At 35.0% G+C, this 140,116-nt stretch overlaps 18 protein-coding genes and 2 pseudogenes across 33 annotated transcripts; 11 read left to right on the top strand and 9 right to left on the bottom strand.

The window, feature by feature from the left end:
- Window positions 1-1,976, top strand: part of LOC121259840 — a 9,797-nt pseudogene extending 7,821 nt beyond the window's left edge.
- Window positions 1,977-5,005: 3,029 nt separating this feature from the next.
- LOC121259837 (shaggy-related protein kinase alpha-like) lies at window positions 5,006-10,239 on the top strand. 4 transcript variants are annotated; one of them, XM_041161620.1, is made up of 15 exons: window positions 5,006-5,210; window positions 5,932-5,967; window positions 6,038-6,220; window positions 6,344-6,436; window positions 6,776-6,835; window positions 6,960-7,232; window positions 7,777-7,851; window positions 7,963-8,019; window positions 8,123-8,263; window positions 8,351-8,401; window positions 8,727-8,822; window positions 8,909-8,992; window positions 9,650-9,752; window positions 9,865-9,992; window positions 10,077-10,239. In XM_041161620.1, exons 3-14 carry the CDS (start codon window positions 6,107-6,109, stop codon window positions 9,945-9,947), a joined length of 1,230 nt encoding a protein of 409 aa, XP_041017554.1. In that variant the 5' UTR covers window positions 5,006-5,210; window positions 5,932-5,967; window positions 6,038-6,106; the 3' UTR covers window positions 9,948-9,992; window positions 10,077-10,239. The 4 variants fall into 4 exon arrangements, with proteins under 4 accessions (XP_041017554.1, XP_041017553.1, XP_041017552.1 ...); XM_041161619.1 differs by lacking the exon at window positions 5,932-5,967 and having other exon boundaries at window positions 5,007-5,210; XM_041161618.1 differs by having other exon boundaries at window positions 5,007-5,210; window positions 9,865-10,239.
- Window positions 10,240-13,531: 3,292 nt separating this feature from the next.
- Window positions 13,532-15,674, top strand: LOC121259839 (zinc finger CCCH domain-containing protein 3). Of its 3 annotated transcripts, XM_041161629.1 has the most exons (5): window positions 13,532-13,722; window positions 13,826-13,887; window positions 14,206-14,280; window positions 14,543-14,618; window positions 15,340-15,674. In XM_041161629.1, the coding sequence occupies exons 1-5, from the start codon at window positions 13,587-13,589 to the stop codon at window positions 15,447-15,449; spliced, it is 459 nt and encodes a 152-aa protein (XP_041017563.1). In that variant the 5' UTR covers window positions 13,532-13,586; the 3' UTR covers window positions 15,450-15,674. The 3 variants fall into 3 exon arrangements, with proteins under 3 accessions (XP_041017563.1, XP_041017561.1, XP_041017562.1); XM_041161628.1 differs by lacking the exon at window positions 14,543-14,618 and having other exon boundaries at window positions 13,550-13,722; window positions 14,206-14,287; XM_041161627.1 differs by lacking the exon at window positions 14,543-14,618 and having other exon boundaries at window positions 13,547-13,887; window positions 14,206-14,287.
- A 2,829-nt stretch (window positions 15,675-18,503) lies between these two features.
- On the top strand, window positions 18,504-21,273 carry LOC121259836 (polygalacturonase At1g48100-like). The gene is made up of 6 exons (XM_041161615.1): window positions 18,504-19,472; window positions 19,583-19,750; window positions 19,833-19,877; window positions 19,985-20,192; window positions 20,279-20,360; window positions 20,551-21,273. The coding sequence occupies exons 1-6, from the start codon at window positions 19,086-19,088 to the stop codon at window positions 21,050-21,052; spliced, it is 1,392 nt and encodes a 463-aa protein (XP_041017549.1). The 5' UTR covers window positions 18,504-19,085; the 3' UTR covers window positions 21,053-21,273.
- Window positions 21,274-23,631: 2,358 nt separating this feature from the next.
- Window positions 23,632-28,291, bottom strand: LOC121259838 (pyrrolidone-carboxylate peptidase-like). 5 transcript variants are annotated; one of them, XM_041161624.1, is made up of 6 exons: window positions 28,194-28,277; window positions 26,885-26,892; window positions 26,551-26,747; window positions 25,815-25,919; window positions 25,667-25,714; window positions 23,632-24,107 (listed from the first exon to the last, which is right to left on the bottom strand). In XM_041161624.1, the coding sequence occupies exons 1-6, from the start codon at window positions 28,199-28,201 to the stop codon at window positions 23,868-23,870; spliced, it is 606 nt and encodes a 201-aa protein (XP_041017558.1). In that variant the 5' UTR covers window positions 28,202-28,277; the 3' UTR covers window positions 23,632-23,867. The 5 variants fall into 5 exon arrangements, with proteins under 5 accessions (XP_041017558.1, XP_041017557.1, XP_041017555.1 ...); XM_041161623.1 differs by having other exon boundaries at window positions 26,551-26,892; window positions 28,189-28,291; XM_041161621.1 differs by lacking the exon at window positions 28,194-28,277 and adding an exon at window positions 27,858-28,146 and having other exon boundaries at window positions 26,551-26,892.
- A 4,548-nt stretch (window positions 28,292-32,839) lies between these two features.
- LOC121260860 (inactive glucose-6-phosphate 1-dehydrogenase 4, chloroplastic) lies at window positions 32,840-37,714 on the top strand. 3 transcript variants are annotated; one of them, XM_041162911.1, is made up of 12 exons: window positions 32,840-33,026; window positions 33,826-34,063; window positions 34,150-34,397; window positions 34,489-34,583; window positions 35,091-35,205; window positions 35,340-35,545; window positions 35,655-35,763; window positions 35,845-35,882; window positions 36,019-36,139; window positions 36,205-36,407; window positions 37,084-37,284; window positions 37,389-37,714. In XM_041162911.1, the coding sequence occupies exons 1-12, from the start codon at window positions 32,910-32,912 to the stop codon at window positions 37,624-37,626; spliced, it is 1,929 nt and encodes a 642-aa protein (XP_041018845.1). In that variant the 5' UTR covers window positions 32,840-32,909; the 3' UTR covers window positions 37,627-37,714. The 3 variants fall into 3 exon arrangements, with proteins under 3 accessions (XP_041018845.1, XP_041018844.1, XP_041018846.1); XM_041162910.1 differs by having other exon boundaries at window positions 33,826-34,075; XM_041162912.1 differs by having other exon boundaries at window positions 33,826-34,075; window positions 37,084-37,288; window positions 37,389-37,528.
- A 3,717-nt stretch (window positions 37,715-41,431) lies between these two features.
- On the bottom strand, window positions 41,432-45,422 carry LOC121259758 (pentatricopeptide repeat-containing protein At1g56690, mitochondrial-like). The gene is made up of 3 exons (XM_041161492.1): window positions 45,340-45,422; window positions 41,810-45,132; window positions 41,432-41,729 (listed from the first exon to the last, which is right to left on the bottom strand). Exon 2 carries the CDS (start codon window positions 44,529-44,531, stop codon window positions 42,420-42,422), a length of 2,112 nt encoding a protein of 703 aa, XP_041017426.1. The 5' UTR covers window positions 44,532-45,132; window positions 45,340-45,422; the 3' UTR covers window positions 41,432-41,729; window positions 41,810-42,419.
- A 12,584-nt stretch (window positions 45,423-58,006) lies between these two features.
- LOC121260923 (GDSL esterase/lipase At1g09390) lies at window positions 58,007-61,919 on the bottom strand. The gene is given in 6 exon segments (XM_041163000.1): window positions 58,007-58,603; window positions 59,079-59,343; window positions 59,468-59,628; window positions 60,221-60,362; window positions 60,365-60,411; window positions 61,562-61,919. Coding segments are annotated over 6 exon segments (1,110 nt in total). The 5' UTR covers window positions 61,824-61,919; the 3' UTR covers window positions 58,007-58,370.
- Window positions 61,920-67,908: 5,989 nt separating this feature from the next.
- On the top strand, window positions 67,909-76,103 carry LOC121260723 (WAT1-related protein At1g09380). Its single transcript, XM_041162713.1, is given in 6 exon segments — window positions 67,909-68,380; window positions 72,523-72,585; window positions 73,651-74,086; window positions 74,335-74,493; window positions 75,086-75,237; window positions 75,819-76,103. Coding segments are annotated over 6 exon segments (1,131 nt in total). The 5' UTR covers window positions 67,909-68,204; the 3' UTR covers window positions 75,964-76,103.
- Window positions 76,104-79,711: 3,608 nt separating this feature from the next.
- LOC121259606 lies at window positions 79,712-80,606 on the top strand (annotated as a pseudogene).
- Window positions 80,607-81,611: 1,005 nt separating this feature from the next.
- LOC121260726 (ABC transporter I family member 20-like) lies at window positions 81,612-82,706 on the bottom strand. 3 transcript variants are annotated; one of them, XM_041162717.1, is made up of 4 exons: window positions 82,582-82,706; window positions 82,356-82,483; window positions 82,181-82,258; window positions 81,612-82,034 (listed from the first exon to the last, which is right to left on the bottom strand). In XM_041162717.1, the coding sequence occupies exons 2-4, from the start codon at window positions 82,461-82,463 to the stop codon at window positions 81,873-81,875; spliced, it is 348 nt and encodes a 115-aa protein (XP_041018651.1). In that variant the 5' UTR covers window positions 82,464-82,483; window positions 82,582-82,706; the 3' UTR covers window positions 81,612-81,872. The 3 variants fall into 3 exon arrangements, with proteins under 3 accessions (XP_041018651.1, XP_041018652.1, XP_041018653.1); XM_041162718.1 differs by having other exon boundaries at window positions 82,356-82,465; window positions 82,582-82,702; XM_041162719.1 differs by lacking the exon at window positions 82,582-82,706 and having other exon boundaries at window positions 82,181-82,280; window positions 82,356-82,485.
- A 212-nt stretch (window positions 82,707-82,918) lies between these two features.
- Window positions 82,919-89,625, bottom strand: LOC121260725 (ABC transporter I family member 20-like). The gene is made up of 3 exons (XM_041162716.1): window positions 89,457-89,625; window positions 83,951-84,083; window positions 82,919-83,356 (listed from the first exon to the last, which is right to left on the bottom strand). The coding sequence occupies exons 1-3, from the start codon at window positions 89,597-89,599 to the stop codon at window positions 83,276-83,278; spliced, it is 357 nt and encodes a 118-aa protein (XP_041018650.1). The 5' UTR covers window positions 89,600-89,625; the 3' UTR covers window positions 82,919-83,275.
- Window positions 89,626-90,721: 1,096 nt separating this feature from the next.
- Window positions 90,722-94,878, top strand: LOC121260724 (trafficking protein particle complex subunit 4). Its single transcript, XM_041162714.1, has 3 exons — window positions 90,722-90,937; window positions 91,578-91,746; window positions 94,366-94,878. Exons 1-3 carry the CDS (start codon window positions 90,878-90,880, stop codon window positions 94,560-94,562), a joined length of 426 nt encoding a protein of 141 aa, XP_041018648.1. The 5' UTR covers window positions 90,722-90,877; the 3' UTR covers window positions 94,563-94,878.
- Window positions 94,879-96,693: 1,815 nt separating this feature from the next.
- On the bottom strand, window positions 96,694-98,769 carry LOC121259512 (galactinol synthase 2). The gene is made up of 4 exons (XM_041161122.1): window positions 98,150-98,769; window positions 97,504-97,824; window positions 97,254-97,388; window positions 96,694-97,139 (listed from the first exon to the last, which is right to left on the bottom strand). Exons 1-4 carry the CDS (start codon window positions 98,483-98,485, stop codon window positions 96,909-96,911), a joined length of 1,023 nt encoding a protein of 340 aa, XP_041017056.1. The 5' UTR covers window positions 98,486-98,769; the 3' UTR covers window positions 96,694-96,908.
- Window positions 98,770-103,846: 5,077 nt separating this feature from the next.
- Window positions 103,847-108,166, bottom strand: LOC121259511 (chloroplast stem-loop binding protein of 41 kDa b, chloroplastic). The gene is made up of 10 exons (XM_041161121.1): window positions 107,977-108,166; window positions 107,207-107,341; window positions 106,936-107,022; window positions 106,706-106,796; window positions 106,514-106,568; window positions 106,000-106,060; window positions 104,973-105,194; window positions 104,569-104,685; window positions 104,359-104,448; window positions 103,847-104,213 (listed from the first exon to the last, which is right to left on the bottom strand). The coding sequence occupies exons 1-10, from the start codon at window positions 108,076-108,078 to the stop codon at window positions 104,037-104,039; spliced, it is 1,137 nt and encodes a 378-aa protein (XP_041017055.1). The 5' UTR covers window positions 108,079-108,166; the 3' UTR covers window positions 103,847-104,036.
- Window positions 108,167-109,854: 1,688 nt separating this feature from the next.
- LOC121259510 (Golgi apparatus membrane protein-like protein ECHIDNA) lies at window positions 109,855-113,862 on the top strand. Of its 2 annotated transcripts, XM_041161119.1 has the most exons (6): window positions 109,855-110,074; window positions 111,558-111,614; window positions 111,732-111,935; window positions 112,114-112,173; window positions 112,626-112,752; window positions 113,509-113,862. In XM_041161119.1, the coding sequence occupies exons 1-6, from the start codon at window positions 110,060-110,062 to the stop codon at window positions 113,595-113,597; spliced, it is 552 nt and encodes a 183-aa protein (XP_041017053.1). In that variant the 5' UTR covers window positions 109,855-110,059; the 3' UTR covers window positions 113,598-113,862. The 2 variants fall into 2 exon arrangements, with proteins under 2 accessions (XP_041017053.1, XP_041017054.1); XM_041161120.1 differs by lacking the exon at window positions 112,626-112,752 and having other exon boundaries at window positions 109,859-110,074.
- Window positions 113,863-116,515: 2,653 nt separating this feature from the next.
- LOC121261369 (putative pentatricopeptide repeat-containing protein At1g56570) lies at window positions 116,516-119,755 on the bottom strand. The gene is made up of 2 exons (XM_041163701.1): window positions 118,826-119,755; window positions 116,516-118,287 (listed from the first exon to the last, which is right to left on the bottom strand). Exons 1-2 carry the CDS (start codon window positions 119,435-119,437, stop codon window positions 117,076-117,078), a joined length of 1,824 nt encoding a protein of 607 aa, XP_041019635.1. The 5' UTR covers window positions 119,438-119,755; the 3' UTR covers window positions 116,516-117,075.
- A 1,808-nt stretch (window positions 119,756-121,563) lies between these two features.
- Window positions 121,564-127,060, bottom strand: LOC121260632 (alkaline/neutral invertase A, mitochondrial-like). The gene is made up of 6 exons (XM_041162573.1): window positions 126,140-127,060; window positions 125,477-125,636; window positions 125,036-125,247; window positions 122,936-123,429; window positions 122,743-122,791; window positions 121,564-122,265 (listed from the first exon to the last, which is right to left on the bottom strand). The coding sequence occupies exons 1-6, from the start codon at window positions 126,854-126,856 to the stop codon at window positions 121,939-121,941; spliced, it is 1,959 nt and encodes a 652-aa protein (XP_041018507.1). The 5' UTR covers window positions 126,857-127,060; the 3' UTR covers window positions 121,564-121,938.
- Window positions 127,061-129,494: 2,434 nt separating this feature from the next.
- On the top strand, window positions 129,495-132,053 carry LOC121260900 (protein AGENET DOMAIN (AGD)-CONTAINING P1). Of its 2 annotated transcripts, none has more exons than XM_041162974.1 (3): window positions 129,495-130,089; window positions 130,710-131,168; window positions 131,785-132,053. In XM_041162974.1, exons 1-3 carry the CDS (start codon window positions 129,637-129,639, stop codon window positions 131,797-131,799), a joined length of 927 nt encoding a protein of 308 aa, XP_041018908.1. In that variant the 5' UTR covers window positions 129,495-129,636; the 3' UTR covers window positions 131,800-132,053. The 2 variants fall into 2 exon arrangements, with proteins under 2 accessions (XP_041018908.1, XP_041018909.1); XM_041162975.1 differs by having other exon boundaries at window positions 129,498-130,083.
- A 4,649-nt stretch (window positions 132,054-136,702) lies between these two features.
- Window positions 136,703-137,429, top strand: LOC121260862. The gene has a single exon (XM_041162916.1). The coding sequence runs from the start codon at window positions 136,792-136,794 to the stop codon at window positions 137,281-137,283; it is 492 nt and encodes a 163-aa protein (XP_041018850.1). The 5' UTR covers window positions 136,703-136,791; the 3' UTR covers window positions 137,284-137,429.
- Window positions 137,430-140,116: the final 2,687 nt, after the last annotated feature.

Raw genomic sequence — 140,116 nt, 5'->3', positions numbered from 1 at the left:
ATTGACTTGAAAAAACCTTGGGAAATGGTTACCGCTGGCTGCTGAGAACTTAGATGCCAGAGGTCTTTATTTATATGATGATGGATTTCGCTTTGTTATATGGTTTGTAGAGCCCTTTCACCTGATATAGCTATGAATTTACTCGGGAGACTTTGCAGCAGAATTATTGAAGGTATCTCCCACCAAACCCCCCGCCCCCCCACACCGAAAAAAAAAAAGGTGTATGGTGATCTTCGTTACTATTTGTTGTCTCCTCCTGGTGGCTTGCGCCGTTGTCTTGGCAACTTTGATGGGTTTATATTTGTGTCTGAAATCCTCGATCTCGCTTATGAACTTCCTTGTTCCTTTCCATTTGCTGTGGACTTGATTTGCCAATGCCTGCCTTGGGGGCTGTTTTGGAAAATTCCTAGTGTCAGCTATCTTTTGAACAAGATAAGAAGTTCTGATTTTTTTGTTTATAGTGAGACCAGCTTTTATTGGTCCAAGTCTCTGCAGTAATCGTGGACTTTCATATACGTCTGAACTTTTATAGAACAAAAGCTTATCTATGAACTATCAAAAGCCTGAACAGGTCACTTTATCCTTGGCTGACCAGCTTTTGGGGATCTTCTACAATCCTAGAAATTCACTCGAGAGTATTTCTCCTTGCAAATTACCTAAAAAAAGGGTCATCTTTTCACTTTTTCACTATTTGATTCCATGCAGCAGTGGTGCCTGGTTTTATTTAGTTATTGTAGATGTGGTTGCCGTGCTTGCCATTGGTTTTAATTTTATAATCTTCAGTTTCATGAACTCCCTTAAATGTGTACCTAGCAAACTTTTGCATTTTGTAATATTATTGACCTTACTAAGTTACTTTACTTTTACCTGCAACTTAATCAAGCTGTAATTGACTACTTTGGTTGCTGCTTTTGAGAATCAGGTTAACCTTAATGAGCGTGATAACCCAAATGTCGAGGAAGCTGATGAGTACACTTAAGAAATTTAGAGAAAGTGATCGCTCATATTATCAGCATGTCATCTTGTAAGACAAGCGAACAGCCACGGAAGGCTTCCTTTTACTTTCCAATCTTGTTGAGGACCAGATGGGGGTAGTAATGTTATGTCGATTGGCTTCTACAAATACACCGCAAGTTCAGCAAAATGCATGATATAATAAGTTCAGCAAAAGCTGTCAATATACAGGTAATGACATCAAAGCTGATGTTGGCATTTACTTTGGAACTGCTTTAGCATGTGTCCAACATGTTCTACAACGATTGATATCCTCTCTATATGAATGGTCCATTTTGGAGAGATATAGACAAACATTTATGTTTACCCATGTGGACTCTACATGTATGTATAATTTTTTTATGTATCTCTTTCCAAATCGGACCATTCAATTCAGACAAAGAATGGGAGAGAGGATCTCATTCTTTCTACATATCAATTACAAATAACATCTTTTTGCATAGTTAGAACGAACAACACAGTGCATTCAAGATTAAAGTCGACATTATGCTCTTTTATTTTTTTACTTATTTTGGGAGGGGAGGAAGGGAAGAGGATGAGGATGAAAAATATTTACTGCCATGCGAGAAGTAGCTGTTTAGTATGTTTCTAGATAAAAACTTTAAACAGCCATCTCTTTGTTTTAGAAGTACAGTTATTTACAAAAAGAGATTATTGCTTTCTAATGTCTTCAATTGAATTATTCTGCATGGATCAAACAGGCTGTTCTGCATCTCATCTGTAAACCGATGGGACATTTTGTTCACAATCATGAATCAATTCGAATTCAGACATGGGTTGCTCACAAAGTATTGAAGTTTATTTTGATGAACTGGTCACCAGAAATATTGAACGATTTGTTTTTTGATCAGAGAAATGTAATAATTATGGGAGATGTGGTTAGGGATATAATCTTATAATTTAGAATAACTGAGCGAATTTTGGTATGCGATGTTATAATTATTTTCAGCAAATTTCCTATCCCTGTGTTGTATTTTGATTTATCCCCCCCACCCCCCACATGCCACGATTGTTTGCAAAACGTTGGAGAACAGTTTATTTACAAACTCGTCGGATATTTTAATTTTACTTTGATATTGATTAAATATTTGCAGCCTTGTGATATCTTGTATCAACAGGAATCTATTTCTGATGGAGGGAACAATTTGAAACAGATTACTTTTACAGATGAGATAAGATGAGTTAAGATAAAAGTTGAAAATTTGAATAAAATATTTGTTAGAATATATTTTTTTAATATTATTTTTGTTTTGGAATTTGAAAAAGTTGAATTGTTATTTTTATTTGTGTGAAAATTTAAGAAACTTATTAATGACTAGATGTGAACTTGTAATGGTTATGAAAACAAACAAGACAGTTTAATGGGAGAACATGCCCAAATTGAATTATGATGTGAACTTGATGAAATGAGTGGTATTTGAGGATGCAAAGCGTATTTTGTCCAGAAAAGTGAAGAAAATAAACCGGATAAAAGATATTTACAATCGTGAATTGTGCAACCGTTATGTAATCGTTTTGAAAAAGAGTAAAATTTACTTTTTATTTACTTTTTTATTTATGTAGATTTTATATTTTATTTATTTATTTCAAAACGATTACGTGACGGTTGTACGGTTCATAGTTGTATGTATAATTATTCAATAAACTAAATCAAAAAGCCTAAAAAGCCAATGCTCAAACAAACAAAACACAAAAAAAATTCAACCCCAATGGTTGAGTCAAGGTTGCTCGAACATTGATAGTGGTCGTCCGACATGACGATGATTTTCGGTGATGAACGCCTCCAGATTAGGTGTTGAAATTGGGACAAAAACTGACCAACTGGTAGGCCACAACAAGTGAAGAAGGGCTTAGCATTTCAATGTCTTCACATTTCAATAAGTGAAGAAGGGCTTAGCATGGTTCAATTTTGACCCAAACCTTAAAGAGGGAGGATTCAACAATAATTGTAAACACTTCACGGCAACCTGTGCATTAGGTTTGACTGCCAATCAACCATTCTTAGATGCTGAAATTGTCCATAATTCAGACATGCCAGAGCTGAGTAGCCGCGCAGTGTGAGTAGGGGGACCTTGTTAATTTTGATTCCTTATCTGTTTACCCTCATTTTTTTTAAAATAATAATAATAAAATAATATATATATATATATATATATATATATATCCTACCTACCCTACTTCCCTAATCATTACCTAAAATTTCTAATTATTTCATAACCATTAGTGAAATCATAAAGCAATATAATAAGATGTTAAAATGAAAAATGTTATTAAACATGTATGCATGCATGCTTTTCTCCCTCTTTATGAGCAATCATTCCCAAGCTGAAGATTATTGAATATCAACAAATGGTCATGGTGGGAGCCTTTCTTTCATTGTTGTACATATGACAATCACAGACCAAGCTACGATTGGATAGTGAAGTGATCTCAGATGATCTGTGAATATTAATAAAAAAGTAATGAAAAAGTAATAATAAAATATTAAATAATAGTGAATATTATTAAAAAATAGTAAAAAATAATGATAAAATACTGAATAGTAATGTATTGATCTCAGCAGCATAAATCTTCATATTAGAAAAAAACTTATTGATATGTTAGAAAAAAAACCTACCCAAACACAGGTTAAATCTTCCTGTAACGATTAGAAAATTAATCGAAAGACTGTCTGTGATGTACCAATGTCAAATATTAGTATTCGATTGGTTGATATGTGACATCAATATACAATTGAAGACTGACACGTAGCATAGTTATGTCACGTACCAATCTCCTACTAATTTTTCTAACATGAATTAGTGGAGGTAGTTATTTTTCGAATTTTTTAAAATTTAGGGAACAAGACCTAAACATAAAACAGCCTCGACTTTGCCCTCTTCCCCAACATCCGCTACAAGTCCAAGGGTGGTTTTGTAATATCATTGGATCTTATGAAATCAAAATGGATGGGCTTGGTTGGGGCCCAATAGTCTTTACCATTTAAGCGGCAAAAGGCGTTTTGGCATATTCTCAAGTTTAAATAATATAATTGAAGATGTTAGACTCTTCAGATCTTCTCATTAAATATATATATATTTATTTAGAAAAAAATAAAAAAGTTCTTTGGATCATACCGTTTGATCATTGAATGCATTGTTCTAATGCAAGACTGTAGAATCACTTTTTGTCTATTCAAATTTTTGGAATGTGTATGTTTAGCAAAATAGACTTTTCTTTTATATAATAATTATACATAAATGTGAAAATTAAAGCTTTATTATGTCCGACGTGGGATGTAGAGTGAAAAAAAAAATATATATATATATATATATAAAACCAATACTATAATATTTATTAAGTTTTGAGAAATTTACAAGTATAACGTTAAGGGTTCGTTTGGATAGTAAGATGAATTGAGATGATTTTAGATAAATTAAATAAAATATTATTATATTTAAAAATTTAAAAATTTGTATAGACATTTTATACCAAATTTCAAAGTTATTATCCTTCATCTCATATAGGTATGCATAGATAGAGAAGGTAGTTGGATTACTTAACAAAAAGTGGATAATTTGTTGAAAAATTCTCAACTTCTTTAGACATTTAAATAGTAAAGTAAGATAAAGACAAATATCGGTTTCAATTTTAATTTGCTGATGTAAAAAATAGAAATAAAATGTTTAAATTTAGGTTCAAAAAAGTAGTTTGTAAATGCTCTATTTGGGGAAAGTGAGTGCCCATTGAGCAATTTCCAGAGCTGGCAAAATCAATTTACTTTATGCATTTATTTAAATATTATAAACCCCACCTTTTCCAAAAAAAAAAAACAAAAAACAAAAAACAAAGAGCACAAAACTTCAAAAAAGTAGGTTTGAACGGTCAAAAAGAAAGAGTCCTTCTTGCGAAGTGTTTTTCTATTCACTAAATTTTTATTTAAAAAAAATTATTAAAAAAGAAAAAGGAGGAAAAGCCTAATAATATTAATTTTTAGGGTTCTTCTTTGACTGTTACCAGCGCATTAGAGCACACAACCACAGAAAAAAAGCAAAGCATTCATCTCTCTTCTCTCTCTCTCTCTCTCTCTCTCTCTCGGACGCACAAGTCCACAAGAGGAAAGCCAACCCAAATAAACCAAAACCACTGGATCTACGCCTTTGAATCTCCCCGTCCAGCGAGCTCTTGTTGATGTCTGGAAACTTCTGGTTCGATCGGTATAGTTTTCTTCATCTGATTTGCTATTCTCGGCAACAATTTTTTTTTTCTTTCCAGTTTGATATATTTGGTGGGTTTTTCGTTCTGGGTTTTTATTGTGTAAAACTTTTAGTTCGATTTTTAATTTTTATGTTATGGCTGGACTTTTGGCTGGTATGGATCTATGAGTCTTTATGATTAGCTTCTTCTTTTCTTTTTGGAGTTTCTGATTAGGAATTTTGGGTTGGATTTGATTGCTTTGATGATAAGGTTGTTGGTCTTTTTACCCTCCATTTATTTATGGTATTAATGAAGTGCCGAATTCTTGCGTCTGTCTTTTTTGTTAAATCTTGTTCTCTGTATGGTAAGTTAAAATCTCCTTTTCAAGTTCATCTTATTGATCTCTCTCTCTCTCTCTAAATTCCATGTCTAATCTATAACGCAATTTTTTGTTTGTCAAGAAATGCAGTTTTCTGGATGGTTTTTTTACGGATTTAGTGTTTTGAGTGGAGATCGCCGGTTTTGAGCAACGCAAAAGGCTCTGCCTACTTTGACTTTGTTGAACATATTGGATTTTTATGTATAGGTTTAAGAGATTACGTGAAATGGTAAAGAATCATTTTCCTGTGTGTTTTAATGGGTTAAAATTAGAAATGTGCCGAAGGTTAAAACTTTTTTTTTAAGAGTGGGATAGAAACTTAAGGTTTTGCAACTAGAAACTTTCTTTTCGTTCAGCTTTAGGATGCATTTTCTGTGGATTGTGGAGGATGGGTAAAGGTGTGTTGTTCTATATTTTCTTTAGTAGTGTTCTGTTGCTGAATTTGTTAGTGCCTTTTGATTTGAACAGGTCAATTATTTGTTTCATCACGTTGAAAATATAACGTGATCAGGAAATAAGGAAACTTTTTTTAAACCAATGGCTTCGGTGGACGTTGCACCTTCTTCTGGTTTGAGAGAACCCAGTGGTCATACAGCCAGTGTTGATCGGTTGCCCGAGGAGATGAATGACATGAAAATCAGGGATGACAAAGTAAGGAGTCCATGATTTGGAATTTCTCTATTCTTCTTATAATTGTTTTTCCTCTTTTCCTATAGTTTATTTGATTTTTGAATTTCATCTACTATGTACTCATATAGACCTATAATTTTGTAGGAAATGGAAGCCACTGTTATTGATGGTAATGGAACGGAGACGGGTCACATAATTGTGACTACTATTGGTGGTAGAAACGGCCAACCGAAGCAGGTATTGGGTTGGTTTACAAGCTGTTCCCTTATATTTCTGTAATATAGGACCATATGAGCACCATGTTGAATGAAAGTCGATGAATTATTGTAGTTTTTTTTTGTTAATTTCATTTTTGTGCTATCATATCCTTGAATAGCCAAGCCATCCAGCTAGGGCTGGCTTTTCAGGTTAGGTATGTGTACGTTAGTCTTGGTTTTAAATACAATGGTTTCACCATTTCGCTTAGAAAATACAATGCAACTTCAATTTCTTTCTTGGTAGAGAATAGGGCTTCAATTGATTTGTAGAGTCTATGTATATTTTCTTTAATGCTATTACATTTCTTTGTGCTTGCAGACAATAAGCTACATGGCTGAGCGTATTGTCGGACATGGATCGTTTGGAGTTGTGTTTCAAGTGAGCATTTATGTCATCTAAACTATAAATGAATGCAATATTTTCTTTCTTTAGCCCTTTATAAAAAAATAAATTAGGACTGAGTTTTCATGCCATAACAGCACTGGTTTTTATGTTTATGTAGGCAAAGTGCTTAGAGACTGGTGAAGCTGTGGCTATAAAGAAGGTTCTTCAAGACAAGAGGTATAAGAACCGAGAGCTGCAAACTATGCGCCTTCTTGACCACCCAAATGTTGTTGCTTTGAAGCATTGTTTCTTTTCAACAACCGAAAAGGATGAACTGTACCTTAATCTTGTACTTGAGTATGTCCCTGAAACTGTTCATCGAGTGATCAAGCACTACAACAAATTGAACCAAAGGATGCCGTTAATATATGTGAAACTCTATACGTACCAGGTAACGGTACCTGTTAAGATTTGGTTTCCTCATGATTTTGGGTGTAAGTTGTGCTTCTAAGAATCTTGCAAAAGTTTGTAAGGTTGGAAATGAGATTTTTTTTTTTTTGTTGGAGACTAATGGTCATAAGGTTTCTGTGTAAAATGTTACTTAATCTATTTTTCATATATTTAAGGGTTAAGGGAGTCTTAAGTAATGTTCTACACCATGGACTGTTAGCTTTAGTCTCATCATTGTTGCTCGATATATTTCGATTAGCTTAAAGGTATAAATCTTAGAGTCTTTACCAGAGTAGTTAATTATTACTGATTTATTTGGCTGCTTTCTTTCTTTTTTCTAACCCCCTTCTTGAAAGAAGGGTCTTTCATGCTTCTTTCTTTTTGTTGTGTGTGAACTTTTTTTTTTTTTTGGGGGGGGGGGGGGGGGGGGGGGGGGGGGGGGGGGGGGGGGGGGGGGGGGGGGGGGGGGCATGTGTGGTTTCCATAGTTTGTCCCTTTTTTTTCCAGTTCTTTCTAAGATTTATCTATATTTTTATGTTTTGCAGATCTTTAGGGCATTATCATATATTCATCGCTGCATTGGAGTGTGTCACAGGGACATCAAACCTCAAAATCTTTTGGTATGTTTTTCTAATACAATTCTCGTATGCCTGTGGAAGGGTGGTTCAGGGACTGCTTGTTCTAAGTGAAGACTTTTTTTTTTTTTTTTTTTTTTTTTTTTTTTAATTCAGGTGAATCCACATACCCACCAGGTTAAATTATGTGACTTCGGAAGTGCAAAAGTCTTGGTATATGCTTTGTGTTTATGTTATTCATGTCATTTTTCTAGCACTTAGTAGTCTTGGCTTTCTATTTGAATCCTTATCTTTATTTTTCTTTGATGTTTGACAGGTAAAAGGGGAGCCAAATATTTCTTACATCTGCTCTAGGTATTATCGGGCACCAGAGCTTATATTTGGAGCAACTGAGTATACTACAGCTATTGACATTTGGTCTGCTGGCTGTGTTCTTGCTGAGCTACTCCTTGGACAGGTGGGTGATTATGCATATTAGCTCTTTCATATTTCTGGACATGTAATTTTTCCTGGTTAGCTTAAAATTTGCTTTTAATTCTGTCAGCCTCTGTTTCCTGGTGAGAGTGGAGTCGACCAGCTTGTGGAGATAATAAAGGTAACTGTAATAGCGTGAATTTTTGGTAACAATCTAGCATTGCTGATATTATTCTTTTTATTTTATTTTATCACTGTATGTGTCCATTGTATTATTCTGTTCTTTTAGAACAGAAAAGGGTTTGTTATTGCCATGTAATGGCCTCAGATAGACATCAATTGTGGGTTGATGCATAGAGTTTTATGAGTAGAATCTAGCTGATAGATAAAATGGAGTCTTTAAGTATGACTCTTTACTGGATTGACAATAATCTAAACGAGGTGTTAGCTTTTTTGGTTTGGGTCATAGTTATAGTGTATCTTATATGAATCTTTCTTTGTTGTAGATTTTGGGCACTCCGACAAGGGAAGAAATCAAATGCATGAACCCCAACTATACAGAGTTCAAATTCCCTCAGATTAAAGCTCATCCATGGCACAAGGTTTTCGGAATGGAAATGTCTAGATCTCATGTATTTTGTTTTAATAAGAATGCTTCACCTTAATGTTTGTCGGCATTTTTTATCAGATATTCCACAAGCGTATGCCTCCAGAAGCTGTTGATCTGGTTTCGAGACTACTACAATACTCCCCTAACCTGCGATGCACAGCTGTGAGCACATTATATCTCAATTTTTCATCATCTTATTGAGCAACTTTACCTTCCATCTTGCTTGGTTTCCTTTTGGAACATTCCTCGTTAAGCTATTTATAATGTTTTTGTCTGCCAAACTTAGAAATCTGATTGGTAAATTTTCGGTTTGTTTCATGGTTGTTGTATGATGAAGGTGATTACTTTTGAAATATAGATCCTTTTTTTCCCCGACGATACATCTTGGGTGGGTTTACTCACCTAACACAATTGTAGACAGCACCACTTGTACTTCATAGCAAAAAGAGGTGGTAAGTCAAGGCATGATAAATTTTATGCAAAACTGAGGGCCTGTGGGGTATTTGTATCAAGGAATAATGGGACACTGTACGAACGGTTTCTTCCAATGTGTTTGTCAAGCATATTCCTGTTTGAAACTTGGCTTGCTGATCATCTTATTACCATCTCACTGCTTTATATTGATTTTGGAAGCATGTTTGACATTGGTGCTATACTCAATTCAATTCAACTGAACTTATTGTCTATGGATCCATTTTTTATGTCACTTGGCTTGTTTTTGAACTGCAATATCATACTCGGGTGACATCCAATTATATCTTCGTGCCTTTTTGTTTTGTAAGCTTTGGTCTTGCTAATTATGCTTCAATGGCAATGCAGTTGGACGCCTTGACGCATCCATTTTTTGATGAGCTTCGTGATCCAAACAGTCGCTTGCCGAATGGCCGTTTCCTTCCACCACTATTCAACTTTAAATCACATGGTATGATATATCATCTTAAACATCCATATTAATTTATGACCTGTCATTACGATGCAAAAGTCTTACCAAGTGTTGTTCCCACTTTGCTGCTGCGTGGCTGCTTGTCAACCAGAATTGAAAGGAGTGCCGGTTGAGATTTTGGTGAAATTGATCCCAGAGCATGCAAGAAAGCAATGTTCCTTTCTTGGTTTGTGATTTGATGTGAAATGCAACAACTCGCACGAGTGACGTCCCTATATGGTAGCCGTGTTCGCTCAATTTATCTGATTTGTTCTCTTTTCTTAAATGTATCTTTTGTTCAATTACCTTGTTTTATAAAAGCAGATTTAGAGATATGCTACGTATGTGCCCAAACCTCAATGGGTGTTCTTATTACCCTGTTCCTGTATCACATCAGCTTGTAACCTTGCATAGAAGACAAAAGTCAGCACTTTCTAAATTCCCAGCTGTATTCCTATTACTAGAAAAAAGACCATTTCTGCTTGCATCTTTTGGTGCTCACATACCTTTATAAGCTCATCAATGGTCATTCTAAATGTACCCCGATCGTCGCATAAGGTGCACCGGCGGTATTATTCATGAATCATTGAATATAATGTATTAGAAGATAAATACAGAGTTAATGAAGGTATTCATGCAATGGCATCAACTCTTAGAACAAACATTCAGTGCAGTGCGAGTCACAACTCTTAGAACATAAATATTTGGTATTCATGCATAAGCCTTCAATGGCATCAACCAGAATGTTTGTACTTATCCAATGAGAAGGAACCCTCATCTTGTTAGTTTGCTAGTCATTCTCTGGAAAACGACCAATTTATTTTTCTTGGTTGAATAATGCAATGTTTGAATTGTTCCATTCAATAATTGAATGTATGGTTGAAATTATCGAACTAAAATCAGCTTTGGTCCCCTTCAGATATCAGGCATGTTTGGTACTGTTCTCACAGAGCAAATATATGGGACCCCTCCCAACAAGCAGAGTCAGTTTTGGTTCTTTTGAAATTTACAGTATTAAGCTCGTTTTTCTGCTGGTATATTTATCCAAAAAGAGTTTACATTCGTGGAAAGATGGTTTCTAAACGAGAGATGCTTCAAAAAATAATTATAAAAATTTGTTTTTTCAACTTATATGACTTGTGTAATATATTTTAAGAGAAGTGCTATAGACACAAAAGTAACTCACAAACTAATGTAGGAGTGGCAATTTGTGTTTATAGATTATGTTTGTATCATGTCAAGTCATAAACATTTGAATATATGGTCAGTCTAAACTTAACCCGTTAAGCTAAACGGGTCAAACATTCAAACCTTAACCAGACCTATTTAAATAAAGGGTGATTTACATTTTGACTCGTTTAATAATTAATTAGAAATAGGTTAATACAACATGACTCATTTCAATCCGTTTGATATAAAAAGAATGGAGACTCATTCTTTAGCTAAAAAAGAATTTTACAGGAAAATAAATCCATAAAGTGATGTGAATTTATATATTATGTTAGATTGTAAAGTTAATTTTATGGTAGAGTAGATCTAACAGATCATATGAAGCTAGAGGTGATAATATGTGACACCTATAAACACAACACAAACACAATATGAAATTAATGGATTTGAGTTTAATATAAATGGATTCAGGTCAAAACAGATTGACCCATTAAGACACGATTAATAAACGAGTCAATAACGAGATACTAATAAATACCACTCATTCTAATAAATGAGTCAAAACAAGTTTGTAAAATCGGTTTAATTGGTTAAAATTTTAAAAATATTGATATTTTTTGTTAGTAGGCAGTTTTATTTTTTAATAGGTATGTGGATACTAATAAATATAAATTTTAACTTTTATGTGAAATTAAATTAATCAAGTTAAATGAGTTACGCATATTAGTTCAATTCATTTACATAAAACGGATTGAAATGAGTCGTATTGTGTTGACATATTTCTAATTAATTTTTAAACGGGTCAGAATGTAACATGACACAACCCTTTATTTAAATGGGTTGGGTTAAGATTTGAATGTTTGATCCGTTTAGCTTAACAAGTTGGGTTTAGATTAACAATATAGTCAAATGTCCATGACTTGGCACAATACGAACATAACCCGTAAACACAAATTGCCAGCCCTACATGAAGTCACATAAGTTTGTGAGTTACTTTTGTATTTATGAGTTTAACTATACAGCTACCTACTGTTCATCCATCCTCCGCACTCCATCTGACGTGTATTTTATTTTTTTTATTTTTTTAATTGTTTTTAATTTTTTTTCTAAAGAAAATGTGAGTTTTGGGTTCCAGAGTTTTGTTTCAATTTTCCCCCCTCCCCCTGCGTTCTTCTTCACTTCTACTCTTAGAAATCCTTCCCCCTCATTCCCCAGTGTTCTCTCCTCCACTCCCCCAGCTCGTGTCCTTTCGCCGGCCTCACTCTCTGCCCGCCCCGTGCGTCTCTATCACACTGAAACTATGTGGCTCCATCATGCCGGCATTGGGTAACAAATATTCTCCTCTGGGTTCACTATTTCTGTACAGCTTCTCCAGCTTCACCATTTCCGCATGGCTTCAATCCTCCGCTGGTATTGTAGCTGCCGAGAGCCACTGTATGTCGTCTTGCAAGGGTAAGAAATTAAAGAAAAGAGGTTTTTATTTTTCTCTTTTCCTTTCATCTCTTTCATCGTCTTACAGATCCATTCCTGTTTGTTTGATCTGTGTTTTGTGGGGTTTTTGGATTGTTGATGTTGTATGTATGCCATTGATTTTTTGGTTGTTGATAACATCTGAAATGAGCCAATTTGATGTTTGTTTGATTTGTGTTTTGTAGAGTTTTGGGTTGTTGATAACATCTAAAGATATTTATGGAGACGCCATCGATATTGCAAGCAGTGGTCAACTGGTTGTGAATGCTAAATATATGGCCTTTATTTTTTCCAGTAAAAATAAACTATCTTTAGAAGTTTTGAAAACAATTTGGTCCCATTAAGCCATCCTTATTGGTATGTATGAGGCTATATATGTTGTACAATAGTTTGTGTGAAACAAATTGGTCCACTAATGTTTAGTTGGATGGGGTTGTTTGTTGCCTTTGTGCAAGTAAATGAAGTACGGTCAATAAATGATTTAGTTATTGAGTTTAACTATACAGCTACCTACTGTTCATCCATCCTCCGCACTCCATCCGACGTGTATTTTTTTTTCACTAGAGAAAACATGAGTTATGGGTTCCAGAGTTTTGTTTCAATTTTCCCCCCTCCCCCTGTGTTCTTCTTCACTTCTACTCTCAGAAATCTTTCCCCCTCCTTCCCCAGCATTCTCTCCTCCACTCTCCCAGCTCGTGTCCTTTCGCCGGCCTCACTCTCTGCCCACCCCGTGCGTCTCCATCACTTCGAAACTGTGATGTGGAGTAGAATTGGGTTCGGCCATGTTAGGAGTGTGGCGTGCTGTTAGAGAACCGGGTGTTAGATAGAATATTTCTTTTCTTTATTTTATGTTAGATATGCATCTGAGTAACTATGTTTTAACTTTTTCCATTTCTTCCTCGTGTTTATGTCGATGACCTTGTATTTTCATTCTTCCTTCCCAAAGCATATGAGAATCTCTTCCTTCATTTTCCTATCGTTTTGGACTCGATATCAAAACGACCTACCGAATATAACAGTTATCGTTTAGGAGACCATTAATAAAATGACGTGAGAGATGTGGGAGAAACTAGAAAGACGTCGTTAGGTTTCGAGTGATAAACGACGTGACGTATAGTTTGGTAAAGAGTCTCAACTCTCAGGGCTCAACAAATTGGAGAGAGAGAGAGAGAGAGCGAGAGAGAGAGCGAGAGAATGCCGTTGGGGAAGTACTACTGCGACTACTGCGACAAGCAGTTCCAAGACACCCCATATGCTCGTAAACGCCATCTCCAAGGTCTCCAACACCTTAGAGCCAAGGCTCTGTGGTTCGATTCCTTCAAGCTCCAAGGTCTTCGCCTCGTTTTCCTCTGCTTTCTCAGCGACCAAACATCGATCCCTACCCATTATAAGTGATGCCAAGTTGTTTTTGCTTTTGTGTTTTTCAATTGCAGATGCGAACCAGGCTTATACTGAGGGGTTTCGAAAAGGGGTCTGCAACCATTTTGTAAAGACGGTATTTTTTTAAAGATCTATGTCGGATTGCATTTGAATCATTGGTTAAAGTCAGAATTCTGTTAGGCTTTTGCGTTTTCTTTGATTATCAGTGTAATATTATTGGGGTTACGACTGAGGTCTTGGAAGTAGAGCTTACGTTAGCTTCTGTTTTCGAAATTTTATTGTGTTTTCTTGATTAAATAGTAGTATGAGCTGATACTGAATAATGATTTTGCGTTCGCTTTTGGTATGAAAGTATTTTGGCCTTGAATTAACTTGTTCTTTTTATTTTTTATTTTTATTCGTTTTTTACTTCTTTGGCATGATGGGATTAAAGGGGTTTTGCCAGTATGGGGATTCTTGCAAATATTTTCATCCCAAGAACAATTTGTCAAATGTGAATGCTCAAGGCGTATCTGGTAAATTTTGCCCCTACTATCTTATTCTCTCTTTAATTTTTTCCTCTTATTTTCTCACTGTTTTTTTATTTCTTTTACGGGTTAGAACCAAACCTCATTAGCACTTAATCTTTTGTGTTGTGAGGCTCATATTTCTGTAACAGAAAAAAACGAAAGGAGTAGGTGTGTAGAATAATTTAAAACATTATAAGGATTATTTGATGACATGCATGATTAGGTTTGACAAACCTATTAGGTAACTTTTCTGACATTCAGCTTCTGGCTGTCATGGATGACAATCAGTTACCTAGTATCCCAGGAAATCAATTAATTGGAGGAGGCGCTTTGTCTGGTAGCTAGAGACTACCATTTTTTTGGAGTTGAGAAACTGATAGTTGATAGTTGTGGTTTCTCTTATAGGTTGGATTAATTAAAATTTGGGTAAAATACAGTTTCCACCCTTGAACTACAGCGTGTTTTACACTTTGCACTGACATGCTACACCATCCAACTATCAAAAACTGATTAATAACAATGTCGTCAAGTTCTGATGGTTAAGATAAACAAAAATAGATAAAATAGTTTATGAAATACCTCGGTCCAAGTATATCAAGATGAAGTTCTGGCATTCTTGACGGTCGGAATTTAACAGACGGTGCTTATTGTAAGTTTTTGGTAGTTTATATCTCAGTTTTGGTATTTCTAGAAGAAAAAGTACAGACCATATTTTGTTAAGTGTGGAAACTATATCTTCACCTTAAATTTTGTTTTTGTTATTGATATTTTTATATGGTATAAAAACCATATATAAGGCTTACTGCTTTTTAATCTCTTAGGCACGGGCTTTCTTCTTGAATATTACTATTAATTAAATAAGTAGCATGCAAGCATCAGATGGTATTCACTAATTTTTTTTTTTTTTTTTTAATTTGGTATTCACTATTACATTTATAGTCATTGATGTATTTGTTTTTCGATGAGCTAATTGTTTTTTTTTTTTTTTTTGTCATTGCTTTGTATATATGTTTACGACTACTTCCTAATGCTTACTTTTCCTCAATTGTGATCCACAGGGGTTGTAGTGCAAGACAGTATGGGAGTGTCATGGGGCAATCTACCTCCATCACTAATGCCTCCTCCAGAGGAAGGGTATCCACCTCTTCCCTTTGTGGATTGGGGATAGGTTCGCCACTTCATTTGGGAACCTTTGCTATGATGCGAGTAATATATATCCAGTTTTACCTATCAAAGCTTATAACTCCTTCCATCTTATTTGGCACACATATTCGATGTTGTTGATATAGTGACATTGTATATCAAGATTTGTCATGCAGCTTATGTGTCATTCATGAATGAGCATGTTGCTAAATTTATCTGTGTTGATAAAAAAGAACCCTTAAACAAGTAATTTGTTATGTGTGTAAACTTTTTTACCCCAGTGGTGACCTCTGACTTGGTTCATGCTACTCGGTGCTCCTCCTAGAATAATTCTTAGACAGGTCATTCTTAGAATTTGCCCATTGAATCCTTCTCAACAATTATGGATGATAACTTTGCAAAGGCAAAAGGTACATTTGTACCGGAATGCGCCCAACATATGGGTGTAAAAGGAAGGATGCTCTGAATGTGATATTTCATGCTGAAGAGTTGTACATTATAGCTGGTTTGCTTAAATTTTGATTGAAGACTTTGGGTTGAATCTCGTCCACTTTTACCCGATTGGTACTTCTTTGCTTTGTTTGCTCGTATTTTCTTGTTCCTTCATTAAACACCTCTCTTTTCGTCTTGATTTCAACGTGATGTTTCTTTGTGAGGGGGGCAAGTCTTGCTTCATCACAACAAAGATGACACAGGCAAGGCTGGGAAACATCACTTACATTGCGGACAAAATGAGTATGTCTGCACCTATGCTCTAATAGCTCAACCTATTTTCAACTATCCCCCACATAGGAACCATCTGGCAATCGGGGCATCTGTGGCCTGATCCACCTCTTAGTATTACAGTAAAAACTGAATGAGGTCATTGCATTCATTACATGCTGTAATTGGTTACTACGATACAGCCATCTGTAGAGCTTTAAATTAGATGGCACAACCAAATAGGCCTGAAGCTGAAATCCATGGAGATGTCAGAATTGACATGGCAAATGCAGCTAGTGTTGGCACTATTACTAGGAAAGTGATCTATCTTTGTATTTGCATATTCTAATGATAAAACTTAGTACATTTGAGTTGTAATTGGTTTGTGTGAAATTTTATTCAAAATTGGATCAAAAAGTGAAGTGCTAGAAAGTTTGCTAGATTCATGTGAGCCGTGGTCGATTGAGCTTGCATAGGGACCCCGGATCTCGCTAGATGTCTTGTGGAATGTTCAGTCAAGTGAGAGGTGAAATTTGACTCTCACTAGACAGGTGTAGGACATGTGATCAAGCGAACTGACTTGCTACACGTGGGTGAGTGAGATATCCCGGTCAAGCGAACTAACTCGCTACATGTGCGTCAAACATTTTGATAAAGTGAATTTGCCTGAATTTGATTTTAACAAGATTTCTGAAATTCAGTTAAACTCTTATTTGAGCTGAACGAATATACGAAGAGTATTGGCATTGAACTCATCAAATGAGAGTTATCTTCAAAATTTGAAAGATTTGTATTTAAAATCACCGCATTGAGTTCGGTACACACTAAAATCTTTAACTTTGAGTAACAATACATTTAAGTTCATCTTCAAATTTGAAGACTAATTATAACCATTATTTTATTTACTTAAATTATTGTTTTCCAATTTTGAGCTACAGTATATTTAAGTTGGGAAGCAATAATTTAAATATTAAATTAAATTATTAATTAACATATAGTTAATGTAATTGTAACATATGAAAAAAATAAATTAAAAATATTATTATTAAAAAAATAATATTATATTATTATTTGACTAATCTAATGGTTAATTCAATATAGGATTATGGTTAGGGAGGTTTTGGATTTATGAAAAACATATACTTTTTATTAAATTTTAGAGATAAATTTAATGAAACTAATACTAATTGAAAGCATTAAAGTCAAAACAATTTTCTCTCTTATACAAAACCATTAACCACTATCTTTTGATCATCTAATCCAAAAGGATTAGATTTAAATCTAGAATTGTCGACCACTTTTTGAGTGTTCTGACAAGGATAAATATCGACCACTTCTTCTTCTTCTCATGATATATTACAACCACTATGACGAATGCCAGAAGGTTAAACATCCTATCTTTTTGGGAACATTTATAAGAGTGTGTATAAAAAATGGGCTGCAGAACTAGACTGGCTTACTATTGAATTTTCTCAGACGTACTGCTGCATTAATCAGTTACATGCCAAGTCCTTTAATGAAGTGCTAGAAAAACTTTCGCCAAAGATGATGGCAGTTTTGCTACTATCAAGCACATTTGAGAAGGTTCTGGACCCATTCATGAGTGTTGTGTTACTAATGATGGTACATCATCTCACGCCGCCCACATTTTGCACTAAAATAATACGATTTATGTTTTTTCATTCTGGGCATTTTCCTCCACCACCTCACTTTAATTTGGAGCTCTCAAGTCTCCCACCTTCTACCTTCAAAGTCAGAATCAGTTCACAAAATTACAAAACCAAGCAAAGCCCTATTGCAGACAAAAAGAAAAACCAAAGTGGCCAATGGGCATGGCCGGATGTCAGCAAATGAAGCCGAAGAAGGTCCTCACAATAATGAGGCTATTGGCCAGTGGATTGAGTTTCTTTAAAGCATTTATATGTATAAGGCTTTGGTGTTGACCTACATATAAAAATATGACATAAAATATTATAATAGAAAAATCGAAAGTGGGTGTCTTTGTTCATATGCAATGGCATAGAAACTGGAAAGGTGATCGCATTTTCAGCATGCTGTGGACGGTCTAAAACTAGAATTTAAAATGGGAAATGCTTATATTCCTTCAGGAATTTGTGGTCTCTAATCAAACCAATTGATGTATTGCATTTTTAGTGAATTTTTATTTAAGAGGTTGATTAAGGAAACTAATTTATCCTTTCTCCAAGGTAATTTGTCCATCGAACTCTTTAGTCTTAGTCTTGGTCTTGGTATCAACAAACTTCAAGTAATCCTCTTTGAAATGAGATATACTGATACAGAAGCCACAATGCTCTCTGTTAAAAGAGCCTAAACTTGAAACCTTTGTTTTTGCCCTTTTTTTTTTTTTTTTTGGCACTCAAGTGGAACGAGTGGGAAGATCATGGGAAGCCTTATTTTTCTACTACTCAATCTCATATCTTCTTATCCTCCCTGAAATCTTTTACTTGAATACTCGTATGCAAACTCCACATTCTCACACAAAAGCCAACCTCTAGAAGGAAATGGTCGGTTTCATGGCATTATTATATTAAGGCGTGAACAAACTCACAAAAGGAGCTTCCACTGAGAATTCCTAGTATACAAGTGACGACCACATATCAGCAAATTCTGTAATATTCTCTGCTCTGCTCAGCCATTTCTAATCTCTTGCAACTTGTTCTAGTGCTCAAAGTGGTCACATGTTCTGCTTTACTGCTTAAGTCTTAGACTTCCCTCAACTTCCCGGAACGTGAATTCCTGGCTAACTCTATATCCCTATGCATGAGTCATAGATAGCAACAAAATCTGTCAAATTCCTAGTCGGGTTCTTGGAATGTCAAAAGCGTGAACTTTGGCTATGCCTACCGAAAAGACCTGTTATAGGATAGCAAGACTCTATAAGGAGGTGAAATAACTCTCATTCGGTTTCCTCTTCATCTAAGGGAAAGCCATAACAGAAATGATACTCACTCGGGTTCTTGTTCTTGTCCTTTTATTCTCATTTTGTTTCTTCGTTCCTCCAGCGCAGAGAAAACTGCATAGTTACACAAAGCAGAAACATTTCCACCCAAAATCTCGAATTTCACTACCACCTGCGCCTGCACCTGAGGCTATTAGCCCAAGTTACACGCTGAATCCTGCTCCTAATAGTCCTACTGTCTTTAATGTACAGTCTTTTGGTGCCATTGGGGATGGTGTCACTGATGACACACAAGCATTCAAGATGGCTTGGGACACGGCCTGCCAATCTGAAGAAACAGGAGTTCTTCTGGTTCCTAAGGGTTATTCCTTCCTGATACAATCTACAATATTCACAGGGCCTTGTAAATCAGGCATCACATTTCAGGTAGTCCTGGCATTCTGCTAAAGCTGAGATTTTATATAGTTCTCTGACAGTAACTTGTTCTTTTCCCTTTCAACCAAAACTGATGTGTTTTTTCGATGGATAATGAGAAGATCGACGGGATTATTATGCCACCGGGTGGGCCCGATTCATGGCCGAGAAAGTATAGTAAGAAACAATGGTTGGTTTTCTACAGAATCAGTAGAATGTCATTGCAAGGGGATGGTGTCATAGATGGTAGAGGAGAGAAATGGTGGAATCTTCCTTGCAAACCGCACAAAGTATGGCCTTTTTCTCTCCAACAAAACCTTTAGTTTACCACTACAGATTAAGTTTTTTATTTTCTATATATCAATGTAACAGGGAAGTAAAAGGACAACACTGCCAGGTCCTTGCGATAGCCCAGTTGTAAGTGACATAAAAACAGTCGGAAGTTTTTTTTATTTTCTAGGTACTTGGTAACATTCTAGAAAGGTGCATATCTTGAAATTTACTGTTTGAATTTTATGTTGCAGGCCATAAGATTCTTCATGAGCTCCGACTTGACCGTCCAAGGACTTAAAGTTAAGAACAGCCCCCAATTTCATTTCCGGTTTGATGGTTGTCAAAACGTCCATATAGACTTGCTCAACATAAAAGCCCCTGCTCTAAGTCCCAATACTGATGGGATTCACATTGAGAACACGAATAACGTCAAAATATATAATTCCATTATATCCAATGGTGATTCTATACATTTAAATTCTTCATGTTTTCTCCAGTTTCAAACCTGCTCTTTTGTAATTTTTTGTTATTAACCTTCCCTGCAGGTGATGACTGTGTTTCAATTGGTGCTGGTTGTTTTAATGTGGATATAAAGAACATAACTTGCGGTCCAAGCCATGGAATAAGGTAGCTCACTCTTTCACTTTACGAATTATGTGCTTACCAGAAGAGAAATACAGAAAAGATGTATGATTCTGAAGGGGACCTAGTAAAAACTCTAGTAGTTGTGATCTTTCTCATAGTTATTTTTGTAGTTTTCTTTTCCTTCGAAGTTTGCTCATTATAATTGTATCTCAGTCCCTTTTCATGGGTGCAGCATTGGCAGTTTAGGGGTTCGAAATTCCCGAGCTTGTGTTTCGAACATCACAGTGAGTGATTCAATCATCAAGCATTCAGACAATGGTGTTCGGATCAAAACATGGCAGGGCGGATCAGGCGCTGTATCTGCAGTAACCTTCCATAACATATACATGGACACCGTCCGAAACCCAATTATCATAGACCAATACTACTGCCTCACCAAGAACTGCCCCAACCAAACCTCTGCAGTGTTTGTATCAGATATTGGGTACGCAAACATCCAAGGTACATATGATGTGAGAAGCCCCCCGATGCATTTTGCTTGCAGTGACTTCCTCCCTTGCACAAACCTCACACTTTCTGAAGTGGAACTACTTCCTGCTCAAGGATATATTTTGTCAAACCCAGTTTGCAGGAATGCTTATGGGATTATGCAGACACTTATTATTCCACCAGTAAACTGCTTGTTAGAGGGAATTCCACCGGTGATGCCAGAGAGTGATGTTGATCGATGTTAACCGGTTTGGAATAGCTAAACTATTATGCAAAGTTTAGTTTCATGTCATATAGGGAAAGGAAAGTGCTATGGAAATTACAAGTGAATTAAAAAAATTACAAAAAAGAAATTACAAGTGAATTAAGAATCTCCATCTCTCCATGTAACTTGGGATACTGGTCAAGAACAGAATGATTTTGAAATATTATGGCTTTGTGTGGACCATGGGAGTCGGAGATGTTAATGCAGTTCTTTCCTAAATCCTAACTACTGTTTCCTCCTTAAATAGTTTAGATTTTATGGTCTCGGATTCTCAACATTTATAAGTGCGCCAAGATCTTAACCATTTAATTTGAAAACTGTTGCTATACAAATTTAAGGGAATTTGAGAGGATCCTCATCCATCTAAAATCATGTAATCGAACTTGATAATAAACAAACATTTACTTGGAAGAGCCTCTTGTTCTCTCACTTTAAAAATGGCATGTTGCCAGCAAGAGATCTGGCACAGCAATGGCATGCATGCACAATCATCAATAATAAATGACTTGTACATTGACTATGTGTTTTCACCATTTTTCTTATAACTGTAGAGGATTCTACAGCAAGTAATATATTTACAGACTGACTTATAAGTATTCCCCATACTTGAGTATATGCCCTATACTCACCAAACAAAAGCCACACAAGATGAAAAGAAGAATATCCCAAAAATGTTATGTGGGTTTATGAAGAGAATAAGTAAGGGTGTGGGTGGTGAAAGTGAGTGCAGATTTTAGGTTTTGACAATTTGAAAGAGAACTCCACCATTAATCCACCATTAACTGAGAGTGGAAAAGGAAGGGCTGATGTGGGATGTGGGTCTACCATCCATATGAATATGAGGGCTAATTTTGTGAGAGGCACTGAGTTCCTCATCTCCATTTACACTTATCAGCCATACTAAATAGAGAAAAGATATTTACAACCGTAAATTGTACAACCGCCGCGTAATCGTTTTGAAAAAAATGAATAAAACATAAGACCCACATGAAAAAAATTAATTTTTTAATAGTGGACCTCACTCTTTTTCAAAGCAATTACACGATGTTTACACACTTCACAATTGTATACGATTGTATGTAGAATTACACATCCCTTTACCTTGTTAGTTCGCCCCAGGACTTGGTGAAGTTGCCCCAAAGCAATATAGAGAAAACATGTAAGCAAGAAGATTTTCACACGTTTATTTTCTTCACAAGGGTTCCGAGGTTTTTTTGTCCGGAAAATGCTGACCCAAACATGGAAAGAGGAATACAGGAAGGCCAAAATACATTAACACACTTTGTTTTGGCCTTCCATGTTCCTCTTTCCGTGATTGGATCCGTGCATGTAGCACAGCTCCTAATCTTTTAGGCACGTACAGTCATATATACCATCCTGCACGCATCAGATAATTAGCGAACTATGACAGATTTTGAGGTGGATCTGAGATTATTGACAAGTGTGGGTATCAAAATCTTCATTTTCACCACATGAGATGTAATTTGCCACTTGATTCCTCCGGGGAAAATAAAAACAGATGCTTTAGTCACAAAAATGATTATAAAAATAAATCTACAAACTGACGTAACTTCATGCAGTACTTCAAATTGTAAAATTATTTTTATTATTAAATACTTCATGCGATACGTTAAATTATAAAGTTACTTTTATTATTAAATATATCTAATAGATTACATGAAATCATGACAGTTTATGAAATTACTTTTTGTCTGGAACACTTTTAAAAAATAAAATCACTTAAAAAACTTGGATAAACCCCCTAATTCCACGAGTAAAGGCTATTAACAAGAAGGAAAATTTGCCAGGTCAACATGAACATCCCAGGCTATGAGAATGGCAAAGAAATGATTATTGAAGTTGGCCCAAATCTAAACAGAGTATAGACTCAACAGCATTCCACACTGATAAAACCGGTAATTTCACCCATCCCTATCCCTATTTAATGAGATTTCAATTATTCATAAGCCGGATATTTTCCTTTTTTACAAAGTTTTAGAGCATAGTTGGGATTTCCCCAACTTTGTATTTAAAAAACGACTTATCAAAAAAAAAATTAATCAAGGTAATCTCGAACGCCATGACAAATAATTTATTATTTATAGCCGTAGTGGCCTTATTGTATCCATCTCAGAGGTATCATGAGTTTTTTTTTTTTTTTTTTTTAGTGATGTTTTTCTTCATCATAATTATTGTCATCCTCCCAGCCACTGAAATAGTTGATAAAATATGTCACTTGAAATGTTGTATTGCCAATCGACCCAAGAAAACTTGGGAAGTTTTTTTTATTGGGGTGTCCGAGAACAAAATCTTGACTAATCCCGAGGGTGCATAGACTCTCGGGCAAGGAATTTCCCGCAAGTACTTGCAACGTAGAATAGGGTAATCTAAGTGCAATACACTTGACAGAGCATTTCATTCTTACCAATTCTTTATATACAAAATAAAAATTTTAAGTGCATGATATCAAGATTTAAGCCCTTCAGGAGCAAACTAATGACAAGAAGCAAGTGTTGGTGAAGTTAGAAGAACATAAAGGGAATCAAATGGGGCAAACAATAGTCGAGGAAACTAGCATTTCATCTGCCATGAAAGATTTCAGCGAGTTGCCAAAACCCCTTGAAAAACATTCACCAAAATGCATGAAGTACATGTGCAATAGAATTTTTTTCCAGTTAAAACACACTTCCCATTTATTAAAGCATATTAATGCATCCAGCAACCTTCACCAAAATGGCCAACAACATTACAAACACATGAGCTCCTGGACATAAGCTTGTGGGTGGATCATATCATCAATGTAAAGAAGCAAGTACCTCCAACAATGAGGCAGCAAACCGCATTTGGGTCTCCTCGTCTATGGTTGAGAAGAGGGGCACATGCACAAAGAGCGATTTGGTCCCTTTCTGCTCTGCAAATCGAAGGGAATGATAGTAAACATAATTGCATACAAATCGTCCTGCATCATCTGAGGTCATCACTTCATAACCCATCTTTGTCAATGCATTGGTAATCTCCTCAACTGGAAGAGAGGTCTGCGTGGTTCAAACACAATAACTATTTAGAAACAGTCAACAGAGAAACAATACAGTATAGTCATAAATAAATCACAAAATCATGCCAAACAAAAGCAATTGTCCAATGGAGCCATTTAAGGACTTGTTTGTGTAACAAGGTATTCTCAGATATTTCCTTCCCAAACATCACTCAAACACAAAACAATTTTTAATTTCAAATTTTCAACATTTTCATCTAATCATTATCTAAACACAAAAACCAATACAACTTTCCCAAACTTCCGAGATATTCTGAGATATTCTAAATTCAGTGTCTAAACGAGTCCTATATCTTCGAAAATCAAGAACGGACTACAGAGGAGCACAAGAACTTCTTTCTGCATAGTTTTCTCCCAGGGACTGCATCTATAAACTTTAATGGACTTGGTTTAAATGATGTTTTAGTATCTTTTTCTTCTACTAGTTAATATTCGGGTTCTGCTTTTGCGCTTATTAATAGAGATCGTCTTACTTATCCAGAAGAAAAAAGGCATTTGAATCATATTATCTCTGCAATACTTTCTATTCCCTGGTAACTAAAGATGCATTCTTGTATTAAAAGGTAACGCCATACAAGCATCAATACAACATGAAGAGTAGACAAAGTGCACTATGTCCTGATAATTCAGTTGATTTTAACTGGTAAGGAATTCAGTGCCCATCTAACTGGGTTCCGCTTAAATATCAGGAGACACCATACTGAATACTACTCATAAGAGTCACAGTTTAATTTCAAAGAATGGTGACATGCTTAGCTGCTGTTTCTGTTTTATTTTTTTCCCTTTAAGTGAGAAACTCAGAAATTAATGTCTCCATGCTATCAAAACAAAGAATACTACTAGACTACAGCTCTATTCTATGAAATTAGAATTTAATGCATGTAAGCCCCTTAAGTCTTATTGACATTGGACAAACTCTCTTCACTAATAAAGACAACAGCTCCTTTCTGTTTCACTTATCACAAAAACAAGTAATAAATAAAATAAAATAAAATAAAGACAGCAGCTCTAGCACGATGCACCCCTAAAATTATTTAACCAGGTTAGGCACAGAAAGTGTGAGATCTGCTTCCCATATCAAAAAGTTTTCTTCCTTTCCACTCACAATTCAAATACAGAAATCTTCCTATAATAAATGTTTTCCCCATGAATGCAATAAATCTTTAAACCAAGTGAAAATTAAATACTCAAACAGAGACCTGACCATGGATTATGGATATGCTGCAATTTCAGGGCTGTGAACAAGAAAGAAATCACATTAAAGAGAAGTGCCCCAATGGACTAAATACCAAACTTTTAACGCATAAGATTTATCCTTCGTGGTGACAATTGCCACAGTTCATCAAGCAAGTAGGTTTATAATGAAATAATATGTACATAAGCATATATATATATATATATATATATATATATATATATATATATATATATATATATATATATATAGCACTAAACAAGCAGTAGATTAGAACTCAACAAAAATTGTATGAAGACGAGACAAAAAATGAAAACCCTTTCATGAAAAAAAGCACATTCTACCTGTCGCATGTGTGAAATTCCACCATCTGCAGGAATGATGGGAGCTTTCTACAAAAAAAATAAAAAGAGGAAATTTCGAAGGAATTTAAAATGACAAAACAACTAAAAATATAGATGTGCAAAAGAAACCTTAGCAACTTTATCGAACCTGGGGCTTCCATCCCAGCTCATCGGGACAGCGAAAAGTAGCTTCATTGACAGCTTGTTTCTCAATGGCAAACCTTGTTGCACCACTATTAACTCCAAAGTGTACCTGGAGGAGATGTAATTACGAGTAGACAAGAGTTCAGCACAACAAAATAGCTGTTGGATTGGTGTAGATTCTGTTCAGGTTCTAAGTAAAGGTTTTAAAATTCAAATGTAGTAAATCGTAGTAAATTGTTTCATTTGGTCAAATTATAATATTTTACAGTCCAGAAATATCTTCTTCTCTCTAAAGATGTAGAAAAACCATCATTACCTACAGGTGTGCAACATAATTTGCAGAGGATCTAGGATACCAATCTTTATTACTATCATATCATGTTCCTGTATGAACATATTGGGCTCTGCTGTGAAAGTGAAATTAGGGAGGAGACTCAATATTGTGGAATAAAGCAGCTAACCATATAAATAAACTCGTCTTGTGCCATCTCATTTTTCTTCTCTCAACCCAAGTATTCTTAATTTTGTGCTGCTATCACAGCAGTAAGGAGCTGTTTTCCAATGAAGTACAAATATGAACTTCAATGTTTCCAGCTATAAAACATTGTGATTTCCAATACAAATACTGAGCCTAACAGATCTCTCTACCAGGTTAGATTTCTGTTGGAAGAATAGGAAACAGGAAAATAAAGGTCGATAACTTGGAAAAAGGAGTAACTGAGCATAAACATAAAACTGACCCAAACAGTTCTTCCAGAATTTGAAGATTCAGAATCCACCCCACTAATGGCAGATTGCAACGTCTGGTATAAGGGAGAAAGAGCTCCTTGTCCTGCAGTCTCAAGAATGCTGCAACTCCCAAGAATTAGACCTTTTGGCAGTCCCTTCTTCGTCACATACTCTTTGAGATTACTAACAATTGTCTCAGTTGGATTCTCTGAAACTCCATGGAATTTCTTAAAACCCGTCACATGAATTATTACTGCAGGAGGCCCTTCGGACCCCATTTACCAATTATTGAGATATAATTAAAAATGCGTTATAGTGTCAAAATGAGAAGTAATATCTGAGTACCTGCTGAGCTGCATCAAACAAGAGGAAATGGGTTAGGCAGTCAGGAAGCTGCAAACACAAATGCATGTCGAACCAGGAAAGCTATAATGTCTTAGCATCAATGTAATTTTCAAATCTTATTGGACTTCGTCAAATTTGAGATTTCCATATAATCCTAGAAAGCTCATAGACTTTTTTTATGCTAACACTGGGTCCTGGACTCTTCAAGCACCAAGTAATTTCCCAGGCAGGTAGTAGTTCCTCCATCCCACATGTACGGAGCAATTCGTTTAAACCCTAAGGAATAGCTACCAAAGGCATTAGATGTAGAGTTCGAATCTGGGTCACCCTTCCTAAGGTGTCTTAACTCTAGAGAACAAATCAACCCAACCTTTCAGGGCTAATGAAGCCAAACCAAACTATAGAAGATCATTGCAGGTTTAGAAGGCTATAGTTATTAACTGTAGTATCTCTAACTGTTTACTCAAACCATAACATGAGGCAATGATCTAGCAATTATAACGATAACATTCAAATATTGATAACTTTATGGGACTTTCCATGAAAAGAAACCACTGAAAGAAGAGAGACTCCTACAATTCATCCGGAAAGGCTGAAAAGTGAAACTCAAAATTGGAAAACCTCTGTAGTCTAAGTAGCATAAAAAAAGAGGCAATACAAGAAATGATTGTATATACAACGTAAATCAAGTTGCTGAGAATACAAAAGGCATTTGAATTTATTAACAACCCAGTTACTAAAATCAATATCAGGTCAATTTAAACCAATAATCCGATCCGAAGTCAAATATATACACATCAAACAGGAGCTTAGACCCACCCTTAAGAACTATCGAGGAAAAGAATCACAATGAATCACTGCATTAAAGCCAAACAAGTCAGAACCCAAAACCCTAAACTAAAATTAAATCAGAATTATGCTTGATCGGACAGATTATTACAGAATCACTTGTATCAAAAACCCAGAAGCCTACCTCAAGAAATAAAGCCAGGAAACAAAAACTGTAGTTAGTTGGTTACGAAAAATTCTACAATAAGGACGAAATGATCTTCTCCCTTACCTCTTTAAACTCCACAAAAGAGAAAAAAAAGAAAGAAAAAGGACTCAACCACCAGTCTTATCTGCTCATAGATGATTAACTGGTAAAGATTCCAATCAGATCACGAAAGAGAGACGTATATACACACATTTAAGGAACGTGAAAGTGAAGGGTCATTTTTCAAACATAAAAATACGAGAGCATCTGTCACGGAGTACCACTATTTATATATATCCGCGTATATATGTTAGATTTCTGGAACAACCTTACATTAACATTGCAAGCTGTCTGTACTCTGAGTAGGAATTTGCAGTAAAGTAGATAACTTTATCTCTCTTCTTTCTTCTTCTTTCTTTCTTTCTTTCTTTTTTTTTTTAATGATATTAACTAAAGATTTGTCCTTTATTTGTCACTGTGATTCGGTCCCTTGTTTGCTTTATGACGTCAGGTGAAGATAGCATTTTATTCCAAAAATGGATAATGCATTAAATATAAAAAAATGTTACTTTGTCTACTTCATTTAATTTTATATATTTTAATTTTTTTAAAATTTTTTTACTTAATAATTAAAAAGTGAATAGGAGTGTATTGATATATTTTTTTATATTTTTAAATTTTTTAAAATGATATAAAAAATGAAAAAAATAAAAATAACATTTTTAACTAACAGTCAAAATCAGCAGTCTACTCCTGTTAATGATAATATGAACAAAATAATGTGAATAAAATATGAACAAAATATGTCATCTGTGTTTTTTTAATATTAAAATAAACACACAAATATTACAAAATAAATAAATACATTTATGGATACATTCACATAATCAGAGATGTACTTGATCAAAATAAATATACTTATAGGAACACTTGAGGGCACATGATTCGAACAGTCTCAACATGTTAGATTGTAAAATTATTTTTATTATAAAATATGAAGTATTTATATTAGTTTATAGATTTATTTTTTATTTTTTAGTCAACGTATGAAATTTTTATTATCAGAAAACATTACAAACTTTGTCTCTCACAACAGCATGAACTTCTTCCATCCATATCCTCTCCATGTCAAAGATACTGAGCAAGTTGTGCTAATTCATGAGCAACAACATTAGCTGACCTTCCATTCAGCATATGTTGTGTATCCACAATAAAGACCAATCCTCTTCTGTACTGTTTGTAGCTTGAATGACAGTCTTGGCATCACCTTCAAACTCTACCCGTTGGAATCCAAGATCAGAACACAGTTGATAGCTCCGTAGCTCTCTTCAAGGCATTGGCTTCAGCTGCACAAGGCAATAACAGATGATTGTATCTCGCATACATTGAGACCAAAGGTTCATCCTCTGAATCTCTCACTAAAGGGGGTTTGGATGGTGAGATGAGATGATATGAGATGAAAATTAAAAGTTAAATAAAATATTGTTAGAATATTAAAAATTTAGAATATTATTTTTAATATTCTTATTGTTTTGGGATTTGAAAAAGTTGAATTGTTTATTATATTTTATGTGAAAATTTAAAAAATTGTAATGATAAGATGAGATGAAACACTTTCACCATCCAAACGAACCTTAACTTTTGTTTTATAAAGGAAATATATGTGTAGTTTTTTTGCTTTTAAAACATTTTCAAAGCCAATTTTTGAAGTTGTATTTTTAGAATGAGTGGTAAATTTTGAATATTAGAAAATAAAATATCTATTCTATTATAATAAGTGGTTATTTAACTATGAATAATAATTTTTATTATTTTCCATTAACTTTTCTTGTTTTTCCGTTAAGTCCGTAAGTCATGTTTTATGAAAAGGCCCTTAAAACCATTGAACATTTGACGTGTAGCTCTCTTATAGAATTTAATGAATGATTATGTTTTATCAAAAGGTCCTTAAGACTGTTGACCATTTAACGTGTAGCTCCCTTTTAGAATTTAATGAATGATCATATTTTATCAAAAGAACTTTAATATTAAATTAATAATATTTTATTATTATATAGAGAGTAAATAGATAATCCAATATAGATACAGATCAATGCTCATATTTTACTGAAGTTTATATTTTTTTTTATCTTTATTTTTTATCTTTCTTTAACCTTGTATTTTCTTTTTTCAGACAAATAAATTACTAATTTTTTTATTTTTTTTATTTAAATCATTATGTCAGGTACATTCCAAAGCTAACGCACCTAAAATCATTCTCTAATATGTGTGGAGATATATATATATATTCTTGAATTTGTTTACGTAGAAAATATTATGGGATGAGACTCATAATTATGTACAAACGATGCACAAACCCAAATGGTCTTAATGATTAGTTAGTAATATTGAGCCTGACTATAAATGCAAGTTGCAACTACCACTATTATGGACTATATGTTGAATTTATTTTAGCAAATTAACATAAATATTCCAACAAAAATTAATATGATATTTGTGCAGTGGCAGCTTGATTAAAAGTATACAGTAGGAGTAATTGATGCATATGTGTCCCACTTAAAGAAAAAAGGAATACTAAATGGTATGATAATTACACACTGAGCATTGAGCTTTGTCAAAGCTTATAATGAGAGTTTGAAAAAAAAAAATCAGAATGCCATAATAATGCATGTTGTCAAAAGTGGTATTACTGAACTTCTTAAAAATAAAATTAGAGTAATACTACATATAATTATAGAGTGTATAAGTATTACATAATTATTTTAAAAAAGAGTTAGGTTCACTATTAAAAAATTAATTCTTTTCATATGGATCCTGTATTTATTTATTTATTTTAAAAAGATTATACGGTACTTGCACACTCCATAATTATAAATATTATATATAATTTCTCTTAAAATTATATCTATTATATTAATATTTTAATTATTTATTATCTCATTATAATAGGGTGTTATCATCCGTCAATTTTTTAATTTTTATTTGACCATCACTTAAGTTAGTGGCAGACACAAAATTAAAAGGAAAGCAGCGTCCTTTATTAATTAAATGAAGATGCTTTTGGTACGAGCTAGTTTAATTAGTTTAAATGTGTATTTTTTTCCCTTTCTTTCTTATTTAGGGTCTCGTTTATTTTTATAAATATTCTTATCTTATCTCATATCATATCATATCATCTAATTATTATAATTTTTTTAAATTTTTATACAAAATAAAATAAATAATTTAACTTTTTCAAATTTTAAGACAATAATAATATTTAAAAAATATATTTTAATAATATTTTATTTAATTTTCAATTTTTATCTCAATTCATTTTATCTCAACGAGACATTTCATCCTGAAAAATGTAGTCTTGCCTTTATCCAAATTGAGAGGCTTCGGGCAAACAATATTTGGTTTCATTTTTTTCCAAAATCTTAGGATGATATTTTTGGTAAATAGTGTCTAAAATGAACATCACAAAATTAGAAGGAAAAACAAAAAAAAAAAAAACAGTTTTTGCTCTCTAAATACTTCCTTTGTGGAACAAATAGTATGCATGTTTTATCTTATTTAGTAATGTTGCTCATCATTCTCTCATTATTTTAAATTCTAGCAACTTATATTTTTAGAACTGGGCCTCGATCGGTGATGTGCGGAGCCCCCAATAATGATCTGGTGTGGTTGTACGATGTCGGTTCATACATCCATAGCAAAGAATAATATTTAAATGCAGCGAAAATGAATGGAGATAGACATACAAATTTACGAGGTTCGGCACTAGGCCTACGTCTACGGAAGTTTGGAGAGGAAAGATTCTACTATAATAAGTTTGTTTATAGTTTCTTATAGCCTCTCATTTTTCACTGTACAATGGAATGTGTATATTTATTTGCTAGAGAAGAAGTTCTCCCTAGAGCTCTCAGGTTGAAGAAGGAGTCCAAAGTTGGAAGAAGTCGAAATCTAAAGTCATTGAAACGGTCAATATCCTGCTCCTTTTATCTGACTCTCTTCTTACGTGCCCCTTGGTAGTGGTGAGAGATATCTGTTTTATGAATCCGACCCTCTCTTCATTTCTTACTTTCTCCTGGCACCCTCTCTCTCCTGACATCTTCACACCTTCACTCCTTATACCCTCATTTTATGTCAAATCACATTTTCTCCTCTCCTGACATTATTTTTCTATGCTTTTGACACATCCATGCCTCTAATTCCTGCTTGCCTCTCATTTAATATTTTGTCTTCTAGTGAGTCCCTGTAATTGGTTGGGCCTAAGAAATTCCTTTGGCCGAGGGGAAAGATTTCCTCACAAAATGATTGAAGATTATTTATTATATTTTATTTATGAACCTATCATTTAATATCACATTATGGAATGATAAGATGATGATGAAAAAATGAATGCTGAGTAAATTTCTTCATTGCTAATATTGGAACAAATAGTGAGTGCATTTGTTTCATAAACTACCATCTTTATTTCTTTTCAATAACATCAAAAGTCTAAACTCATAATTAAGTTATTTTTTCTTAACTACACAAATGATGATACTTACTTAGACAATACATAAAACTAGACGTATCGAGTTCTTTATACAAATATATGGAAAATTATAGACATACAATTATTTTTACAATTTTTTATATAATTATGATTTAAATATAAAATATCTTTTAAAAATAATATCATTTTAAAATATAATTATATAAAAGTTATAAAAAGGCTAGTACATGTATATTTACTCTTATACCTATCCATATAACAGGACCATATCCAATCAACATAATTCACGGCAGAAATTGATCATGATAGCATGGGCAAATCCGAAGATTTTGATATTATCATCTAGTCAACTACTTTGACGGCCTAGGTTGCACTTCTTCCATCCATCCAGAATCATCTTTAAATTTCAGCCGTCCGATCAGAAAGCCACTTTTGTGCAGTGTCTCTCCTGCACCGGGTACCACAGAACACCCTTTGCAACCCTCCTTCGATTTGTTTTCCAACGCTGCTGTCTGAACCTCGAAACTTAAAACAGTAGCACCGTCGAAGCCAAGAAGAAGCGGAGGATGTTCATGTCACTTTCGTCTTTCTCAGCACCCTTCTCGTTCTCAGAACCTTCGGTTTCCAGACCCATAACATCTCTTTGCTCAACTCCTCGCAAAATTTCTCTTCGTATTTTCCCGGTGAGTTTTCGATCAGCAAAATACTATCTACACGTATGGATGCATATAGATAAGGAAACGGAGTTTTGTTTTGTGGAAAAGTGAAAGGAATTCATGATTTTGGATTCTGGGTGGGTCGATTAGTAAAGAAGATTTGTAAAGAAAATGAGCTCACTCTTGTCTTATTGAAGCATTGAAGCTTTGGTGAGCCGAGGTCAGAGTTCAATCGCGAGAAACCCAAAAAAGAGAAAGACAATAAGAGAATGAGGGGCTAAAATTTATTTTCTTTCCTTTTACTCTTTTTGATTCATTGGAAAATTTATGGAACTTGTGAAAAAATAGCGCACACCCTTGTATATCGACTCGACCTTTCTTGTTTACGTAATTGGTAATTCAATAGCAGTAACGAAACTTTGATTTGTTGTGAACTATAAATATTAACATGTAGTTTGTTTTATATCTCCTAGTACCAAAGAGGTTTCAATCTATTTTGAGCCATATGTAGCAGCATCTAATTTGTTTTGAAGCTCTCAGTACCAAAACTCTGCGCTCAGTCGTATTAAATTAATATCCGGCTTGTTGGAGAGACAGAGAGGGGTCATCTATGACTCAATCTGCTTCACTCCTTTAAGCTTATTTTGAGTCTGTCCGTTACATGCTTTCCACCTTTTGATATTACAAATGGTAATGGAATTATGTCACAGAAATTGGTGTTGAAGCACAACTTATTGTTATCTTTTCAACGAATAGCATTGACAGTTATATTGGGCATCTCAGAGATATATAAGGAAATATAAATATATATTTATCTTGCATGTAGGATGCTGTAGACAACTTTCATTCCTTAACGGGCAGACGCCTTGTGTGCTATGGTGGAGGTGCCAAATTATGCAGAAGATTTTATGGCTTAAAACTATGGATACTTGAGAACATAAACCTTCAGCAGAGGAATAGAAAACGTGGACGAGCAAATGAGTTTAAAAGTATAAGAAGTGAAGAGAAAGACCCACTAACAAATCATTTGGAAACTACTTCATCATTTGGAGTAGGAGATATACGTTTGCAGAATGGTTAGCCATAGCTTTATAATGATAAGTATGCTTAGTTAGCCTAGCGTTTTTCAAACAGAGTGTGAAACTTGCAGATTCTAATGAAAAAACCTCAACAACTCTACAACATGAAGCAAGTTCTTCCCCACATCATCAACCTGACGGGTCTATCGCTTCTATGGAATCTAAACCTGTCATACAAGCACATTCCTCCAGTTTTTCCTTTGAGGGTCGTGAAGCACCCTCACTCTGCATTGCTGTCATAGGAGCCACTGGAGAGCTTGCAAGGACAAAGATTTTTCCAGCATTATTTGCTTTGTACTATAGCGGTTTTCTCCCTGAGGTACAGCAAGTTTGATGTCATTGTTCAGTTGGAGGTCTATCTATATGGTTGAGTTCAATATACTTTACCTAATCTCAGATCTCCTTTTCAGAATATAGGTATTTTTGGATACTCAAGAAAGAACTTGACTGATGAAGAGCTGAGAAACATTATAGCTTCAACTTTAACTTGCCGCATTGATCATCAGTATGATTCTCACCTATGGAATTACATGCTTATGTCCAACTTTTAGTTTCATAAATCTATATTTCTTGATCTTGTAGTGTTTTAGAATTCTCAAATGGAATGGGAATACGATTATGTATGCTGCTTTATTGCAGCTCACAACTTGCATCAAATATCGTGAACATGACTTTGAGGTCTTTGTGTTCATATTCATTCAGGAAGGGAGGATGGGAGATACCAAAACCTATTGACAATGGGAAATGACTTGTATACTAATTCTTGTCTGAGAATTTTTTGTTGTTATCAAGAAGGTTTTTATATAATTAGAATAATAAGCAAAAGGCGACCATTTGATTTTCATTTGTAACCAAGGGATTGCACTTCATAGTGAATATTGTTGAAAAGTATCTTTCATTCAAGAGCCATAAACTGTTACACAAAAACCCATAAGCCATTTCTCATACACAATCAATGTTCCAATAATGTTCAAATTTTGCTTTCATCATCGAGGTTAAATGATACTTGCAGACAAAACTGTGGGGACAAAATGGATATTTTCCTCAGTAGAACATACTACCTTAATGGAGGTAATGACAATATACAGGGGATGTCAAAGCTCAACACTTTGATGGAGCAGATTGAGGTAAAGTTGAAGAAAAGATCCACGTGCGCGCACACACATGCACATACTTCTACTTAAATGTCTCCTTTTTGGCTTTCAAATAAATGTACGAGAAGCTTTTGTTATTTGATTCTGTAACAGCTTACCTATCTCAGGGGGAATCTGAAGCCAACAGGATTTTTTACCTTGCTGTGCCACAAGAAGCTCTTCTAGATGTCACATCCTCTCTTGCCCGTAATGCACAAACCCAAAAGGGTTGGAATCGTATAATCATTGAGAAACCTTTTGGCTTTGATGCACCGTCTTCTTATCAGCTGACACAGTCTCTTCTTTCCAAGTTCGAGGAGAAGCAAATATACAGGTTTCCATTCAAAATCTTCACACCTTGCAACATACACAAATGTGCACACACGTTTACATGTAATATTTTCTTATTCATCACTGTACAAGTTGAAAGAATCTTATTTCAGGATTGATCATCTTCTAGGAAGGAACCTGATTGAAAACCTCACAGTTTTGAGGTTTGCTAATTTAGTTTTTCAGCCATTGTGGAGCCGTACTTATATTCGCAATGTGCAGGTACTTTTCTATAATGAGCTTGGCACGTGCCTCATCCAATATATTGCACATTCACTGAAATAGTTAAATAACTTATTACAGGTCCTTTTATCAGAGGACTTAGGTGTGCAGGCAAGAAGGTATTCATAAGGGCTGTCTCGTGTTGCTGTTTTCAAATAGATATAGTAGACTTATGTCATCAAGGGTAACCAATAGAATGCGTGTGTGTTTATATACTTGGTAGATATCATATATTCTTCCTGTCCATTTATTCAGGTATTTTGATGGGTATGGCGTTATCCGTGACATAGTGCACAGTCATATACTGCAGACAATAGCTTTGCTTGCCATGGAACCTCCTATAAGTCTTGATGGTGAAGATATTCGAAATGAAAAGGTATGCATGCATGTTATAGAGCATTTCAATGCATTCAGTTGTAATGGTGAGAAAATTCTTTCCAGGTTAAGGTTCTAAGATCAATCCGCAAAATGGAACCCAGTGATGTAATTCTTGGCCAGTACAAAGGGAGTACTGGAGATAAAGTTGATGTATGTTTGAACAGTCTGACCCCCACATTTTTTGCTGCTGCATTATACATTGACAATGCACGTTGGGATGGTGTGCCTTTTTTGATCAAAGCTGGCTTGGGGCTCATCAAGCACCGGTAAGATCTATTGCAGTAATTATTTTGCATGGTAGCACCATCTGCACTGAAAATTTAAAATGTCTACTGCCTGATTACACCAACTGGTAGATTCCTCTGCAGGATAGAAACATATGTTAAGTCTTTAGGTAGGTAAAACAGATGTGTGGTGCCTATGTTCAGAAACTGAGAGCTCTTCTCTTTCCACTTCCTTTATTGTATTAAGTCTTGTGATTGCCTTGTCCTCAAAAGTTTTGACATAACATGTAATGTTCTGAGATTTAAGTTCTTTACAAGTTGAACTTTAGTGGAATGCTGAAGGGGGATTACGGGTTATATTTTCCCTCTGATTCGAAAGATTTTAGAATTGCTCAAGCATTGAACCATATTTCAGCTCAGCTTGGAAGAAGATGAATAAACATATTAATTTTTTTTTGTCTTATCTTGGATATGGATTATTTATATATACCAAAATGACGTTTGCTGAACTCACAAGTTCTCTGTCAATTGAAAATAATCTATGGGTGTTTATGGGTACACACAAAGGAATGCATTGCGTTACAAGTAAACTGATAATCGCTGCTCTTCGAAAAAGAGAATTGTAACTACTGCTTCTATGAGCTAATAGTATAGGATTGGTTTAAACCAGACTGGTTTAAGAGCATATATCCTTACCAAGATTAGCCGTACCTTGCAGAGTGGAGATACGCATACAGTTTCAGCGTGTTCCAGGGAACCTCTATCGTGACCGTATCGGGCATAATTTTGATCTTGGGACGAATGAGCTGATTCTACGTGATGCACCTGATGAAGCCATTCTAGTCAGAGTTAACAATAAGATTCCTGGATTGGGGTTGCAGTTGGATTCTCCAGAATTGAATTTGCTCTATAAGGACAAGTAAGTACTTTACTGTTTAATTTGTTTCACAGAATCACAACTGATATAGCACAACACTGCCAATAAACCTGTATGCCAATTAATGTTCTTGAGTTCAAATGTAGATATAAAGTGGAGGTGCCTGATTCATATGAGCATCTTCTTCTTGATGTCATTGATGGGGACAACCATCTGTTCATGAGAAGTGATGAGCTTGCAGCTGCATGGAATATTCTATCTCCAGTTCTGAATGAGATGGACAAGAAAAATTCAGTACCTGAGCTATATGAATTAGGGGGTAGAGGTCCTGTTGGAGCATACTATCTTTGGGCGAAACATGGGGTTCCATGGGCGGAGGATTAGTGAAGATTTTGTTCGTGAGTTCTTGCTGCGAACCAACTACAAAATGTGATATATATATATATATATATATATATACAAATCATTTCACCATCTGAACTAAAATGGATGAGAATCTATGAATATGTCTATCATTGCAAAAATTAGTTTGTCTCGACTCTCACATGTGTTTGCTGGGGTGTCCTCTATTCTTATCATGGAATATGCTCCTGGAGCAGCTGCTAAATAGGCCATTACATGGTCAGCTGATGTTCTTGGAAGTGTTTCCGAGTTGCATCAAATCTGCAAAACAGCTTTGAGAAATCATCCATCGATACATTGCAGTAAAATTAAACATAATTTTCTTCCATACATTGCAGTAATGGCTGATTTATTCGCCAGGCTGTAGTAATTCATGACCCTAGAAATGATATTTTATTGTAATCACATTTGATAATTAGACATACTCTTAGATTCCAATCACAGGCATGTGCAGTGTGGTACATTATCATTTTTTTCAATTGGTGTCAGATAAATTTAGATGATTCAGAAAAAGTTTGACTGGCTGTAGGCTCTATCTTGAAAGACTACTAATTAGTCCTAGATGTAGGCCAAAAACTATTTTGGGTTTGTCAGTTAAAATTAGGTGGGTTTCATTATTATAATTTTTTAAGATTTTAAACAATTCATTTTTAAAAAAATTTTAAAATAATAATAATATTTTATTTAAATTTCACCTCAATTCAACTTATTATTCAAAATGGACTGTGCTGACTCAAGAAAAGCACCTCAATATGGGGTTGGAAATCTTGGGATTAGTAGAACCAATCAGCATTTTGGTGGCTCAGAGTTGGAGCATTACTGGAATTGGGAAGTGGAGTGTACCAATGCATTTCTAAATCCAATAAATCCTAATCCACGAACACATTTTGTATTCCAATTCCTGATCACTTTCACTGAAGGCAAACTTTACGAGAATAATTTAATAAATTTTATATAGACAAGTTCTATTTAGTTTTTTTTTATTATTTAAAAAAAACTGGATTTTATCATTAAAAAAATATATAAAAAAATACATATTCTTTTTTAATAAGATCTACTTTTTTTTTTTATAAAGAATTTGTATTAAATTTATGTATTTAAAATTTGTAACTAACATTAGTCTTATTAGAAAGACATAAATTGATGGATATGATCGAATCCACACAGTGGCTCTCTAGATGCCCTTTGGAAGGTCATGGTGAACTTGGGGCACCCTAGTTTAAAGGTTTGGATCCAATGGGGTCAGGTGATAACTAGGGGAGGAGTATCCTCATCTTTGTTGTCGTGAAGTGTTTTATCGCTATCCACAATTATATCTTTTGTACTTGAAATAGATATTATTCATTTGATAAGTATGACTATAAAAGGAAGATGCCACAGCCTCCGTGTCATGGTGCAGGCGTCACCAGATGGTAGGAGAAACATTACGTTATGGGCAATGAGCAAATGACGCATGCAATGATTCTATTCAAAGACTAATGGCGGTGGTGCCTGCAAATTATTTAAATATAGTCAATCCACACGGTTTTACTTCATGAAATAAAGATGGGTACGGGACACAAACCCCTCTCTCTCTATTTGGTATTTATGGTTCATGCACCTTAACACTAATTAATAGAGAACAAAACGCATTGTCTACTTGTATTTGCATTTTGCAACCTCTCTCTCTCTCTCTCTCATCAAGCAAGTGAGCAATAACAAAAGACCAGTCATCTTTCTTTATGTCTCAAAATATCTTTATGCTATTTAGTTCATCAAAATAAGCATTAGGTAGCAGCAGAAGTATCTATTATAGTACTCCATTATTCTCCTCCTCCTCCTCCTCAAACACAACAAAACATGGAAGGAAAAGGAAAGAAGAGGAAGATGGACAATGAAGAGGAAGGAGGAGGAGAAGAAGAAGATGAAGAGAAGAAGATGGAGAAGTTTTTTGCTTTGATTAGAAGCACACGCGACGTGCGCGATCGTTTGAGTGGTGTCAATGAATCAAAGGATAAAGAAGAGAAGAGACCAGTTGAGAAAGAGATCAAGACAACTGCGGTCTGGAATCCTAAGTTCCAACCAGAAGATTTTCCAGGGGAATATAAGCCTAAGAGTAGTACTCCTGGTGCCAGTACCCCACCAGGTCCTTCTAAAAGAGAAGAAAAAGAAGAAGAAGAAGATAGAGGAGATGGCAAAGGTTTAGACCTAAATCTTTCTTTGTAGAAGGGTTATTTGCAGAAATGTGATATCATGCGTGTTATAGATCAACTAGATTCACCAGCTACATGATTTGCTATAAAAAAGAAAAAGTTTGTCAATGACATTGTTATATCCTGTTTGACCTAATCTGGTGCAAGTATAATGTAAAGATTACAATGCCATGAGTGGGAATCCATAGCTTTCAGAGAATAAATTGGTCCCCCCCCCATCTGAAAATAGGATTAACAAAAAGTTATCTAAAAGAAGGAATTGAAAGTTATCTAAAATAGGATTAACAAAAAGTTAACAAAGTTGTGTTCAATCTTTTATGCATGTAAACATATATTGGAAATTTGGAAACAATCTGACAGAGGGAGGTATAGTTATTAGGTAGGACATTACTCATTTATATCTGATAGAGAGAGGGGCACAGTTATCTTTTAGTTTCTGAGGGAGCAACTTGGGCTTGTCATTAACTTGGTACACAAAATATCCATGCCAAGTTTGACTCTCGAAAGAAAATCCATTTGTAAGGTTGTTTTGGACACACCAAACACATCATTAATCTGAAAGTATGATAAATCACTAAGCATAAAAAGAAGTACTGATGTTTTATCTTAATGGATTCCACAATAAGTATTACGAATAAGCTTTAAAAGTAGCAGAATTCTTGAGTCAGCTCGAGGAAAAATTCTTTATTCAATAATAAATCTGACTGGCCTAGTTCATTAGGATTTTAAGATGGAAAAGATCTAGATACATCCATTGACAGCAGTTAATTCACAGAAAATGTACAAATGAAACGAGCTTCAATTCTTCAGAGAGAGAGAGATAAAATTATTGATAAGTGATTAAAGGCAACGGACATCCATATTAGTTGGTTCTCATCAAAACACCGTCACTGGGCTATATTTAAAGACTTCTCAACGTCCCACCTAGATGTTAGATTTTCCAAGGAATTGAATTGAGTGCGTACACACACACATGCAATCAAAGTGCGCAATGGCCAGTGGGTATTGATTCCAAGTGGAATTCTTTCTTTGTTTTCTTAGGGGAATGTACATTAATATAGAAATAAAGGAAATATTATAAGAGGTTGGCAATGACTCCCAGATATAATTAACAACCAAAGTTACAGTCTTTTTTACCTGCACAGATTTTAGTGCAGGATGCACTCAAGGGAAATATTATGATATCAGCCGTGGGGGAAAACCATGAGCACGCTAAGATAAAACAAATACACCATCAATTATACAGTTCAATGGTTTAAATCACCTTGCAAATTGTGATAACAGCCTAAGTCATATCTTACGGGGTTATAAAGTTGAAAGAGTAATGCTACTCATCAATCATCATCCTTTATTCATATCCTCTCGTCATTTCGTTAAATGATTAGAAAACTATTTGTTATGTTTTATTTGTTTACCAATCATTTTATGCCATATCAAGCGATCTTGAGAGGATAATGGTACAAAAGAATGATGAATAACATTTTTCAAAAAATAATGCAGGAGTGTAAGCGCACACATGCACATAGACATGCACAAACATTTGGAAGCTGATAGCTAGAATGGAAGAGAGGTTTGACTAAAACACATCAAACAAGTAAATCAGAAAAATGAGAATATATAGCCACTTGGTAGAAATTCTTTGCATGCTTGAAAGAACAATATGCAATATCCTCTCTTAATAAGTGGACAAGTAAAGGAGACTCATTTACTAATTTAGAGAAATGGCAGAAAGTTGAAAACATGCAATAACACTTTATATTGGAAAGATCGCATACTTCTGTATGACCTCCAACCCAACAGTGCCTTATGCAAAAACAAAATTTTCTAAATGACCTTCAACCCACTTCGTATGATGTATAATGTCATATATCTAGCTGCAAATCATCATAAAACCTGCAAAAATGGCACAAGATGTTAGCAGCTTAAGAACAAAAAAGAAACCAGAATAAGAAGTTATGTTCTCAGAAACATACCTCAAGCAAACTATGATATGTTTGGTGATAAAACTTGCCCAGCAGAATTTGGTTGGCATGGCGCAGCATATGAGATGGAGGATCTCCCTCTTGAAGCAATCATGCCATGCTGCCTTCACATGCTCACACTTTAGATGCCAGAGAGAAAGTTGTCACTCTCGGAACCCTCATGACAAGGCCTCTGAAATATTTGTATTTACAACAAAGTTTTAGATCATCTAAGTTACCAACTAGAGAGCAGTCTACGGACATTGTAGAAAAATTTCACACGGGAAAAAGGCTGACTGCTCATCCACAGGTCTCAACTAGGTCATTAATCGCACCATTTTTAAGATCAATCCGGATCATCTGATCATTTTTGCCTTGATTCTTTTCTTCTTCGTAGAGCATAAGCCATGTATAACCCTGAACTCATGAGGTTGATTTGCTAAGCATGTTCCTACTCATTTTTGCAATTTACTTTTTTCATCAGGCCAAAACAATCACTCATAATATTAGCTTACAATCATCCAGTGATGTGAGACTTTGCCTGAATATCTAATGTGAGACTCTTGGAGGGTGAGTATGCACAAATGATGCTCTAAAACAGTATGTTGTTGGAACCGTGCGATCACCAATAGTCTCTGCAAGAACACAATCCATCCTTGAAATGATGAAATCTATTAGCATCCCTCAAAATGATCTCCCTCCCCGTTATTTTTGCTATTAATTTGATTGCAGAATGACAGTCCCCACAAACCCGAAGATTCTTCATCACCCTAATGGGCATCCCTTCTGGCAGCTTTAGGAGTCCATATACTACAGCCAGTTTCTCACTATGATACCCCAAGCTCTGCACCTTCTCTTCTTCATCCACATCATGTAGCACAAATGTACCATCAGGGCAGTACCCAGCTTCCCTTAACATTCCACTTAATCTCTCCAACATTCTCATGATGATTTCCTGCTCAGGGTGGCCCATGCTATCTCCCCCAGTAAACATATGTACTTTCTTCTCCACCTCAATCCAGCTACACCCAGGTGACTTGCTCACACTCCTTGCTCTCATTTTTTTCCTCAGGTCTGCAACATCATGCCATTTACCTTTGGATGCATAAATATTTGATAGTAAAATGTAGGGCCCAGAATTTTTGGGCTCGAGCTGTACGAGTTTCTTTGCTGCAACTTCAGCCAAATCCAACTTCATGTGAGTTCTACAAGCACCCAGCAAAGCACCCCAAACAATAGCATCTGCTTCCACTGGCATATTCTCAATTAAATTCATTGCCTCATTTACCTGGCCTGCTCGGCCAAGCAGATCAACCATGCAAGCATAGTGTTCAGTTGTTGGTTCCACTTGATATTTGGAGTTCATGGACTCAAAAATTTCATGCCCTTCGTTGACCTTCCCGGTGTAGCTACATGCTGAAAGAACTCCAATAAATGTGACATCATCTGGCAAAATGTTCAAAGAGCACATCTCATGGAAGACCTGCAAAGCTTCCTCTCCTAAACCATGCTGGGCATACCCTGTAATAATAGAATTCCACATAACAATATCCTTTGGAGCAAACCTGTCAAACACCAGCTTTGCCTTCACAAGGTCGCCACATTTGACATACATTGTGATCAAGACTGAAGAAACATACACATCACGATCATAGTGGGATCTCACCAACTGAGCATGAACCTGTTTACCATGATCAAGACTTGCCAGGCTGGAACAAACACAAAGAACACTGATCAATGAAGGGAAGTTTGGGCTAATTCCTCCTCTTTGCATTGCAGCAAACAAATTAAGTGCTTGAAATTCAAGTCCTTTCCTTTCATAAACCTTTATCATTGCACTCCACGTCCCATCATCTTTCTCCCTCATTTGGTCAAACACCCTCCTTGCCTTAGCTACCTCCCCATTCTGGCCAAATCCAAGTATCATTGCATTACAAGCAACAATTGACTTCACTGGCATTGCATCAAAAAGTTCTGAAGCCTCTTTTATCCGCCCACAATGAATGTACCCCATAAGCATCACCGTCCATGACACCTCATTTTTCTCTGGCATCACTTCAAAAAGCTTTCTAGCAACATCAACGCACTGGTTATGGACGTACCCGGAAATCATTGCAGTCCAGGTAATCACATTCCTGCGTGGCATCTCATCAAAAATCTCACGAGCTTCAGCCAACCGGCCTGCCTGACAATACCCTCCGATCATACTAGTCCTCACCACCACGTCCTTCTCGGGCATCATATCAAAAAGTCGACAAGCCTCATCAACCCGTCCTTCTTGAATTAGACCACCCAACATCACGGTCCAAGACACAACATTCTTTTCAGGCATTCGCCAAAACAGTGATTCCGCCTCCGAAACCATGCCCTTTTGGACATATCCCCTAACCATCACGGTCCATGAAACAACATTCCTTTCAGGCATCGTATCGAATATTTTTCTAGCTTCACTGACCATCGCATTCTTTATATACCCGGACAACAACCCATTCCAAGAAACTGTGTTCCTCTCTGGCATTCTATCAAACAAGATCCTGGCTTCACGAGGCCGAAAATTTTGGAAGTACCCGGAAACAATTGAGTTCCAAGCAACAATGCTTTTGTCACGCATTTGATCAAACACCCTCCTGGCATTCTCAATTTGGCCGATACGGGCAAACCGGGCAATCTGAGAAGTGGAGAAAGCTACAACACTCGTACTATATATTCTATTTGGGATTAACCTGAACTGCATTGATTCAATATAATCTGAACTACCCAGAGGGGAAAAAACACCAATTTCAAATCTTTGATTCGGTAATTTTGAGACTTCTAGAATAATTAGAACTAAAAACTCGCAGAAAAAATATTCTTGAGGCGTGAAGCGGGAAACTCTTCAAAGAGGTAGGTACAATGAATTATGATGACAAGAACTACTGAAGTACAAGAAGCCGATGTCGTTTTCCCAAAGAGTCGTGCTGCGTACAGTCCCCTATTTTGGGACTCCTTAGCAGTCCGCACGTGTGTTTCAAGTAAATGACTAAAAAGCCACTGTATTCAACCACGAGCAAGGAGAACAAAAGACCAGAAGGACAAAAGAAGCATCCCCAACAGCTTTTTCTGAAGATAGAGACGCAACAGAAAAATAAACACAAGCAACGCACCAAAGAACATATTGTGATGCTACCTTACATTGCCCATTGCCATCTCATACAATTCCTAGCATTGGCAAGTAATTAATTTTTTGAGTCGATGGAGATGGCGATTTGAGGAAGGGGGTTGTTAGGAGGCCGGTGGAGAACCAAGGCTCACGGCGGCGTGGAGGACGGCAGTTATCGAAATCCTAGAACTGGGAACTGAGGGTGCGTTTGGTTACCAAACTCACCTCAACTCATCTCAACTCATCATTACAACTTTTTCAAATTCTAACACAAAATATAATAAACAATTCAACTTTTTCAAATTTCAAAATAATAATAATATTAAAAAATAATATTCTAACAATATTTTATCATCACAACTCAACTCAACTCAACTCAACTCACTTCAACATTCAAACACACCCTGAAAGTGTAGGAACTGAAGTGAACTGAGGACTTGGGTGTCTAAAGACTCTGAAGTGTTAACCCAGAACGAACGGTGCGCAGTGCCTTAAAGGAAACGGTGCGTATTGGCTGGGAGTGAAACGGTGCGTGCTGATCGAATAAGGAGTTGCTTCCGTGTAAGGGTGAGCAGGGGCCCACCCTCGCTGCCCCGCCCTGCCCCCATATGGCGGGGCGGATTACCCCACCCGCATCTAGCACCCAAGGTGGGGGGTAGGGGCATGATTAGATCCCTCCCGAGCTTACCCTATCCAGTTGAATCTCTCTCTCTCTCTCTCTCTCTCTCTCTCTCTAAGTCTCGCTCGTCGCTCTCTCGCTCCTATTTGCAATCTGCATCTCTGTCACCTAAATTTACTTTAATTTTTTTTGTGATTTATATTTTATGGAATGGAGATTGGAGGAAGGATGATGTTTAATCGAAGATGGAGGATGAGATTTTGTAAATTGTGTGCTGTGGAGACTTGATTGTGCATGTGGTTTGAATCGTTGATGATTGATGAACGATGTGTAGTCGTGTGTGAATCTGTTCGTGTGTTTTTTTTTTTTTTTTTTGTATTATGTAATGTGTGTGAATTTTGATCATTGATGAGTTGATTTGTGGCTAATTAATTGGGATTGAAACCCTAAATTAATTTAGGGGTTTCAATCTTTACATTAATTTAGAGTTTCGAAATGAGAACCACTTAACACCGGTCGGGCTGGTTTTCCCACAAAAACAGCTCTCCATTCATCTCAAGCCATGTAGGATAAAACACTCAAAGAGAAATACACCCCATCACAGACAATCACATCGTCTAGCCTTCTCTTCCTCAGCACCGTCCTCTGCCTTCTCTTCCTCGCTGGTCTCTCTACCCTCAGTCCGACGCCAACGCCGATGCCAATGCCGACACAAGTATCTCAGTCCAATGTCGACTCCGACCATCTCAGTCCGACGCATCTCTATCGCCGATCTCCCTCATCTTCGTCGATCATCTCCATCTCCTTTCCATCAAAACCCAATCAAACCAAAATCAACCCACAATCAAACCAAAATCCACAATCAAACCAAAATCCTTCGACAGACAGAGGGCTCGGCATAGTAGGTGTACTGGGGGCGATCATAGTCGAAGTCATCGGAAGGTGTGGAGGACGATTGACGCCTATTCGTGGGGATTTCCTTCGTGTTGAGCTTCGACGAAGGTGGTGCTCAAATTGAGCTTCGACCTAGGGGATGCGATTCGGGGTTGCGAACGGGGGTGCGGGTGCAATTTGACGAAGGGGGTGCTCAGGTTGAGCTTCGACCTAGGGGATGTGATTCGGGAGTGCGGGTGCGATTCGGGGTTGCGAAGAGGAATCTGGAGTGCCGGTGCGAGGGACGAAGGCATGTGCAAGGGATTTCCTTCGAAGGGAGGTGCGAGTATTTTTGCAAACAAATTGATTTTTTGATGTTTGATGGTTTATGATAGATACGGTGGAACGCTTACGTGTAAGTTTATAAGTGGCAGGCTGTTTTTGTTTGAAAACCAGCCGGACCAGCTGTAAAGATTTCTCTTTCAAAATACCATAAATTATATATGTTTGGAATCTAAACCCTTTTATCATCATCAAACCAGCTCTTCGCTATTATTTTTGTTTTTCAAAGTTATTATTTCCAACCTTTTATGTTGAACATCTTAGTTTGTTCCAGGATGTAAGTGAATATGCCTTCTCTTGCCTTCCATTTCCAAACAAAAAATCTGAAATTTTTTTATGTTTGATATTTTTAATTTGGATATTTCATTTTTTTATGTTTGATGTTTTTAATTTGGGTATTTCATTTTTTTAATGTTTGATGTTTGATGTTTGAGCATTGATGTTTGATCTTTCAACTTCCAATATATATGTTAATGCTTGGATGTTAATTGTTTGGCATGTTGCTATGTTTACTATAATTTCAGATTTCTTGTTTGCTTGAGTTCATGGATATGCCAGTAGAGTCTAGTGCAAGCTCTTATTTCCAAGCTCAGGGTACCCCTACCTCTACCCCTACACCTACCCCTACTTCTACTTCTGCTCATACCTTTACCCTTGACCCAACACCTACCCTTACGACACCTTGTCTCACCCTCAAGTCCAGAAAGAAACCTGCTGTCATAGTTTGTAGAGGTGGGCAGCAGGTGCCCGCCACCCACTGTAGTGCCCCGTTCGCTCCGACTAGGGAGGGGCCCTCCGCCCGTATAAAAGGGGCGTTGCGGAGGCGGGGGACGGAGGTGGCTCAACCACGCTCCTTAAATCCCCCGCCCCACTCCTGCATGTCAAACCCCCCTCCCATTTCCTCAGTTTCTCTTTCTCTTGATCTCTCTCTCTCTCTTTCGATCTCAAATTCTCTTGTCCCAGACCCAGACTCCCAAGGATCCAAACTCTCTCAAACTCTCTCAATCTCGTTTGCCACGGAAGTAATAGACGCCGGTAAAGAGGACTCGACTCGGTTTGTTGTAATAGACGCCGTTGAGACTGAGAGGAATCGATTTAGTTTGCCATGAAAGTAACAAACGTCGAGGTAGATGAATCTCTCTTATTGGAGGAGGAGAGGAGGGGGGCAGACTGATGGAGGTCCACCCTCGCACCCCGTGCAACAGACAGGGTACCTTGCCCCTTCATAGACGGAGGCAGATTACGGGAAAAAAATCCCCACCCTCGCCCATGCGGGGGCCGGGGACAGGGAGGGGGTGGCCTAGCCCCGTAAGGGGCGGGTAGCACCCCAAATACTTTGGGCTCATTTCACCAAATTAGAGGGTGGTGACCCCAATAACCCCCAAGTCAAGTGTAACCATTGTGAAAAAATTTATGGATTCCACTATAGGAAACATGACATCTCACAATTAAATGTGTACTTAGAATAGCAATGCAAAAAAAGTCAAATATTAAGATCATTACAAGAGAAGAACCAATCTAGGCTAGAAATTGAACTTCAAAAAATGGTGGATGAGACTAGTGAGGGTGCAACTTTGAGGGAGTATACTAAGTATGATCCCGATGAGTGTAGAAGACACTTAGCTTGTATGGTCATCATGGACGGGCTACATTTTCAAGTTGTTGATGGGAAATGATTCGAAGTGTATTCTTGCTACTTGGAAATAAAATTTAATATTCTTTCTCACCACACGGTGGCAAAGGATGTCAAAAAATATTTTTGATCTGAAAAAGAAAATTTTAGGGGTGAATTGGCTGGTCAATTTGTTTGCCTGACCATTGATACTTGGACATTAGTCTAAAATTTTAATTATATGTCTTTAACTGTGCATTTTGTTGATTTTCATTAGACATTGAATAAGAAAATTATAAAATTTTGTCAAATTACTGATCACAAGGGTGAGACAATTGGGAAGGCTTTGGAGGCTGCAATAAAGTAGTGGAGGTTGATCCGAGTTGTTACAGTCATAGTTGATAATGTCTAGTCTAACTATGTCGCATTGGAACATTGAAGACCTATCTTATAAAGGCAAATAAGACAATCATGGGTGGTAAGTGTCTGCATGTGAGATGTGCGGCACATATTCTGAATCTTATTGTTACTGATAGTTTGAGGGATCTTCATGACGTGATTGCTCGGGTCAAGACTGCTGTGAGATGGGTGAAATATTCTCCTTCGAGGTTGAAAAAGTTCAAGGTTGCTGCGAGGTCTACGGGCCTAACATTTAAGAAGGGCCTTTGTACTGATATGCCTACACGATGGAACTCAACATTTTTTACGTTGGAGGCGGCCCAAGAATATAAGCTGACATTTGCATTATTGGGTGACGAAGACATCCAATATGTTAAATATTTTGATGATCACGGGGTATTGGAGAAACCCATAGATGATGGTTGAGAAATAATGTAGAGTTTTTTAGGCTTTTTTACAAGGTTACCACGATGCTATCTGGAATTTTGTACCCTACATCCCATCAATTCTATCAGCAAATATATAGGATAAAAGAAAAAATAGATGACATGGTCGCGGGTGGTCACATTAGGCTACGGGAGATGACATTGGTTATGAGGACAAAGTACGACAAGTATTGGAGAGATTTTACTAGGGCTAAGATTTTGTAATATGTAGTTGTCGTCCTTGACCTGAGGTTTAAGGTAGATTACATGGTATTTAGATTGAGCATTGCGTACAGGCAAGCATGGACGGAGCTTATTGTAACATGGGTTTGGGAAACCCTTAGTAGAGTATTTGATGAGTTTACCATCCTGTAGGATAGTAATATTGCGGCACCTACACATATCCCCCCATAGGTTCTAGAAGCTGAGATTGGGTCTGTTAGGAAAAGACGTAGATTGGACTAGAGTGAGAGGTTTGAGCAGACCCCCTTCATTCAGAGTTCTGTAGAGACTCAGTTAGAGACAGACAGATACTTAGCAGTGGAGCTTCTACCATTTTCATGAGATTTCGATATATTAAGTTGGTGGAAGGTAAATCCTGTGAAGTATCACATCCTTAGAGAGATAGCCCGTAATCTTTTGGCCATCCTTGTTAGCACTGTAGCCTCATATTCGACCTTTAGCACCGGAGGGTGTGTATTGGATTCATTTCAAAGTTTATTAACTCCTACCACTGTGGAGGCTTTGATTTGCATGCAGAATTGGATCAAGGAAACTTCAATTCATGTTCCGGATGTTCTTGAGTATGAGGAGGCCGACGTCTAGGAGGAGGGTGGTGATCAGCCTGGATCTGGTATTTATTTTAATTTCATTTTCTAATTTCTTATTAATTATTTATTTTCATTTAATTGGTGTTCATTAATTTCATTTCAAAGTTAATTGTTATAGTGATATATGAGACGGCGTCTATGGCTACCTCTGATGCAATATGACTTTGTATTGGATCCATCATTGCCATGGTTTGCACAATTTATCCCTTAATTGTGTTTTACATTTATAATTTTATATAATATTTTAGTATCTAATTATTTTGCTTGTATGTTTTTTAGCTTTTATATTCTCAATATACATATGTCGAATCCTATTGACCGATCTATGCTCATCTGCCTCATCTTCATCCTAAATTTCAATGGCCCAATCCCAATCTTATCTTAATTAGTACTTTTAATATTTTGTATTTTAATTTTTAAAATTTTTGTTTCATCTTTATAACTTTATAATTCTAATTTGTTTTATTTTTAACCTATTAATATTTCAGGTTTTATAACTTATTAACTTTATGATCTTGATTTTCAGTCTCACAGGCTCACAACAGGTGACACAACTCACCACTCAGTGAACTCACCGTCACAGAGCCACCCCAAATTGATCAAATTGAAAAGTTATATTTTGTTAATTTACAATTAAGTGTAATGTTGCTACAATAGTTAATGGTACAATTTGTAATATTTAATATTTTTAGAGGAGTTTGTAATATTGTAATAGTTTATTAGTTCTCTTAATTTGTATAATTATAAATTGTAATAGTTTAGTGTCTTAGTGATGATTATTACTTAATTAGTTAATAGTTGAAACTTAGTATTTAGTTAATAGTTCTATCTATATATATTTTTTTGTTTTTAATTTTTAAATATATTTATTTGTTTTTAGTTAAATTCTGGATCCAAAGTGGTCCAAAAACGGATTATGGGTCCAAAGTGGCCCAAAAATAAATTATGGGCCATTTAGGGCCCATGTAACTGGGGCTGAAGGCCCAGTAGGGGTGGGGGGCGGATGGATGGAGGTCCACCCCTCACCTAGGCAAGCGGACGGGGTACCCTCCCCCGCATGGACCAGGGCGGGGTACGGGGAAAAATTCCCGAATCCCACCCATGTTGGGGTGGGGGGCGGGATGGCCTCGCTTTGCAGGGGCGGGTAGCACCCCTACTTTCGCAGGTTCCAATACCACCTTTCACTTAGCAGTTGCTCAACACACATGAAACGCAGCGCTTTATCCTGGATGCAAGGGCATGTCCCTGCTATCCTTTTTAGTAAGGGTAATGATACCCTTGCGGTTACTTCACTACCAGTTTACTACTTGTCCTACGTTGATTTTTTTTTTTTAATTTTCTCCACACAGAAGCTGAACGCCTACTCTCCCTTATCTCTTCTGAAACTTCTATCATGATGTGATTTTATGTGTCAGTCGTGCCTCCCGATGTTTGAACTTTCGTTTTCACTTTCGTTTCGTTTCATTTTGAAATTCAAAAGCAAGAATCTCATACTCGTTCCTCTCTAGAACCAACCAGGCCGAGCTCTCATTTTTCTGCTCCTCTCCATCGCAAACCAACCAGGCTGAACCTCATCTTCCGTCGTGGGAACAACGGTGCCATCGAAGGTGAGATAATCATCCCCCATACCCACTCCCAAAACCAATCTCCCACACTAAACTCTCTCTCCCTCTCACTCACATAGAAGCCTTGGCATCGCTCCCAGGCTGAGCCTCCTTTGCTCTTGGGGTCATGTCTCTTGCGGTGTGGCCACCGTTCAACGGCGCCTTCAAAGGTGAAGTTACTATCTAACTCTCCCCTCTCCTTCGCCTATTTCTCTATCTAACTCTCTCTGTCTCTGGTATGAGAGGTTTTGGAGATTTGGGCTAAATCACACCATGTCTGCCACCGCCTTCACAGGTGACAACCCTCCTGAGCTGCGAGGTAAGCCCCACAATTTCCCTCTCTCTACAATTGCTGCTCTGCCGCAAATTTTGTTACATTGGATTATATTTTGTGATACACTTGTGTAGTAAGATTTATGGAATTCTGGAAATTTTGCACAAAAGGGTCTTTGAAGAATGATTATGGGTTTGCTTTGCAATTTTGCTATCACGGTTGGTTTTGCATTATTTTATTGTGACTTGGAAGAATGATTGTGGGTTTGGTGATTTTTAAAAACTGGGCATCAGATTCATCAACTTTGAAAGAAAGATTTGGGGAGCTCTAAAGAGTTAGCTGATTGTTGTTGACTTTTTTTGTGTTTGCTGCAGGATGAGAGTGTTGCAGTATAATATTTCTGTGAGGAAGAAAGCAGCAAGAGAACTGGAGTGGCTTGAGCTTGGAAGTTTGGAACAAATATCTTATGAAGCTCTCTTTGTGAGAAGGGATCTTGTGAGAGATTGGAACTTTGATGATGCAAGGCTGGAGTGTTGATTTTGTGAGTCTGGGACTCCAGAATAGTTTGAGCATTTGTAATAGTTTGGTGAAAAATTGAGTATAACTAGTCACTTGGAAAATTAACCATTTTGTAACCATGTTCTTAATGTTGATAATGTTATAACCATCGACTATAACCATTTTGTATAATCATTGACTATAACCATTTTGTATAACCATGATGTAACCATTTTGATTATTCATCCATTTGCAGACTCCAAATTATATTTGTAGGAGCCAAAACCATTACGAGAAAAAGCACTACAACAACGTGCACCATGCCATAAACATATTTTTTCATTCTTCTGTTTAGTGACACATATCAATATGTTGGAATGCACATATCACATATTCACTAAAAACCTTATATAATGTACATATCACAGCGTGACTAAAAAGGTTATATACATGGAACTTTTCCATTCTAGGGAGAAGTAAAAACATATACAATATTTTCAACATATCAGAGTACACATATACCAAACATAATATTTTCAACAAAAAAATCAGCAAAATTTTCAAATTGGTTCGGCGTGGTTAAATTAAAGTAGCAACTACATAAATACAACTAAGAAAAAAATCTATAACATTATAAGTGCAGCCCTATATCTACGCATGAGAATCTTGATTTTGCGTGCTTCGTTCTTAATTTCATTAAGATGTTGGGTAGCCTCAATGTCCATTGTTGACCTTTGCTTAGATGCCGCTTGCTGAACTGGTAAATCGTTCTGAGTAGTATTTGCCACCAAATGTTTGTTCATTGTTTGGAGATATTCTATTATAGCTATACCATGTTCAATAATCTCAGAATCTACCCAAGCTGAGCTTGACACAGAATTTGTAGACAACCAAAGCTGTCACACAACAAAGCATGCACTGGTCAGATTAAACTAAAATGAAGAGAAGACTAAATTCTAAGCATAGATGCAGTGGTGTAAATGACATAAAAAGAGAAAATTAGCATTAAATTACAATATTCATTCTGTGCTTACAATGAGAAATTAGATTTTAACTTATATTGTGCGAATTCCTCTATTTTTTACACGACCTGTTTTTACAAATGGTCTGCAGCTTGCTAATTACAGGTGGAAAGCATGTTTTGTGCTTGAGAATAAAGCTAATTATTTAGTTGCATTTAAGTAATATGACAACATGATAAGATGTTTGAGGAAATCTTTCCAGTTGATATATAACTTAGGCCATGGGCTTTTACTTGAAAATACAAGCTACAAGCTGCATGCAGCTTCTATTAAATACCAAAAAGAAGCTACATGCAGCTTATAGGAAAATATTTGACTCATTCATGTAAAATACAAAAAAGCTTATGAAAAAAGGATAGACAATGAGCAAAGCTAAATGTCAAAATAATAATAATAATAATAATAATAATTATGCACTTTTAGCAAAAAGGACATTGAAAAAGTTAGAAAAAGCAACTATATGCTTAGTCCTTCAAATGTATGACCCAAAAAAAAAATTATATAGTCACTTAGAAACTGTATGACCCAAAAAAGTATGACTCTATCAAGCATGAAAGACGAAAGTATGACCCAAAAAACCAGGTATATAGTCACTTAGAAACTGTAACATATTCCACCTTGGAGAAATTTAATATACATGTTAGTCTTTCAACATTCTTAAGTACTCATCATATATAATAAAAAAGTGAGGTGTCTACATGATATACAAAACAATTCCATCAGGGAAAAATAATTTAGAAAATAATTGGAAAATAATTTAGCTAAGCTTGCTTTGATGATAAAAAAATAAAAAATCAGATGTTTAGTCTACAAAAAAAATGAATGGCTTTTAAACAGTCATACACATTGGACTGACTTTTAATCGTCTTGCACATTGGCATGATTTGTTTTCCAAAATAATAATCATCATATAGCTGCGGACATTGGTTTGGCTATTTTGTGGTATATAAATGGGGACACATTGGTCCTTGCTTGTTTTCTAACATTTCTTTCCTTCTATTATGAACAATAATGAATGTCCCTAAGCTTACGAATTGATTTTTTCATAAACTTTATAAAGCACAGTATACAACAATCCAAGTAATCATCCTAGAAAAGAAAATCGTAGAGAGAGGGAAATTGTGGGGCTTACCTGGCTGCTTAGGAGGGTTGTCAACTATGCGGGACAGCGGCAGACATGGTGTGATTTCGCTCAAATCTTCAAAACCTCCCAAACCAAAGACAAAGAGAGTTAGACAGAGAGAGAGGCGAAGGTGAGGGGAGAGTAAGATAGTAACCTCACCTTCAAAGGTGCCGTTGAACGGTGGCCACACCGCAAGAGATGCGACCCCAAAAGCAAAGGAGGCTCGGCCTAGGAGTGACGCCAGGGCTTCTGTGAGAGAGAGAGTTAGTGTGGGAGATTGGTTTTGGGAGTGGGTATCGTGGATAGGTATCTCACCTTCGATGGCACCGTTGTTCCCATGTCAGAAGAGGAGGCTCGGCCTGGTTGGTTTACGATGGAGAGGAGCAGGAAAATGAGCTCGGCCTGGTTGGTTCTAGAGAGTAACGAGTATGAGATTTTTGCTTTTGAATTTCCAAAATGAAACGAAAACAAAAATGAAAACGGAAGTTCAAATAGAGTAATGATATACCCACAACATTTTGTACAACACATTGTACAACAATGTGTTAAATGATGAGTATTTTTGTAAAACATCTTATAAAAGTAACATAATTTTATAAAAATACCATTCATTTAACACATTGTTGTATAATGTGTTGTACAAAATGTTGTAGGGAAATCATTTTCCAAAGGAGAGTAGGCGTTCAGCTTCTGTGTGGAGAAAATTAAAAAAAAAAAAGTCCATGTAGGACAAGTAGTAAATTGGTAGTGAAGTAACCGCAAGGGTATCATTACCCTTTTAGTAATTTCCGTTTCTTAGACCTATTTGTAGTAAGATAAAGCTAGAGAAAAGAGCATTTTGGAAGCATTGAACTTTTTAGGGTTTTTGGGAGGTTTGGATTGCCTCGATCAAACAATCCTTGGTTTTGATCTATAAAATTGTTTGTGACTTTGTTTTTCATCCATTCTCTATCTATTTTTGCTACTTATTTACACACAACTTCCATACAAATATACTTCCTTTACGTAGTTACTAGCAGATTTATTCTGAAGCTTATCAGTACCTATTCCATACAAACACCCTTCCCATAAGTAGCTACTAACAGGGGTCCTCTCTTGAGGAAGGGGACGGCATCAATGGTGATTGGAGCTTTGCACGCGATGGTGATGGTGATTCACGACGGCGAAGGCAAATTCACAACGGCAGAGGAGAAAAGTAAGAAGGGAGTACCTTGACCGGCGAAGGCAGACTTTGAAGGCTGCTTAAGGCTTAGAGTGCTGATCCTAGGGTTGTGCATCCAGATCCGGATCCCTGGCATTGAAAGTGTGATCTCTTTCACTTAAGCTAAACGCACCGTTTCGTTTAATGAGGTCTACTTTGCAGTTCGAACTGCAAATAGAATTATTCCACCATAAAACCCCTATTTTCTATTTTCCAGATTAAAAAAAAAAAAAAAAACTGTTACTGATTAGTAGAGAAAAATCACTTCAAGTCCTAACATTTTTTAAACATCAAAATAAAGTTTTTGTCTTATTATTTGATCCAATTTCATGATTAAAAAAAGAGACGCGCTGCGGAGCGGTCCGGCTATTAAACTGAGAATAACAGCCCTTCATTCACATGATGACACATATACAAAAACACAATAAATCCATTAGACCTCGCCACACAGAATCACAAGCAATTCACAAAATCTGTTTCCAATCTTACGATTTCTTTTCTTCGTCTTCGTGCACTTCCAGTCCGCATCCTTGCTACCCCACCAAGCCCGCCGCCCACCGACCAAGACTTTCAAGGTTCCACCACCACCACCATCTCATTCTTTCCACCCCCGGAGAACAGAGACACCCCCAGATAGAGAGAGAGAGATTCAGCAAAACAGAAACAACAGTTTCTTTCTCATCAGCTGCCACAGGAGTGCCAACTCAGTTTGTGGCTCATTTGAGCTTTTCTTCAAACTGTTATGTTTTCCTTTTAATTCAACCATTAATACAGTTTGTAGCTCATTTGTGCTTTCCTGAATACAAACATTCAACCCAAGAGAGTTCTAACAGAATCCAAGTATTAATACAAGAGAATTCTAACAAATCCAACCATTAATACATGCAAGAGAGTTCTAATTCGCAACCACAAATTCGAGATTACCCAGCGAAATTGCAAAGCTCAAAGAGTGGTCTTCAATGGTGTGATTCTGTCTTTTTTTTTTTCTTTTTTTTGTGTTTGCCGATAGGTGGCCGATGGTGGGCGGGGCTGTAGGTGGGCGAGGGGCTGCTGCGATTTTGTTCGGTGCTTGTCGAGAGCCAATGGTAGTTGAGGGGGCTGCGGGTGGGTGAGAGGCGGGGCGAGGGTGTTGCGACTCATGTGAGGGGGAGCGAAGGAGAGAGGGGGAAGGATGTGGGCAACTGGTTACGTCGGCGTCGACGTTGGCAGTAGGTGAAGTCTGGGTCGAGCGCCTTGCGGGATGGTAGTTGTGTTAAGATCTTGAGCTCGTCGGGGATGGAGTGGAAGAAGTTCAAAGGGAGGCATACGAGTGAGGAAGAAGGGGTGTAATGGATTCTCTGATCAGGTGTATGCAGATGTAGAATAAACACAATAAATCGCCTACGTGTCGCCGTATGAATGGAGGGCTGTTTTTCGCAGTTTAATGGACCGACCGTTTCCCAGGATTTCTCTTAAAAAAAATAAAAAAACTAAAAAGCTTTTATAAAAACCTAAAAATAAATATCTTACAAAAATCTAACGCTCGAAAGTATTTTTAGAACTTCTTTAGAAAATGAGATTGGAATAAAAATTTTGAAAAATGCTGCTTTGCCCACTCAATTTGTCACTTCAGTTTGACACCTCAAGTATTTTAAGTTTTTTTAATTTTTTTTATTTAATAGTTAAAGAAGTAACTATTAGTATATTGATATTTTTTTTTATATTTTTTAAAAATGTTTTAAAATGATAAAAAAATATGAATAAAAAATAAAAAGGTGAATTTGGCCAAGCGGTAACTTGCAGAGGGGTACTCTGAGTGGCAGAGTAGCACCGCTCAAAAAATTTTGTGAATCATAGTGAATTAGGTTGTACATATAGTAAAATTGTTTGAATTAAGATGTTTATTAGATTTTGAAAAATGTGAAAAAAAAATTGAATAAAAATATTATAAAATTAAAATATTATTAGAATATAAGTTTTTAATATGATTTTTGTTTTAAAATTTGAAAAAGTAATATTTTTTGCATTTTTTTAAGTTCAAAAAATTTATAACAATTATGTAATGATTAGATAAAAATAATTAAAAATTTGAAATAAAAAATGTTTTCTATTTGAGTAATAATTGGGAAAGAAATTATAAGAAGTTTTGAGATAAGATGATGTGAGATCATCACTCCCAAACAAACCCAAAACTCTCTCTCTCTCTCTCTCATAAAATTCTTAATCAGAGCATATTTTGTACTCAACCCACTTTTTTCACAAATTTGTGTTAAAGAAAAGAATAATCTTATAAATAACTTATAGTGATCAACGGTCTTGATCACATTACCTCGATTGATGAAATGTTTTGCACACTAGTGATTGCGCTCAGTTCTTAGTGGCGCTATGACTTGAGATAAAAAAAAGAAAACATGGCTGGAGGATACTGGCGAGTATCGCCTCTTAATGCCGAGAGAGGTAAATCATCCATAGGCTGTTTTTGCTTGGCAAGTAAGTTTACAACCCTCTTCAACTTGACCAAAATCTTAAAGACCTTTTACAAAGCTGAATCATCATGCTTGTGGCATCATTACAAAGAAAGACAGACATATGAACATCATCAAGGCTTGCACACTGATGATTTCCCTAGGTAGTCAACCACTACAGAAGAAATCAAACGAGGTACGTGGTGTAGAATAAGCTGTGGAGAGTACTTTTGAGGCTACAAAGGTGTTTGCAGCTTCGGTGTAATGGATCCCATCCCAGCTTACGAATTTTGAACCTTCGTCGCATACCTGATAGCCGGGTTGACCACATGTCACCTTGATATTGTAATTGTACGGTGGACCGCCATAGCCGCAGCATGCCATTAGGGGATTTGAGAAACCTGCAAGGTAATGGAACAAGGAGTACTTCTCAAAACAACAGTACTTGAGCTGGATTCATGTTCATGAACTACTTCCATTATAATATAATGTGCACTGATACACTACACCCATTTTACGATCAATCAATGCAAGCATGCAACTTTATTATAAATGAATTTCAATTACAAAACTACACTATTTAATATAGAGTTATAAAAAGTTGTGAGTTGATCGTTATACTAGCTATCTATCCACATACTCCTAATTTCATATTTTAGCTAATCCTTAGCCATTGCACGCTAGCTTGTAGTTGAGGGGAGAAACAACATGTAACGGCCCAGCGAAGGCGTTAGCTATGTCACTTATGAACCCTAGTTTCATCTAGAAAGGAGTCAATATGGGACTTAGCATCAATCCATTGACTACTCTTAGAACCTACAAATTCTGTTATTCAGATTCTCAATATGAAACTGGAGTATTACACAGAAAACTTACCGTACTTGGTGGAGTTGGCAATGAGATCGTACTTTATGGCATATACATCTACATAGACTATATTAGCACCCTTCATTTCAGATCTCATCTCTAGGCACAAACGGCGCAGTCCTTCATTGAACAATTTTGCAGCTGAATTATAAACTGAAAGACATCCACAGGAATCCAAATCCTTGTCTTGAACTAAAGACAGCTTTTGAGGTAGACAACCCAAAGGACCAGTGTTATGTATCCAAAAGTTCCGGCCACCTTCATTGTACAAGGTCTGCATTTAGAGTAACCAAAAAAAAAACAGTGTTTACAAGAACAAGTGCTTGTCTAACTTAATAATGTGATACATTAATGCCAACAAGAGTATAAATTTTGACATGATATATATAAAAACTCACCTTGACTGCATTCTGGATTTCTCTAAGGACTGATGGAATTCTTTTTACAACTTGTGCATAAGAGAAGTTCTTGGAGAATGAATCAGCAAGGTCATTTTGCCCCATATCAATCATGTAGAGTGCATTTCGAAATGCCTCATCATCGATCATATTCCCTGAACCTATGTTCACAAAATGCCTTTTCTATCTCAGACATCTCATTCATTCATAAAACAAGTTATTTTTCATCACTTAAATTCACTTTTATTTTTTTTATTATATAAAAAAAAAAAGTCATTCCATTCCACTGACTCATGGGGATCAAAACTCCCAACTTCTGATATTACACATAAAAATTATATTCATCATTCTCACACACCACATACCATACCTTTTTTTTTTTCTCTCTTATCAAATTTGTAGTATATAGATGATGAGTAGAAGAATTCAATAAGTTTAAGAAGAATAAAATAAAATAAAAATTAAAAAAAAAAAGCGGTGTGTAATATGTAGAGATGAAAAATAACAAAACTCTATTACAAATGGAAGACATACTAGGACATATTTAGAAGATATCTCGTATACACCGTTTATATATTTATAAATAAAAACTGAAGGGGAAAAATGCATTAGAAAAGAAATGATATTTGCAATGCAAGCACCGCACTCTTTTAGAAAAAGTGAGTATATACGAAATTCAAGTGAAAAAATTAATTTTTTAATAGTAAACATCGCTCGTGCACAGTCCATCACTTTATATGGATGTAATATTACCTGCTGTTGTAACAAGTTCAATGGAGCGAGCCTTAAAACGAAGGAACTGCATGATCTGAATATTCAAAGAAAATGGGACATATCGAGGGAGAGTAGAGGACCCCACAACTGCAAAGTTTGCCCCATTTGTGAACTTGGGCCCCCCAAGGAATCTAGATATGGGCTCAGAAACCCTGCATTCAAACTCTGGCCTACACACACACACACAAATATTATATACATCTTCAGATATTAGAGATAACGTAGACAAGTTTGCAACTTCGGATCCTTCGTCCCGACACCCTTTCAGAGCACTTGATGGGTCCTCGAAATTCTGAGGTGGAAAAGAAAAAGACAGATACGTTTGTCCCCAACACACGCTGGCCGGATAGATCCTAAAAACCCATATATATCGTGAAAGGCCAAAGTGTGCACCGACGCACCTCTAAGTAATAATGTAATAATCACTTAATTTGGATATTAATAATTTCAGAATATGTCACAATTATTTATTATTTTATTATTATTTTTTATCTATTTTTTAATACTATTCAATATTCTATCTTACTTTTTCACCACAGAATACATTTGAGAGTAGTATAATAAAATCAATCAATTGTTGATAGAACTTCGTCCATCTTTTTTTATTTTGTTTTTTTTAGCCATACTTTATGATCCTGAACTACATTTAGTATATAATATCATTTCAAAACTACAAAAATTACAGCTGAGTTATTAATTCTTAAACATAATTACGTTAAGATTCAACAATGCATGTAATAATGTCAAAGTTATTTAATACTGAAAATCCAGAATTAAGAATACCAAAGTTAAGAACTTAGAAGTGAAAAATGCAACAATTATTTCATATTATCAAGTAAGAAATTGATAATTTCAACGTAAAATGTACTTTTCTTTCTTTGTTTTGAAAAAGAATATAAGTAAAATGTAAAAATCAGAGTAATATATTTAAAAAAATATATTAAATACAAAATTTTTTTATAAAAATAATCTCATAAATATTTTACAAATTATAAAACTAAATAATTCTAATCATCAAATTCGGTGCCTTTCGATGCCCAGAAAAACAAGACAAATCTAAATCATTGTATGCAAAGCGACAGTGAAAAGTGGGACCCCAAGCTATTTGAATGGGACCCACCGATGAAGACATCGAACTTGTTGGCCTCCATCAACGATGTTGTTAGATTTTTCAGAGACTTGAATGTATCCCTTTAACCGCGTGCGAGCAACACTTATTACAAGAGATCCCAACCGTAGAGAACATACATCATCAACGTGATTGGACGGTGGACTTAGAATGAATAGAAAGGAGTAATGTAGATAGGAGGGCCCACTTACAGAGGAGGTCGATCAGGAGCCGGCCATCGGACAACCGACCGGTCGATCGGCGGAAGAAGGTACGGCCATTGGGGAAGTTGATAGGGAAACCGAGACCGGCGACTAGACCACCCGTGTCGGAGTTGGAGTCGCCGAAGTTGAAGATAACCGGGGGTCTTTTGCACTGACAGAGAACGGGGTGCGGAAGAAAGAGCAGAGATAGCAATGGAAGAAGCAAGAAGAAGGAGGAGGAGGAGAAGTGGGAAGGAGAGTGAGAGAGCATAGTCGCGGAGTATTGGGTGGGAGGTTCTTTTTCGTGCTTTGGGCACTGCTTTTCCTGCTTAGTTTTAGCGTTGGGGTTTGGGCATTCGGGCTTTCATTTTAATGTTGGCAGCTTGTGGCGTTGTTGTTTTAGGAGGACGTGGGCGTGGGGCTGAGTCAGTGTCATGTTGCTTGTTCTTCTTTAGGCATTTGCATGTGATCGTCAGTCACTACAATCACGTGCAAATGAAACTTGTGCTCTATGCATTTGCAAGCAACTCGATCGTGCTCTGTTTTCTTTTCTAATATTTTCCACATACATTGGCAACATTTACAAAAGTCTTTATCGGTTTTATGCATTGAAAAGGTAACATACCTATATTTTTGCTTCATCTTCGAGATTTTATAAAAATAAACTCACAAATTAACATAATTTCATATAATACGTAGAAGAAATCTTATAGCCGGTCGGTCTGCTTTTCTTCAAATAACAGCCATCCAGTGAAATTTTTCCACGTAGTTCCTCTATTTCAAATCCCATATACTTGTTCCACACCTGATAACTGTGAAAGGATGTCCTTCATGAAAAACCCTTCCTCCCTCCCTCCCTCTTCCACCGAAGCCTCATCCTCTCCCAACAAGGAAGCCTAACAAGTCCACACTGCTGATTTGCTTGCCGGTGAGGAAGCCTCACACGTCCACTGCCAATTTGGTCAAGTGGATTTTTTTTCTTTCAAAATTTTAAATTTGATTGATTAGGGAACGATTGGGTGGGGATGGATTTTGTTTTGCCACTTGTGCCTTTTTGCACATGATTTTCCATCTGAATCAATTGAGTAATAAAATACACATGATTATGATCAAGTGGTCTTCTGTTGTTGTTCGGAAGTTGGTTTTTCAAACTATTCTAAGCACGAAAGGGTTAGGAACATGGGATTGCGAGGGGATTTGGATCTATTAGCTAGCAGCAGAGCAAAAAAAAAAACCATGTTTATTTTCTCAACGCGAACATACAGATAATAGAGAAATGTGTGGAACTTTTGTAGCTTTATGGACTAAATTAGCTGTTCTCATCCTTTCTGTAGAAGAATTTTTTTCTAAAGAAGCAAACGGCATGATCGAGTAGAACAAAAAAATAGTTAGCATGATAATCCAGGGGAGATGGTGGGCGACGACAAAATTATTGGAGGGTGGCGGAATTGGTGACGTGCGGCGGTGGGCGACGAAGACAAGAGCTGATTTCTATGATGCTGAGGTTGAGGCTGAGGTTCGCCTGGCTTAAAGCGAAGGCGAGGTTGAGTTTATGCAGAAATTTTCTATTTTATCTAGTGTGATGCTCTTCGTCTGACTTGTGTTGGAATTACTCACATGGTGAAATTCTATTGGAGGCTGTTAAAGCCTCAACAATAGACAGACCGGTGCAAAACAGAACTCTAATACGTAATTAGATACACTTTACACTAAAAGAATTTTATAAGAAATTATATCAATTTATACTTTTATAAAATTCTTGTGGTTAAAACATTTCTCCTTGATAAACTTGTCTTTGATTTCTCCTTTTATCTCTAGGTATAAGTAAAAATATCTTAGCTGAATTTATAGCTCTCTATTATGCCATTCTTTCATTGTCATCTTTCTTGACATATCTTCTATATATGCTAATAGAGACACTAGCTTTGATCGTTCCTTGACTTTACACTATTGGGTTTGAGTAGTGAGAATATCTGAGAATGTTTATGAATAGTAGTAAAAAAGTAATGAAAAAGTAATAATAGAATATTAAATAGTAGTAAAAAGTAGGTGAAAAATAATAAATAGTAAAAAAAGTAAATGAAAAGTAATAATAGAGTAAAGAATAATAGTGAGTGTTTGAGAGTACTTGAGGTACTTAGTTGCCAAATAAGGGACCTAAATTTTAATTTTTTATTTAAAAAATCGGATTATATGTCATTAAGTCATTTGTTAGCCTTGGGAAAAGGGGGAAATAAATTAAGTACTATGCAGGATCATAATTAGAGATCAACCGGAGAAAACTATACAACTGTACTAACATATTTGTCAAGATTTATATTCACCATGAGCTTTGTCTAGCTAACTTGTCAGCTACGTACAAGTTCCCTTCTCTAAGATTTATGGCAAGGTCTTGGTATTGGATTTTCTTGTAACATGACTTTGTTTGTGGTATGTATAGTATTCTTCTTCAATACGTGAGGACACTTAATAAAATTAGAGTACTAGTCTTTTCATAAATAAAAAAATTGATCTTAATTAAAATTCTCTTAATTACTTGGTTGATCAAGAACAAACTACCATATGTTTTTGGAGAAATCTATTTGATTTTTCATGAATTTTTCTCAAGTATCTTATATATATATATATATATATATATATATATATATATTCCTTAAATTAATGTTGTCTAGATCATCTGCTTGCATTAGCTAGCTAGATCGATGGACAAACTAATTAATGAGAAAACTACGTCACAATTTAATCATGTAATTAATGTTGACATATATATTAGAATAGTGCTAGGCCAATGACGGTTGGGCATGCCGCTACCACAAATTTATCTTTTTATTTTTTATTTTTATATTTTTTTAACATATTTAAATATTTTTAAAAATTAAAAAAATATATCAATATATTAATAGTCAATTTTTTAATTATTAAATAAAAATAAAATAAAATAATGAATAGTCAAAATGAAAAAATAAATTTTCTCTATATATTAACTTGTAAAGCGAAAGCATGTTGCAGCAAATTAATATTTTCAATAATAAAGAGTATCTAGCTTTAAATCATTTCAGCTAGCTCTCACTCAAAATGACAGCAAACACCGACAGCCAATGAGATGTGTTATTAATTTTTATATATTGCTGGTAGCGAGAAATTTGTTGCAAATTTAAGGAACGGACCCTTTCTCTGGGACAAAGAGCTAAGTGGGCTTTGCTTGTTTAAACTAGCAACTATCCACTATTCGGTAGGAGAAAATATCAAGCTACAGAAAGATTTTATAAAAATAAATTAATAAATTGATATGATGTTATATATATATATATGATATTTTAAATTTATTTTATGATAAAAATAATTTTATAATCTAATATATTATCATTGTAAATTTAAAATTTATTTTATAATAAAAATAATTTTATAATTTAACGTATCATTGTAAATTTATTTTTATAATTAGATATATACACGCACGCAAAATTTAAGGAAGAATAAAATACGACGAATTGTTACCGCCAGATGCTGGCTAGGACCCACCAAACAAAATGGGTCCCAATTCTTGTTTTTGCTGATATATTTTCAGAGAATCTTCTTCCATATAAAAGTAGCAATGCAAAAAAGTAAGTATTTTTTGTCTCACATTTTTTTTTTTTTCTAATTTTGCCTTTCTTTTTTTGGTGTTTTTCCTTTTTATTCTTTTTTTTTTATATTTTATTTGTGCTTTTACAATTTTACCCCTATTTTTTGTTTGTTTACCCTTTTGTCTCTCGGCTTTTTTTTTATTCATAGTTTTACGTTTTTGCCCCTCAATTCCATTAACAATGGCTTCTCGACCATTCTTCCTTCTCGTTCAGATGTAAAGCAAAAAAAATTTCTGTAGAATTGGAGATACATAAAGAGTAGATCTCAGATCATAGACATATATTAAATTAAACCAAACTCAAAACAATCTTCAAAAAATATGTTTAGATCTAAAAAAAAAATTAATTCAATCCGCAAATCCAAACAAAATGCCTTCAAATTTCTATAAATTCAGTAAATAAATCATACTCACTCAGATATGTACAAAAAAATCATTACAAAAAATATCACTCGAATTTGTACAGAAATAAACATAATCAAAAAGGAAATCCTATCCATTGTATCCCTTCTCCAATATTCCTTCGATGGGCTGCCATAAAAATGCACATATACAATATTAACGATAAATAAATAAAACCATGCTACAAAAAGATTCGAATAAAAAAGAAGAAGAATTGGGGGAAGGTCGAAGAAGAAGAGAGCCTCTGATTATTTAAATTTCAAGTCGGCAAACCAATGGTAAACCGTGTGACAGACACAATCAAAAGTGCCATGTTCTCCAAGACAGCAAATTCCCATAATTTCCAGCCACCCAATAGAGTCTTGCACAGCAAAACAAAAAAAAAAAAAAAAAAAAAAAACTCCACAAAGCTACCATAGTCTCCATTCCCACCAACCCACCTTGCCGAAATCAATCACCGAAGACACTAAAGAGAAGTTTGAACACCACTCGCGCGGCAACTCAGAAACTGCCGACTTTGACTCCGGCCAACCAGATCCACCACGCACAGCATCCCTTTCTTCTTCGTAAGATCCCGTTGATTCCTCCCTCTCTTTCTTCACTATGTTTCCTCAACCAAATTCCACCAGAAACTGTTGTTGCCATTGATCTCGGCTCAACCACCAGGAATCCGCCGTCCTCTGCCCATTCTCGATCAACCACCCACATATGTCATCACTCTTCCATTTTTCCCTAGTGAGCTTTAAATCCCGTTGTCGCACGATTTTCCCTACTCTAGTGAAGGTGTTTTGGTTCTTTTAGTTTTTCATGCCTTATGTTTCAGATTTCCCTTTTTGATTTTCAGCTTTCCTAAAAGGTACATGCATGCTTTTTGTTATTACAAAAACAACCTTCAACCCGTGGCCCTTAGAATTTGTAGAAGCCTCTTGAAGAATCGATTTGAGTAATTACGTTTGTGCCATTAGTTGTACATGGCAAGTCGTATGTTTTAACCCTGGGTCATTTACATGGGTTGTGCTTAGATTTTAAATGAGACTTGTGTTTTTATGTTTTTAAATTAGGTTAGACTTGGATGTATGTTCATAAAACTGCTATGATATAGTTTATTACTGGGGCTTTGTTAATTGAATAGATATTTAGCCTATAGATCTATTTTTTACAGAAAATACGCAAGGGATTTAAAGTATATCTCAAAGTATAGTACTAAGCATTAAATTTATGATTGGCCTATAGTATTATGGAGTCTGTTTAATTTCATTGTTTATTTTTTCATATTTTTGATAAAATTATTATGTTATAGCTTAAATAGAAAATCAATGAATATGTTATGAACTTTAAATAATATTACTATCTATTAATCTCAGTATAATCAAATATTTATTAGATTATTTCTATGGTATGATTTTAATTAATTAGAATACCATGAAGCGCTTTCTTAGAAAGTAACAAATTGTGTTTAGAGTTTCGTATAAATTTAGAAACACTTTTTTATTTCCATGGCATGAATTTAGTGTTTCGTATAAATAACAAACTGTAAAATGAAATTTTAGAAGCAGAGCTACGAGGTAAGTAATTTGCTTATCCACCAAACTTGTATGGACCTATCACTTCTCTTAATTTTGTATTAGGTTTATTTAAATTTGTATAAATTTATGACATGTTTCAATTTTGTATATATGGATTTCAATTCTCATTTTGTTGTTTATTGTGGAGTGACAGATAGTCACTTTATCCACTTTGATTAAGGATAACTCAACTCATCTCAAACCAATCATTGATAAAACTTAAGTCATGTTTGAATAATAAGTTGATTTCATTTCATCTCATCTAATTATTACAATTTTTTTAAACTTTTAAATAAAATATAATAAAAGATGTATTTTTACTTTTTAACCAGGTACAATGTGCAACAGGTATATATGCGTGCCTTGCGCGTAGCTCCTCACTAACTAGTGTTTGTATATGCATGTATGTATATATATATGAAAATTTTATACACCATACTACCATCTTACTTTTATCTTATTAAGTATGATGTAATATATTTATCACCATTAAATGATGATTTATTCCATGCTTCTTTATTATATAATGGTGATAAATGTGTCATATACTACTTAGTATGATTAAAATAGGATGAGACTAGTATGTTATATAGCATTACTCACACACACACATATATATATATATATATATATATATACACACGTACGTGTGTGTAATACACACACAGGAATTTGGTTGCTTGAAGCCTCCGAAGTCTGAACGTACGTACATAACCAATTAAGCTTTTGCAGCACAGGACAAAAACTGAAAGCGCCGTTATGCAGTTGTACTGGTGGCGATATTCACTAGTGTCGTAATTCCCACGATGCCCAGGTGTTGCCACATATCAATCTTCAACGGTCTCTCTTAGCTTTTTTCCATGCGAGATTATGATCTTTAATTCCTTTCTGTTGCAGCTCTCCGCTATATATCTATGGCCTCTCGATTTCTCATTCATTCCATGAACTGATCTCTCTGCCTCTCTCTCTCGCTATCTCTCAGCTCTAAACCTACATCGATCGCCATCTCTATCGATCATAAGAAAGAGTGGTAGGGCTGAGAGAAACAGTGCAAGAAACAATGGCCGGAGATCTTATGCCTTTCTTGGCCAACGTTCTGCTGCAAGTTGGGTATGCAGGGATGAACATCATCTCAATGCTTGCCAAGCAATCCGGCATGCACCCACTTGTACTCGTCTCCTACCGGCAAATTTTCGCCACCATGGCGATCGCTCCCCTTGCTTATTTCATGGAGTGGTAAAAGCTCAAAAACTAGCGATCGCCATATATATAACTTTGTTTCGGTTTTCTTGTGTGCATGGATTTGCTTCACTCACATTTTGCATGTCTATTTTTCTTTGGACTTTTCTTCCATAATTAGTCAACTCATGTTTCTGATTCTTGTATTTCTTGAAATGTGTACTTCAATTTTCATATATATATATATATATATATATATATATACACACACACACACACACACACACACACAACTTTCTTTGATCTTTTGTTTGATTCATGTTTTTAAATTTTTTTCATTTCTTTCAGTAGATCGATTGTCGTACATGAGGTTGACTGTTAATATATATAATCAGTTCCTTTCGTAGTGAATGAGGTTGAAAGTTCTCATCGTAAAGATAGTTTTTTTTGTCGTTCTTCTTCCCTTTTCATTCAATTTGGCTAAGATTAATACATTTAATGAGCAGCAAATTATAACGTCTCGTGCACTCTAGAAGATTCAATACTATCTTATTTGTCTTCGGCTAGGTTTTCCTAAAGCTTTTCAAATTGCGCGCATGTCTTTGATGATTGCGCGCGGCTCCGTTTTTAAATGACTATTTACAAAGCCCATCATTTAATTGGCCTTTTGTATTCTCTTATATTATAGCTATAACAAGGCCCCTAGCTCTGATCACTTCTAGAATTCAGTTCACCATGCAGTAAAAGCTGGTTTGTTGAGAAATGCAATACTTCCTCGCGGGTTCTCGCATGCATGCTCGGATTTGCTTTAGTCACATTTTGCTTGTTTGTTGCTTAATTAATTTGGAGACGTTGGCGGGGTTTTGGACCTTTCCTCCAAAAAGCACGCATGCAGTTATTCTTTCTGATCATATCCCGACTTTCTTAAATCATGATTAATGCATGGAACTCGAAAAAGTAACGTATGTACAAGATGGTTTTTTTTTTTTTTTTCCTTTGTTAATTCAATTTGTCTGCAGACATTCACTGTAGAGATGAGGTTGGAACTTTTCATTATAGGTTCTTGGTAGTAACTCTGTATTGAGAATTGCATTTACTATTTGGGAGGAAAACGTGCTGAAAGTTCTGAAATTGCAATCAATTAGAAAGTTCCTTGAAGGATATTGTTGAGTATACTTGTTGGAAAACGTGAGAATGACCAAGAAGAATAAAAAAGGAAATTGTATTACGGCAGGATAGAGGCCATGCATGCAGGCATGTTCGCCACGTACGTAGTTTTTTCTAGTCCTTGACACGTGGAACGCAAGTTAAGTTTTTTATAGCTAACGGGCCTGCTCAGTGCTGACATGAGATGCCGAGTTACACGGCGGCTTCTCCTGCATGCATGTAGCCAGCACTCGTGGTTAACCACGAGTGCTGGCTACATCAAGATTTAATGGATCTGATGATCAGGCGCTGTCTCTACAAAATAGAAACTTATGCTTAATATTATATTATATGTTTCACACCTACTGCATGTAAAAAATACACAAAAATACATGCTAGAGATCAAAATCTAAGATAATAATGCTGAAAACGAGAATGGTGAAAATATACCTGCGGAAGCCATGTTTGCAGAATGCATATAGGTAGATCTTCTCCTCCTTGCTCCTCACAAATTATCAGCTATCAATGGGGCAAGCCAATGGACATATGGAGAGGAGGAGGGACCTAGCCTCTTATAAAAGAAAACTAATGGAGTCCACCCATTAAGGACTCAAATTAATATGGGTCTATAAAAATTCTATAATCAAGACCCTTGATTTTCTAGGCCTACATACGTAATTATACCACAATATAAATAGGATATAATCCTATATTACTAAGGTGCAACAAACCCCAAATGATCACTCAACTTAGTGGGTTAAAACAAAATATCATTGTGAGCTATATATATGTCTAACCCGTTTTATAAAATGTGCAATCAAATGAAGCCCATATTTAAAATATTCTAACACTGCATGCTCGTTTAATTTCAAGCTCAACTCCTTCTCATTTCAGTTGATCCTGCTCATTAGGTTTTCCTGATCAAAGTGTTTTCAAATTAATTGTCTTTGGCTGCATTTCTTGTTTTGACATGCATGAGTGTTTGAAAATCATCCTTAGACAGCTAGGCGGGATTTATATATATATATATATATATATATATATATATTTATATATATCTGCCTATATCTTAAAAGTGTCTATAACATCAACAGTAATGAACAGTTTAACTTAATCCGGCGTCGTTCTTAGTTGAATATTAAACATCTAACCCACCCAGCAGCGTCGTCTTCTTCTTCTTCACGGCTCAATCGAATGAATCGCAGTGTGCGACGGAGAGGGAAAGGGAGGATCATGGTGGCTGGGTCTGGTAGAGATTGTCGCCGGTGTGAAGTGGTGGAGGTGCGGTGGCCTGGGTGGCCGCGTACGGCTGCGCTGGTTGAGAGAAATGGGAGAAACCCATTTCAGATGGGTTTCCGCAGGGCACAGATATGGCTGCACGTGGGGGATATCGATGGTGGCTAGGTTGATCGCCGGCGTGAGGGGGAGTCGCCTGTGGTGGTCGTGACCGTAGGTGGCCGCGTACGGCAGCGCCGGTTGAGAGAAATGGGAGAAACCCATTTCGGATGGGTTTCCGCGGGGGAGAGATAGGGCTGCGCGTGGTGGACATCGATGGTGCCTCGGTCGGTCGTCGGTGTGAGAGGGACTCCCCGGTGGTGGCGGTGAGGCTGGCCGGCGCACGGCGGCGCTGGGCTGGGCTGAAGAAGAACGGCCCGTGCGGATGAATCGGGCCACAGAGAGAGAGACAACGTGAAGAAAAAAAAATTAATAAAATCATTATAAATTCACTACAAAAAAATAATATATACAAAAAATCATAAACAAATTATCAGCAGCTAGAAAAATTATTTATATCACAAAAAATCATATTTATTTACTCTATTATTATTTAATTAGTTGTGATGTGAAGTATTGGAAAGCAAAAGGGAAAGATAAGTATTTTTAACTTATTTATTAATGTATGATAATATGTTATTTTCTATATTTTGTTGACCGGTGGACATATACAGATATACCCACGTAATTTTCCGTTCAAAAATGAATGAAAAAGTTGCTTTTCTGGAATAACCACAAACGTGGGTCAGGAGGGAATTGACAATCTATCTCTTCTCAAACAAATTATTAAGTTCGAGGAAGAAATTAATAGATTCTTAGGTTTTCAGAAACTTTTATATATTTTTTTAAAATATTATTTAAATATAAAATATTTTTTAATTTGTTAATCTAATCATTACAATTTTCTTAAATATAAATTTTTTAAATTTTAAAACAAAAACTACATTAAAAAATTATATTCCAATAATATTTTAACTTTTATAATATTTTTATTTTAACTTTTTTTCTCTCATTTTCTAAAACCAAATAAAACATCTTAATCCAAATAATTTTATATATTACTATTCACAAATCATGTCACTACTATTAATACATCGATCCAAATCATATCTAAGGATATGATGTCTACGTGTGTTGTTTTATGAAGGACGAGACTGCTGCTGATACATTAAAATTTTTAAGATTTAAATCCAACCCTTCATTTTACAACTTCTCATTTTTTTTTTCTTCGGTTAGATTGCTTCGATTTATGCAGTGAAGTACTATCACTATCACAAAAATTCTCCACATCTCTTTTCACTTGTTAGGTACAGAAATTAAGTTCATAAAAAATTCTCTATATACTACTTATTTTACTTATGATTACCTTTTTTTTTTTTTTTTTTTTAACCCAAAACATATTTATATTTTACAAAATAAGTTATTTTTCAACCGGGCAAATGTGCCTCGCACATTGCCCAACCGCTAGTATATATATATATCTGATCTCTCCAGCCTTATTTGTCACCCTGCTGCCATTGATTTCACTTGATAATAGGAAACTGTGCAAGGAATATTAATTTCTGCAACCAATTAAATATATATCAAACAAATTAAAGGAAAAGTGTATTAATAAAAAAATCATTTTATAACTCTGTCTCTATGATTTTATGGGGCGAATTATTTTATTGATCATGAATATTATTGGCTCTTAATTTGCTCTTTTCTTCCTCAACGTAGTAATAATATATATGTTAATATATTGCTCAATTCATTATATATTCTTCTTTCTTGATCAGGAGGAAGAGACCCAAGATTACAATACCAATTTTGTTCCAGATATTTTTGTGTTCCTTAACAGGGTACGTACGTAAGTTTTTAATTAATTGATCTGCCTCTATATATTATATAATGAGTACTGCTAGCTGGTGGCTCCCGCTTAGCTCTAACATGTGTTATTTGATGTGTTTTTTTTTAGTTATTTTTTATAGAAATTTTTTAATACTTTTAAATATTTAAAATAAATAAAATAAATTTAAAATATTATTAAAAAACATTTCCTCAATCATAAACATTTTTTATTTTACTTCGTGATTAAAGAAGTATTTTTTAATAATATTGTGATTTTTTTTACTTTTTTAAAATATTTAAAATTGTTAAAAAAATCTATATAAAAAAAAGAATTAAAAAAACACATAAAAAAACACACAATAGAGCCAGCGGTAACTTCCAACGGGAGCTACCAGCGGTGGCTCCATCATTATTTTTATATAATATAAGATTTTCTATTGTGCCCCAGTACCGTCCCATCTGGACTCATTGCTTGGCAGTAGTTTGATATTCGACATGCATGTTTTATATGAACAGAAATCATTTTTATTAGTTGTAATTAGATGATCTAACATTGAAGAGAAAGATGCACATGATGATCACGTGGGCAGCGCCTAGCTTATTATCATATCTGATATTATCCAAATACAATTTTTGAACACTGTAGATTGCATAAACATTTAGGCCTTGTTTGGATAGTGAGATGAGATGAAATATGATGATTTTAGATATTGTTAGAATATTATTTTTTAACATTATTATTATTTTGAGATTTAAAAAATTAAATTTTTATTATATTTTGCGTGAAATTTTAAAAAAATTATAATGATAAGATGAGATCATGAGATGAAACTGATTTTGTATCCAATAAGGAACTTATTTTGGGACCAATTATTTTCAATGAAATGATTATTTCCAGCTAAAATGAGTTTGTTTTCGTCACAAATAATCTTTTTTGTTGCAAAAAATTGGTCACAAATAACTTTTTTTTTTGTAGTGTCTGTAAGTAAGTTATAACTTTTGGTTTTCCTTTTACAAAGGACTACGGTTTTCCTCTTACAAAGTACGTAGTCCGTCCTAGCTTAAAATGCATGCAGGGCGACAGGCAACCAACTTTTATACTTTGTAGGGTTAAAATACTCGAGCCCAACAATCGGGTGCGCATTAACGAATACACTTCCAGCATTCACTTTCATTCTTGCTGTACTTTTCCGGTACTACCTTCTATTTCTTATCACTGTTACATAGTACTCATGATCGTGAGCAATAATATTTCTGTATGAAGTAAAAGTTTCAAGTTGATGATATGTTTGGCAGGCAAGAATATGTGGGCTATGCGTAGGAGGGGCTCTTTTACTGTCATTCTACCATGGACACACCATAAATATAGTCGAATCCAGCATTCACTGGACTTATGCAGAGAATATGGAAACCAAGAGTTCTGGTTCCAGTAGCCAGCTGGGGAACTTCATCTTGGGACCCTTTTTCCTAATCTCTAGTTCCCTGTCTTGGGCAATGTGGTTCATTCTCCAAGTGAGTAGTACTGATCTCAGTCTCATGAGCTCGATCCATTCCTTTAACTGCTCTGATGATCACAGGTCTAAAGCTTTCACCAAATTAATCTTTATCCACAATTTTTCAGATCTTGGGTGTGTATATATATATATATATATACATATATGTATGTATCACGTATACGGTTGGTTCTAGTTTAAGTGCAAGTTTCTGTTTTAATTCATTAATTTGTACTAATTGTTGTATTTAATTTCGATGATCTGCAGGCAAGAATGAGCGAGAGGTTTCCAGCTCCTTTCACAAACACCACACTGATGTGTTTCATGGCCAGCATTGAGTGTGGGTGCATTGCATTAATCTCCAAACACGACATTTCTGCATGGTCATTGAGCGATCCTGTCCGGCTTATTGCTTCTCTTTACGCAGTATGCAATATGGTTCCCTCAACTTTGTCAATAACAGTACTAATCTGTTAGACGATTAGGTTTTTCTTTTCTTTCCCTTAATTTGTTAGACGAGTTTTCCTAGATATACCTCTGGCTAATTAGCTTTGCCAAGTTTGATATACAATCCCCGTTCAATTCACAAAATTTGGCCATTTTTATATAATTTGGATTAATTGTGTTTAAGATAAATATAAATGATTAAAATCTACATTTTCATATCATCTTAAGTTTTTAAATCTAGTGATGATTTCACGTAGTATCATAATATTCCATTACAGGTGATATTGGAGAGTTTTAAAGGTATAAAATAAATAATAAAATATATTTGATATTCTTGTTTGTTTAAACTTTTGGGACAAACGGTGATGACTATGTCTATCAGAATTTTTGTATTATATTTCAGAAAATTTTTCTGATTGAGTTGATCACGAAGTTAAGGTATTGATTTAAAAACCATAAATTTATCTGTGAATGTGAATTGGAGATATATAGTTTTTAAGTTATTGATTTGAAAACCATATATATATATATATATATATATATATATATATATATATAATGCTGATTTCAGGGAATTGTGTGTTCTGCAATAGCATTTGCACTCAGTTCATGGGCTATACAGATGAAAGGTCCTCTCTACGTCTCGGTGTTCAGCCCCTTGTTGCTTGTCGTCGTTGCCATTTGTAGTTGGGCTCTGCTTCGTGAGCAATTATATGTTGGAACGTAAGTACTAATCTGCAATTCCCTCTCAGTCATTTATTCTTTTGAATTCACTTTGATATATAAGTCTTATGGCTGTTCGTTTGTATAGTGAGATGAGATTAGATGGTTTTAAATGAGTTGAATAAACTATTGTTGAAATATTATTTTTTAATATTATTATTATTTTGAGATTTGAATTAAAAAATTGAATTGTTTATTATATATATTTTGTATGAAAATTTGATAAAATTGTAATGATGAGATAAGATGAGTTGATAGTATTTCTGTATCTAAACGAAGGCACCTTAATTTCTGCACATGATGTGGAAATCTCTTCGGACTATCTCGATCTGTTTGTTGCCTGCAAATTCAATGTTGTAGACTAGTCTAAAAAGTTTACAATAACATGATTAACAAATATTGTATGGCTCATTTCACATGTCTTATCTCTTTTGCATTTTGATCGAGACCTTTGAATTGCAACAAAACTATATATAGTACTACATCTTTTACTTGTGCCACATGCCCATGTATTTAATTATAAAAAAGGTGAATCACTGATCAAACAACTTTCTGGTACTAAATTTACGTGGTAAATTCAGAGCTCTAGGGTCTCTTCTCATTGTGATGGGGCTGTATGCTGTTCTATGGGGAAAGAATAGGGAGATGATCAGACCGAGTGTCATTGAAGAGACAGCAGCATCAAGAAAGCTAGGTCAAGAGATATTGATGGAGAATCATGCATGATCATCATGACTTGGAGCTGCAGTACTTGAATGGAAAATCAAATGGCCATCATCATTATCATGATGTTACAGCGCCTAGAGATCAAGAGAAACAAGGAGACAAACCGTAATCCAATTCAATATTATTTACATGCAGAATATATATATATATATATATATATATATATATATATATGTTCCCATCTTGAAGTTTAAATTACAATCAGTTCCAATAAATTAATTAAATATGTCCACTTTTCACTGTCTATATATATATAATTTGCACTCATAAATAATATTCCTCGCATAATTTTTTTTCCCTACAAATTCTAGCTTAAGAGTCTCTTTAGAGTTACGTTAGGAGTCTTAAAAAAATCTTAAATAACCTTAAAAAAAACTTTAGTGATAAAATTATATAGTTTGATTGTTATATATTAAATTACTTTTTAATCTCAAATAAACTAAAAAATACATCTTAAGAAAAAGTCCGAAAAACATCATTTTGATACAATTCAAAAAGTTTATTGAATATTGAATACAATTCAGAAACTTTATATGAATTGCAATAAATAATATTAGATTGAGATTTAAAAAAAAAATAGAAATTAATCCTATCTAGGTCCTAATTTGGTTGATAATGTTGGTTGAAGGTGGTCAATAAAAATGTGACTAAATTGTGACAGATTACCAAGTATTTGTTTGTGGTGTAGAAAAGACAGCTCAACAATAGTTGCAATCAGTTTGGTAGTAACGTTGGACAGCTAATTCAAAAACCGACCAAACAGTACTACATTAGACCGAAATAAATATTACACAGTTAACGTTGCAAATCATTATTTATCTCAAAAATTTAAATTGATGAAAAATGTATATTTAATTATTTATATTATATTCTTAATACTTCATCTCACGTATAGGCCAGACTCTATCTTAAGAATATAATACAAATAATTAAATTTACTTCTTTCTATTAAGATCTCATTTAGATAGTGAAAGTGTTTTATCTCATCGTTATAATTTTTTCAAATTCTTACGCAAAATATAATAAAAAATTTAAATTTTTTAAATCCCAAAATAATAATAATATTCTAACAATATTTTATTTTACTTTCAACTTTTATCTCAATTCATCTCATCTTAATTCACTATCAAAACGGTACCTAACTTAAAGTTTTGGGGCAAATTGTATTTTATATGGTATCAGAGCAAATGTCATGAGTTAGTCCCTAACTCTACACTACCATATTTAATTAAATATTTCATGTGTTGAGCTCACTCATTAAGGAAAAGATTGGCTCATAGGTGAGAGGTAGTATTAAGAATATAATACAAATAATAAAATCTACATATTCCTATCAGTTTAAATTTTTAGGACAAGTGTTAATTTCACAATACTAAACATAAGTCGAATAAATTATGAAATATATATGTTTCTAATTACAATAAATTTCAAGGGTTCCTCTCTCGATATGCATATTTTTAGGAAAATATATATATATAACCTTACAACTATTTTACAACTTTACATAAAATGGATGATAATTTTTTAATATTAGAATTTATTTTTAATGGAATGACATGATTTCATTGATTGTTTGAAAATGAGATATTTTAGTGATGTTTGGAAAGAAAATATTTAATAATATTTGTATTATCTAAGAATACCTTGTCACAAAAAGAAGACCTAAAAATTAAAAAGGAAGCCAAATATATTTGACTAGTTTAAAAAGTGTTGAGAGAAATAATGATCAAAAGCTTGTGGGTCTCATGTGTAAATATGTGTTTAAATAGTTTAAAAAGTCCACCTACTTCTTTGAAATTGATCATCTTCTAAAAATTATATTTAATTATTTATATTTATTTTAAAAGTTTTCTATAGTAATGATCAAACTTCTTCTCAATTAGTCGGCCTAATAATTTATTATGTCTTAACATATTTAACCTTAAAATTCTAATCAGAAATCATTTTTTTAATTTTTGAGTTTTTTTCCAAAAAAAAAACTCATCCAATTAATAATTTAGATTTTTGAAAAATAACTTATAGGATTTTCAAATTTTAACTTTCCAAAAAAGATAGAGAAGAGAGAGAGAAAGATTGAGACTCAAAATTTTAGTTCCAATACCTTCTCCGTACCAAACCCTAGAAATGTTTATAGACGACGTCAAAATTACCGTTATCTCCGACCCCTATATAAAACCTTCACAGCCACCGTCCTTCCCCAGATTCATTTCCCCATCTCCGTGTCTCTCTCCCAAAGGGCAACTTCTCCCAAATCTGCCCAACTTGGCTTCCTATGTTAGCCATATGAGCATTTCTCGCTTTTTAGATTTGGATATGGATAGATTATATTAGGGTTTATGTTTTAATTTGAGTCCATATCCATTTGGTTTGTGAATCTTGGTTGCCGTTCTAGATTTGAATGTTTTATAGGGTTTTTGAAATTTCATATTATAGCTTTGGTGCAGTTTATGCAAACCCAGTTGGATGTGTGCATTGTGCGAAATGTTTCTATCTTGGTTTTGAAGTTCTCATAGATCACTTGCATGTAGGACTCGTTCAGATGTGATTTGTCAGATCGGATGTGTTTTACATACTTACTTTCTGTTCTTAGAAAATGTGAAAAGCACAATCGGTAGTAAGGGCCATTTATTCACAAAAATCAGTTCTCTTTAGTTTAAATAATGAGATCTTGTTTTTCATATATCTACATCTGTTTGCAATAGTTGCGTAGATCTAATTTATGATATATTGCGTTCATGTATGTAATGTAAATATCTTCTTAGTGTTGTGGATTTAATATCATTTATGAGATAAACCGAGCTGTTTTAGATTTTCGGTTATTTCACTGTAAGTTTATTCTGAATAAACTAATAAATTCCAAGCACAAGATTAAAAATCAAGACCCATTATCCATAGGTCTTGTTGAAAACCTATGTTAATGCATTAATCAATCTGATTTGAAAACCAACTTATGTATTGATTTTGATCTTATTTAATAAACATGGTTCTTTGCATTGCTTGTGCTCATTGACGGTCTTATGCTGATTAATTGTTTCCTGAGTAATACACAACAAATCAAGAGCTATATCTACTAGCCGTGTTCTATTTTAGTTTTTCCTTAATGTGTGAGGAAAATATATTCAATATCTAGCAAACATTTTATGTGTATGCAAGAATGTGTGCAGGGCTGAGTTATGTTGTAGTTACAATTGTTGATGATTAATGTGCTTATGCACTTATAAAAAAAAATTAATATACTTATGTATAGCCTTGCGTTGATTAGATGCTAACCAATTAGCACACAATCCAAACATAAGCTACATTAATTTGAATCACATTGTCTTTCAATTTTTCCTTTGGCTGTAAGAGGAAAAGCTATCTATGTTATGGCAAACATAAATGAGTAGTGATGTGTGTATTATGAATATTTGTATTTGAATGAAGTGCGTATGGTTATGGTTATTTATGATTTAGGTGCTTATTGACGGTCTTGTGCTGATTTGTTGTTCTTTGATTTGTTGTTCTTCCATATGCTCATAACATAATCATAAGCTACAACTACTTGTGCAACTTGTTTTTATAATTTTTTCCTTGGCTAATGGGGAAAAGCCATCCATATTGTTGCATATATAATACACATGGGCATATGTATGTATTTATACATGCTTAAATATATACGTTTATTTATTGTGAATGTTTTTTTCTTATTTGACATTTTTTGATGAGTATGGGAGAATGCCATACTCTTTAGGCTATCCATTTCTAATTAATGATTCCTCTAGCCGTTGGTTTGATTCTGGTTTGATTCCTGTAAAATTGACTACCTAGGAAAGCCAATTCATTCTAACTTGTAGGAGGGGTCTATCCTATGAATTTGATTTGTGATTTCTTACTTCCAAGGTAGATCTTGTTTGGATGGTAACGTACTTCATGTAAAGCTTTATTATATGATATTAATATAATCTCTTTTGTGGTATATGAGTCTTGTGTGGTGTACATACAGATTCGACCTTTGTGGAGACATTACTTCCAAAACACTCAGGGCATATTTTTGTGGTTGATAGCAATGATCGTGACTGTGTGGTTGAGGCTCAAGATGAGTTGCACTGGATGTTGAATGAGGTAGGCATGTTCATTTATATTATAAACAAGACCGTAAACAGTGTGTTGTTGAGTATAGGTTGCAGATTTTGTTATAAACCACGTCTAGGGTTTTATTAATTTATTTTTATTTTTAATTTGTAGGATGAATTGAGGGAGAATGTGCTACTTGTATTTGCAAACAAGCAAGACCTTCCAAATGCAATGAATGCTGCTGAGATCACTGATAAACTTGGTCTTCACTCCTTCCGACAACGCCACTGGTATATTTATGCCTCGCTCTCTCCCGCCCTATCTCACGCACACAAACACTGTTAGGATATTCACTTTGCTAATTGGTCATCGTTGTCAGTGCTATTGCAAGTATATCCATAACACATGTGCCCCTTTAGGGGAATGGCTCTGTGAGGAACTTGACTGGCTTTCCAACAATATTTGTAATAAGGTTAGGTTCTAATCATGTTTAATTCTACATTTATTATTATATTATGCATTTGTTAGTAATTGTTCTTTTCTTGTTTATGTGTTCTTGCAAGCTTAAGAGATCTGGAAATCTTCAGTAACTTTTTTAGCAGCATTCTCTGGTCAAAGGGGATGTTGCCCTTGTTATTTGGTTTCATGTGTTACTATCTTGAAATGTTCTGCGTGTTTAGATCTTTGTTACTATATGATAGGAATTGGCATTTGGCATTTGGCATTTGGCATTTGACATTGTAGATTCTAAATAATTCACAATTCACAGTTTTATACATGATTCTTTTTGTTATGGGCTCCCCTTCAATGGATATGGTTGAAAGGCTAATTCCTCCCCACTTTATGTTAAAAGGCTAATTCGTACATTTGGCTAATTACATGGATACTTGAGGTTGTATTGGCGTATGTCTTTTAGTAGGGATGCCTTGGTTTCTAGGGATTGGATTGTGGTGCAATTGATCTCATATTTCAGTACACATACATTCAAGTGCTTTAAATGCTGGTTTAGCAAAAATGCCTGGTCTTTATAGTGAAAAGGAGTAGTTGTCAAATATGGGGACAATAATTTTATACAGTGCAAACAACAATCTGTTGTCCAAAGTGTTGTTATGTCATACAGCTCCACCATTCAAACCAACCATAATTGTGTAATTCAATGGCTCTTATGTGCTCTCAAGTTCCTAACTTCCTTGCACTTCAACGTGCGAGCGAGGCTGATATTCACAACCATTTCAATTCGACTCAAATTAGTCTAACTATGATTGTAAAAAGAAAAAACAGATGGTTGTGACCTGACATTAGCCATTATGTCAAGAAACATGAGAATGACCAATATGCATGATCCACATGGAATGTATTGTGACAGACGGTTATGACCTCTTAGATTTGTTTGTTGATACTTGAGTTTAGTACTTCACCATTTATGACCGATATGGAATGCGTTTCAACAGATGGTTTTGTTATGAGCAGTGCTATTATATGTACTTATAATTTTACTTATATTTTTATTTACAATACTCATTTTATTAGTTTTTCACCCCATTTATAACCAGGATCGGATAACCATCTGAATTTGATGGCTCGTACTATTGAAAGATTACAAATTATTTGATTTTAATTGAATCAGTCGACAACAGTAAATTGCAATGTGATATTTGGTAAATTGGTAGGATTGACCACCTAATATGATGGGAGCCTAAGCATTGCATATAGTCTGGTTGATTTTTAAAACTACTTTTTACGAGCAATGCATCAACTTTGGGACATTTCCTTGTGTTGAATTGATCTATAACCTCATAACACTATTTGAGCTGGTTCTCTTCACCGGCAATGGTGGAATGCAACCGTCTTGCTGCCTACCCATTGTTGATTGCATGAACAGCAGCACGGGCTGGATCACCAGTCACATGACTTCCTTCAATTTGTTTGTCAAATTCTAGAAGATCACATGCCATTCTCTCTTTCTTTCTCCTTCTCTCCTCGTCTCTTTCTTTCCCCAGCCAACTTTCGACTGTTCTCTACAAATCCAATCCCAATAAGGCTTTACACTCTTTCTCTATCTCTCTCTCTCTCTCTCTTGCTCTCTCTCATAATTCAACATTTGATAAGAAATGCATACTCAATATTTATGAGCAAGAAATTACTTTGGAACTGAAAAACTTACCATTAATGACAATCTACTCATGCCCTTAACTTCTTCCATGGGCATTGTTATTTGCAACTTTCCATGAGCCACGTAAACCTGAATACGTAATAGTTTTGACCTTGAATGAGAGTAAAAACTGAACTAAAATTAGAGAAAAAAGGTTTTCAAAAGAATAAAAGAAAGGTAGACATACAACATGCGATGGCCAGTTCTCTAGACAATCAAATATATGAGTTACATAGATGATTGTGGCACCTCGCTGTTCGCACTCCTTCCTTAGAAACCTCAAAAGGTCATCCATTGCTAGTACATCAAGGTCAACTATTATTTCACCAAGAAGAAGAACCTAGATAACCACAGAGGCAAAATAAAAGAAAAGAAACACTTGAAATGTATTATCTTATAAATTATGGAAATATCTTAAATGGCTTGAGAAGACCATACAAATCTACACTCTCCTTCTTTGACCATTAGATGCTTTGTGCATCCTCCATGATTGATCAATATCAAGTACTTACATTACCAAGGAAACAAGTTCTATAATTAGCATATTGTTGACTCCGATTGTATTTTCGCACTTTCCCAGAACATTAACTACTATGTGGATCTCCTAAACATTAACTCTGATACTTTGAAGTCTTCATACAAATGAATCAGGAATGCTCAATGCATAGAACGAATTGATCAATCAAACTTAAGTAGCATATGACAATCACACCAAGCAAAACTTCTATCTATAAGATAAATGTCTAGGTTACAAATATTGACTTTTAAACCTTATTCAATTAAACAAGGAACCTCACAATCCAATAACAAAAGGAGCCTCAGACACGTAAATCCAACACCGAAACATGTCCCACCTTGATGGCTACAGTTCACTTCTTTGTAACTTGCTGCTTGTATAATTAATAAATTTGAATATTTGGGACAACTGAATTTTAATCCTATTGATGAGTTAGACTTCAATACTTCCTTTTGAATAATACTCAACATATGGATAATATCAATTTAAGCTCACATTCATGAAGATTCCATAAAGAATACAGTGCATCATACCTTTATTAACTCAGCTCCTCTTGCAAGATCAATACTCGCAATTCTATGGATCATTTTTTATGCAGAAATATCCATTTGTATTGGAACCTCAAATCCCACAAAAGCAACATCTCGTCTCCACTGCAAAAATAATAGTTCCTGAAAAAAAAAATTTTAACCTCATTAGAATTACCAAAGCCATTGAATGTTATTACAAGGTGTTCTCCAAACGTACTCAAGTAAACGTAACATAAAATTTCTGAATTCTATTGGACATGCAAATTCAAGTTTTAACGAATTGTACAGGAGCAAGTTTGTGAAAAGAAAAATGGAATTTGGGAAAACATCATATTTCATTTTTTTTATAATGTGATCTGAATTTTTTTTGTTTTGCATGTTTAATTAAATTTTGGAATCTCAAATATACAAATTTACCAAAACAAGGGAGATTTGTATGAGTTTGATCCCAACTGGATTTATGAATAACCTACATACCATCCAGTTGAAATTTTTATGCCAAATTTTTTAATTAAATAACCAATCAAATAGCTTTAGTATACTAACCAATTGTTCCATTTTTTTTTTTCAATGTCAAATTCAAAAGACTAAGAATATCTAACCAAAACTTGCATCTCAATTGGATATAAAAACAGCATAATCAGATCAATAAAAGAAAAAAAAAATAATTGTAGCATATATTTTCGGGACTGTATCTTATTAATTCTTTTATGATAGAAAAAAAAAAATACAAACCACCCAACCAAGATAACTGAGATCACCAGAAGATGTCAATGTGGTGTCATGAAAAGCCGATCTTCCAAGTATGCAAACCATATGGGGTTCCACCATGTGCTTTCCAGCCAATATCTTCAGAATTATAGTTTTTTCATACAAAAACAATCAATCAACGAGCACACACCCACCATCAGAATTCTATTTTTAACTGTTCTATGTAGATTGCTAAGCAAATGCAACAAAGGAAACAAAACAATAAAATATCTGAGGAATTTATTTTCTTTTCTTTTGCTCCTTCCGATCAACAACCAAAACGAGGTTAAAAAGAATTTGGTTTTTGCCATGTTATAATGCAATCATTAAGATACCAATATTGGGGTTCAATTCATGCTCATATCAATCTCTAAGAATACCCAGTACAAACTAACTACGGAAAACATTAACCTTAGAAGTTACTTTCATTTAAAATGCCTATTTCAGGTCTAACTACGTTTATTTTTCCTTCAACTTCATAGTAACCAAACATAACTAAGGATTATGATAGTGATACAAAGTTAAGAAAAAACAAAAGAGACGTGTTGGAATGGTAAAGCTTTGTCAATCTCATTGATAAAGAAAAATGGCCTATAAATAGGCTTTACATCATAACACTTCATCCTAGTACTAACCACAACTCCTATAAAATAGGATCACACATAAGACACTTTCTCAGCCATGAATTCAAATAACTAAATTCCTAAAGACTTGGTCAAACCTACCAATGACTAGAGCTTCCAATAAATATTAATAAATATGAAATAAAACATTTAAATCTTAACACCCTTCCTTAAACTGAAACATGCATAAATCAATTTAAAAGAAAATCAACCCTCTGCAAAGTCCTCCTTTACAGCAACACGTGAACAAACTCCAAGTAGACCACTCAACTTCACAAATGTAGCCAACTTGAGAGACTTGGTTTGTATATCTGCAACTTGGTCTTCACTTTGACAATAAACCAGTTTGATTGTTCCGTCATTGCTGAGATCTCTTAAAAAATAATATTTCACATCGATATATTTGCTTCTTCCATGTAGCACAGGATTCTTGGAGGGTTGGATTGTTGAGTTGTTGTCACAAAAAATTGTAGTAGCTTTAACTTGCTTGAACTGTAGGTCTTCAAGAATTCCTCTCAACCAAATAGCTTGACAAGCACAAGCTGTTACAATAATAAATTTAGCTTCTGTAGTTGACAAGGTGACAATTGGTTGCTTCTTAGAAGACCACGAAATGGCCCCTGTGCCCAACATAAAAACATAACCCGAAGTGCTCCTTCTATCATCTTAATCTCCTGCATAATCACTGTCATTAATCCGAACAACTCTAACTTTTCACCCTTCTTGTAGAACAACCCAAAATCTCTAGTTCCTTGCAAGTAACGAAGGATTCTCTTGGCAGCTAATAAATGCATTTCTGTTGGATTCTCCATATATCTATTTATTAAACTCACAGAATACATTATGTCTAGTCTTGTTGCAACTAAATACATCAAACTGCCAACAATTTGCTTGTAAAGTGTGCTGTCCACCTTCTTCCCTTCATGATCTTTGTTTAGCTTCAAGCCAAACTCAGTTGGAGTGCTTACAGGATTGCAATCCTTCATCCGAAACTTGTCCAAAATATCTTGCAAATACTTCTTTTGAGAAATAAAGATCCCATTAGCTAACTACACTACTTCTATGCCAAGGAAGTAATGCATCATACCAAGGTCAGACATTTCAAATTCAACCATCATAGATTTCTTGAATTCTTTAAACATGACACCATCATTTTTAGTAAATATAAGATCCTCTACGTAAAAACAAACAATGAGCAGTTTTCCCTTATCTCCAATTTTAACAAAGAGTGTGTGCTTATATGGAGATTTGTGAAAGCCTTCTTTCAAAAAATAAGCCTCAATGCGACTATACCAAGCTCGTGGAGCTTGTTTTAATCCATAAAGAGCTTTCCTTAATCTATACACTTTATCCTCATTTCCGATCTTAATATAACCAAGGGGTTATTCTACAAATACATGTTCCTCCAAGTTTCCATGCAAGAATGCCGATTTGACAGCCAGCTAGAAAATAGGCCACGAGTTTTGCGCCGCCAATGCGATCACCAATCTGATTGTATCATGTCTTGCAACGAGAGCAAAAACTTCTATATAATCGATCACATATTCTTGCTTATATCCCTTAGCTACCAAACGCGCCTTATACTTATCAACTTCATCATTTTCCTTTAGTTTTATTTTGAAGACCCACTTTACACCAAGGATTTTGTGCCCTTTCAGAAGATCAGTCAGCTCCCAAGTATCATTTCTTTCAATGGCATCAATTTCATCATCCATTGCCTTCCGCCATTTTGCTTCTTTTACGGCACTTTCAAAAGTTGTAGGATCACAATTTGAAAATAAAGCAAAGTGAATGATTAGATCTTCAATTTCAGTTACCTCATAGTCTTCCATCCATGCAGGCCTTTTTTGAATACGACGAAGAGATCGAGCTGCTACATCAGTAGCTTCTGTTGTTGTTGGCAAAATTTTAGCAGCTGTTGGAGTTGCTTCTGATGAATTTTCAGGCATAGAGGCTTCTAGAGTTGGCTCTCTTTCAGAATCAGTGTCAAAAAGAACTTGAGTAGGTTGCTGCCTATTCCAATCCCAAGTATTTTTCTCATCAAAGACAACGTCTCGGCTGGTCACAATCTTCTTGGTTAGTGGATTAAACAATTTATATGCTTCGGATGCTTTACTAACACCAAGAAAGGCGCACTTTTCCCCCTTATCATCAAGTTTCTTCCTTTTCTCATCCGGGATATGTGCATAAGCGATGCAGCCAAAAATATTAAAATGATTTACAACTGGTCTCCTTCCACTCCAAGCCTCCTTTGGTGTCATATTTTGAACACCAAATGTAGGACTTCTGTTTAGGATGCGAATACTCAAATTTACTACTGCAGGCCAAAAAGGTTTTGGAATTCTCCCTCTTGCCAACAAGCTTCTCACCATATTGAGGATGGTTTTGTTTTTTCTCTCTGATACACCATTTTGCTGTGGTGTATAAGCAGCTAACAACTCTCTTTGAATGCCATGAACTTCACAAAAAATGTCAAATTCAGTTGAGCAATATTCTCCACCACGATCTGTTCAGAGGGTCTTAATGATATTTCCTACTTCATTTTCCACACGAGCCTTGAAGTTTTTAAATGCACAAAAAGCTTCTGATTTTTTCTGTAAAAAATAAACTCAAGTTTTTCGAGTATAATCATCAATGAAGGTAATTAAGTATCTTTTACCTCTATTAGAAAATGGTGTTATCGGGCCACAAATATTGGAATGAATGAGCTCCAAACCACCTTTTACGCACCATGACTTCCCTTGGGGAAATTGAGAACGATGTTGTTTGCCAACAACACATTCTTCACAAACTTGGGAAGGAATATTAATCTGAGAAAGACTTGTCACCATATTTTTCTGTTATAGTGTCTTTAACCTATCAAAACTCAAGTGGCCATAACGAAAATGCCACAACCAAGAAGGATCTTTTACTTCAGCTACCAAACAATATTGCACACTTTCAATCTTCAATGGAAACAACCTATTTGAACTCATTTGCACAACAACAATAGCTCCTCTAATAGGATCATAAATCTCACAAACACCCTTCTGAATAGTGATTACACAACCCTTTTCTTGCAATTGACCAGCACTTAACAAATTACTTTTCAAGTCAGGAACATAAAGGACATTAGAAATTGTTTCTACAAAATCATTCTTGGTTCTTATCTCAATATCACCCTTTCCCATCACCCTCACAGTAGAACAATCACCAAAACTTACTATAGAATGAAAGTCTTCATTTAAATAAGAAAAAGAAGACTTACTTCCACACAAGTAGTTACTACAGCCTGTATCCACATACCAAACATCAGACTCAGGTTCTTAATTAGCTTGAACAGCCATCAACAAAGTTTCCACTTCCTTCTTTTCGGCAAAATTCAATTGCTCTTCCTTTTCTTTGTCACTAGGCATCCTAGTATAACATTTAGAACGATAATGTCCAAATTTATGACATCTAAAGCACTCTACCTTGGATTTGTCAAAATGTTGATCTCGTCCTCTGCCTTTGCCTTGAAATTGATTATCATTGACTTTGAAATGCCTGCTACCATCTCTATTGCCTCGATCTCCCCTACCTCTACCTCTACTCCTACCCCTACCCCTTTCTCTAGAGTTTGAGATATGAGTAAAGGTAGAAGCCTTCAAAGCTTGCTCCTTTGTAGTTGAATGTTGGTTCATCTTCTGTTCATGGATCAGCAAGGAGCTTTGCAGTTCATCAAGAGAGAATACATCTACATCTTTCGATTCTTCAATTGAACACACGACATAATCAAACGTTTGTGTCAGGGAATGCAATATCTTCTCCACAATGGTGACATCTTCCATCTTCTCACCATGGAATCGCATTTTGTTGCTTATCTCCATAGTCCTGGCACAGTAGCTGGTGACAGATTCTCCATCCTTCATTTGTAGAGTCTCAAAATCTCTTCTCAAAGCTTGAAGCTGTGCACGCTTCACTCTAGCAGAGCTTTGATATTTTTTCTTCATGGAATCCCAAATATCTTTGGAAGTTTCTTTGCTAAGAATTGTTTCCAAGATTGGACGATTAATTGCCTAAAAAAGGTAATTTTTTGCCTTCAAATCTTGTAGCTTTCTCCCTTCCAACTCTATTTTCTAGGCATCCATCAAGACTGTATTTGTTGCTGGTTCTCCAATTCCAGATTCAACGATCGGCCAATACTCTTTTGACCATAGAAAATTCTCCATTAGCATACTCCAATGGTCATAGTGACCATCAAAACGCAGGATCGCCGCCTGCACAAAATTGGAATTTGAAGCCATCGTTTCTTACAAAAAAAAAAAATAAGTCAGAAGAGAAAATAGCTGCTGCTATTTGGAATTGTTTTGGGGACTCTCACTGTTTGGGAACTCTTTCTCTCTTGCTTTCTCTTACTCGTTCTCTTCTCTAATACCACTGATACAAAGTTAAGAAAAAATAAAAGAGACGTGTTGGAATGGTAAAACTCTATCAATTTCATTGATAAAGAAAAAGGGTATACAAATAGGCTTTACATCAGAACACTTTATCCTAGCACTAACCACAACTCCTATAAAATAGGATCACACATAAGACACTTTCTCAACCACGAAATCAAAAAACCAAATTCCTAAAGACTTGGTCAAACCTACTAATGACTAAAGCTTCCAATAAATATTAATAAATATGAAATAAAACATTTAAATCTTAACAAGTAGAATAGTTGGTTTAATGTTTCCCCAATTTATTGTATAGAAAGCCAATGACAAACAGATGAAATACATCAATCTTCGATTCAAACTTTTCCTTAAAATTTCAAATTGTTCGGGAACCAAAAAGAGAATATTAAAGAAAACAGAGTACCAAATAACATTCTGAAGTTAGAAAAAAAAATGAGTTGAAACGAACCAGCTCCATTAGATCCAACAAGAAGGCAACGATCACCAGCATGAAGGGTGAGATAGAAGTCGTCAATCAGAGGAGTGGACCCCAGCAGAGGATGGCCGTCGATTCTTGGGTACGTGAACTTCAGCCTGTTGATCTCTATCATTCGCCCTGGATTTTCTTTCACACCAATGGCCTAAGAGACGGAGAGAGAGAGTTAAGGGGCTAAGTTGACGAGTTTTCTGATTCAGTGGGTGAATCAGCGAGAGAACGAGAAACCAAGTCGCAGTAAAGTGAGTGCTATTCATTCGTCAAAAAGACAAATGATGAACAGATTGTAAAATTACTTTTTTATTGTAAAGTATATCTAACAGATCATATGAGCCACATCAATTTGTGAGATTACTTTTGTATAATCTTTTTGTAGCTGTAGCAGGTCTCTAAATAATAATGTTATTCATCTATTTTTTATTATTTATTATAATATAAGCAAATTTCATTTATAAAGAAAAATTGAGTTCAAACAAAGACATTATATAGCAATATCCAACATCACTTGAGAATGAATAACATCGAGACATTAATATTACTGTTGAACTGTGTTATCCATAAACCTAACATGTTTGGCAAGTAAATAAGCCGATTCATTACTTTATCATCATTCTTAATATATAAAACCACTCATAATACGCCACATAAGTAGTATGATTGAGAATAACAAAATCAACGATAAAATTATCAACTCTAAATATTACATGTGAGAATCAGCTGATTAAATTGATAGATCCTTTAATTTTAATCTAATTCCGTAACACATTCGAGTCAAATTAATAATCTTTGTTGAAACATTTTTTTTTATACAAGCTTTGAAATTAGATGTACCAAACATTAAAGTTTAGTTTCTCTTATCTAAAGGATCAATATATCATATCTAATTTAAAATTAGAAAAATTTAATGAGATGTGTTTAGCGATAAATAAATTTTATAAAATAAATTTATAAAATGAAATAGTTTCATATTATATTTATTTTACAATAAAATTAATTTTATAATCTATTGTAATACACTAAACGATGTAATTTTATTTTTATAAAATTCTTTTTCATTAAAATTTCAGTGTATACTTACTTATCATATTTTGTCTTTAAATAAATAATATGATTGGTTAAAATAATTACACACTCTACTGATATGATTGATTAAAATAATAATTTTATATTAAATAAATGGTTCAACCAATCATAGTAGAGTTTGCAATTATACCCAAAAGTAAAAGTAAATTAAATCTAGTAGTTTGTGGCTGATGAAGGCCGGGTCGGATCTGCCATCGTCAACTGCAGGGTCTCACCAAACAGTTCACCGATCTAGGCTTCTTTCTTTTTCATAATTTCTGGTTTCTTCAGTCTGTACTTTGTTTTCAGATTCCGGAAAAGCAATTTGGAAATGGCAGCAATTTACAGCCTCTACATTATCAACAAGTCTGGTGGCTTGATCTTTTACAAGGTAAATCCCTTCTGTTTCTCTCTCACAAGCTAGACTTGGAGGCAGTTTCTATAGTTTCCCGAGAAAAATTTTCTTTTTTATTTTAAAATAGAAACTAAGATTTACAGAAAGCTGTTTGAACAAGGTTTTTTATTTTACGTTTGGTTGCGGAGGATATGTGGGAAAAACAAATAAACTACATCCAATTTTGGGACCGAGAAGACTAGCCTTTCAGTTGGATAAGTTTGGACTGGAACTCTTAGATGAATTAATATATGATTTTTTACTCAGAAAGACTAGACTTTCTGTGGAATCATTGATGATTTGCAGATCATAGGATTGTTTGTCTAGTGAACGAGCGGTAAATTATTTCCTTTCCTGGATTTCCATGGAAACCTGTTTTTATATGTAAAAAAATCAATGGAAACCTCCATATCAGGCATTGCGTATGTCAAACCAAAATTGTATTGTCGCCCTTTTTTTTTTTTTTGGGGGGGGGGGGGGGGGAGGGTGGGTTAATAATGATTTTGGATCGGTGCTGATTTTATTTTATTTACCTCGAAGTATTTTAATGTTTCATAAATAAAAGAGATTTCGTTTATTGGGAATGCGGCTTATTTGACAAAATTTGTGTGCACATACTTGCGTCCATGACAATTAGGATTATGGATCTGCTGGACGGATGGACACAAATGATAGCTTACGAGTGGCAAGTTTATGGCACTCGATGCATGCAATTTCTCAGCAATTATCGCCAGTTGCTGGTTGTTCAGGGATTGAGCTTCTTGAAGCGGATACATTTGATCTCCATTGTTTCCAATCACTCACTGGTAAATTCTGATTAATGATGGATCAAACAAGTGCAATTCTTAAGGTTTTTTTATAAAGGGCATTAATGATATGGAAGTAAATATTGCACACAATAAGCTAGAGGTAGCTACTGGTACTCCATGCATTATTAATGTAATATGCCTCATCCAATCACCAACTCGTGCATTTTAATGTTAAGGTTTTGTTACTATTACAATTTCATCTCAGGCTTTGCTACTTTTAAGGTTGTAATCTAGTGAATGTCAAGATATGAAAATATTCAACAATATGCATTCAAGAAGCTGAGGGTGTTTGTCGTAGTCTTAAACTCGCATATCTAATAAGCCTCATATGGATGTGGACTGGTACTTTTTGTACATCTTTAGTTACACAATTCTGTCAAGTATTTTTTTTTTCTATGGTTTAACTAACTGAAACTCAGTTATATGAAGAAATCTTGATGATGGGACATTTTAAAATCCAATGGTACCTATTGTTGCAAGTGGACATCTCAAATGTTTATGAAGACTAAGGATGGTTGTTTGGCAAGTGGCTGCCATCCCGTATTTAAAACTGGAGGATGTCATGCGTTTAAAAAATCACCAACAGGTAAGAATATGGCACATAAAAAAAGGTAAATTTTGGAGGAGTTATTGTTAGTAGTTTTCTTGAAAAGAGCCAAGGAGATGGTTTATTTTCTAAGCGCCAAGGATAGGGGTTTTGTGGAGTTGTTGAGTCACGAATCAGCGAAAGGTTCTTGCCTCACTGCAGTTGGAACTCTTTGCTTGAAGCAGTGTGTGGTGCTGTGCTGATGGTTGCATGGCCTCTATACGTGGAGTAGAGGATGAATAGGGTGGTTTAGGCCCCGTTTGGTTGTTAAACTCATATGAATTCAACTTAGTTCAGTCTAATTTTAAGCTAAGTCTAACATCCAAACGTCCAACTCTCAAATTACTAAACTCATCTCAACTCAAAACTTCTTTACACGTGGGACTCACAACCTTTTTCAATTCAACACTTCTTTACACGTGGGACCCACAACCTTTTTCAATTCAACACTTCTTTATACGTGAGATCCACAACCTTTTTCAACTTCCCATAAATACATCTAAACTCATCTTAACATCCAAATATATTTAAACTCATCTTAGGTGGACCCCATAAAACTCACTCTACCATCTCAACTCACTACTATTTATAAAGAACTCAACTCAGTTCGACATCCAAACGCAACCTTAGTTGAAGGAATTGAAGATGACATTAGCAGTGAATGAGTTGGAAGACAGGTTGGAGAGTGTGACCAACTTGGAGAAGCAAGTAAGGAGTTAATAACCTTGGAAACAAGGAAACAGGTGGGAAATGAGAGAGGGTTTTGGTTTGAGAAGCTGCTGTTAGATTTTCTTTTTTATGGGATTTTCTTAAATCCATGCATTCTTGGTACAAATTACAAGCCCAGCCATCTTCCTCACCTTCTGGTTGACCGCCCTTTATGCCTCTGAGCTTCTTGGGGTGCATTTAATGGTTGTAGAGCTTGCAGTGATGGTTCCTGGCACTTTGGTCACATGGATCACAGTTGTGGTTTTCCTGGCTTCTTTGGGAAGCCAAGACATGTCTTTGGTAGTGGAAGCTACGATTACTGGAGGAGATCGTCTGATTTATGGTCAAGATTTTGTTGAAGGGAATTTTGTGGCTACTGTTTGTGCGGTTTTGAGTTGCTTTGCATTTGTAAGGAGTAGTGTGGGTGATTTATTGCATTTGTAAGATGGGCTTGTTTGATTGTGATGGAGTGGTTGGTGCTGTGGGGACTTGGAGAGATGGGAATTTCTAAATTCAGAATGCGTGGGTGGGCGGGATTTGGTAAAGTTTCGCTTGGTTTTTATTTTTGCGGAAACCTCTTTCATCCCAATTTTGCTTGGCTTCAGGTGTGGCTGAAACAGTGGAACTGCTCAGTTCTGTAAGCCCACTGCTATTTCTTTAATCCAAATTTGATCACCAGGAAACCTGTCTGCAATAAGTCTTCCAAATATGTCTGTCATTATCTGGTGGTGGATTTCTTACCGCCCACAACAGAACCTTTGGCCACTGATCTCTAATCCCCCTGCCATTTCTCTTGGTTTTTTTTTATAAGTTCCCCCTGCCATTTCTTTTAACTGTTTTGCAGAAAACACACCCATACTTCCAAAGCACAGACATACAAAGCTTTGACTTGCTGTTTTACGCAGTAGATTTCACCCATAGGGTCACTTTTCACACATGGTACCGCTTCGTTTAAAATGGGAGGGTCCCCAATGAGAGAAGCCGCTCCCAGTTGCTTCTTTGTTAATCTCCACATAAGAGTTCTTAGGATATTTCAGAACAAGGGAAATTTGGGTGCAGTTGTTACTTTTTTGAAGATTTATCACTTGTTTCTAAGTTGGAGTGTTCTGCTTGTGTTTACCCAGGGCATTTATATCTGCTATATGGATTTCACAGTACTGCCATTGTTGTTGAAATGCTCTCGAGCATAGGAGCATGCTTAGGTGTCATGACAGTCTAATTTTCCCTTTAGGAGTAATATTCATCTGGAGTTTCTTTTTAGCCACTATTTGATGTTATTTTCTGGAAAATGTTGACTAAAAGAGTAATTTACATCTTGCCAGGCACAAAGTTCTTTGTGGTTTGTGAGCCTGGTACACAGCACATGGAAGGTCTCCTGAAAGCCATCTATGAGTTATACACGGATTATGTCTTGAAGAATCCCTTCTATGAGATGGAGATGCCTATAAGGTGTGAGCTTTTTGATATAAACCTAACACAGGCAGTACAGAAGGATCGGGTTGCCTTGTTGGGCCGATAATCTCCTTTGGGACTTGTATCTGACCTACTTGTTATTTGATCTGATTGAGTCTAATGTTCGTTATCAATTTATCAGAGCAATCTTGTTTTCTAGTTGATATGATAAGATAGCTCATTTTTTGTTAAGAGTCCAAGCTGATGTTAATTTCTGGATGATTAAGCATGTGAGGAATGGTGTACTCACTACTCAGTGATGGAGAGAGTGTTTCTTCTGGATGGATTGTTTGGAAATCATCTTGTCAAAATTGTTAAGAACTTGTATACTCGTATACTCTATCAGAGCAATCTTATGGGCCGTGCTTTGTTATTGGATTTCACATTACTGCCATTGGGTTGAGCAAGATAACAATGTAATGAAATAACAAGCTGGTAATATCAATTATCAAGTTTTCTCACGGAAGAAGTCCAATGTCCATTACAGTGTGCAGAAGAAAATGTCCAGAATCTTGTATTCCACTATAAAGCATACTGAAAGTAAACAATGAAAATATGCTCAAATCTTTTGAAATAAAATTCTAATGGTCGGCCTCGTTTGTTTTCACAGATGAGATGAGTTGAATTGAGATTAAAGTTAAAAGTTGAATAAAATATTATTAGAATATATTTTTTTAATATTATTTTTGTTTTGAGATTTGAAAAAGTTGAATTGTTTATTTTATTTTATGTAGAAATTTGGAAAAGTTGTAATGACTAGATGAGATGAGCTAAGATGAGTTATGAAAACAAACGAGGCCTAAAGTTACAACTTTTTCTTCTTCTTTTTTGTCTAAACAGGAAATCAGGTTAAAGACGATGCAGGCTACTTTGATCATTCTTGGTGTTTAAATGGATTGTCAATATTTTAAAGCACTCTTGAGATCTCTGCTTCAGCCATTTTTAGGATTTTAGTTTGTTGACTAAGAAGCACTTCTAGAACTTGATTGTGTTGAAAAATACAAAAGTCGACTAAGGCTAGTTGATTTGGATTATGTCATGTGATGCTGAGGCCATGGGAATGATTCAAATTAGGATATGAAGGTCTCTTAAGTTTCTCCAAATTACTGGTTGAAGCTGTTCATTTTTTCTCGGTTATGGAGCTAATTCAAAGCTATATATCACCATCAGATCTACTAGTCATTGTATTAAATCTGATGTAAATGTTTATGAATTGGATAAGTTCGGTTGCCAAGCAGAACACCTACGTGGACTCTGCTTAAATTCAAACATTCAAAAACAAATATCCAACCCCGTCGATTCGGTGACGTGGATGAGGGAGGAGGCTGAACAATTCAAACAAAATGATCCATAGTAAATGAAGAACATTATACATCGCAAGTGGGAACATGAGATATACATCGCAAGTTGGTTCAGGTTTTCAGGTTCAACCTCCCTAACAATACATCCTTGAAACCCTCTGGCAGTGCTCTGTGCTCCTTTGGTATGTTGGGTGCTGATGCATTTTTTCCGACGGGATCGGAGCTTAACTATAAGGTTGAATGGCCCACAATGATAGTTTGGGCATTGAGGATGCTTATCTATAAAATAAATAATAAATAAAATGAGATACAAAGATTTAAGTAGTTCAATATAAAAGCTTACGTCCACGAGTCATTTGGAGGCAAAATTCACTATCTTTTATGATTTTATTTCATGATCTTTCATAGTAGAAGAAATAGGATTTTTGAGATCTTGAAGAAGATGCCGTCCTTGTAGAATTCTGGAGAGGGAGAGCTAACAATTTGGCTTGATTTGTAAAGGTTTTCTCCTTTTATAGAGATTCATTTCCTTCTTTAAAATAGTTGAGTCCTATTTATTTATGTCATTTTGTGTATTTGAGTCAACCTCTTTTTACTTTATCCCTTCATTTATTCTTGATAATGAGCTTCCAATAGGCTCGACTTAGTTCATTTTTTTTTATCAAACATTGAGTAAAACTTGAAACTCTAAGCAAACTACACCTTTTACAAAATCCCCATTTCCTGCCAAAAATGTAACATATACACGGCTTGGTTAAACCTGTTGTGGCTTTGTCTTTTTTCTTTATCAAAGGTCTATAGAATAATTAGTGATTTAGGAAAACCCAATTCAATGAATCTTCCAACAGTTCAAGATCTCATTCATAAAGGAGAGAGAGAGAGAGAGAGAGAGAGAGAGAGAGATAAATTTTTGTATTCTTCATAAACTTGAATCTGAGGCAAACCCAAATTGAACCAAAAAAAAAAAACAGGACCCAAGGTAAAAAAAGGTATAGGAGGGTCTTCATCTTTCAAATTATAGAAGAAGACCAAAAAAAACCATATAACTAAAACCCAACACTGTACTTAGTATTCCTATTGACATCTATTTTCAATATAGATCCAAGAAGCACTTAAGCGGCAGATGGGGCACGAATGTAGGGAATAATGCCAGCCTCCGAAAGCGCCGCCAAAAATGCCTGCAGCTTCTTCTGCTCAGCCCCTGCTTCAACCTCTCCAGAAGCCATGTTCTTGTAGTCCAATGACTCGTCGTTGTATATGTCCCACCATTTCTTAACCAACATCTTAATATCTTCCCTGTCCATGTTCTGTTCCTCTCCGGTGTACCTCCATGGCTTCGATCCCTAAAAGCCAGTCACAGTTTTACACTAATGAGTACGATGATAAAAAGAAAAAGCAGGAGTATCTCCAAAATTGATCTGAGCTCGTTGTAATGAACAGATTAGGTGAATACTCACAGCAGCACAGTAGTGAACAACTTTGACTTTGTCAAGTTGGATGTTCTCTGGGTGGCGCCACATCAGGGCAAGAACAAGGTTGTAAATTGGAGGGATTGGCTTGTAAACATCCCTGAAGAACATGTTCAAAAAGTCCTGCAAGAATCATAAACACCCATGTCAGATTTAGATTAAAAAAAAAAGCAACAACTGTGATGAATCTTGGAAACAAAAGATGATTAACATAAAACCATGCAAACTTCATAATTACCTGCTCAGCAAAAGGAGTAGGAGGGGTAGTTTTGAGTTTCTTGAGGAGGTCATGGTATGTTGACAAGTTGGGCTCATAAACAAACATGCCAGCATTGAAGTAGAGGGCAGGCTTGGGGCCTAACTTGGCAGGCCACTTGACCCTGTCAGGGCACTGCTGGCAATAGCCAACCTTGTACTGGGGACTGTGGCTCCAAGTTTTCTCACAGAAACAATCCATCACAGCATAGAAGTAGTTGTCTGGAAGATCAAAGAGGTGATCTATGTTTTCAAAAACTTGGATGTCTCCATCTAGGTAGATCATCTTGCTGTACTCCACAAACTGCAATTTCCATCACAAAAACTTCAAAATCAGAGATATTCATAAGCAGTAAATCGTAAAAAAAGACAAACTTGGCTATTTTAAAAGGAAACAAATCTTTTGTTTTCTAGGAGAAAAACGAACTGACTTTTTTTCCAATAAAAGTCGGTCAACTATAATAAAAGCAAAAGAATCTAGGCCATATCTCCAACTTAACAGGGTCGTCTTCAAACCAAATTACCCAAATCTCCATTTACACGTGTCAGGACCCCACAAGAAAAGGCAGAAGTGACAAAAGCAAAAAATACGTGTAAGACATGCAGACACGTGTGACAACTGTACATACCTCCCAGATACGAAGCTTCGAGTAATTGATCACGTAGTAGGCCATGGCAAACTGGGTCTGATTCTCCGGCGGGTAAACCGGCTCAATCTCCTTCACTATGCAGCCCTGAGACACCAGAATCTCGCGGTGCTCCCCTGGCACGTCCGGCAAGATAGCCACCACCAGTGGGTACTTGCTCTTCACCTTTCTCAGTCCCTTGGCCAGGCCAACCACACCTTTCACGTAGTCCCCGTTGCCAGCCAAGAACGTAACATACGCCCTGCTAGGCATGCTACCGGCCTTGGCTAGGCCGGTGGGATTGGCATCAGCGGCGGTGGTGATATCATGAGGAGCCATTGGAAATTAATGGGGTTTGGAGAAAGACTTGAGAGAAGTGTTTAGAGTACGTACGTAGTGTTTGGGTAGAAGGAAAATAGTAAAGGGTGTTGATGTTTGAGCTACGAGGAAACTGATAGCTAGGATTAAATGTTTTGTTGTTGAGAGCAGCGACAAGGGTTTTGAGCGTTATTGTTTGGTTTGGAGGAAACAGAAAAGAAAGAGGAAAGGAAAATGGTTGTTGAAAGGAAGTGTTTGTTTGAGAAGAAATGCTTTGTACTCGAAAGTTGGATGAGTTTGGGGTTGAGGTGCGCGGGGGTTTATATAGGCATTTAAGGGTACGTTTAATTAGGTAAAATGCTGAAGATTAGGGGTAATTAAATATTAAAGTAAATATAATTAATAATTTATTTCCTTGTCGGTTACCTGGTAGGATCACCGATCATGCTTCGAAAACGGCGTCGGTTAGACTAATCCCCCATGAAAATTAATGTAGTTGATTTTATTCTATCTAGGAAAGGAAAGATCGGTCGCTAGGTGTGGCATAGGATTTGATCCGACGGTGATAGAGAGAGAAGAATTGGACGGTGCGCGAAAGCGCAGGATAATATAAAGAATAAAAGTAGAAAAATTTTCCCCCATTCGGTCAACTTTCCAAGGATAACAATACGCACCGTTGGATTGGATCTTGATCTCATAAAGCACGCGCATGGCACTGGCACGTGGGGTGGGTTATAATCGGACAGTAAATGGCGGATAATCCTTAAAGATCATGACATGACATAATGGTCGCACATACAAAATCTCACGTAACACTTCTTTCGGAAGCTCTTCTTGCCACACGCGTCAAATTACTAGACTCGTTACTATCAAATCTTTTATATGTGATTTTTGTGGTTGAAAAGAGATAAGCGCATTGCCTTCACGCGCTATCATAGATTTTGAAATCTATCAGAGTTGGTCTAAACTGTAATCTGTCATTTTTCACATCTATCTTACTAATTTACTTTTTAGTTTTCTTATTGTTAATTAAAATAAAAAATGAGTTCATCTCTCAAATTTTTGTATGTAGATGTTGAGTCATCTCATTCTATGAAGGATGAAGTTGGGCTATCTCTTAGATATTTGTCTTTAACCAAACCAGTCACAAAATAAAATAGTGTACTGGTAGAGCTCCAAATGTATTATTTTAATTTATGATGTTATGTTTGATTGAGGACTTTCTAAAATATATCTGCTTATGGATGTAAATTTTTTTATGAATGAATGATGACAGTTTCCCTTTAAATAAAAAAAACTAAAATTCACTCATTATAATCATCTTAATATATATGGTAACTAGTTAAGATTCGACAAAAACCTTTGGATCAGATGACATAAGTCTTTAAATAAGAGAACCATGTTCGAATTATATATATACACACATATGGTAAGATTTAAATTTTAGAATTTATATTCAAATTAAATTATGCTACGTGGTGTATAGTGTAAATATTTTTAAATAACAAAATGGTAAGTATTTAAATTTGGAAATTATAGATGCTGATATAATAATAGTTAAACCTTACTTTTAAATTTAAAATAATAATTGCGATTTGAAGAAATATACCCTGCAGAATATTCTACGAATTCTAGAGAATCCTCAATATCCAAAGGCTGGCTTAATTATAATTTAATACGATTTGTTTTGTATACCAAATTCATGATTGTACTAGTCTGTACATTTAGGGGCTGTAAATGAATCAATCTGTTCGATAACTCGCTCAGTACTCGTTCGGTTAAACTTAAATCGAACTCGACTAGTGAAAAAAAAAAAAAAAACTCATTCGCGAAAGCAGATATCCGCTCGATTTATAAATAACGCATATCCGACAAAACTCAATTTGACTCGGCTAAAGCTCGTTAAAATCCGCTTGTTTATGCTCAAGTCGACTCGATTAAAACTCATTCATATATTGATAAAATATATACATATACTTATATATATACACATATATGTATTAGCTAATAATATAAGCATACCACTTTTATAATTAAATATATAATATGTAATCTAATTACTTATGTCTATATAATGAATATACTTAATAAGTATATTTTATAATTTGTATAATAATTAGTCAATAAAATTTAATAATTTCATATACCAGTATGTGAGAGGCATATATGAAATAGATATATGATATTATATTAAGTGTATGTATTAATAATATATATAGGCATATAATATATTATTATTTTGGATAAATATCAAAAAATTAGATATTAATTATTTATAAATTTTATAAAATTTTATAATTCGATAGAGGTTCTACTTGTTAGTTCTATAAATTCAATATTAAATTATTTATTTATTTTATTAATTATTAAATTTTATTCAAAAAATAAAAAAATAAACAGTTCAAGCTCGAATTCGAGTTCGGCTCGACTCGAACTTATTGGTGGGACGAGTTCGAGTTGAGAATTTAATTTATCGAGTTGAGCTCGAATAAAGAATAAAAAAAAAATCTCAAACTCAGGCTTGAGCTTGAGCTCGAGTATATTGAGTCAAGTCGAGCTCAACAAGTCAAAGATCGAGTCGACTTGGCTCGATTATAGCCCTATGTACATTATATATTTCTATAAAAAAAAAAAAAAAATATATATATATATATATATATATATATATATATATATATATATATATAAGACTGACTCATTCATGGATTCGAAGTTTGTCACCATCTCACAAGCGTGCATTAACTATAAAAGGATTATGCACATATTTATCCATCTTTACTCCAGTAAATTAATGGTACTTTTTATGTTAAAATTGTAAAGAAAAATAATTTATACAATTTTAGAATGTGTTAGTTTTGTACATTCTCTTTAAAAAAAATAGGCAAATACGATACTCGCAAGAAGATCCCATTATTTTTTCTAGAGAGCATACGAGATTTATAAACTCAAAAAATGTATTTAACAATTTTTAAAAAAAGAATAATTATAGCCTCAAATATCTTCTAAAAATAAATTTATAAATTGATATTATTTCATATGTACGTCAAATCTAATATATAATAAAAATAGATTTACAATTTAAAATACTATATAAATTTACGTCAATTTATAAATTTTATTTTATTAAATCTGTTCATAGTTAAAGCATTCAAATAAAATCTCGAAGTACAACGCAAGCATGAAATAAACAAACATGGATATTCATCTTGACTCCCTATTATCGATTCAAATTCAAGAGTAAACAAATAAATAAACAAACATGGAAGAACAATCTCAAATCTCCATCACGAAGCTTCCTTTATATTCTTAATTTAATTAAACGTAATTTATATTGATTTATATAACAACTGTCAACCGTCGCCGACCATATCACTACAGTGGCCTCTAATTACTACACACGAAAGTCCCACGAAGTCGAGGCACGTACACCAAAATTTCGGACATGTGGCGACCTCATAGATGTCTGTCACTATTTTAATATGCTAACTTGGTTAGTAAGCTAAGAGTGAGGGACCCGAACCCGAACATACTCAAAAGTAAAGTCCACCGACTCGATCTCGCCCCGTGGACAAATATGCAGTGCAGTGCCGTTCTTTTTCTGGGGTCGGGGGGTGCCCTTTGATATCGAAATACGTGTAGCATTGAGACGACAGTCATGACATGTCGGCTTATTATTCAGAGGACGGCGTAGGGCCACGTGGCCAAAGATTTTGGGGGTGGCTTCTAGTTGTTCTAGATTTGTTAGTTGGTCCAAAATAATTATTAAAATAATAATTTTTTCTTTTGGGGACAATGAAATAAATTGGATAATGAGAATTGGTTATTGAATTTTGAACACGTTTTATGGACTATGGAACTGGCAAGACCCAACCGACAAAATTCAGTTTGGGATAATTTAGACTTTGTATTAAATATGTTTTAAGATAATGTTTTTTCTTTTGGGATAATGTTTAAAGATATGGAGTTTAAGATAATGTCTTTGCTCTTGAGAATATTCCATCATATTCTTTGAATCTTTTATCATTACTTTTAAAGAATTTGATGACTTCTCCTCCTCTGATGGATTTTGTAATCCCTCTTTCTATTTTTGAAGAAACTTTTGGCGATGAAAGATTCTAACGCCACACAATTTATCTAAGACGTTATTAGACAATTTTACTATTATTCACTACTATTAATAAATTATCTATTATTATTTAATTATTATATTTACTATTATTTACAAATCATCTGAAATATTCTTAATATCCAAACAGAGTCAACATTCTTGAAATTTCTTTATTTTCACTCTCCCTTTGCATATCCTTAATTTGAGCCATAAATTTATGTTTTTTTACTTTGAATCAGATCTATTGGATGGGATACACTTGTTTTATAGTGAAAAATAGATCTGAAACCAATTTTACACCCACATTTTATATGTCATAATATTTTATGCAGTAAAGGAAACTGATATCCAATTAATACCTTAATGTTTAATTTAAGAACCCTTTCAGTGATAATTCTGTTTGGATTGTGAAAATATTTCATCTCATCTCATCTTATCTCATAATTATAATTTTATCAAATTCTTACACAAAATATAATAAATAATTCAATTTTTTTAAATCTCAAAATAATAATAATATTCAAAAATAATATTCTAATAATATTTTATTTAATTTTTAACTTTCATTTAAAATCATTGAATCTCATCTCATTATTTAAATCGTATCTAGTCCTATTATTTATTGCCACATCCCCATTCAAAACTTCAAAAAAAGGGAAAAAATTGTGGAAACTGAGAGGCAGGTACGTGGAAAAGGATGTTGGAACGAAATGAGCACTGAAATTGACACCTGGGGGGCTACCTAGTGACCCTACTACATGGGATCGGTGCAACAAATGCTCTGAAAATGTAACATCATTTCAGGCTCCACGCTGTCATGAGAACACGTATTATAGCCATCAAAAGAAGGAAGGAAGGAAGAAAATTCAAGACGTTATTGTCTTTGAATCATTCTTTTGGGCTTTCTCCCTACGTGTATACTTGTGGGTTGTGGCCCTAGTGGATTGCTGCCTACAATGGATTCATGGGCCAGAAAGAGCCCATGGCCTTGAAGAGATAAGAGTTTGAACACATTGGGACTAAAAACTTCACGATGTTATTTAAAAAAATTTAAATACATGAACGGTTAAAATGAAAGGACAAATTCAGACAGTATACTAATATTTTCCTTTAGAAATATCAAGCAAGCCAGTATTGTATAAAAGACAAAAGGCTGATCATCATCTTGAATTTCACATCACTTGATGCGTCGTATTTTAATTGACTTTGATTTAAATGGCTGACTTATGAAACCATTTAAAAGTGTATTATATGACAAAATCTTGGACAAAGAGTGCAATTAATTTATGCAGATTCATATATATATATATATTTTTATCTCGTACATGACCACAAAGAGTTGAAACAAGTGATGGGATTGTGCCACTACAAAACCTGGCATTTGTGCAGTTATTCCTTCTCAACTTGAGTGGAAAGTTGGATGAAAGAAGGAAACACTACAAAGGAATCAAAGACAGGAATGGTCTAAGTGAGAACAAGACTCTTGCCAAGAATCAAGTCATCTGTGGAGAAATCAGCCTCTTTCCTGAAAGTTCCCCGACCAAAGTCTAGGTTGTAGGAGTCCGCAAGGCCTTCCACTAGGTCGAATTCAGGTTTCCACCCAAGCACGCTCTTTGCTTTGTCAACAGATGCAAAGAAATGCTGCAATTTATATTCAACAAAACGATGATACCATCAGTAATGGAATAGAGTGCTAATAAAGGACTGGCTTATTTTACATGTATCATAGGTTGTTCATCTATATTCTTCACATCTTCACCTTTGCAATTTAGATTTCAACATGTACCTGATCGCGGAATGGAAATGACTTCTTTTTGCCAAAATCAAATTCCTTAGGATTGTAGTGAATGATCTCAGGCTCGGGAAATCCGGCAGCCTGACAGAAGTAGAAACAAGTAAGCACTACAATTACTTTAAATAAAAACGTCTGTGCTTGAGCAAAATCATAGGGCTTCTTTGTTGTATGTCCATTGAGATATATATTTGCAAGCATTACCTTTGCACAGGCTCTTGCTAATCCATCAAATGTGACGTATTTTTCTCCAGAAATGTTGAAGACTTCCTTGCTGGCCTTTTCATTGCCCAGAACCTGAACAAAAACTCTTGCCAAGTCCTGTGATTGCAAAAATCTATCATGTTAAAGCCTGGCAACAAATTCGAGTATATAGAATTCTATAGCTGTATATATCATTGCTTCAAACATGTGCCGGCGGATATCATATGCAATTTGCTAAGCGTATTATGTTGTTGGAGTTGCTTCAGCCAAGTTGAAGCAGTCATACAGACTACTGAATACTTAACAGGATTACCTTATAAGAATGTTCAACTTAAGTTCAAGAGTAAAGAAGTCATTGCTCTGGAAATTGCTTCAAAGCATATAAAAATTGCTATATCTCAAACCTTAACATGACCTAGTTGTGTTATCTGCATTCCTGAGTTCGGGACTGGGATTGGGCGACCAGCTTTCAATCGGTGAAAAAACCACTCTTCAACAGGGTTGTAGTTCAATGGTCCATAGATGTAGACTGGCCTTATAGAAGTCCAATTGACACCCTTTGATTCCAGCAAGCTCTCTGTCTCAAGCTTTCCCTTGTGCCGGCTCTTTGGATCAACTGCATCAGTCTATCATCAAGCACCAACAAGTTAGCATAGAAATGGGAAAGATAATATTTTTTGGATAAATTACATCAAATTCCCACAATATTTGCAAAATTGTCAGAACTTCCCTCTACCATGTGCACCATGAGATTGCTTTCACTTTTCAATTTTCTTTGTCATCTAACTAGTATGGTCAGTAATTATTATCTGAGGTTACTTTGAATGAAAAATGTTAGTTTGAAAAGAAATAATATTTTGTTTTAGTTTGTAATGCGACATGAGTAGGTGTAGGAGTGTATATGCTATATGGATCACACAGCTCAGAAGGCAGAATGAGAGTGCGTCTTTGAAACTAAGAGATAAGTTCTTCCTTCATATATCCTCAAACCTTGTGGGGAGGGTGGTGTAACTTAAAATTATCTTTTTGTTGAAAAAAGGAGTGATATAGAAAATAGAAAAACGTTAAGATCAAAAAATTTGGCGAGTGTGCCTTGTAGTTCAAGCAAAGACAGCTCAAACATTGCATTTTCATGTTTGATTAGTTTTGTCATACTAGTGATAGGGTTGAGAGTGATGATTTGGATGGAGCAGCGATTGAACTCGTAAAATGGTTTTGAGCAGAGCTGATGTTCATTTTCCAGAACTCAATCCAGGTCAAAGCAGTGGTTAGATTTAACAGTTTATAGACCAGAAGATGCTGAAGCAACCTTTATTTCCGGAAAATGCTATCTAAAGGAATGTGCACATGCAAAGACCAAAAGGACCAAGAGACCGAGGGGAACAGAAAAAGGATGAATAGTGAGCTAGGCAAAACAATCTTCTAACTTGCCTCAAAGTGGGGTAGTAAATCAGACTTGAGGTAGACACCGGCTGAAGAACAGTATATATACCTGAGAATCAGTTACATTTTATACATTAGAAAATCTATTGTAACAGAAAAGGAACAACATCTGATTTTACTTGATAACATTGTAACCTAACACATGAATATAAACTTTCATAACATATGAAATCAAAGTTATCTTACTTTCACTAAAATCATAAAGTAGTATTTTTACATAACACTGCATAATTTTATTCAAAGATAATCTTCTTTCTACTAAAGATTTGCCATATTGAGCAATTCCCGTGTAAGGGATGAATGTGATTTGCCAATTTGGGATGAAATGGATAAAAATATATACAAGATAACAAGTATGAATTTATTCCAAACTAGACTTAAAATAAAATCCAAGACTAGATAACTTAATAGCAATGGACCATACAGAGCTCACTGTGAAAGGATCTTATGTATGTTGATTAGACTATAGCGGAATATCATCAACAAACTGTTCAGAGCTTACTGTTCTAGCTTTGGTAGTGCATCCAGTATTGGTTCAACTTCAACTGCCTCTCGTCCTGAAAACATGCCCAAATTTGCCAATTATTTGAAGCTGAAGAGTAAGACATCGTGCTTCTGGTGATGAAAGAATAGTATCATGCTGGAAGGGTGCAAATTGTGCAGTACAAGAGACAAGAAATGAGATTGCGCACACCATTTATGTCATAAACAACATCAAAGCCTTCAGCTGAGAGACTGGATTTGACAAATTCAAAGTCCTTCCTGTCTCCTTTCAAATGCAAGATCTAGCATCGCAGACATATTTAGTAACTATGCAGCTCGGTAATTTATTTCTCCCAAAATGAAACTACTGAGACCGCAACAAAAATTCATACAGCATTTCATATTGAATGATAGAACTTCCAGTCATAACTGATGGCATACCTTTGAAGAAAAATCAGCATAATCCTTCTCAGATTCCCCCGGCAATTGTTGAGTGATGGGTGCTTTTCCTCTGGTAAACAAAGTCACCTGCCCAAAATTACATGTACCCTTAAATTTATCAAGGCGTCTAAGATGTTACTGAGCAGGAAAATAATAATTGTGCTATGGTTTTGTTGAAATGCTTGATGAGATGGAAAACAATCACAGACAGAAATAGTGAAGGGAAAGGGGAAAAAAAAAAACACACAAACAAGTAGGGGAGGGAACCTACCTGATGACCCTCTTTGACAAGGAGTCGTGACAAAAACACACCAATAAATCTGGTGCCTCCCATTATGAGAATCTTCTTGGTGCTTGATGCTGAGATGCGTGATGCTCCTTTCGGCTTCCATACCTTTCTTTTCAACTGTCGCCAGAATTAGAAGTTTAGAAAGAGATTAATCACTTTGATGCATAAGGAGGGCAGGATATTGAGCTCTACTAGGATAATGAACAATTCGATTGACAAATATTTAAGATAGACACTTCTCAACAAGTTATACCTTCTCCTACTTGTTAATGTTGATGCAATCTTGAAAATCAGATAATTGGTTCGATCACATTGAGCGGAAGCGTCATAGTTCGCATGTGTTGCTGGTGTTTTGGGAAATTTTATGGGGTGTGTAGAGAAAGCAAGCTCAGAATTCTAGTTGCTTGCAAAGTTGTCTGGTTGACAGACTATGTCCCAGCTTCCAACAATAGCCGGGAAACTCAAAACTAAAGGCTCTACAAAATGCCAGTTATACCATACACTTCTTTCTACACTTCTGTACAACTATATTAAAAAAGTGAAACCTCAACAAGCACCCACCCAGGAAATATAGAAGAACAGAACAGCTTATTGATGTTTAATCAACCTATCAAAGTTATCCTTCATATGGTTTGGACTTCTGGTTTTAACACATTGATTCCTTCGATTTGGTAAGGGGGGAAAAACAAGACATCCAAACTTAGATTATCACACGCATAGGAATACAGGAGAGGTATAGGGAGAGAAAGAACCTGAATTTGAGTGTGGAGTCTGGTGCCATTGAAGTCAGAGAGAGAGGCAGGGAGAAGAGAGAAGGAAGGTTGTTTTTGTTGCAGCACCACCAACTTTGCCATGCCAACTCTCTAAACACCTTCCCTTCGTCTTTTGGGTCGGTCTGTTGGGGCTGAAATTTGAAGGATGTTTACTATGCCCATCACCTCTTCTTCTTTGGCTGTCTCTCGTTCTTGCAGTTAGGATAAGACAATGACCCACCTCACTCACTTTGGTTCTATCCTCAACCTCTCATTTAAATTAACGGCCGTTGCCTCTTCTTCTGCTGCTGCTCGGCCTCTCTTTCACTCGAAAAGAGCAAAAACTGCCAAAACCAGAGGTCCAAGCAACCCACTTGAGAGAGGTTTAAGAGTACAGTTTGCCTGATTCAAATATGGGTTTGGCATGTCCTAGAGCCCAATAGCCTGGACCCAAGGTGGCTCAAATAATAGGCAAAGCATTTGTTTTTAACATTTAAATTATTATTTTATTGTCTTTTAACGCCAATCATTTATATCACGTCAAAAAATAATAATGAGATTATATTAATTAAAATGTCAAAAGTCTGTAGTCTAATTAGCATAACTTCCAACTTTTAAAATGGAGGCTTGAAATTCCAAAACCCCCTTCCAAAGTGTAAAAATATTACTCCTTTTTTAATGGCTTTGTGAGTGATGTATAAATTATTCCAGTGTAATTAATTAATTAATACTTGAGTAGATTTTTAAGAGGGCCAATGAAGGTCACATTTATTTTTATTTTTATAATATTAGCTTGTGCATTATCTTAATACTAAAGCTCCATAAATGCATTTCTTAGGTGAGGTTTAGACAACGAGACGAGACGAGTTGAAATAAAAATTGAATAAAATATTATTAGAATATTATCTTTTAATAATATTATTATTTTAAGAGTTAAAAAAGTTGAATTATTTATTATATTTTATGTGAAAATTTAAAAAAATTACAATAATTAAATGAGATGAGTTAGAGGCCTTTTTGTATCCAAATCGGATGTGATTCATCATTCAATAAGATAGGTAAACTCTATTCATGTGCTCAACAGTAACTTATAAAGCGAAAAATGTACATTGACTAATATTGAAGTAATTGAAGAAGATTTTCACCCCCACATCTTTTGTTGGAGGAACATAAGCTAAAAACAATACTTTTAGCTAGGAAAATGTAAAATGTAGAATGTTATCTTTCGCAAATCATTGTCAAAGAGAATAAGAGGAATTCTAGTATTATTTACATACTAAATCTAAATAATAATGTCATATTCAGTCGTAGAGTCGTGTAATGTGCAAGTACCACATAATTATTTTAAAAAAAAGTGAGATCTATTATTAAAAAATTAATTTTTTTATATAGATCCCATATTTATTCACTTTTTCAAGTAAGTGTATGGTATTTGCGCATTCTACGACTGTAAATATCATTTCTCTATATTCAAATTGAATTCTTTTAAGTTGCAATTATAATGCTATCCTAAACGGGATCAAACCGACCCAATAATGCGGGTTTGGGTAGTCCGAATGCAAGATTGCAATTCACTATTCTAGGACTGGTTTGGATTTAGAGATCATATAAGATGGTTTTAGATTAAAGTAGAAGCTGAAAAAAATATTGTTAAAATATTATTTTGAGATTTGAAATAATTGAATTATTATTTAAAAAAATTGAATTACTTATTATATTTTATATAAAATTTTAATAAAATTATAATGATGAGATGATACGAAACACTTTCGAAATCTATACGGTCGTAATCTTTGCCATAAAGCTAGACGCCCCAACGGCTTCGGGGGAGCCTGTAATTTCCTTAATTAGTGGGGGCTCTTCTGCAAATTTCATATAACTTTCGGATCTTCGGTACTAGGGACCCTATGAACAAATAAACGATACAAAGAAAGAAAGAAACGCGTCCGATCTGAAGAAGGATTTTTTTTTCCTTTCTGAAATCTCTCCAGACTGAGAGAATCGTTGCGGGTGAGAGATTAAGAGAGACAGATTTATCAAGAAGCTCCATATCTTTCTGATAAATTCTTATTACCTTCCCGGCATGGATCTCAACCCGGTGAGTTGACTCACTTCTACCTCGTTGCCTCTTCAGTTTCTTTTTATGCCTCTGCGTCTGTATTGGATATGTTGTATGTTCATTATGTTAGAATTTGTGAAGCTTGTGCATTCCAACTGTATATTTTTTATTCATATGTGATGATAATTATGATAATTTGTTCATATTAGATCTGGGGTTTAGACGCGGATTTTCTTTGTAGTAGTTTTTAGATTATTTCAGTCTTTTATTTATTTTTGGTTGGTGAGAAATTTGAGGAATATAGAGAGGAAATTAGTTACACATTGTGGCCCTGATAACATCGACGGCGAAAATAATCGGAAAAAGGCTGAATGTTATGATCCTAAGGGTTAAAGGTTTAACCAAATTAGTATCCAACAGTCCTAGGACTTTTGGATCAATGGCTGGGTCTTTAACAATTGTTAAACCTTTTGGATCATAACAACAGTCCTAGGGTTTTGGATACTAATTTGGTTAAACCTTTAACCCTTAGGATCATAACATTGGATATGATTGTAACTATGTAAACATGAATGTCTTTCGGTAAATTAAAACTAAGAAATGATCGAATTCACCTAAGAAAGTCAAATATATGGATTTTGATTAGTTTAGTGGAAGCTTAGTGTGCTGGTAGTGCATGCTGAGGATTGCAAAATTTATAATCAGGTTCTCTTGGACTTATCAAAAAGAAAATGGGTTCTTTTGGTTTCTTAGAAAATGAAGGAAATGCACATAATTATTTGGTAAAACTTCTAATGTTGTTTTAAAGAAAACGACAAACAGCATCCTGGTTACAAAATATTTTTTTTATATAGGTAATCAAAGATATTGTATTCATAAAAATAGGCAAAGCCCAGGTACACAGGAAGTATACATGAAAAATGCCTAGCTAGGGGTTACAATAGAAAGAAGAAGATCATGGACACTAAGTCCATTACCAACTATAGCCCCCGCCCATAGGAACAATGACTTAAGAAAGAAAACTTTAAGCTCATCTATTGTTCTCTCTTGATCTTCAAAGCATCCTGGTCACAAAATATAAACTTTACCTAGCTACTCATCATCCCCACACATCACACTTATTTTTATTATTTTTGGTTTTCTTCTTTCTAAACTAATTGAATTCTTCTACTCATCATCCATACACCACACATTTGGTAAGAGAAAAAAAAATTAAAAATTAAAAAATTATGTGTGGCGTGTGGTGTGTGGTGTGAGGATGATGAGTAGAATTTTTCAAAATGAAAGAGCATATAAGCTTGAAAGTTGAATTTCTAAGAGTGATCATTGTCAACTTAACATTTTGTCACAAGGACTGGTCTGGAATACCCTTTAGCATTAGTATGAAAAAGGAGTTCCAACTTTGTTGGGTGCTGCACATAAAAAACAAAGCATCTTTTGAAATGTATAAATTGGCATTTTTTTTTATGATTATAAGATTTTGTTTCCTTTCAGATAAAAATCATTTTACTCTCATGTGCAGCCTGCAGGAGAAAATTATGCCAACCCGAAGACATGTCTCTTTCATGTTATTTTCAAGGTGTAGTATACCTGGTTATTTTCTTAGTATTGTTTCTCTATAAGCCAGTTTACTTCCTTTTTTCACGAGGAAGGAAGTAGTTTCAGCGAATAAATTCATTCTTTGTGGATTTGGCAGGCTGCAGCATTGGCATTTTACATTCTTTCTGCCCTCTTCGTTAATAGCTTTGTCATCATTTTCGTGGTGACTGTCCTTCTTGCCGCTCTTGATTTTTGGGTAGTCAAGAACGTCAGTGGTCGTATTTTAGTTGGTTTAAGGTGGTGGAATGAAATAAATGATCTTGGTGAAAGCATATGGAAATTTGAATCTCTTGACCAAGAGGTTAGTATCGTGTTGGATACCTTTTTAGTGTGAAATTATCTTCACTTCATTGCTTATCAAAACATCCTTCACCTCATGTGGTCACCGTCTATTACCAGTGATGCTCATCTAAGAATAGATACTATTTTCTCTGTTAGTGCTTTAGTCTCATGTATGTTGGTGCTTGTTTTTGCTTCAGTCATTGGCCCGCATGAACAAGAAAGATTCATGGCTGTTCTGGTGGACCCTATACCTTGCGGTAAGAAAATATGACCATCATCACATGTCACAATCCACATACTTCAATCCACCATGTGTGTGTGTGTGTGTCTATGGAGTAAAACGTCATAAAAAATGTGGAGTATAAACACCCCCCCCCCCCCCCCCCCCCCCCCCCCCAGGCGGAAAAAAGAAAACAATTGAAAAAAAAAAAAAAAAAAACGCATGTAGGGTGTGTTATAAACTCAATGAAGAATACATTTGGACATTCGGTAGTGCAAGAGATTTCATAGCTAGATGTTAACAATAAAAAAAATCTTTTTTTTTTTTTTTTTTTTGTGTGATAAACTGAATGAAGAATACATTTGTAGTTGGAGTTGAAGTTCAGAATTTAAAGCTGACAAGAATTTGAAAAGTTGGTCTGGAATCTGTTTGTACTTCGGCTATATTATGTAGTATAACTATCTAAACTTCCATTTCTTCAATTTCTAGGCGGCTGCTTGGATTGTTCTTGCAATATTCTCTCTCATAAGGCTTCAAGCTGATTATCTCCTTGTTATAGGAGTTTGTTTAACGCTCAGTATTGCAAATATTGTTGGCTTTACTAAATGCCGAAAAGGTGTGCAAGCAATTTATATGATTTTCTAGAATTTTATAAACTTCTAACGTTACTTCCTGATGCTGACATGTGAAATGTCTCTTTCCTAAAATGAATCAAAGGAGTGCCAATATTATGCTATCAATCTAAGAATAAATAAGTCTCAATATGTTTGTGGAAGGTAGCTATAACTAGTAGTTTTTTCTTTTGTCTTTTTTTTTTTTTTGGGGGGGGGGGGGGGGGGGGGGGGGGGGGGGGGGGGGGGGGAATGGGGTTAGGGATTGGCAGTATGTAAGATTAGAGTGAAAGCGTGCTACTATATATCTCTTCTTTCAAATTTTTCAATCAATTTGGTTTAGAGGATACTGAAAGCATGCTTACTTATACAGCTGTTTTGTGAGTTCGGAGCAGTTGTGATGGGATGGTTCAAAATGTCATGACATAAGTTCTAGAGTTTCATATTATTAATAAGGTTAGAGTGCGTGATTCATGAATTCAAAATGGTGAACCAAATGCAATCACGGAGATATACCCATTTAAAGCATATGGGGGCCACAAGGGAGTGATTTCATATTTATTTAACATCCAAAGAGGCCTTAGTGAGTATACTAGTTACAGCTGCAACTTGAGGTGTTATTGCTAGCTTGTACCATTTGTGTAGATCCTTATCTATACTGTCATATAGTTATTCAAATCTTTTTGTTTTTGATAATTAGTTATTCAAATCTTTTTTAAAATGGGAAATTTATAATGAAGACCATGTGGTGTTCATTTCAGATGCTAAGCAGAAGATTCAACAATTTGCTTCCCAGACCATTGCATCTCGGGTCACATCCACCATACAATCGGCATTCAGTGTTGTTTGAGTCATTCATCAGAGAAGATGGAAATAAAACAGGAAAGCACTTGTGAAAAGACTTTGAGAAGTGGACGAGGCATGTACATGCTCATTAAATTGGCAAATGAGATCTTACTGAACTTGTGTACGACACAAAACACTGAAACTGCAGCTTAGAAAGTTTTTTTTTTTTTTTTACTTATTATATTTTTGGTCTAAAACCTTTTAACGGTTTGTATGAAGAACATGAGATGCAATAGTAGATAAATCAGATGATAATTTTGCCTGTAAAATCATTCACTTGGTTTTAGTTTTGGATTGCAATGGTGATTAAGGGCCTACTCATCATGCAAGGATTGAAGACCTGGGTTTATACTTGTACCCCTATTTTAGAAACTGGGCCCCCTCCTGGCCAATGTTTGTACCTTGTTTTCCCAATCTAAATCTATGCTTTGCTTTTGCCTGCTGAGAATGGCAAGACAACAAACTACAATTGCTCCACTATTGAGATGATTATTGGCAATAATCTGTTGGAGAGGGATTAACGCAGCTTTTGAAATAAACTTTCCTGCAGACGGAGGGCCCTACACAGAGGCCTCTGAAATTAGGCAGTCATCAGTTTCACAGGCACCAATTGCTTGCTCGGCTCTTTGCCAAAGAACACTATGTTAGTGGAATAGTTTGGGATATCCTTCATTGCTTGGTCACACATCCAATTGTTTGGCCTTTTCGACTTAGGTCGTCACTGATGCCAATGTCAATAACTTGCTAAAAACATCCAGTCATTACCCATTAATTAACAACATGTCTTGTACTATTGTGTCATATCTGTAATTCTAGAGTGAGAAATAATTTAGTCACAAAGAAATTATATAAAAATAAACCTACAAACTAATATGGTTTGATGTGATACGTCAGGGTTATTTTTATTATAAAATAAATTTAACGAATTATATAAAATCATGTCAGTTTATGAATTTACTTTTCTATAATATTTTCGTATCTGTGGCACGAATACATACTCTTTCCCCAGTCCCTATTTTTATGACTAGCTTCGTCTTGTTTGGGCTCTGAATGACATCCATTTCCTCTATTGATTTTTTTTTTTTTTTCCTATATTCTATTTTCTAAATTATGTCAGAATTTTTTGGAACGTGGGATCGTGTGCATTCGAAATTTGAGCAATGACGGAGAGAGATGTTGTAGTGTGTGTTTCTTCTATCAGATTCCGGGTAAGATCCATCTTTTCTTTTCTGAAGGCACGTGAAGTAGAGTTGGGTTTGAAGTAGATGCTGTAGGATCTTACCCCTCCTCCGGCTCCCCTTGCCTGATGGACAAAGAACAGATTACTTCGGACTTGAATCTAGTTCTGAGGGCACTTGGACGAATACCCATCAAAAGTATCAATGTATTCTCTTAGCTCAACAGACGTTGAGCAAATGCAGAATCGCTCAAACCAACTCGTGAGAAGAAATAACATAGACAGGATCAAGGCCACCGCATTCCTCCTGGGAACTGCAAAAGCTTTTAGTCTGATTATATATTAGACAACGAATTACTAAAAGAAACTGCTGATTGTCTGTACGCATATAAGGAAATTTAAGGATATCGTGTCTTGGAGTGCAATGTTAGGAGGGTATTCTCAACATCACTGTTTCTCAGAAACTTTGGCACTAACCAAAGTGGTCTCATTAGGCCTTATGAGACCACTTTGGTTAGTGTGATATTGGCTTACAGTTACAGTCACCTGGCTGCCCTCGACTTAGGTAAATGGATCCATGCTTATATAAAGAAGAATGGTCTAAAGGTTAATGTCATTTTGGGTACAACCCTTATAGACATGTACAAGAAATATGGGCGTGTGGATAATGCTTTGGAAGTTTTTTAAGGCATGGAGGAAAGGTGGGTTTCAACTTGGAATGCTCTTATTCTTGATTTGGGTTGGTTGATCAGTCGCTTGACATTTTTTCTGAGATGAAAAATGTTGTGTAGTGCCTAAACAGATGACATTTATGGGAGTTCTTGGGGCTTGTCGACTCATGGGCTTGGTAGATGAGGGGCATCAGCACTTCAATTCAATTATCCAAGAACACAAGATAGAACCCAATGTAAAGCACCATGGATGCATGGTTGACCTTCTAGGGTATGCTCAAAGAAGCCGAGGAATTCATTGAAAGTATGCCTCTGGCACCAGATGTTGCTACCTGGGGTGCCTAGCAAAAAACATGGTGATAATATCATTTGGGGGGGAGGGGTGGAGGGGAGTAGGAAGGAAGCTCATTGAGCTTCAGCCTGACCATGATGGGTTCCATGTGTTACTGTCTAATATATCTGCTTCAAAAGGTAAATGTTCTTGAAGTTAGAAGCATGATGATGCGACATGGGATGGTGAAGACCCCAGGCTGTAGCATGATCGAAGTAAATGTAGTAGTTCATGAATTTCTAGCTGGAGATTAGGTACATCCTCAGATAAATGAGATTTGAGGATAAGTCGGATGAAATAACTACAAATTTGAAAATGGATGGTTATGCATCGGATCCAAATGAGGTTTCTTCCCTTGACATTGATCAAGAAGAGTTGGAAACCTCTCCGCTTAGGCATAGTGAGACGCTTGCAATTGCCTTTTGGCTTATTGCCATCACTCCACCAACACCAATACTGATTATGAAGAATTTGAGAATCTTTATGATTGTCATGCAGCTGCTACGTTCATTTCTAAAGCTTTTAATCTTGAAATTGCGGTCAGGGATCGTATCGCTTTCACCACTTTAAACAGGGTTCTTGTTCATGCACGGAGTATTGGTAGCAACATATTATACAGAAGCCAATCGATTTCAATGTTGTTGAGATTATTCCCCCAAGTGCTTTTCCATTGCTGGCTGTACAAAACGATCTGCTTCACCGTTACTTGACAGTTCCAAGTTGCATGCTAGTGAAACACCATCTTAGAAATGAATGGCTTTCCTAATGTAACACCATACTTATAGAACAACATATTTCTAAGTTCTTGGCTATGCTTTTCATTTCTTCTTCCATCTTGCATGCATAAAAAATGGTTTGAAGAAATTAAAAAATGTAAATGAAACTCTATATGAACAAGAAAAATCTTCCTGGGGAAACGGGCATTTTACAGCCATGCAAGACAACCCTTAGTACGTTGATATTATCTTCACCTCTAATTCGGTTGCAGCACGAGATAAGAACTTTAGAATCAAATAAATGAATATCTTAAATCTTCAATTATGCCTTCCTTGATGTTGCCAAGTGCCTTCTTTGTTGTCGCCAAGCACTTCTTACTTCTTTTATGTTTCCCCCTCTATCTATTGGATGCAGATGCAGCACAATTGAACTTCTCGAGAGAAACACCACCTCTCCTCACCAATAATTCCTTCTCTTTCCTCTCTTACAGCCAAACTTAAGGTTGTATGGAATAACCAAATGTTGTTCAAGAACCATTTAATCTTTGTCAATATTATCTTCCAACCCCTTCAGCTTCAGGTTTTGTTCAAGTCCCATCTTCTAGGTCATGTGTTAAGCAATCCAAATCAGGTACATATCCTGCTTCCTTAATATGCCAAATCAACAAATCCAAAACTCTATATACCTGCTTTATATGAGAACCAATCTTATCTCCCACAACAAAACCATAAACCTGGTCTCTTACCGCAATCCAACTCCTCCCAGCCTCTTTCTTACTCCCCATCCCTCTCATCAACTTCCTCATATTTGCAAACTCCACCCACTTACCTTCAGCTGCATATATATTTGACAGCATAACATAAGTCCCCACCATATTTGGCCTCAAATCTAACACCCTCTGGGCTGCCAATTTGGCCAAATTCGGAAGCTTATGTGCTTTACAAGCTCCAAGAAGTGCCCCCCAAACAGACTCATCCGGTTTAAATGGCATATTCTCTATTAGTTGATAGGCCTCCTCAACTCTCCCCGCTCGCCCTAGCAGATCCACAACACAGCCATAAATCTCCTGATTTGGAGAGATATTATAATGATCCATCATTGATTTGAAATACTTCAAGCCTTCGTCTACAAGCCCAGCATGGCTACAAGCACTCAGAACTGCCATAAACACGATCCTATCAGGTCTAATACCAGACCGAATCATCTTATCAAACAAATCAACAGCCTCTTTTCCATATCCATGAGCTCCATATCCAATCATCATCGTTGTCCAGGAGACCAGATCTCTGCAAGTCATTTCGCTAAAAACTTTGCGTGAATCAGTTATGCTTCCACATTTGGCATACATGTCAATAAGGGCATTAGCCAATGCCAAGTTCCCATCAAGGCCTCTGCAAACAATTCCTCCATGAACCTGTTGTCCATAATTTAAAACTGCTAAATTAGCACAGGCGGCTGTAACACTGGTAAATGTGAAGCAATTTGGACTAAAATCTTCTGACTCCATTTGTGAAAAGATATGTAGACACCCATTGGAATCCAATCTTTCATATCCAGCTATCAATGTATTCCATGTGATCAAGTCTTTCTCATTCATTTCATGGAAGTATTGATTTGCCTCAGATAAACACCCGCACCTGCAATACATGTCTAGTATTGAGTTCATGACAGGAAGATTGGATTCAAACCCATGTGTAATCACCGCTGCATGTACTTGCTTGCCCAAAGTGTGGGAGCGAATTGAGGCACAAGCTCTAACTGCAATTGAAAAGCTAAATGGGTTGAGTTCTGCTTCCTCCTGTTTGCCAAAAGAATTCAAGAACTTAATGCATGCTTAGATAATATGAAGTGGAAACCCTCTTTGAGAATTAAAAATATTAAAGTGTGGATGCGCATTAACAAAAAAGACTACGTGCTGTATGCAATTCTGCTGGAACCTCAAATATTTTCATGTGTAAATGCATGGGTTGATTACAACTATCCATCTTAACTATCGGAACATCTTCACTAACCTTTCAGTTTTAACCACCAACATCCTAATAAATTAAGATTAATTGTTCACCCAACATCTACGTCAGTATCAAAGTTAACAAATTAATGGGACGAGATAGGCGGACACTGCAAATTAATGTGCCTCGATCTGTTAAATTTGACACATTGCTGCACAACAGGCCATCTAATTTTAGTTTCGGGAACAAGTTAGATGTTAATTGGATATCCTAAACTGATCACGAATTAAGGTAACAATTGGAAAATTTTATGAAGAGAACTTGAAAATGACCTAAACTGGGTGGATAACTACAATATACTATTTGTAGGTTGTTTCCACTACTTACCAGCAACATTTGCTGGAAAACTCGAAGCCCACCATAGCCATCACCCCTATGAGTGTACCCAGTGATCAAAGTAGTCCACGAAACGGCATTCTTTGCATGTATATCCTGAAAAACCATGCATGCCTCGTCCATGCTAACACAACATGTAGCATACATGTCTAAGAGTGCATTATCAACGTACATGGACCCCTCTGCTCCATGCTTGATAGCCAAACCATGAACCAATGCCCCATATGACAAAGCCTTCATGCCCTTACAAGCCTTCAGAGCGCTGGACAAAGTAAAACAATTTGGCCCCATTCCATTCTCCACCATCTCACAGAACATAGTCCATGCATGACCGTAGTGGCTACAAGACGTGTACCCAGAAACCATGGCCGTCCAGGCAACCACATCTCTCTCAGGCATTTCATCGAACAGTGACCGAGCTTCTTTGACCAAGCCACTTTCGAAGTACGACTTGATGACGTTTGTGGCTAATACAGAAGGGCGCTTTGGTAAAAAAGGTGAATTTGATTGGCTGGGGCAGTTTTGGGGCAACTGAAGGGAGTTTCTGATTATGGGTGGGATTGTATGGAAAGAAGAGATGGATAGCAGTCTTTTAGTGCTCATTTCTGTTTGTTACATGTACATGATCACGGCAAACGAAGCCAAGAACCCCAGGTGTGAGTGAAGCTGAAATGTTTATACGTTGTCACAGAGTCCAGGGTTGTTTCTTGAATGTAAGTAGATGATTCCCAGTCTTGGGAACTCTGTGGTCTTTCATTTTCAAGCTTTTCCACTCCTTGATAGAGCTGGCCTGGCATTAATCTTCATTCATGTATGCGCTCTGGCCAACGGGTGCCCTTGGAGGGATTTGTAGGGCAATCTTTCCCTTGTTATGGAGTACTTAAAAAGTTGGTTTTTACGTTAATTCGAATCATTCAATCCTAACTCAAAATTTTTGTATTCAATGGTTTATTATGACAAAAATTGTCACTTTGATTTTGTATATGTAAAAATATAAACATCAGCCTATAGCTGCGCTACGGCTTAAGAAAAAAAAAATATCAAATGAGTGTGCTGCAGCTGTAAGTTGATGTATAGAATGCCTCTTTGTATATAATGTCCCGTTTGGATAGTAAAAATATTTCATCTCATCTCATTATTACAATTTTTTTTAAATTTTCACGTAATATGAAAATATAATAAACAATTAAACTCTTTCAAATCTCAAAATAAAAATATTATTTTAATAATATTTTATTTAACTTTCATATCAACTTATCTCTTCTTAACTCAATGTCCAAACCGCACCTAAATTAACCTTAATCTAGCACAATTATTCAATGGCTTATGGTATGCACAAACCCCAAGTTGTATGCGATAACCTTAGGTTTGACAAGTACGTGATTGTTTTGTCTAAGCAAATGTGTTTTTTTTTATACACTTACTTATATTTTATCTCGGATTATGTTATTTACAAGTCTGTATATTAATTCACTATTTGTTGTTGAATCCACCAAAAAATTAAGTCAAAGAAGAACTAGTACTTTTTGTTTAAAAAAATTACTGTAGATTGTGAATTAATCCGTTGAATGTGAGACACGTGTCCTACATCCTATTGGAACTGGACCCGAGTCTGATTTATCAATTAATTTTCTTTTTGTTAACATGATATCATTCATTAATCCTTGAATTTGACAATTTGTTTATCCCAGATATATACTATATGCATGTCAACATTGCCTGATATTTTGAGTCCCAAAAGTGGTATTTTGGCAACCGGACAAGCTTTTGCGAGCAACTTCTGAATGCATGGCTGAGACATCTTGGCGTGAAGACGACGATAGGGAGACGAGTGCTTAAGGGGTTGAAGAGGAATGGAGGCTGGAGTGTTGAAGGGGTTGAAGACGAATGGAGGGAGCTGAGTTCGGGGGCCAAAACGCCCCATTTCATTTTCCACGGGGCAACAGTTTCCCCGCTATTCCCCCTTCCGGTTGCATATAGTGTTTTTCGAAAAAAATATCAGTTTGCTTTAAAAGAAAGTGTTCTTGGCTTACACATGGTTTTGGAGCACATACATGGTTCGGATGCCATGCTGGAGTGTATCTAAGCATCTGTTTGTCTTGTTTATCACATGCCTTTGTTGGTTGGAGAAGGTTGGGTTCTAGTGGTTACTCGTTACCTGGATGATTTAAGAGCAAAAGAAGCACTGAGAATGGGATTAGAATCTCTTAGAATTTTCTGTATATTTCAGGTTCCATATTAGAAACAAAACGAAAAGGGTTCGATCTAATAAGTTTATGCATTCATATTTTGCTCAGATTGAGTACTTTGGGTGATGGTGAAAATATTCCACTTAATAAGTCAATAGGACCTAACCCTCTCTCTCTTCTCTCTCTCATTGCTAAATTAATGTGAGAAGTTGGAGATTGATCCTCATACAAGTGAGAATTATATAAATATATATATATATATATATATATATATTCCTTGCTATGAGTGATAGGAAATAATTTATACCTATATGATTTTTGTAAATTTAAGCAATTCTTATCATTAGGTGGAAAACTATTATGAATACTTAATGCAGAGTGAAACAGAAGACAAAGTAATGATCATTTGACAGTTACAATATGTATGAGGAAGAAAATGAATATATATATATATATATATATATTATATATATATAATAATATTAGCTAAGCTAGATGAACAAGATCAAAACTCATTAAACAATACGATTCAATCAGGAATACCAGAAACACAAACCATTTGCCCAGAAGGATATAATGGACTTGACATTTCATATGTAACCTGCCTTGATATCTTGCCACTGCCTCATGATGGGAGAACAGATATGTAAACTTCTTAAAGTTAATAATTTACAAACAGATGACCACAGCAGGTGCCATAAAACAGAGGCACCGTCAACATTGTCATTTCGACCTCTAAAGCCGATCAACGCGATCAGATTAATCAGACAACAACTGAGGTGATTATTGTAAAGCAACTCTTAAAAAGAATGGTGTATGTTAGGCTTTATGTCATTTAACCTCTATCCTTAGATGTGGCTGTACAGTACAAAGGCATAGTGCATCTGCCTTTCCAAAAAAAAAAATGAAGGCTCATTACACAAGTATCTGCGACTTAGCTGCAAAGCGGGAGCATTTCTTTCGACCACTCTTGCTAAGTGCACAAACGCAGATCTCAAGAAGTTCATAATCCTCCTCCCAGAATAACAAGGAAGCCTTCTCTGGATTCTCCAAGAGCATTTTAGATGCAAGGAATCCAGTAATAGTCCATGTTTGGAAAAATCGTGCTTGCTTTCCAATAAACCTCCCTGTCCGAGTATCATAATATTCAGGCCACCTATCACCTGAAAGCCTCTTCTCAGCCAAGGCAACAGCTTTTTGAGCTAGTTCAAATCTGCCCATCTTGATGCACGCCAATGTGAACTGAAAACAATATTTGAGTCAGAATTTTGGAAACTACGGGCAAGTCATATTACTCAAGGTCGAGGACCAAAAACGTTTCCAATGCATAAAAAAACAAAAGAAAAAAAAGAAAAAGAAAAGATGCATATGAAGGAGGCATGGGGCACGCCCAAGTAAAAAGATTTGCTTAAGATATCCCAGATTCAACCAAAAATACAAATGGAACCTAACCATACATGCCCTCAATTTATATCTTCCACACTAACTATTCATCCCTCATAATTCCAGAGGAATCATTAGTGCAGGGCACATGGCATTGATGGGGGAGGTCAAAAGAATCTATCTTTACACTTATCTTCTACCCAACTGCACCCATTCTGCCACTACATAAAGAAGAACTACATAATCCAACAGGCATAATCACAGTCAATACCACCAAAGATTCACATATGCTCCACCTTCCTCAAATAAATATGCTGCAACCAAATATAAGCTTACCTGCCACAGAAGTGTTGGCCAGGACCCACCATTATGATATGACCACGGGCTGCAAAAAGTAGACAAACATTTCAGTTCCGATCAAAATCTTTTATTAATCACTAAACAACTAGCTGTAGCAATAAAGTAAAAAATATCCGCACGTGCACGCACGCACGCACATGCAGCAAAAGAATATGTGATAAAAACTCACGTATTTTTCGGGTCACTGCCAGTTATTATTCGCCACTCCTCATTCTCTAAAGCAGGATAACATATCTTCAGAGGCATATGTCCCACAAGATCATCCCATTTGGCTTCAATGAAATTCAATATAGCTGCATTTTGTTTTGGAGTACCCAGAGATGAAACAATGGACCAAAGATTTCCAAGCGTGAAAAACCTAAAATCCATGTGAGCAGGCTGTAGATTGCCCATCATATATCCGCCATCCTCTGGAATCCAGTCCATCAGCCAAGAAGGAATTTGTTCCGGATAGATGTTAAACTTGTTGATGGCATCCATAGAGTACTCCTCTGTTTTATATCGGTAAATCTCATTTATCTTCTTCATATCCACCCAATAATATTCTCTGATATGGAATGACAATGCACTGAGCCTATTGTTGATTGCCCTCACCAAATTCTGGGATCCATCATTTACAGCGAGCATCTCACGGGAGCACCGTAGAGCTGAGTAAAATAATGCCTGCAAATTCAAACTTGCCAGGGTTGAGATACGCAAATCAGGTATATATTAGGCTTAAGATGAAATAAGATAAATATCATATGGGGCAATATTTGATAGCATCAGACCAAGGAGCATGGAAGACAAGGAAAAACCAACAACATTAAAAGAACTGTCATAAGAAAAAACGATAACTTTCAAGAAAGATAGTTTCAAAAAAATTAGGTCATTGCCTTATACATCAAAGACAGTAATTTGGGTGTGCAGCCTTTGCCAAGCGCCTTCCAACATTTTCCAGGGAGCTTAAAAATATTCCAGGTTGTCAAAAAGACTAAATTTAACCCCCCCCCCCCCTAAATTTATAAATAATAAGAAATTTTATTGACTAGTAAATAGGCATAACCCAAGTACACAGAAAATACCTAAATACAAGCTAGGAACTAGAAAAGGCCAAAAGCAAGTCATGGAAATTGTCTCCATTCCATACAAGAGCCTTCGCCCAAATACACAAAGTACTAAAGAAAAACTCCCTTAAGTTCTCCCATTGAACGTTCTCTATCTTCGAAGCACTGCCCATTTCTTTACAACCATAAACACCACATTAAGCATAAAGGGATCATCCTCCAAATAGCAACAATGCGATGATTCCCCTTAAAACCTTGCCAACAAGCTAAGAGATCCACCACACGCTTAAGCATGACCCAAGCAATACCCGTCCTACCAAAAATCTCATCCCAAAAATTCTTAGCCACCTCGCAATGAAGAAATAAGTGATCAATAGATTCACCATCTTTCTTACACATAAGCACCAATCCACAACGATTAGTCAACGCTTTCTCAAATTATCCGTGGTCAAAATCTTTTCAAGGGACGCCAACCAGCAGAAAAATGCAACCTTACTAGGCACATTAGATCTCCAAATGCACTTCCAAGGAAATTTATTGACACAATTACAAGTCAACACCTTATAAAAGGAGCTAACCGAGAATCTGGAATTTCCTGCATGGATCCACAGAAAATTATCCTCTCTTCCTTGAGCAATTAAATGATTTAATGCCTTTTGGTCATTTGGTTGAGATTATCACATGCTGCACTTAAAAATGACCTCCAACGACAGTTTCTTTCTTTCCTTTCTTCTTCCATTTTTTTTTTTTTTTTTAAAAAAAAAAAACTTTTATTGATAAGAATGAAAGTCTAGGCAAAGCCCAAGCATGCAGAACGCATACAAGAGTAAACACCTAGCTAGGATGAAGAAGGATAGATACAAGGAAGTCATGAACATTAAACCCATTAAAATCTATAACCATTGTCCAAAGAAAAAATGTCTTGAAGAAGAGGCTTTTGAGCTCCCCCAGGGAACGCTCCTTATCTTTGAAGTTCTGGTCATTTCTTTCCTTCCAATGACGTTTCTTAACAGGCCAAACAATGGTTCATGTCACCAATTTCAAATTTGAATGATGAACAACTAAACAGTGTGGCTATAAAATCAAAGAAGTATACTCCATGTATTTTCTAGAATTGGGAGGAATACAGTGAGTCATAAGTGCCTAATCCAATTAACAGCTCAATTCCACACAACTAGTATAATAAAAAGCATTCTGTAAGTTCTCAAAGAAATTGAACTCACTTGGATTTCAAGGGGGTGGCCATGGATACCCATCCGCCGGTCTATCATACAGGAGCCATCAGTGACTAACAGAGAAGGAAACATATCAAATCCATCAGTTAAACACAAGTTCAGTATCATTTTTAAGCCCGTCTGAACATCCACCCTTTCTTGTAATGCATAGTCACCAGTGAGTTTTCCATAAGCCCTCAACAGGATAATCCACCACAGACCTACAAAAAGAAGCCAAAAGACAAACAAATAAAAAGTCATATTATGCTATAAATTATAGAAGAACAATGTTTCCAGTAAAGAGAATGTAAAAAGCAAATGATGGATTATGGCATCCCACTGCAAACACTTGGAGGCCAATAATAGTGGATTCTACAACATTCTAAACTTTAAAGACCACAATTTATTATATGCATTTTCTATAAAATTACATCACAATAACATACTGACCAGAATCCACAGGTGCAACACGACCAATAGCTGATTCACCAAAATCTGGATCTAGAACTTCTTCATGCTTATTTTCATCAAGAGGCACTATTCTAACTTTAAAACTTGCAGGCATCAAACCCTGCCCTGGGCTGTAGCAGTCCACTGTTTTCTCCCAACTCTAAGTGAGAAACAAGGGGAAAAATGTGTTAGTACACAAAGGAAGAGCAACATATCTCCCCCCAAGTTAAGAATAACCTAATAAAAACATCTTGCAACCACAGCAAAACCCCAAATACAAATCCTCAAAAGTTCACAACGGACCATCCTCAATCACCAAATGGTGCAGCATTAAGAATACTAGTAGTATCTGATTTCTAGTGAATTTGAAAGCACATGTTCGAAGAATTATATTATCCTCCATCGCAATCATCTAAATGAAACCTCAAAGCAAAAAATGGATATTATTGAATTCATATATCGACCTTGTCCTAGATTAAATAACAATTACACCAAAGGCGTGTGTAAATGAAATTTTATACGTTAGAACTTGTAAATGAAATTTTAAATGAAAAAAGGAATTGAGTTCCATCAGGTAGTACCAAAACAAATGCATGCATTTATGAATTGATAATCAATCACCGATCAAGATACGACAGGGTGAATATATAGTGGGTTATATACCTGCAATTGCAAGGTATGAAGGAGAAAGTTCCTCACAATCTCTCCCTCTCCCTTAAGCAAGAACGCGAGTGCCGAGGGGACGAAGTCCCTGATAAACACCTGGTCATAATTCAACATCTGATTATCGGAAGGGTCCCTCGCCGCCACTGTTCCCACTGGATTCCCACAATACGTCACCACCGCCTCTCTCAACAGCTCCCACGCCTCCTTCTCCACTTCACTTTCCTCCCTCGCCACCACGGATTCACTCAAACCCTTGGAATTCCCTAAATTTACGTCACTACCACCATTAACCTCTATCCTAGACTCATCCTCCCCGACTAGATTCTCGTCTTTGTCAATTCTCTCCACCACCAATGGCTTCACACCAACACCCCCACCACCTTGAACGTAGATTCTCTCGAAATTGTTCTCGTTCACACGGGTCTCCACCGTAGTCGAAAACGACGCGACCCGAGAAATTACGAAGGCTCCCCTACTGGGTGTTGTGCCAAACCCATTATTAGGCCTTGTTAGAGCCATGGGTTGGCCAAAACCCGAGCTGGGCAATCGAAAGGCTTTGTGGGTATTGAAGATAATGCTACAAGAGCCTATGATGCGAAAAGGGTCGGCGTGGGGTTGCGAGTTGGGATTGAAAAACGGTGGGTTCCGACTAAAGAGGAGGATTCTACAGGTGGTTTTCATGGTTGATTTGCTAAAGAATCTGACCGTATTCATGACGAATAGCTTGATGAGTTAATGAGATCGCAAATCCAGCAAAGATATATAAGCGCTAGAAACAATAGCAATATGTAGAGGGAGGCTGGGAGTTATGTGTGTATTGCTAAGAAGATGAGAGACGTTTGGGGATTTGATATTATACTTGGAACCAAAGCAAAAATGGTGGGAATTGTATGCATTATAAGAGCAGAAGATGAAATGGCTGTCTTGGGAGCGAAGATATTTATATTTATTTTCTTATTTTTAATTGTATAAGGGATCATTTTTTTTTTCCTACCAAAATTTCAGATTTTTTTTAGCTTAGGGAAAAAAAACAGCTTTTTAAATGCTGAAGTCGTCTCATTTAACATTTACTATGATATCTTTAATTAAGTTTGGATTTACAAGGTAAAACATGTTTAATATTTATAATCAAAGCTAAAATATTCATCCGTATAATAATAATAAAATTTCGTTTGAATTGAGAAGTAATTTCAACTCAATTCAATTCATATCATATCATCTCATTATTAAAATTTTTTTTAATTTTTATACAAAATATAATAAATAATTCAACTTTATAAAATTTAAAAATAATAATAATATTAAAAAATAATATTTTATTCAACTCATTTAAAAATATCTCATTTTAAAATCTAAAAAACCTAAATGTCGTAGAATTTGTTTTTTGTTTTATTTATTATCTTTCTTCTATTTTAGACTTTAAAATTAGAATAAAAATTCAAAAAAAAATCTTATTACAGGAAATTCTATTCCATAAAATTCTATTTGTGTCCAAGAGTTTTTTATTTGTCATTTGTTAATAGAACAAAGAAAATATTAAGAGTAATAAAACTAAATAAATCATCAGAGAATGCATATTATCCAATAGAATTTGTCTATAAACAGGTTTGACCTATATTTGTAAGTGCAAGTTAACATGCTTAATTTATTTATTTATCTGACTAAAATTACAAAAAACAAAAAACAAAAAAATCAAAGCCAAGCAACAAAGAGTCGCCGCTTCCCCTCGTTCAACGGGCAGTATCAGTCGTCCGCGGTCCACGTGGCTATTTCCTATTGCCTATATGTAATTACGTTGACTATATTGGGAAACTACACGGTTTAGGTACGGCCGTCTAGCACGTGCAGAACACGTGACATATTATAGAGATAAGTGGTGCTGTGCTGACGTGCCGTGCACACATTTTCATCCACTAAATTGTAACAATGTGACAACCTTATGTAACTGTTTGTTTACACCACTAGTAATTTGCCACGTGTCCACCTCTTGTTTCGGTTAGACTTGCGCTTCTGTGAAATTTTTTGTGCTCCTTTGTATAACCGTTTGGAATGAAATTAATTGAAATAATAGTAATAAAATTATTAATTAAAATGAGATGACATGATATAAGATAATTTCATCTTATTTCTATATTTAAACGGATTCTAATCTTATCTAAAAAAAAAAAAAAAATTGATCACTATTTTTTTTCCTAATATTGGTTGCTATTAACAAAGGAAAATATATGTTGACAAGTGTACAAGATGGTCAATTGACACGTGGAGATTGGTTCTTAAATTCATTTCAACTCATCATTACATATTTTTTAAATTCTAACACAAAATATAATAAATATTTTAATTTTTTAAAATCTTAAAATAATAATAATATTAAAAAATAATATTCTAATAATATTTTCTCATATTTTTTATATTTTGGGCTGTATTTAGATTTTTATAAATCTAAATATTGATTTGTTATCATCATATTTCTATGCAATAAATGAGGATCTATAAATAAATAAAATGGAGACTTTTTCCTCTTTCATAAAATATATATATATATATGTATAGGTCATGTTATAGTCTAGCTTTTCATATTTCTAATTTGGAATTTGGTTTGTATTTTATAGAATTTTGTTTTGTTTGATATTTTTGTGTAAAAAACTAACAGATGAGATCGTGTAAGATGTCTAAAATCTATTTATTTTTTCTGGCAATCCATCTCGTCCCTTCATTTTTTGAAATGATATATTTTAATGAAAAAAAAAAAACAATGATCTATTCAACTTAGCTTATAATTGACAGCGAAAACAAAATAAAGTATTTTTATCAGTTATTATTTATCATTTTACACTCTACATCTTATAAAAAATACTTCTATACCTTATAAAAAAATTATAAATATAGAATATGGAAATAAATAATAACTGTTGTATAACATTCTACTAAAAGAAAAAATAAAGAGGTCGGAGAAATACCATTGTCAAAACAACTAATGTCTAAACAAAACTGGTAATCATGATTTGTGTATTTTTGGAAAAATAAAAAATTAGTAATTGGGTTTTAAAAAAGTTGTGATACTCTGCCGCCTTAATAGCAACGTTCATTATTACCGCTAATTGTTTTTGTAATTTTTTTTTATTTAATTTTTGTAATTTTTTTAAATATTTTTAAAAAATAAAAAAATATACTAATATATTTAAAATTACTTTCTTAATCATTAATTAAAAATCATAAACAAATTTTCCAAACAGTAAAGTAAAACGGTAAAAATTGGAGGGGATAGTAGTTTTTTTCGTTTTAAAAAAGTGTTTTGAGTTTTGAGAAGACAAATACTAACGTCTATTAAGACGACAAAGACAAGTCTTACGACATTAAGTTCTATTGAGACGAAAATAGCCGCGGTAGTAATCTCACAAGTAGTCACCTGCTACTACTACTACTACACATAAAAGCAGTTTAGCGAACAACGATGATTCCGCTTCCCTTGAACCCATAACCTCCGTAACCAGATGCCTCCTAAACTGACTACCACAACACCGTCTTCCTTCTTCCCACCGGGCACCCCCGTGGAGATCGGCTCACACGACGCCGGATTCGTGGGCTCCTGGTTCGCCGGCACAGTGCTCAGTTCCAACCGAAGCAAATACTCCGTTCAATACGAGACCCTCGTGTCCGACCTCGACCCCTCCGAGCCACTCTGCGAGACCCTTCACGTCTCGCAGGTCCGACCTGTCCCGCCTGGAGAGACGCGAGGATGTTTCCTTGTGGGCGATCACGTGGACGCCTACTGGAATGATGGGTGGTGGGAGGGCGAGGTCACCGAGGACTTGGGAGGTGGGAGGTACGGGGTTTTCTTCCGGGTTTCTGAGGAGCAGATTGAGTTTGGGAAGGAGCATCTGAGGCTTCATAGGGACTGGGTTAGTGGGAAATGGGTTCCGCCATTTGAGCAACAAGAGGTGGGAGTTTAAGTTTTTAAATTTCTTTTCTTTCTTTCCTTTTTTTTCAAAATAGCGGTTGTGGTTTTGTTTGGTTTGGCTGAAAATGGTTATGTAGGAAATATTTGGCTGTGTTTGTTTGTATGTGTGCGTCTGTGTTTCAAATGTAGATCTTTATTTTTTTATAGGTAAAATATTATTCACTGAATAAAAGAAATGCAGTTCTTACAAAGGAAACAATGGGTTTAATGCAGCAATACCAATAAGACTGTGAAGCTTGTAGCAATTTTTTCTTTTTTACTGAAGGTTAAAGTTGATGGAATTTGCAAGTGGTATACACTATACACTACACCTTGTTACCAAGTTTGGATTTTTAGCTGATCTGGGTCCCGGCGAGGGATAATTCTGGTCTCCAAATTTATAGGTTTACGTCTAATTTGCTACTGGCATTTGACAAGACAATAAAATGAATGGGGACCGTATTTGTAGAGTAATTCAAAGCCCAGAGTTCTTAAAATAAATAACTAAAAGAAAATTTAGTCGTTCTTCTTTACATTCTTTTTGTTTTATCTATCTGTGTAGGTGGTCTCTTGCTGGGTTTCTATATAATAATTCGCATGCTCACCAACTTCGGAATTGAATCGCAGAAAGTGTCAAATGCAGCAGGGATCGTAGCTAGTGGAGCAAAAACAACACAGGAGATATTTATCAAGGGGACAATAGTTGAAGTTAGCAGCGATGAAGATGGTTTTCGAGGTGCTTGGTTTGCTGCGAGTATTGTTGAAGCAGTGGAGAAAGATAAGTTCCTAGTTCAGTACCAAAACCTTAGGGCGGACGATGATTCGTGCTTTCTGAGAGAAGAGATCGATACCCTGCATATTAGGCCCTATCCACCAGAAACTCTTGTTGTCGATCGTTTCAATCTCTTTGAAGAAGTTGATGCTTACTACAATGACGGTTGGTGGGTCGGTGTGATTTCTAAGGTTCGTGTCGGCTCCAAATACCTAGTCTACTTCAGGGACACTGATGAGGAAATGGAGTTTGAACACTCTGACTTGAGGCCACACCAGGACTGGATTGACAGCAAATGGGTTATTGCTTCCCGGGTAGGAGTTCTCTATACTCAGAAACAACGTTTGTTAATCTGGTTTCTTTTACTTTGGTGCTAAAATGTGAAATTGCAAACTTGGCCTGTCATGCCCACTCTCACTAAATTCAAGGTAAGATCACAACCTAATGGCCAAATTCTTGTTCAGGCAGGATGTTAAAAAATTAATTGAGGGGAAAGTTTGGTGTTTTTTTTTTCCCAGGATTGAATTGGGGAAAGGGAAAAACTTCTGAAAATCGCTTGAAATAGTTTTGTCACTCGTCTTTAATTTTTCTTTTCTTTTTTAAAAATTGTTCCACAAACGTCCTATTTGGAAAGTTTGGTAGGGTCATAATAGAAATAAATGGATAGAAAGGGGATAATCACCCATAGAAATTTACAAAAAGCGTTGGCCAGCTTGTTGCTCTCGAGTGTGATAAAAGACCATGCCCCCCACCATTAATAGGATGATGACTGCCCCATATGTGTGGGAAAAGAGGTGGGGAATAGAGTTTCATTGTGTGGCAGTTTGAATCCTACACGCTTTTCTTTCTTCCAATTTTCAGTTTCTACCTTGCACAATTAGCACTCAGCCTTGCTTTACCAACTGTTCTCTAAATGTGAATTCATTGCAGGCTCTGAATTTTTGATTGCTGGAGAAATCAATCAAGGCATCCATTGAGCACCTTTGAGAAATTGCATTTCATCTCTCAAGGAGGCAGCCTTTTGTTTTCAACTTGCGAATCTATCTGAATCATACCTCAACTGTTGTAACCAGAATGGAATTTAGGTGAAGCCTTCATATTGTATTGGAAAATGATCAGGTTTACTGTTCATATGTAATGGGTTCTCTGATACTGCTTATTGATAATCAATCGTACATGGCTAATGGCTTGGTTTGTGACATGAATTGAAGCTCCTTTATGCATGTGATTGAGACTCACTGAACAGAAATCAGTAATTGTGATTTTAGTTGTCAGGCATCAAATGAACGTGAGAGATTCACCAAACCAGTAATAATTTGAGAAAATATGAAGACTTTATATGGGTTTGATTTCTCAACTAGAACTGCAGAAAATGTAAAAACAACCACGTAGCTCTCCCAGTCCCAATACATGCTGAAAGGAGGACGTTGGGTAGTAATTTCACTTTCTCATGGGCCATCTAACGACTTTTTTCCTTTCCTTAGTGGTTTCACTTTCTTCTACGCTCCTTTCATGCCATTTCCTTTTCACGAGGATAACACTCCAAATCAGTCACGGGTCTACTGCTAAAAAACAGCAAAACTCCTTGGGCCTTGATTAGAGCATTTCAACTCATTTCATCTAATCTAATTATTATAATTTTTTTAAACTTTCATACAATAAATAATTTAAATTTTCAAATATCAAAACAAAAATAGTATTAAAAAATAATATCTTATTTAGCTTTCATGTCATCTAATCTTATCTCAATTCACTATCCAAATCTCCTCTAATAGGCAGTGTTTTTACTGTTCATAAACCTATGCCTCTATCATGGTCCAAAGAACAATACTTTATGGGTGAAAATAAAAGGTATGTGTGGCTTGTTGATGAAGATATTAGACATAATACTTATTAGATGTGTTGTAAATTCTAGCTCTGTATTTGTTAGGGATGTCAAATAGTGTTAACGGGTCGTGTTCGTGTCGTGTTTGTATTTGTGTCGTGTCAAGACATGTATATTATGCTATATGGGTAAACCCTAACCTAACCCGTTGAACTTATCGTGTCAAAATCTTAAACTCTAATACGACTCATTAAAATAACAGGTCGTGTCGTATCAACCTGTTTTGATTTGTTTATGTAAATAGGTTGAACAGATCCGAAATTAATCCGTTTGACTTGGTTAACTTTAGCGTAATTTTATATAAATATTAAAATCACAATATCTATAAAAAAAAAAAATATATATATATATATATATATATAAAGCTAACTACAAGTCCAAAGTTACAATCTAAACAATAAAAATGTTGAAATTAAAATTTCAACAATTTTATTTTTAGGTATAAGAGTATAATTGTAACTTTAACTTTCTTAACGAGTAATAATGGATAATAATGGGTTGATCCGTTATCAACCCGTTAAGTAATCGTATCTTAATGAGTCAAAATGTTTTGACCCGAACCCGTTAAGGCTAAATCATAACCTATTTTTATTGTATCATATTCATATTGGGTTAACAAGTTGTATCATATATTGCCACCCATAGTTTTTGTGGTATTAAAATCTTTGTTGGCTAAGCTTAGTTTGGATAATGAAAGTATCCAATCTCATCTCATCTTAATATCCAAATATCACAAAGCGCACAAATATAAATATTTTTTAATTTCAAATATTCAAATTTTCATTTAATCATTACCTAATTATTACAAATTTTCTAAACTTTCAAACAAAATAGAAAAAGTAATTAATTTTTTAAATTTTAATTTTGTAATATTTTTATTTAATTTTTTTTAAATTCTATAAAATATTTGAACTCATTTCATCTCATCTCAACTCAATTTAAATATCTTATTATTATTTATAAATTATTTAAATTATTTTACCTTATCTCAACTCAAATAACTATCATCCAAATCAGGCCGTACTAAAACATGTGGCCAGCTTATAAGTCATTGTTCATTTGTTCGTTTTGAGCTCTGTGCTCTGTAATAACTTATTGGGATATCTATTGGATTTCCCCTCCCCAATGTGTACACATTTAATATTGCTCAAGAAAACATGTATGGGTGCAATAAATTCTGACCATTTACAGCCAGCCGGGAAAGGACAAAATTTAATTGTAGGGGCAGTTGGTTGGTTGGTTGGTTTGGGTTGAGGGAGGGACAGGAGCTGCCTGCTTTTACATTTAAATGGGCTACCTTAATTATTCACCCAACCTCTCATCACTACTCATTCACAATATTCTCTAATTACTTTGTTCCTCTTATCTTTCCTTTCTTTTCTTTTCTTTTCCTTTCAAGCATTAATATTTACTTCATAAAAATTATTTTTAAAATTTAATAAAAATACATAATTTTTATAAATTCCAAAATTTTTTTAACTATAATTTCATATTAAATTAATTATTAAATTCATCAAAATAATAATATAATATTATTTTTTTAATTAAAATATTTTTATTTTTTTCATATTTTACAATTACATTAATCATATGTTAATTAATAATTTAATTTGATTCTTACATTATTATTACAAGACAGTTAGAGATTAAACGTGAATAAAAAAATTTTTAAAAATTAAAAGTGAATAAAAAATAAATTTGATGAGTGAATAGTAATCCTTTAAATTTAAAAAAACTTATTTATTTATTATAACTTAAAGTTTTATATTTATATTTTCGATTAATTTAATACAGTCTTATTTTAATAAAATTTATTAAATTTTATATTTAATTAAGTTAGATAAAGTCAATACCAATGTTGTTAGTGTAGATGTGGTACAGGCACAGGCACAGGCACACCTATGAGGCTATGAGCTTTATTTCATCAACGTGTAGGACTCTATCACCTCTGGTCAAATCCAGATGTAATTAGGGTTCAAATCATCTACACTTTTAGTTTACTTAATCTGTTAGGCTACGTAATAGATTGCTCCAAATTGTACCATCATTCCGTCACCATAGAATGTAAGGTCCATCTCGTAATTCTTGATCTGTCTAAACCGACGTTACGCCTCTTTGACTATACAACTTAAATGATATATGATAAGACATTTTTTATTAAAAATTAAATAAAATATTATTAAAATATATTTTTTTAATATAATTTTTATTTTAAGATTTAAAAAAATTAAATTATTTATTATATTTTATGTAAAAGTTTGAGAAAATTATAATAATTTGATGAGATAAGTCGAAATCAACTCTGTTACGTTTATATGTTGAACTGAGTTGAGTTGAGATGATAAAATATTGTTAGAATATTATTTTTTAATATTATTAGTATTTTGGGATTTGAAAAAAGTTTAATTATTTATTATATTTTATGTTGAAAGTTGAAAAAATTGTAATGATGAATTGAAATAAATTGAAATGATTTTAAGTACCAAACGAAGTCGAAAGACGTGAAGTTGGTTCCTTCCCCGTTTGGTTGATAGATTTAACTGAGATCAACTTAGTTCAGTCTAATTTTAAATTGAGTCTAACATTTAAACACCCAACACTTAAATTATTAAATTCATCTCAACTCAAAACTTCTTTACATGTAGAATTCATAATCTTTTTTAATTCAATATTTTTTTACACACGGGATCCATAATTATTTAATTTTCTATAAATATATCTAAATTTATCTTAATATTTAAATACATTTAAACTTATTATAGGTGGATCCAATAACACTTACTTTATTATTTTAATTTATTATTATTTATAAAAAATTTAACTCAGTTTAATATCTAAACGTGATTATTGAAAAGCTTTTGAAAATTAAAAAAAAAAAAAGGGAACAAAATTCATTTACTATAGAGAGTGTGGTGTTTGTTAGTGGATATTTCAATTTATTAACCTCAATTACCTGTCAACCCCAATAAATAGGTTAATACTTAATGCTCCCCAACTACTAAATATACACGTGGAATAATCTAGTTGGATGCTGTGTCAAGCCACCGCTTTCTCTCTTAAGTCCTCCATAAATGTCCACCTATATCATAAATACAGGTTACCTAAATTGCCATTTAGTAGCTTCCCACTTTGCTTATTTTCTAGGCTTGGACTTATTTACTGTTCAACGGTCCACTCTTCCAAATTTTTTAGATTTTCTCTACAATTTTTTTATTATTATTTCAGATCCTAATATTCAAACAATAACAATTTAATTATTTGATTAATATTTTAATAATAATGTTAGATATAAACTTTGGACTTGTAGGTTTCGTGCAATCGCTATAAAAAGTAATATCTAGAATATAAAATTTTAAAAAAATAGATTATTTGAAATGGGTCTTACGAGTGCTACTCCACAGAAAGAGATGAATGAAACAAGCACCGAATAGGCAAAAGAGAAAATATATGGTTTTTTTTTAAATATTTTTTTAAATTTATTAAATATTTAAAAAAATCAAAAATTCATTTTAAAATCCTTACTTAACAATTAAGTAAAAAATAAAAAAATAAAAATTCAATCGATGGCCACCATGGGTAACCACCTTCCTTGAACCTACACAAATAATTTTTTATATTTTAATATATCTGAGTTATGAATAGATATCATCTTTGAGAGTAATATTACTTATCATCTTAATTTTTATTATTTTTTTATTATTTTATAATATAATATTAGATAATTAAAAATAATTTATTATATTTTATTTATGAATTTATTATCTAATAATACATTATAAAATGATAAAAAGAATAATAAAAAAATAGATGAAGAATAGATTTTTTTTATAATATATTGATAATCAACTTCTATTTCAAATCAGTTTTGATTCATTAACACCAATGGCATTACCGCAAATTTCAGAAGAAACAAGGGTAAAAAGATAGATTCACCACTATATCTATCAAACCGGCTCTTTCCCCATCTTTCATCCATTCTCACTGTGTCATTATCCTTGAACTCGAAACAGCAAAGAACACCCTAGAAAAAGCCATAGCAAAATCAATAAAAAATGTCTCTGGTCTCTGAGGAAGTCAAGGCCAAGGCAGAGGTCTACCATGGAGACGAGCTTTGTAAAGAAAAATCGCAGCTTTTGCTCAAGGAAGTTGGGTTGCCAAATGGGTTGCTGCCATTGCAAGACATTGAGGAATGTGGGTATAACAGAGAGACTGGCTTTGTGTGGCTGAAGCAGAAAAAGAGCAGAAGCCACAAATTTGAACAGATTGGGAAGCTTGTTTCCTATGGCACTGAAGTCACAGCATATGTTGAGCAAAACAAGATCAAGAGGCTTAGTGGAGTCAAAGCCAAGGAGCTCTTTGTCTGGATCACACTCAATGAGATCTGTGTGGATGATCCTCCCACTGGGAAGATCACTTTCAAGACTCCTACAGGACTCTTCAGGTCATACCCTGTCTCGGCTTTTGAAGTTGAGGAGGAAGTCAAGGAAGTGAAGGAAAACAAGGAAGTGCATGTGAAAGAAGCTGTGGAAGTGAAAGAGGTCTGATTTTTAGGAGTTCTTTAAGAAATCCCCAAAAAAAAAAAAAAAAAATTAAGGCTTCTATTGTAGGTTCTTAATATCTATCTTGGTAATGTTGTGATGCTTTGTTATCCTTTACAAGTGTTACTGATGATAAAATAAAGTTATCAGAATTTTCATATAGTTTTCTGGGTTTGATCATAGATATTGCATGTTTGTATAGCTTGAGGAATTTCAGAAACCCATCAGCCATGTAATTAGAGGCTACCATGATTTGGATCGCAAGCAGACTCCAATTGAAGGATAAAAGCTAATCCCACTCTTTGAATAAAAATCACTCGACTATTTTTAAATGTGTTTTGGTGAAAAAGACCTACTTTTAAATCTAAATAAACAGAAATGTTTAGATCTGCTTCCGGTAACAAAGTTTCAAGACATGCATTCAGCTTGTGAAGCAAAATTGCTGCAGCAGATTTATAAGCTGTAAATACAGAGATGTAAAAGAGCAGATTGGGGATTTTTTGAAGTAATTCTACTTATAATTATAAATACTGAATAATCGTTTTGAAAAAAATAGAGTTTATTATTAAAGAATTAAATTTTTTTTATGTTGTAATCATCTTTTCTTTTTATTAAGAATGGAAAGCAAACAAGTTTTATGGTCTTTTTTCTTTTGAACGCACTTTTGGTGAAAAAGCCGTTCTGAAGTGTCGGCCTTTGTCGTTCGACAACAAATCCAAATAGGAGGGAGGTTACAAGGTCTGAACGTTGAAAGTGCCATTAGCGTGGAAGAAAAGAAGAGGAGGAATTGCCCATAAAACTTTAATTTCTGGTTGTTTGTTTTCGTTTGTTTCTCCTTGTTGATATTGTTCTTCTAACCTTTTGGAATGAAGTGTCGGCAAAGGGTTGTTTCATGGGCAAGCAGCCTTAAATGGTAAGAAGTTGAGAGCGCACGCTACTCGGTTCGGTTATTGTTTCAATAAGGAGCTTTGGAGGACGGATGCTTGCTCTACTCTTTCCTGTCTTTTTAAAGTTGGATAACGGTAGTTGTTCCGAGGATGTGTCCGATACAACGTTTTAAGGATATAAAGTTGAATTGGGTCCCGATACAATTATTTTTTAAATGTTTTAAGAATATAAAATAAATATATGAAAAAAAAATAAAGGCATTTAGGCTTCTGGGAAGAATTTGTCGGCTAGCACGACTCTTTAAAATTTGTGCTTTACGCGAACAATGTTATCAGGAAAATATTATTCCCACGTAAAGTTTCTACCGAATTACATTTTATTTTATTTTTTATTTTTTATTTTTTATTCACTTAATAATTAAGAAAGTGTTTTTTAAATGAATTTGTGATTTTTTTTATATTTTTTTAAAAATATTTAAATACCTTCTGTGGGTGTAACTGAATCCATGTTATTATCATGGCATGTAATAATATTTGTATGTCCCTCCAAAATATCTGCCCATGAATGGTAATAAGACATATAGTATGGTGACATGTCTTTAAAAATTGAGTAGTGTTATTTGAAGGTATTTACATTACACGTCATTTACATGATATAATTTTATTTATAAATTTAAAATTTTAAAATTTATCTTTTAAATCATATTATATCACGTAAATTATATGCGGTGTGAAAACCTTCAGATATATTATTTATTCTTAAAAGTTATTGTTTACTCAAAACAATTTTATTATCATGGCATGTGATAGGTAAGAAATATTAGATATATTTCGAGATTATCTAATAATTTTTATATGTCCCTCCAAATATCTGCCATGAAAAGAAAAATATCTGAGGGAGAGTAGATCACCGTTATTTATGGGCCGAGAGAGTCGGTGCCTAGTTTGCAACTTGAGACACTCAAGCCATTTGATGGCTGATATTTAATTCCGTTAATTTGAAAAAACAGCAACCTATTTTTTTTTTTTTTTTTTATCTTTAGAATAATTTTATTTTGCACCCTGAAACTACATGTTTTTTTTTTTTTTTTTCAATTTGCTTGTTCATTTGATTGGTTAAATTTGATCGAATCTCAAAATAATTGGATGAATTATCTAAAATAACATGTAATTTACTAACCCTAATCTAGAACATAGACAATACTGAAGAAAATTTTGACCAAAAAAAAAAAAATAGAGCACTCATGGTAATCGCAACTAACCGGATAAGATATGACTGAATTCGGTCCGAACTGGCAAAACCAACCGGACAGGACTGAATTCTGGACCAATCAATCTTGGTCCCAAAATATGTGGACCGAAGACATTCAATCCAATCTCAAGATTTACAAATTTTGGATTAGACTGGACCGAACCTCTATATATATATTTTTTTAATAATTTAATATATTATTTTTATATAGTACTTATATAAGTTAATGATGTAATTTTTATCTAATTTATTATTATTGACCATGTAAAATATAAAATAATATATACTATCAATTCATAATAAATTATAAATCATGTGATAATTTATGTCATTATATGTAAATAATTAATACATCATACATTCATACATATTCTACTATTTACACTTAATTAAAATAATTAGGTAATTCTTTTTAAATACCTAAGTTGCAAACAAGAATGAATAATCTATATACAGTGAAATTATTTGATATACATGGACCATATATAAAATGTATGACATTTTTAATAATTATGCATACTAAATAAAGTCTAAGTTAGTAAGTAGTAACTATCAACATCATAAATATAATTATAGTAAAATATTTTTTTAATGAGTTAATTATATAATCCACATTAATAATTCACTTAATTTTAATTTAGTAATTTAAAAAATTATTTTTATTAATTTACTTGAAAAAAAAAAGATGAAAAAACTAATA

Source organism: Juglans microcarpa x Juglans regia, chromosome 4D (assembly GCF_004785595.1).
Source record: "Juglans microcarpa x Juglans regia isolate MS1-56 chromosome 4D, Jm3101_v1.0, whole genome shotgun sequence".
In the NCBI taxonomy this organism is placed as follows: domain Eukaryota; kingdom Viridiplantae; phylum Streptophyta; class Magnoliopsida; order Fagales; family Juglandaceae; genus Juglans; species Juglans microcarpa x Juglans regia.
Note: the sequence above shows the minus strand (reverse complement) of the source record. Positions and strands in the feature narration are given on the sequence as shown.

Coding starts and splice junctions, on each gene's coding strand:
- LOC121259838 (XM_041161623.1), bottom strand. CDS start 26,817: ATGGGGTCCGAAGGGCCTCCTGCAGTAATAATTCATGTGACGGGTTTT. Junction 25,715..25,814: donor AGCTGGGATGGAAGCCCCAG/GTTCGATAAAGT, acceptor TTTTTTTTGTAG/AAAGCTCCCATCATTCCTGC. Junction 24,108..25,666: donor GAATTTCACACATGCGACAG/GTAGAATGTGCT, acceptor TGAACCACGCAG/ACCTCTCTTCCAGTTGAGGA.
- LOC121259510 (XM_041161119.1), top strand. Junction 111,936..112,113: donor TTGAATCTCTTGACCAAGAG/GTTAGTATCGTG, acceptor TTTTTGCTTCAG/TCATTGGCCCGCATGAACAA. Junction 112,753..113,508: donor CTTTACTAAATGCCGAAAAG/GTGTGCAAGCAA, acceptor TGTTCATTTCAG/ATGCTAAGCAGAAGATTCAA.
- LOC121259839 (XM_041161629.1), top strand. CDS start 13,587: ATGCCGTTGGGGAAGTACTACTGCGACTACTGCGACAAGCAGTTCCAA. Junction 14,281..14,542: donor CAAATGTGAATGCTCAAGGC/GTATCTGGTAAA, acceptor TCTGACATTCAG/CTTCTGGCTGTCATGGATGA. Junction 14,619..15,339: donor TGGAGGAGGCGCTTTGTCTG/GTAGCTAGAGAC, acceptor TGTGATCCACAG/GGGTTGTAGTGCAAGACAGT.
- LOC121260632 (XM_041162573.1), bottom strand. CDS start 126,856: ATGAATACGGTCAGATTCTTTAGCAAATCAACCATGAAAACCACCTGT. Junction 125,248..125,476: donor TGTTGCACCTGTGGATTCTG/GTCAGTATGTTA, acceptor TTCTTTTTGTAG/GTCTGTGGTGGATTATCCTG. Junction 122,792..122,935: donor GGCAGTGACCCGAAAAATAC/GTGAGTTTTTAT, acceptor TACTTTTTGCAG/CCCGTGGTCATATCATAATG.
- LOC121259758 (XM_041161492.1), bottom strand. CDS start 44,531: ATGCAGTTCAGGTTAATCCCAAATAGAATATATAGTACGAGTGTTGTA.
- LOC121260860 (XM_041162910.1), top strand. CDS start 32,910: ATGTTCATGTCACTTTCGTCTTTCTCAGCACCCTTCTCGTTCTCAGAA. Junction 35,764..35,844: donor CTTATATTCGCAATGTGCAG/GTACTTTTCTAT, acceptor AACTTATTACAG/GTCCTTTTATCAGAGGACTT. Junction 36,140..36,204: donor AAGATATTCGAAATGAAAAG/GTATGCATGCAT, acceptor AATTCTTTCCAG/GTTAAGGTTCTAAGATCAAT.
- LOC121260724 (XM_041162714.1), top strand. CDS start 90,878: ATGGCAGCAATTTACAGCCTCTACATTATCAACAAGTCTGGTGGCTTG. Junction 90,938..91,577: donor GTGGCTTGATCTTTTACAAG/GTAAATCCCTTC, acceptor CATGACAATTAG/GATTATGGATCTGCTGGACG. Junction 91,747..94,365: donor TTGTTTCCAATCACTCACTG/GTAAATTCTGAT, acceptor ACATCTTGCCAG/GCACAAAGTTCTTTGTGGTT.
- LOC121260862 (XM_041162916.1), top strand. CDS start 136,792: ATGTCTCTGGTCTCTGAGGAAGTCAAGGCCAAGGCAGAGGTCTACCAT.
- LOC121260900 (XM_041162974.1), top strand. CDS start 129,637: ATGCCTCCTAAACTGACTACCACAACACCGTCTTCCTTCTTCCCACCG. Junction 130,090..130,709: donor TTGAGCAACAAGAGGTGGGA/GTTTAAGTTTTT, acceptor ATTGAATCGCAG/AAAGTGTCAAATGCAGCAGG.
- LOC121259511 (XM_041161121.1), bottom strand. CDS start 108,078: ATGGCAAAGTTGGTGGTGCTGCAACAAAAACAACCTTCCTTCTCTCTT. Junction 105,195..105,999: donor ATTTACTACCCCACTTTGAG/GCAAGTTAGAAG, acceptor GCTTGATGATAG/ACTGATGCAGTTGATCCAAA. Junction 104,214..104,358: donor CATTTCCATTCCGCGATCAG/GTACATGTTGAA, acceptor TATAAATTGCAG/CATTTCTTTGCATCTGTTGA.
- LOC121260725 (XM_041162716.1), bottom strand. CDS start 89,599: ATGATAGAGATCAACAGGCTGAAGTTCACGTACCCAAGAATCGACGGC. Junction 84,084..89,456: donor GTTGGATCTAATGGAGCTGG/TTCGTTTCAACT, acceptor GTTTTTGTATGA/AAAAACTATAATTCTGAAGA. Junction 83,357..83,950: donor TCAGTTATCTTGGTTGGGTG/GTTTGTATTTTT, acceptor TTTTTTTTTCAG/GAACTATTATTTTTGCAGTG.
- LOC121260726 (XM_041162717.1), bottom strand. CDS start 82,463: ATGGATGACCTTTTGAGGTTTCTAAGGAAGGAGTGCGAACAGCGAGGT. Junction 82,259..82,355: donor AGAACTGGCCATCGCATGTT/GTATGTCTACCT, acceptor TTACGTATTCAG/GTTTACGTGGCTCATGGAAA. Junction 82,035..82,180: donor TGAGTAGATTGTCATTAATG/GTAAGTTTTTCA, acceptor TTGGATTTGTAG/AGAACAGTCGAAAGTTGGCT.
- LOC121259512 (XM_041161122.1), bottom strand. CDS start 98,485: ATGGCTCCTCATGATATCACCACCGCCGCTGATGCCAATCCCACCGGC. Junction 97,825..98,149: donor CGAAGCTTCGTATCTGGGAG/GTATGTACAGTT, acceptor TGGAAATTGCAG/TTTGTGGAGTACAGCAAGAT. Junction 97,389..97,503: donor CTACTCCTTTTGCTGAGCAG/GTAATTATGAAG, acceptor TGATTCTTGCAG/GACTTTTTGAACATGTTCTT.
- LOC121259836 (XM_041161615.1), top strand. CDS start 19,086: ATGATACTCACTCGGGTTCTTGTTCTTGTCCTTTTATTCTCATTTTGT. Junction 19,473..19,582: donor AATCAGGCATCACATTTCAG/GTAGTCCTGGCA, acceptor GATAATGAGAAG/ATCGACGGGATTATTATGCC. Junction 20,193..20,278: donor TAATTCCATTATATCCAATG/GTGATTCTATAC, acceptor CCTTCCCTGCAG/GTGATGACTGTGTTTCAATT.
- LOC121261369 (XM_041163701.1), bottom strand. CDS start 119,437: ATGAGCACTAAAAGACTGCTATCCATCTCTTCTTTCCATACAATCCCA. Junction 118,288..118,825: donor TTTTCCAGCAAATGTTGCTG/GTAAGTAGTGGA, acceptor TTTGGCAAACAG/GAGGAAGCAGAACTCAACCC.
- LOC121259837 (XM_041161620.1), top strand. CDS start 6,107: ATGGCTTCGGTGGACGTTGCACCTTCTTCTGGTTTGAGAGAACCCAGT. Junction 8,020..8,122: donor TCGGAAGTGCAAAAGTCTTG/GTATATGCTTTG, acceptor GATGTTTGACAG/GTAAAAGGGGAGCCAAATAT. Junction 8,823..8,908: donor AAGCTCATCCATGGCACAAG/GTTTTCGGAATG, acceptor ATTTTTTATCAG/ATATTCCACAAGCGTATGCC.